Below are 139,847 nucleotides of genomic sequence, written 5' to 3'. Positions count from 1 at the left end.
GTCGCTTTCTCTTTTCTTCTGCATGGAGGACAGCCACTGGAGAGGCTTTTTCCTCTTCAGCTGGGGGATAGACTTCACTTCCTTCACTGGATCCAGTTCAGGCTCATTGAGAAACTCCCGTGGGCGGCTAAGTTGGATGAGGTAGTTTAGGTTGAGGTTGCAGCTTGGTGCTTGGGCGAAGCTGGTGCTGTGAAGCCATTGAAAAGGGAAAAGCTTGAAAGCCCCAGTAGGGCCTACTGGGCGCAGCTTATGCATGCCACCGTGGGCCTGTTCTATCTTCAGTAGGGTGAGGAAGTCGGCAAACAGGGAACGGTAGACCTCAGGACTGGTAAGAAAGATTGTGCAGTCCCTGGCGAGGCCGGCGGTCAAACGCGTGAGTGTGGCTGACTCAGTGAAGACTCCGCTGGTGGTGGACATGGTCTTCAGCAGGTGCAGGTATCGTAAGAAGAGCTGCTCGCTGCTGAGCAGTACGTATACCTGGAGCCGCTTCCGCAGTCTCTGGTTGTCCAAATGGCTCAGACTAGGTTCAGTGGGAGGCTCCTGCCAGCTGCACTTTAACTCGTTCAGGATGACCTCAATGAAACGGAGTCGGCCTTTGGTAGGCACGCGCACCGACCGCCCACTGTTGGCCAGCCGCTTGGCCACTTGACGGCACAGCGACGCCACCGTCAGCCGTGAGACTGGCAACGGCAACAGCATCGGGGCCTCCGGCGGGAGGGGCTTCTGAGATTCTGGGCACGTCGCCTTGCGGGGGAAGAGCGACAGCGGACACAGCAACCGGTGGTAAAACCGCTGGAGGTCGGGTTCCGGTTCGGTGGGCTCCATCTTTGCGCGGCGCGGGAGGGCTGAGTCAAAGAAGCCAAGAGGTTACTAAGGCAACCAGGCGCCGGATGGTCCGAGTGCGCCTGCGCAGCCAGTGCCTCCCTCCCAAAGAGTGACGTAAGAGGGGAGGGCCTGACGTGCGCGCGCACCAGGAGGCTGAGCAAAGTGTGGCTTCCGAAGCTCCGCCTCCCCGCGACGGAGTTAGGGGTTTGCCCGGCGCTACCTCAGCGCCGCGGCAGTTCAGGTCCTCGGGCCGGTGACGGGGTCCGGGATGGCTTCGGACTCCGAGGACCGCGGGACCGCCTGCACGGTGAGGGTCGAGGCCTCGTGTGGGAGCCTCTCTGGGCAGAGAGCCTCGGCCCCTAGGATGATTGTTAACGCAGGAAAAAGGGAAGGAGTAGGCACCTGGGGCGGGGCCTGGGGCCTCCGCGGGAAAGGGTGCGAGATTAGCAGAGTCCTTGGCCTTAACTTTGGGGAGTTGGGGGATTGGACCTGGAACGATCACGACTGATAATGAGGGCACTTGAGAATGGGTCACGTGAGAAAGATTTGCCCTCTCCAGGCTTTTTGGGGTGGTCATAGGGGAGATGAAACAGGGTCACGCAAAGTAGGGGGTCCCCTCGACTCTCATCAGCCTGTCCCTGCCGGCCTTGCAGCTGGAGTTCACAGTGCAGATGACCTGTCAGAGCTGCGTGGACGCGGTGCGCACGTCCCTGCAAGGGGTGGCAGGTAAGAGCCAAAAACTTGTGCAGACAGTCTGGAAGCCTCTAGAAGGAGCGGCAAATCTCTTAGAACAACGCCACTCTCGTTTACAGATGTAGAAATTGAAACCCAGAGATAGAAAGGAATGTCCTCAGAGTCACAAAGGGACCCAGAGGCAGAGTCTAGATCTCAAGCCTGCCTTGCCAGCGCTCTCTACAGGCTCTGACACACTGGGACCTCTCCGGCACCCAGGGAGTGAGGAGCTAGGCTGAGTATAGAAAGCCCCACCTACAGAGGGAGTTCCCGGATAGCAAGCAGCTTTTGCTTGCGAAACAGCATAATCTTGACAAAGCAAACAGCAGCCCTGGCCATGTTCCATCCTAGGCAGCTCCCAATTCTTATAAGCCAGCTAACTGGTCTGGAGGTGACCTTGCACAATCAGAAATAACTGAGAAGGCAGAACTACCAGCATGGCACTGGGAATTGGCCTCCTTTGATTCCGTTAAATATTTGTCCAGGCCTTCAGCAGGTATGGACTATAGACTGAGGGCTTTTTAGGGAGAAGGGTTCACAGGTGTTTCAGACACAGTCCCTGCCCTCAGGTGACGATGAGCATGCAAGCATTGCTCATGGAAGAGCAGTTCTTGAAGGATATGAGATGAGATAGGTTCTAAGCTGGGACAGTGGTGGCACTTGTCCAGTACAAGGGAGCAGTAGTGGATAAAGGTATGTGCCCTAGAGTCAGACTGCATTGAAATCCCTTCTTTGCCACTTAATGGTGCTTAGATTTCTTTCTTTCTCTCTCTCTCTCTCTCTTTTTTTTTTTTTTTTTTTTTTTTTTGGTGCTTAGATTTCATGCATGTTGCTATTTTTTGCCTTTTTCTTCAGTGTTTAAATGGGCATGATAATGGAAGCTACTCTGGAGGATTGTCATGAAGCGTGAGTTGGTTAATATGTGTGTAAAGCACTTTAGAAACTTCTTTGGCATGTAGTGAGAGCTCACTAAATTTTAGAAATTATGAGGAAGGACTATAGGTAGCAGTCTGGGCAGAGGCATTTGGGGACAGATTTTGAAGCAGAGAGAGACAGACAGAGATTTGCCCTCTCCAGGAGGCCTGGGACTTTGGGGAAGAGGGTTCCTACTCTTCTAGGAATAAATGGGAGTTGCTCCCAGCCCAAGGCAAACTTCGTTGAACTCTTATCACTCAGCTTAGAGTTCCCTGTGGCCTTATGTTTTCTTTCTTACCGGGCTTTGAGCTAAGCAAGGGCTGGCCTGACCACACTCTACACAAGCCACCCTGAACCTTGCTCACCTAGGCAGAGCCAGCCTTTTTCTTGGTTCAGATGCAGTTCTAGAGTTCAGGAAGTGCACAGCTCCTTGCAACTACAAGGAGCTGCCCCATGGGTCCCTCTCACTGGAGGAGCAAAGAATCAGCTCCTAGGAGACCCTAGAACAGGAACCCACCTGTGTGGAAATCAGTCCATCAGAAAGTCTTGTCTTATCTGCTGTATATATACAATATACTCAGAATTTAGCCTCTCTTTTTCCATACTTTGGCCTTCACATAAATCCAAGCCACCTTACTTCTTCCTGACCCACACGAGAACCTCATCTGTGGGCTTCCCATTGCCTCTGTTGCCTCCTCCAATTGTTTTTCCATATAAAAGCTAATGTGATTTTTAAAATCATACCTTAGATTATATCACTGCCCTGCTCATTTAAGGTTTTAATAACCCTCTGAAGTAGGTAGTATTATCTCCATTTACAGATGAGGTAACTGAATAGAAAACTCAACAGAAAGATTGAGTAACTTGTCTAAGGCTATACAGCTTGTATGTGACAGACTCTGTGTGACATACTCATGATTTCAACTCCAGAGTCCACACTGTACATTGTGCCTTTTCCCAGTGGCCTCCCATTGCATTAAAATTAAAATGCAGATTCTTTCCCTTTGGGCTTTGTTTGCCTAGTCTCCGCTTATAGCTTCCTCTCTTACTATTCTGTTTACTCCCTGCTTTAGTCACACTGCCCTTCTCTTAGAACATGTCAGTGCTGTTCCCTCTGCTGGAATGCCCTTACCTTACATTCAGGTTTTTGCTTAGAAGCTCAGAGAGACCTTCTTTGACCAGCCTATGTGGGGGCCCCATTTGTTTCCTAACCCTATTTCATCGATCACACCTTTCAGTATTTGAACCTTTTTTTTTTTTTTTCCTTTTTAAAGATTTTATTTATTTATTCATGAGAGACAGAGAGAGGCAGAGACATAGGCAGAGGGAGAAGCAGGCTCTTCTGGGGAGCCTGAACCCGGGATCATGACCTGAGCCAAAGGCAGATGCTCAACCACTGAGCCACCCAGGTGCCCCTTTGAACCTCTCTTGTGTGTATATTTGACTTTTGTATTTCTACATCAGAGTACATACTATTTCATAGGGCAGAGATGTTGCCTGACTTGTCTACTCTGCTTCCACTGCCTGGAACATGGCATGTGATGGGTACTTAGTGTATGCTTGTTTTTTTTTTTTTTTTATTTTTTTTTTTAGTGTATGCTTGTTAAATGAGGTGAGCAAGCAAAGTTTCTCATACTGTGTGGTTCACTGGGCCTTGGGAGCCCCTGAAAATCAGCCTTGGGGGTTCAAGCTTACTTTCTTGGGGCAAAGGGACTGAGTGTCAGTTTTTGGGTTGGACAGGCTGCCTTCCAAACTTTGTGACCTCAAGCCAGGTGTGTCACCCTCTCACCTCATTCCTCACCTGCCAGATGAGAACCATATCATCACCCTGATGTGTGTAAGGCAGAGCACAGCTCTTGGCATCTCCTGGAGGGTCAGACCAACAAGAGTTCCCCCATCATCCTCTCTTTACCCTTTTTGCAGCCACCAACATCCAGAGGTATCCCTACGTTGACCCAGAGCTCCCAATGCTGCATCGGTTGCCTGGTGGCTCAAGATAAAATTTTGTGTGAAGTGAGGTTGGATAACATGGAGGGTTTTCGTCTCACAGAATCACCCTGTACTTGCCGGAGACGGGCTATGTGTGTTAATCTGATGTCTTACAGATTCTGCCCCTCCCCCAACAGTATCACTGCTGCTGCAGGGGATCTGAAGAAACAAGCCTGTGGAAGCTTTTGTAACCATATACCAGATATTCCTGTCTTTCAGATGCCACCTGCCCCTAATAGCATTTCCCAGTTTTGCCTTGTTTTAAGCCAGAAGAAATCCGAACCTTTCCCATACCTTGGGGATTGTTATTCCAGTCTCTGCCTGGTGGTTAATCCAGGCATAGTCTGGCTCCTCTGTTGCTCTACAGGGTAAAGCCCAAGGGAGCCATGGGCAGTCTAGAAGGCAAAGGTAAGACCATTTCATGCTGTTGACATGGTGCCCTATAGAACGGAACACTACACTGACTGTTGGTGATGCCTTCATCTTTGGTTTCCCTCCCCCGTATTCTTTTTTTTTTTTTTTAAGATTTATTTATTCATTCATGAGAGACACAGAGAGATAGAGAGGCAGAGACACAGGCAGAGGGAGAAGCAGGCTCTTTGCAGGAGCCCAATGTGGGACTTGATCCCGGGTCTCCCAGGATCAGGCCCTGGGCTGAAGGCGGCGCTAAACTGCTGAGCCACGGAGGCATCCCAAATGCATGCTGGGCATGGAAGAGGCCAGGGTCATGGAGGAGGCCAGGGTCAGGAAAAGCACTGGTCCTTGTGCTCAGGGAGCTAGCAGGCTTGATGGCCCTCAAAGGTGAGCATGTGTCAGAATCATCCTGACGTCTGTGGGCACACAGGTTGACATCGGGGATTTGGAGGGCAATTGAGACATGTAACTTTTGAACCTGACCTTTGCGGAGCACACGGGGCCCCTGCACTCACAGAGGGTTGTCATTATTACAGCATGAGTTACTCGGGGAAGAGGAAGCTTCTATAGGAGGGCACAGGAGGGGTCCCAACCAGCCTGGAGGGTAGGGGCTGCTTTTCAGGGTGAGCAGGATCTGGGTAGGCTCCAGAGCTAGGCTGCCTGAGATGATTTCCAGTTCCACAATTTACCACACTGTGCCTTTGAGCAAGGTTCTTAAATCTCTCTCTGCCTCAATTTTCTCATCTGTAATATAGGGACAGTAGTACCCACCTCACAGGTTTACTTGGGTGTCTAATGAGCTAATATGGGTAAAGTGCAAAAAAGCCCCCAGTGCACATGCAGTAGATGTTAGCTCTCATGATGATGGGGATAGCTCAGCCCTCCCTGTTTTGGATGTGCGTAACAGCATTATTGGCATATAATTCAAATATAAAATATATCCATTTTAAGTGTAGAATTCAGTGGTGGTTAAAATGTTCAGAGTTGTGCAGCCATCACCCCTATCACTTGTACATTTCAGCCCCTCACCTGTGTTGGACATTGCATCCACAAAGGCATCATGTAATATGTGGTCTTTTGTGAGTGGCACTCACTTAAAATCATATTTTCAGAGTGCTTCCCTGTGGTAGCATTACGAGCAGTTCATTCCCTATCTTTTTATGGCTGAGAAATAATGGATACACATTTTCTTTATCCTTTTATCAGTTGAATTTGGGTTATTTTCACCTTTTGGCTATCATGAATAATGGACTGTTTTATTATTTTTTTAAAGACTTTATCTATTTACAGAGAAAGATAGCATAAGCAGGGGGAACAGGAGAGGGAGAGAGAGAAGCAGGCTCCCCGCTGAACAGGGAGCCCAATGTGGGGCTCCATTCCAGGACCCTGGGATCATGACCTGAGCCAAGATGCTTCACTGACTGAGCCACCCAGGCGCCCCAATAATGGACTATTCATTGATGGCCCACTTTTATAAAAATATCTTAAAATAATTATCTATGTTTCTTAGTATGGGACATGATAAGGAAAAACAATAATCCTGGGGGTAAGGTGGCCTTCTCCTCCTTTTATTTATAAAGATACAGGCTCAGAGAGGTTGAGGGCCTCACACACCCAGAATGCGACTTCTGAGCTTGCCTCTAGCCACAGGAAGGTTGGCGAAGATGAGAATGGGAAATTAAACATTCTGTACCTCTCTTCTCCGCTCCCAGCACAGGGGTGTCGGCCCTCTGCTGCCTTTTCCCCTCTCTTTCCCTCCAGGCATCCAGAGTGTTAAAGTGCAGTTGGAAAACCAGATGGTCCTGGTGCAGACCACCCTGCCCAGCCAAGAGGTGCAGGCCCTTCTGGAAAGCACAGGGCGGCAGGCAGTACTCAAGGGCATGGGCAGTGGCCTCCTGCGTGAGTAGCTACTCTGGTCCTGGCCTGGGCCTCTCTGGGAGGGAGGTGGCCTGGAGCTGGTACACATCTAAACTATAGGATTTGGGGACTTGGGGTTTGAGTGGTTTTGGGGAAGGCATGAAAGTTATGCAGAGCTCTCTCCTTGCTCTTTCTGAGCTGATGAAGGTGTGGGGCTAGCTGAGGTGGCGAGCCAGCCTGGGTATCTGATACCTTGCAGAGAATCTGGGAGCAGCAGTTGCCATTCTGGAGGGCCCTGGTCCCGTGCAAGGGGTGGTGCGCTTCCTACAGCTGACCCCTGAACGCTGCCTCATCGAGGGGACTATCGATGGCCTGGAGCCTGGGCTGCATGGACTCCATGTCCATCAGTTTGGAGACCTCACCGGGAACTGCAACAGGTGAGTCATACGTAACTTCCCCTATGGCGTCTTCATCCCTGTACTCGTGCACCCAAGATTCAGCCACCTGCACACACTTTGATGCTTGGTCCTCATGGGTACTGTGATGCACATATATGTTGGCCCTGTCTATAGACGAGGAAACTGAGGCTTAGAGGGTTCAATGACTTGTCAGAGGCCCCAAGGCATATAAATGGTGGGGTGGGATTTGAACTCAAATCTGACCTTCATGCTCCTGCTCATAGCCACTTTATTGCCTCTGAGGTGGAAGCAACTCATAGACACAGAAGGGCTGGTCCCCGTGTCACAGTGTTTGTCGTGCTGTGATGCAGTTTGTTGCTTACTCATCTGTGTCTCCCCTGAAAGCTTATTGAGGGCAGGACCCACATCTGATTCTTCTTCATGCCCTCAACCTAAAACCTGGCGCAGAGCGAGTCTGTTTGTTGAGTGAGTGAATGAAATAAATATAGTTAAAGTGAGAGAGTGGGTCAGCTGACCTAGGAGCCAGTGTCTTCCTGCCTACCTGCTACCTTTTCTTCTTAGCTGCGGGGACCACTTTAACCCTGATGGAGCATCTCACGGGGGCCCTAAGGACTCTGACCGGGTAAGTAACCATCTGGGTGAGGCTTAGGCTACTACAAGAGGGCCCCAAGCCTCAGGCAGGGGAGGCCATTCCTAGGGCCTTAGCATGAGATTCCTTTTCAGTGAGGTCCTCTCGCTTTATTTTGTTCTGTTTAAAAACATTAACCCTTTCTGTGGTCATGGCCTGCCCCCTAGGGACTCACAGTCCTGTGGGGAAGATCCCTGAGAACCCTGTGGTTGCAGGGCAGTGAGATGATCCTTGCAGGAGCCTGCAGGGAGCCCAGAGTAAGCAGTGACCCAGCCTGAGCCCAAGCACATGGGCAGTGGGAGAAAGCTTCCTGGAGAAGCTGAAGGTGTGGAAGTGGAAGATCTTATCTGAACTAAAAAAAAGGCAGTTCCTGATGGTACAGCTCCTGGCCTGGAGTTTCACTTTTCACCAGAGAATTGTTTCCCTGTCAGCAGTGAGTTGCATGCTGCCTTGGTTTTTGCTTCTCTGAGTACTACTTGTTCTGTTACTTCACATTTTGCTGTACGGTGACTCAGTGCTTTCCTTAGGTAAACTTAGTTACTTTTAATGTTTTGATCCATCACAGAATGTTTCAAATGTTCCAAAGTACAGAAACTTGTCCCAAATTCCTGTGTCCCTATCACCCACTTTCTTTCTTTCTTTATTGTTTTTTTTAAAAAATATTTTATTTATTTATTCATGAGAGTCTCACAGAGAGAGAGGCAGAGACACAGGCAGAGGGAGAAGCAGGCTCCATGCAGGGAGCCCGATGTGGGACTCGATCCAAGGTCTCCAGGATCAGACCCCGGGCTGAACCACTATCACCCACTTTCAACAGTGACCCAACTTATGGCCAATCCTGTCTCATCTATACCTCCTGCCTTTCTCTACTATTATTTTAAAGCAAATCAAGATAACATTTCATGTAATTAAGGTAGAGGGTTTTTTGACAAGAAACCCAGTATTGCCACAGAGAATGGAAAACCAGGACTTGTAGCCATAAGAGCAGGCTCATTTTAAAGTGGAGGCCAGGAATCCCTGGGTGGCGCAGTGGTTTGGCGCCTGCCTTTGGCCCAGGGCGCGATCCTGGAAACCCGGGATCGAATCCCACGTCAGGCTCCTGGTGCATGGAGCCTGCTTCTCCCTCTGCCTGTGTCTCTGCCCCTCTCTCTCTCTGTGTGTGACTATCATAAATAAAATAAAAAAAAAAATAAAGTGGAGGCCAAATAAATGGTAGTAGAGTTCTGTATTTTGGCCTGCAAGGTCTGGGGATTAAGGAAGGCCCTCATTGTCGTTGTCATTTTGTCATTGTCATCGTCTTCTTCTCCTTCTCCTCCTTCTCCTTTTAAGATTTATTTATTTATTTGAGAGAGAGAGAGAGAATGAGCACAGGGGAGGGGCAGAGGGAGAGAGAGAATCTCCAGCAGACTCCCTGCTGGGCACCGAACCCACGACCCTGAGATCATGACCTGAGCCCCCAAAACCGAGAGTCGGATGCTGAACTGACTGAGCCACCCAGGCGCCCCTGTGGTACATGTTTCTTACTTCATGTGCCTGATTTTTTTTGGACTTTTGATAGCTCTGTTACATTGCCAATGGTCAGAAGTTTGACTCCTTTCCCCTCTCACCCTGGGAAGTTGGAGAAGGGTTTTTGTTGGGTCCCCTGTGCAGTGCTGTGTTTGTACTCAGTGTAACAATTTATTGCTATGCGTCAAGTTACTCCAAACTTGGGGTTTTAAAACAACAAGAATTCATCTCAGTTTGCTCTGGAGCAGGAACCTGGATGCAGCATAGCTGGGGGCCCTTTGCTTAGGGTCACTGTAATCAAGGTGTTGGCTGGGGCTGCAGTCATCTCAAGGCTCATGTTGCGGTTGGCAGGCCTCAAGTCCTCTCTGGCTGTTGGCCAGGGACATCAGTCCTTTGGCACATGGGCCTCTTCATAGGGTGGCTCACAACATAGCAGCTAGTTTTCCCTCATAGCAAGTGCATGAGAGAGGGCATCTAAGACTGAGCCAAACTGTTCTCTTTTTGTAGCCTAGTCTAACAAGTGACACTAGGTCCAGCCCACCCTCAGTGGAGGAGCACACAAGGATGTAAATACAGGGAAGGTGCATCGTGGAGGCTGTTGTCCTCATGGAGCCCTGAAAGGTGCTGCACAGAAATTAAGCAGGTGAAGAACAGAGAGTGAGAATGTCAGGCACAGCAGAGAAAACTCCTTAGGCAGAGCCCCTGAGGCATGAACCAGCAAGGAGCATTCAGGAACTGGTAGCACTGTGTCTCTTATGCAGTAGAGATCAGAAAGGTAAGAGACTGCCTTGCCATCTGTGCCTTGGCCTGCTGTGGCCTGGGCCCCTCTCGGGGCAAAAAACTAGAAGGGGCTGGAGCCAGCTGCTCTACTGTCCCCAAGTCCTTGACAGGGGTAGAGTAACATCTGGACTGTCAAGGCCACCTGTGATGGCTGACAAGTTCCTTTGGGATTTCTCCATCTGTTTTTGCCCAGTTGGAAGTGAATTCAGCGTGGGGATTTACGCCAGAGCCTGGTTGTCCCTTTGCACATCTAAATAGTCTCCAAGCCGCCTTCTCTTCTCTTGCCTCCCCCCCAGTCCTGCCTATTCATGCACTGTGCTAGAGGGATTGCTCCAAAGCACAGAGTAACCATGGGATGCCCCTGTCCACAGCCGTTTTTGGTTCCCCAGTGCCGGAGGATAAATAGGCCCAGCCCAGCCTCTTGGTGTGACATTCAGGGCCCTGCGGTCCAGTTCCATCTGTCCTAGTGCAGGGGAGGGAATAGACCATTCTCTTGGGTCACTCCTCTGAGCCACACTGCCAGGCTGCTCACTCCCTCAGCACAGTCCTCAAGATGTTCCTCAAGGCTCAGTATCGCCTCCCCTGCCTTGATCTTTCTACCATAAAGGCTACCAATGCAGGGTAACAAAATGCCAGGTGTAAGCAACAGATTTCTCTCTGGAAAACAAGATGTGGCGCTTCTTGCCGCTTCTCAGCCCCATCACATAGGGGCATCACCCATGTGCATCAGCCCACACTGGTACAGGCACTTGTTTCTGCCTAAAATATCCAATCAGAGACTATTTATTTGCACAGATGTGGGTCTCTGTGACATTCCAGTAAGATCCAGTCATCAGAAAACCTACTTACTGCTATACTTAGTGTGCATTTCATAATCACTGGTCTGTTCTATGTCTATCTCCCCACCACGCTTCCAGCTCCTTGAGGGTGGAGACTGCATGTGCTCCTGACCCCCGTGCCAGTGGAGTAGGTCTGATGTACAAGATGCTCAGTAGATGTGTTAGGACATTTTGTATTACTTTAAAAGGGGGAAGGGAGAACAGAGGCTGAGCCAGCTTCTAGGGGGTGGGACAGGTCCCCTGCTCCTTGTGTTTCTTTCTGTTCCTGGAGGCTAGGAGTCAGGGAGGGATGCTGGCTGCTTCCTGTGGTCAGGAAGCCAAGTCTAGCCAACTTAAGCCCAGGGGAATTGTAGACTGCCAAGGGTTAGTGTCAACAAGAGGTTGGAGAACTGAGCTAGCTTCTGAGGCTGAGATGCAGGGAGGGCAATAGCCTTGCAGGGGAAACAGTCTGGTCCAGTGGGCATGATTTCCTAGGAAGGGTATTGCTGTCCAGGATTTCAGTTCCTGGGCCCGTTCCTTGTGTCCTAGGCCATCCCTTTATCCTACCACACTGTACCCAGAGGAAGACATTGATATTTGGGGGAAGGGGAATTAGATCCTGGGAAGCTAGAAGTCAGCAGCTGTGTCTCACGTGGCCCTCTTCTCTCCCTTGGGTCTCATTGCAGCACCGTGGGGACCTGGGGAATGTCCATGCTGGCACTGATGGCCGAGCCATCTTCAGGATAGAGGATGAGCAGCTGAAGGTAAGCTGGAAAAAAAAAAAAAGTGGGGACCTCTCCTAACAGATCCACTATCTGAGGCTGTTTTCTGCCCTCATAGGTATGGGATGTGATTGGCCGAAGCCTGGTCATCGATGAAGGAGAAGATGATCTGGGCCTGGGTGGCCATCCCTTATCCAAGGTCACAGGAAACTCAGGAGAGAGGTACGTGATGCCACCTGCAGCAGGAGGCTCTGCTCTGCCAATGTGGTGCATGGGCAACTCCAGGGGAGCCCAAATCAGTGCCCAGAGCCCACTCCTGACCACACATTCTTCCTCAGGTTGGCCTGTGGCATCATCGCACGCTCTGCTGGCCTTTTCCAGAACCCTAAGCAGATCTGCTCCTGTGATGGCCTTACCATCTGGGAGGAGCGAGGCCGGCCCATTGCTGGTGAGGGACGAAAGGAGCCAGCCAAGCCCCCTGCCCACCTCTGAACATGGCCTCAGCTTCGGGTTTGTTCTCCCAGCTGTGCACTGTCTACTTCCAGAGAGAGGGGAGGGAGGCCCTGCTTGCCCAGTCCTAGGAGGACTTGGGTACAGGGTGTGAAGGTTGCTGTGATGTTCCCTTGCAAATTAAAGTTTTATTTTCCTACAGAACTTTGGGTTTTGTCCGTGTCCCAATGTCCCTCTATGGGCTTTGTGAACACAGGCCTTCTGCTTCTCCTGTTCTTGTGAGCCACCTTTTGGCTTTGGAGCCAAACAAAACTGGATTCAAATCTGTGTACCTACTGAGGGCAACCTCCTCATCAAGGTCACAGGCAAGGACACAGCACTCATATCTCTGCCAGAGAAGATCCTGTTTTAGTTTCTCCCTGTGGTTGGGCCTGTAATATGGGAATATGGGAGCTGCAGGTGGCCCTCTTCTCCCTGCCTTGTCAACTGAGTATCAGAAAACACCTGTCTGCTGAGAAGAGGGAAGAGGCAGATGCTCAGGGGGAATCTAAGAGTTGTTTGATAATGTCAGATGCCCCAGAGAGCCCACTCTGGGCCTTTCCTGTGGCTAGCCACTCCCTGACCTGGGGTTTAAGAGGCACTCCTCGATTTTCCTAGTGCATCCCCTCCTCCTGCTTTTAAAATTAATTTGGCTTTAGTTGATTTTTTTTCTTATTCTTAATAATCTTAATTAATTTAATACATAAAGTGTTCAGTGCAGGACTTGGCACACAGGAAGTTAAGGGAACAGTGGCTCTGCTTCTGAGGCCAAATGGGGCTCCTGGAGGCTGCCCCAGCTAAGCCCCCCTCTCCAGGGATGGCTGGTATCCAGGGACTAATGTGTGGGGCCAAGGATTCTGGGCCTCCCCACTTACCATTTTGTGCCCCCGTCCTGACCCTCCGCTGGACTTTGCTATGCTTGCTCATCCATGACAAAACTGCTTTTATAACCCAGTGGGCTGTCAGAATACAAAGTTTGCCACTTACTTTGTCTGCTTGGAATCTGGCAGGTGATTTTACAGATAGCTGGCCTTGCTAAGATGTGCCTGGCTCTGCTCCCATTCCATAAGCCTTGTCTGGGTCTCCCTGCAGGCTGCTGGCTCTGCATCTAGCCCTAGCCCTTGGACCCTGCTCTTTCTTGCCAAGCCTATACTGGTTGCTTTCCAGCTCCCTTGATTCCTGGGAACCAAACCCCTTTTAAGCATAGGGCCTGGGCTGTCTCCCCCAGATCAGTACAGGAACTCCTCTTGGACTCTGCCCAGAGCCAGCCCCTGACCTTCTGTCACCTGAGTCTGGAATGATAGCTGGGTTTAACCCTTTTATGGCCAAACCTCTTATCAAACCCCACCACTCTGTTTCCACATTCCCATTAGCTTTTCTCTCTTTTAAACTCTTGACTGTGTAATTTTTGTTTTTTAAGATTTTATTTTTAAGTTATCTCTCCACACAATGTTGGGCTTGAACTTACAGCCCCAAGATCAAGAGTCCCATGCTCCACCGATTGAGCCAGCCAGGTGCCCTTTAACTGTGTAGTTTTTAAACTTTGGTTTTAAACCACAGAACACTGTTCAAACATCTTGAAGGCCCAGCTGTGAACCAAATGTGGAACTGCAGCCAGAGATGTCTAGCCCTGATTAAGGACTTCCCAAAAGTCCTGGGCTCCTGGGAGCATAGTTTGAAAAGCTTTGCCAAGTTCAGTCATTTTTGTGTTGTCTTTCAATCTCTGCCATGTCCACAAACCCATTTGTGCTGTCATTTTCCAAATACTTAAAATTTATTCACTTTTAAAACTAATTAAAAATGAAATTTTTATGATATTAGCTAACCCATATAACGATTATTAGAGTGTGGGGCTCTTTTCTGAACACTATGTGCAGTGATTTATGTAATCCTCAAGATAGGGGCAGCCTGGGTGACTCAGCGGTTTAGCGCCGCCTTCAGCCAAGGGCCTGCCTGATCCTGGAGACCCGGGATCAAGTCCCACGTCAGGTTCCCTGAATGGAGCCTGCTTCTCCCTCTGCCTGTGTCTGCCTTTCTCTCTGTATGTCTCTCATGAATAAATAAATAAAATCTTTTTAAAAAATCCTCAAAATAATACTACACCAGGGATGGCTGGATGGCTCAGTGGTTGAGTGTCTGCCTTTGGCTCAGGGCCTGATCCTGGATTCCCAGAATTGAGTCCTGCATCAGGCTCATTGCATGGAGCCTGCCTCTCCTCCCTCTGCCTGTGTCTCTGCCTCTATTTCTGTGTCTCTCATGAATGAATAAATAAAATCTTAAAAAAAATAATACTACACAGTAGCTTCTGTTATTATCCCATGTTACAGATGAGGAAGCTGAAGCACAAAGTGGTTATATAACTTCCCCAAGGTCACACAGCCAGTAATGTGGCAGCGTCTAAGTTCAGACCCATGTGGTCTGGCTCTGGTGTATACTCTTAACCACCCTATTGGTTCTCATTGTAAAATATGGAAAGTAAGATTCATTTGTCATAAATAGAAATTTGCTAGAAAAAGAACATACATACATAGCTATTAAAATAAAAATTACTCATCCACAAACTGCCCAAAAATGGTGTGTAACTCCTGGTTTTACATTGCACTTCAGGGAACCCAGACACTTTGTTTTGTTTCTCATTCTGTCTGCCCCCATTTATTATTTTCCCTCTGCTGCAGATGCTTTTCCATTGGTGCCCAGCACCCAGCCTCATACCCATGTCTCAGGGACTTGTCTCTCCTTTCCCTCTCCTCTCTGGGTTTCCCCCTCCTGGGATTCCATTCTGCAATGCAGCCTGGGATTCCATACTGTGGGTTTGTAGAGCTGTGGACATTTGAGGAAACTTCTGTTTTCCCAAGTAGGAGACCTCCCTGGCTGAGTCCTGAAGGAGGGGCCCAACTGGAGTATCCTTTTTCAGAGTAGTGGTAGAGCCTCTTAAGGACTCCTGGCTGCTGGTGGAGGTCCTTGGAAGAGATGGGACTGTTTCCAAAGGCAGGCAGTTTCTGACTCCTGAAAATCCTTTTCCCAGTGGCTCTCAGGTGGGGACCCCTGTCCCTGGACCAGCAGCATGAGCATCACTTGGAAAGTTTTGCAAGGCAACTCCTTGGGCTTCACTCCAGACTCATCGAATCAGAAACTTTGTGGGTAAATCCTGGAAATCTGTTTTAAAAGCCTTCTAGGTGATTCCGAAGCACACTAAAGTTTGAGAACAACTGGTGTCATCTTTTAAAAAATGGTTAGCTCAGGGCCTGGGAATCAGAAACTTTGTGGGTAAATCCTGGAAATCTGTTTTAAAAGCCTTCTAGGTGATTCCGAAGCACACTAAAGTTTGAGAACAACTGGTGTCATCTTTTAAAAAATGGTTAGCTCAGAGCCTGGTGCCCTCTCAGAGCATCGTGTCTGCCTGCCATTCCCTATCCTCATGTAGGAGCAGAGTCCACAACTATCCTCCAGGCCCCAAAAACCTTTCCTAAAGTTTATTTATTTATTGTTATTTATTTATTTTGTATTGTAAAGATTTTAATTTATTCATTCGTGAGAGACACAGAGAGAAAGGCGGAGACATAGGCAGAAGGAGAAGCAGGCTCCCTGTGGGGAGCCTGATGCAGGACTTGATCCCAGGACCCTGGGATCACAACCTGAGCCAAAGGCAGACGCTTAACCAATGACCCACCCAGGGGTCCCTAAAGTAACTTATTTAAACCTTAGTTGAATTTCCTTTAAATTCAAAAGATAGGGATCCCTGGGTGGCGCAACGGTTTGGCGCCTGCCTTTGGCCCGGGGCGCGATCCTGGAGACCCGGGATCGAATCCCACGTCGGGCTCCCTACATGGAGCCTGCTTCTCCCTCTGCCTGTGTCTCTGCCTCTCTGTCTCTCTCTGTGTGACTATCGTGAATAAATAAATAAAATATTTTTAAAAAAATAAAAAAATAAATTCAAATGATAAAACTTATTATTCTGTTTACAAATCTAGTAAAGTAAGAACTACTATTTTTACCCCTTTTTTTTTTGATAAAACTGAGGTTGGATACATCAGACTCCCTTATATAATCACATCCATTTGCAACTTAAGTTCCCTCAAAGTTTTAAAATTGTATTTGTATATCTAATTTTCTTTCTTTTTTTTTTAAAGATTTTATTTATTCATAAAAGACACACAGAGAGAGAGAGAGACAGAGACATAGTCAGAGAGAAGCAGGCTCCATGCAGGGAGCCTGATGTGGGACTCAATCCCAGGACTCCAGGATCATGCCCTGGGCCGAAGACAGGTGCTCAACCACTGAGCCACCCAGGCATCCCTGTGTATCTAATTTTCTTAAATATCACAGATGCCTGGACTGAAGGTAAAGCTTCACAACATACTTTTATCTTAAATTTATAAATACAGTGAAACTATTCTGTTGCTTACAGAATTAAAAAAAGTATATATTTTAGCTAAAAATCGCAACCCTAAAATCAGTTTTTAGAAACTTTTTCTTGGGCACCCTGGGTGGTTCAGCGGTTTAGTGCTGCCTTCAGCCCAGGACCTGATCCTGGAGACCCAGGATCGAGTCCCACGGTGGGCTCCCTGCATGGAGCCTGCTTCTCCCTCTGCCTGTGTCTCTGCCTCTCTCTCTCTCTCTCTCTCTCTCTCTGTTTTAAATAAATAAATAAATAAATAAATAAATAAATAAATAAATAAATAAATAAAAAATCATTTACATAAGATAGTAGAGAGCTCACCATCTCGTCACCAAGCTTTTTCTCTTTTTCTTTTTTTTCTTTTTTCTTTCTTTCTTTCTTTCTTTCTTTCTTTCTTTCTTTCTTTCTTTCTTTCTTCTCTTTCTTTCTTTCTCTCTTTTTTTCTAAAGGTTTTATTTATTATGAAAGACACACAGAGAGATAGGCAGAGACATAGGCAAAGGGAGAAGCAGGCTCCCCACTGGGAGCCTGATGTGGGGCTGGATCCCAGGATCCTGGGATCACAACCTGAGCCAAAGGCAGATAGATGCTCAACTACTGAGCCACCCACATGCCGCACCAAGCTTTTTCTTTTTTTTTAAGCTTTTTCTAATGTTAGTTTATGTAAGTATAGTGCAGTTATTAAGCCCAGTTAATTAACATTGACATAAGACTAGTAACTAAACTGCAGACCTTTCTCAAGTTTTGCCAGCTTTATTGCTAATGATCACTTTCTGGTTTTAGATCTAATCCTGGATGGTACATTGCTTTTAGCTGTCCCATCTCCCTGGTCTCCTATCTGCAGCAGTTTCTCAGACTTTGTCTTCGCTTTCTTGGCTTGATACTTTAACGAGTCCTGGTCAGTATTTTGTAGGTTGTCCTTAATTGGGTTTGTCTACGTATTCTTGTGGTTAGGTTGAGGTTATGTCTTTTTGGCTTGAATACCACAGAAGTGAAGTTGTGCCTTTCTCAGTACATTGTGTTGATATATCTTATTACTGCTGGGGTTTAATGTAATCATTTGGTTAGGGTGGGGTCTTCTGAGTTTTTCCACTGTAATCATAACATTTTCCCCTTTGCAGCTAGTAAATATTTTGTGGGTACCTGCTACCTGGAGACCAAGTAAATACTCTGTTTCTCATCAAACGTTTGCCTACTGTTTTTTTTTTAAAGATTTTATTTATTTATTCATGACAGACACACACTCACACACAGAGGCAGAGACACAAGCAGAGGGAGAAGCAGACTCCATGCAGGGAGCCTGGCATGGGACTCAATCCCGGGTCCCCAGGATCACACCCTGGGCTGAAGGCGGCACTAAACCACTGGGCCACTGGGGCTGCCCTGCCTACTGGTTTTAGCATCTAAAGTAATTTTACTGGTGTTGGTGGTGGGCGCCTGGGTAGTGCAGTTGATTAGGTGTGCAACTCATGGTTTTGGCTCCAGTTGTGATCTCAGGATCTTGAGATCGAGCCCCTCATTGGTTTCCACATTTAGCGCAGAGTCTGCTTAAGATTCTCTCTCTCCTTTCCCTTCTGCCCCTCCACCCACATGTTCACACTCTCTCTGAAATAAATAAAAACCAATAAAATTTTAAAAATTATTTTTTATTATGACAAAATATAAAATTTACTATTTTTTAAAGATTTTATTTATTTATTCATAGAGATGCAGAGAGAGAGAGAGAGAGGCAGAGACACAGGCAGAGGGAGAAGCAGGCTCCATGCAGAGAGCCTGACGTGGGACTCGATCCAGGGTCTCCAGATCACACCCTGGGCTGCAGGTGGCGCTAAACCGCTGCACCACCGGGGCTGCCCTAAAATTTACTATTTTAATCTTTTTTTCTTTAAAGAGAGAGTGTGCACCCCCCAGCATGTGGTGGTGGGGGAGGGGCAGAGGGAGAGGGAGGGCTTGCTCTCACGACACTGAGATCATGACCTGAGCCAAAATCAAGAGTGGGACACTTAAGCCATTGAGCCTCCCAGGTACCCCTATTTTAACCATTTTTAAATGTATATTTTTGTGACTTACCTACCTTCATATTGTTGTGCAACCAACACCATCATTCATCTCCATCTTATTTTCCTAATCTGAACTCTGTTCCTGTTAGGGATGCCTGGGTGGCTCAGTTGGTTAAGCATCTGCCTTCAGTTCAGGCCATGATCCTAGTGTCCTGGGATCAAGCCCTTAGTGCCTTGCTTAGCCACAAAAATATACACTTGCTCCTGTTGTGGGACATGGAGCCTGTGTAAGATTCTCTTCTCTCCCTCTCCCTTTGCCCCTCCCCTGCTCTTGCTCGTTCTAAGTCCCTCAAATAAATGAAACTCTGTCCATGTTTTTTTTTTTTTTTAATTTTATTTATTTATGATAGTCACATAGAGAGAGAGAGAGAGAGAGAGAGGCAGAGACACAGGCAGAGGGAGAAGCAGGCTCCATGCACCGGGAGCCCGATGTGGGATTCGATCCCGGGTCTCCAGGATCGTGCCCTGGGCCAAAGGCAGGCGCCAAACCGCTGCGCCACCCAGGGATCCCAAACTCTGTCCATGTTAAACACCAACTTCCCCCTCCCCCTCCCCCAGCACCTGGCAACTACCATTCTAGAGTCTTTCTCTATGAATTTGACTATTCTAGGGACCTCATGTAAATGGAATCATACAATATTTGTACTGCTGTGATTGGCCCATAAAATCAGTTTCTTAATTACACCTTCTAAATGAGAAAACAAACTGATCTGTCAGATTCTCCAATATGTCAACATTTCTTTAACATTACACATACTTTAAATGCCAAATATATTCAGATTTCCCCAAATATGACAAAAATCTACTTGTGAGCCTAAAAATATTACCACTTTGGGTTTCATTTATTTCAGCATGTTTGTTTCTAATTCTGTATTTTCCCAGTATTGAGTTAGATTACCCACTAAAGGGACACTTTTTTGGCTGAAAAGAAGTTGGGGTTACAGTCCCCAGGACAAGGGCTGCTCACCTCTGGAGCTGCAGGTGTCAAGGACAATTCTCCTTGTGCAATACATGTACCTGCTGTCTATTCTTCTTTGTAAGTATTGCTGTGGTAACAGGGAACTCCAAGGCCAATCCCTACAGATGGCATTGGCTTTACAAACTATGGTCCCTAATTTTAGATTGAGCCTGTAAGGTATGTTTTCATGATCTCTTAATTTTATTTTTATTTTTTTAAGATTTTATTTATTTATTCATGAGAGACACAGAGAGAGAGAGGCAGAGACACAGGCAGAGGGAGAAGCAGGCTCCATGCAGGGAGCCCGACGTGGGACTCGATCCCGGGCCCCCAGGATCACACCCTGGGCTGAAAGCGGTGCTAAACCCCTGAGCCACCTGGGCTTCCCATGATCTCTTAATTTTATTACCTGATTTAAGCAATAAAAATTACATAAACTGCCTCCCCATCCCCACACTTGTAGTTTTTTTCTCAATTTCATAAAAAATTAAACCCAAGTAGGGATGCCTGGGTGGCTCAGCAGTTTGAGCACCTCCTTTCGGCCCAGGGCGTGATCCTGGAGTCCCAGGATCAAGTCCTATATTGGGCTCCCTGCATGGAGCCTGCTTCTCTCTCTGCCTGTGTCTCTGCCTCATTCTCTCATGAATAAATAAAATCTTTTAAAAAAAATTAAACCCAAGTAATCTATTAGAAGTTGGCTTTTATTTTTCTTTCTTTTCTTTTCCTTTTTTTTTATTTTTTTTTTTGGCCATAATCCTAGAGAAATTCTAAGGACAGATTTTTTTCTGGCTCTGAAAATGTATTTATCACAAAGAAGCATCTTTACATAATGAATAAATTCTTTGCTAGTGTTATCAACACTGCATTTATGTTCTATATATGGCCATGCTTAATAATCATTCTTACTCATGCATATACCCAGGAAAATGTAATAGCAATGAGCTGGGCTTTGGGTCCAGATCCCAGGTCTACTGCTTTCTAGCTATGTGACTTTGTCTTCTCTGTGAAATGGGGATTATAATGGGCCAATCTCATGGGCCTACTATGATAATCAAGTAAGATTGCCTGAGCAAAGAACAGTACCTGGAAAATTTAGTAACTGTTCAGTGTTAACTATTATTATTTTGTTATTCGCTCACTTGTTCATTCATTCATTCATTCATTCATTCATTCATTTATTCATTCAGGACTTAAGAACCTGCAACTATCTCAGGAAGCTTTCTGCTGCTGCTTAGCTACATAAGGAAGTAGAATTTAAGTAAGAACTTTCCCACATCTTTCTCATCACTTTATTCTGTGCTTTTTAGCACAAAATAGGTCAGCAGAATGTAAATGTTCTCCAACTTTATCCTATTTGATAACGAACTTAGTACTTTTTAAAAAAGATTTTATTTATTTATTTAAAAGAGGGAGAGAGAGAGAGAGTGTGTGTGTGTGTGTGTAAAAGTGTGTTGGAGTTGGGGACAGGCAGAGGCAGAGAGAGAAGCAACTCCCTGCTGATCTGGGAGGGACTCCAGACTCCAACCCAGGACCCTGAGATCATGACCTGAGCCAAAGTCAGCAACTTAGCTGACTGTGCCACCCAGGCACCCCTTCACAAAAGGTACTTTAAATTTTATTTTATTTTATTTTATTTTTAATGTTATTTTTACAGAGGGAGAGAGAGTGGGGGAGGGACAGAGGGAAGAGAAAAGAGAGAGAGAGAGAGAGAATCTTAAGCAGGTTTCATGCCCAGTGCAGAGCCAACATGGGGCATGATTTCAAAACCCTGAGATCATGACCTGAGCTGAAATCAAGAGTCAGATGTTGGGATCCCTGGGTGGCGCAGTGGTTTAGCGCCTGCCTTTGGCCCAGGGCACGATCCTGGAGACCTGGGATTGAATCCCACGTCAGACTCCCGGTGCATGGAGCCTGCTTCTCCCTCTGCCTATGTCTCTGCCTCTCTCTTTCTCTCTCTCTCTCTCTGTGTGACTATCATAAATAAATAAAAATTAAAAAAAAAAAAGAAGAAAAAGAGTCAGATGTTTAACTGACTGCACCACCCAGGTGCCCCTAACTTTTAGTTTTATTTTTATCTAAGTAATATATGAATACAATGTAAAAAGTCAAATAGTACTACTAGGTTTATGATGAAAACATCACCCCCTGTCTCATCTCTTCTGAAATCCAGTTCCTCGAGGCAACTGCATTCAACTCCCTTGGCCAGTTCTTCTGGGATTTACTTCCATATTTTTAGGCAACATGACGTATTGCTGTTTCTTATTTGCAATCTTGCTGTTGTCTGTTGTCTATATTAGGATGAATTCTGCAAGTGATGAGAGTTCTGACTAGTAGCGGCCAGAGCAATAAAGCTGTTCTAATTATCTCGTAAGACAAGTAGACTCTTTTGGTTGCATGGGTAAGCCTCCTTTACTCACATGCTAACACATAACAAGGTCAGGGTGGATAGCAGGAAGAAGGAGGTGAAAGGGAAAAAGCTCTTGTCCTTTATTAGGGAAGAACATCTATGGAACACCATGTAAATCCATGCTGTGAAATTGCCTTCTGTGTTGTTAAGAAAATATAATTTATGATGATTAGATTCCTGTGGCTGCTGTAACAAATTACCACAAACTGGGTGGCTTAAGACACCAGAACTTCATCCTCTTATAGTTCTTGAGGTCAGAAGTTCAAAATTACTATCACTGAGCAGAAATTAGGGTGTCAGTGGGGCCACAGTCTCTCCAGAGGCTCTTGGAAAATATTCATTCCTTATTTCTTCCAATTTATGGTGATGGCTGGCATTCCTTGGCTGTGGCCACACCACTCCAATTTTCAAGGCCCAAATCTTCAGATCTCTCTCTGCTCTGTCTTCCCAATACCTTCTCTATTTATCTGTGCCAAATCTCCCTCTGCTTCCCTCTTATAAGCATACATGTGCTTGTATTTAAGGCCTACTTGAATAATCCAGGATAATCTATCCATCTCAAGATCCTTAACTTAATCTGCAAAGACCACTTTTCCAAATAAGGTAACATTTCCAGAAGCCAGGAATTAGGACCTAATACCTTTGGCCTATTAGAATGACCTATTAAACTAAAGAACTTTTGGGTTGTTAATATAATTAACAGAGGCAAAAGTCATGAGTAAATTTGGGCTCTCTTCTCTCCATTACAGGACAGAATTTCTAACATGTCCTTCCATTCACTGTAAAGAGATAGGGCTTTTGCTATCAGATTGCTTTATTACAGAAATGAATTTTTACCCAAACTTAGCTTTTTTGAGACTTTTGAGAGCTTGAGGGAAATTATTCTGGTTGTGATGATACTGAGTGAGTGTGGGGGTAGGTAGGGACAGAGGGTGTTCTGGCATTTAATGGGGGAAGGCTAGGTACCCTTGCCAACCTGCAATGTGCAGGATAGTCTGGCATAATGAAGAATTAACTGTCCCATAACCTGCACAACTTTCAAATGTCCTACCAGATATCCTTGTAGGTGAAAAACTTGTTTATAATTAGAACCTAATTTATTTAGCATATTAATTATTGGATTTATAAACAAAGTATTTTAGGTACAGTCTTACTATACACTGATTTATCCTGTTCTTTGTTTGGTTTAGAATATTACTAAGAGTTGTTCACCATTTTGGAGAATGATATTGCCGGTGGTGGTGGCAGTAGTACTATTGGAGTTGCTGATGCAATAGCTCTGTATCAGTCTACGTTTGCAGCTGACCAGAAGACATTTTGTTATAAATATTTCATATTATATATATTATTTTATTAGAAGTGTCTTTCCTTTTGGTTCTTTTTATTACAGTTAAGGCCATTTGGGGCAGCAGTGATGGGCTAGGTATATCACTGGTATTACCATGTGGGGAGAGATGACACATCAGGGCAAGTCTAGCATTGTTAGCAGAGAAACAGGTCTATTTTTTTTTCAACTTTTTATTTTTTATTTATTTATTTTTTTTTTTAATTTTTATTTATTTACTTATGATAGTCACAGAGAGAGAGAGAGAGGCAGAGACACAGGCAGAGGGAGAAGCAGGCTCCATGCACCGGGAGCCCGATGTGGGATTCGATTCCGGGTCTCCAGGATCGCGCCCTGGGCCAAAGGCAGGCGCCAAACCGCTGCGCCACCCAGGGATCCCTTTTTTCAACTTTTTAAAGATGATTTTATTTTTTTTATTTGACAGACAGCAAGAGAGAGCACAAGCAGGAGGAGCAGCAGAGGGTAGAGGGAGAGGCAGGCTCTCTGCTAAGCAGGGAGCTCAATATGGGGCAGGGTCCCAGGACCCTGGGATCATGATCCAAGCCGCAGGTGCTTAACTGACTGAGCCACCCAGGCACCCCAGAGAAACAGATCTAATTGTGGGCTTTTGAAGTATGGCAAAAACAGAGTACGGCAATTTTTAGAAAATTATGACTCTAATTGAATGTTGGACATTATGACTCTAATTGAATGTTGTTCCAGAAACTAGAAGAACACCTGGCAGATGGTAGGTGCTTAATAAAATTCTAGTTGGGATACTATGAGTTCTTTTTATTTGACGTATCATAGAATTCTATAACAAACTCTTCTTTTTTTTTTTTTTTTTTTTTTTTTTTTTTTTTTTTTTTAAATTTTTTTTTATTTATTTATGATAGTCACAGAGAGAGAGAGAGAGGCAGAGACACAGGCAGAGGGAGAAGCAGGCTCCATGCACCGGGAGCCCGATGTGGGATTCGATCCCGGGTCTCCAGGATCGCGCCCTGGGCCAAAGGCAGGCGCCAAACCGCTGCGCCACCCAGGGATCCCTATAACAAACTCTTCTAATTGTTCCATTTATTGAGCTTACTATATGCTCATATTTTATCATACCCCATTTAATGCTCAGAACGACCTTGTGCTTCATAGGTCTTTACCAAGAGAAATTAAAGCTCTTGTTTGTACAAATACTTGTATGCCAGCTTTAGTCATAATTTCCGAAAATTGGAAGCAGTCCAGATGTCCTTCAACTTGGGAATAGAAAAACAAACTGTGGTACATCCAGACAATGTTGATCATTGATAAAAAGGAACTAACTACTGATACAGGCAAGGACATTTATGAATATCAGATACATTAGGCTAAGTGAAAGAAGCTAGACTCAAAAAGCTGTATACCCTATGACTCCATTTGTGTAACAATTTGGAAAAGACAAAACTATAATGAAAGATGAACAGATCATTGTTTCCCAGGACCTGAGGTTTGAGGGGAGGTTGACTGCAAAGGAACAGCATAAGAAAACTTCGAGGTGATGTAACTGTCTTTATCTCAATTGTGGTAGTGATTCTGTGACTTTATGTGTTGTCAAAACTCAAAGAACACAAAAGAGGTTGTCAGTATATGTAAAGTATACTTTAATTAAAACAAAACAAAAAAAACAAAACCAAACCAAACCAAAACAAAACAAAAACCAAAAAAACCCCATAAAACCCAGCAATTTCACTTTTGAATATACACCCAAAAGAAGTGAAAGCAGGGACTCAAATAGATATTTGTATACCTGTTTTTATAGCAGCATTATTCACAGTACCCAAAAGTTGGAAGAAACCCAAATGTCCACTGCCGGATGAATGGAGAAACAAAATGTAGTATATACATACAATGAAACAGTATTCAGCATTAAAAAGGTAGTTCTAGGGCAGCCCGGGTGGCTCAGCCATTTAACACCGCCGTCTTCAGCCCAGGGCCAGGCGATCCTGGAGACCCGGGATCGGGTGAGTCCCATGTCAGGCTCCCTGCATGGAGCCTGCTTTTCCCTTTGCCCCCCCCCCCCCCCCGCCCTCTCTCTCTCTCTCTCTCTCTCTCTCATGAATAAATAAATAAAATCTTAAAAAAAATAAAAAGGAAGTTCTGATACATACTATAGCATGGATGAACGCAGAAGACATTATGCTAAGTGAAATAAGCCAATCACAAAAGGACACATACTATATGATTTCACTTATACGAGGAACTTAGGGCAGTCACATTCATACAGGTGGAAGGAGAATGGTGGTTGCTGGGTGTGGAGGGGAGGAGGGAATGGGAAATTAGAGTTTAATAAGTACCAATTTTCACTTGGGAAAGATGAAAAAGTTTTGGAGATAGAGTGTGGTGGTGGTTGCACAACAATGTGAATGAATGTACTTTATGTCACAGAACTCTATCCTCAAAAAGAGTTAGAATGGTAGATTTGATCTTATGTGTATTTTTACTGCAAACACATACAACTTGTTCAAAGAGAAAACAAGGGGCACCTGGGTGGCTCAGTCAGTTAAGCATCTGACTCGATCTCAGCTCAGATCTTGATCTCTCAGGGTAGTGAGTTCAAGCCCTAGGGTGGGCATGGAGCCTACTGACTGACCAAATAAATAAACAAATAAGGAAACAAAATCCCAAAATCCTTGTAGGAAGGCCAGCTTTTTAAGATTGTATTTATTTATTCACGAGAGACACAGAGTGAGAGAGGCAGAGACACAGGCAGAGGGAGAAGCAGGCTCCATGCAGGGAGCCCAATGTGGGACTCGATCCTGGGTCTCCAGGATCACACCCTGGGCAAAAGGCAGGTGCTAAACCTCTGAGCCACCCAGGCTGCCCAATGGTGGGCTATTTTAAAAAATCAGATACATCACCAACATTGAAGTTCTGCTTTTCCAAAGGACGTCTCTTCAGGATCTGAAGGCCATTTCAGGAGGAAGGCTAAACCTGCAGTAGCCAATATGGCAGCCACTGGCCACATGTGGCTACCAAACACTTGAAATGTAGCTAATCCAAACTGAGATGTAAGTGCCGTTATTGTACAATACACAATGAATTTCAAAGACTTAGTACAAGAAAAATAATGTAAAATATTAATAATTTTATATATTAGTTATATGTTGATAGTTTTTTAGCTAGGTTACAAATATTGTTAAAATAAATTTTACTTGTTTTTCTTTTTAAAGTGGATAGCAGGGGGGCATCTGGGTGGCTCAGTGGTTGAGCATCTGCCTTTGGCTCAGGTCATGATTCTAGGGTCCTGGGATTGAGTCCTGCACCGGGCTCCCTGTGGGGAGCCTACTTCTCTCTACCTGTCTCTGCCTCTCTTTCTGTGTCTCTCATAAATAAATAAATAAAATCTTTAGAAAAAAATAAAGTGGATAGCAGAAAAATTAAAAGCACATATGGATTTTACATTATTTTTGTTTCACAGTGTTCTGACTCTACACCCTACCAGCAATATAGGAACAAACATGGAACTGCCCCACAATACCCTTAAAATGGCTGTGCTTGCTGGGTAGCCAGAGACCTGCTGAACCCAGTCTGGGAATACTGCCAGCAGTTAGGATTTGCAGAGATATTAGAGTACTATCAAAATGATGTCCCACTTTTCTTCCTTAAGATGCACTTTTTTAATTGTAAAAAAATTGGATTCTCACTGTTAAAAGTCTAATGATATGGAAAAGTGTAAAACAAATTAAACCCTATTTCATCCATAGCCAATGTTATTTCTCTGCTGAAAAAACATGCACCTATGTGGAGGATTTTTCCCCCTATAGCTTAGAAAAATGTAACATTATACAATTACATTGTATTTTTCCCTCTTAAATTATGGTCATCTTCCATATCAATAAATTCTTTATTTTTAAGATTTTATTTATTTACTCATGAGACACACAGAGAGAGAGGCAGAGACACAGGAAGAGGGAGAAGCAGGCTCCATGCAAGGAGCCTGATGGTGAACTCGATGCCAGGATCACACCCTGAGCTGATGGCAGATGTTCAACCGCCAAGCCACCCAGATGTCCCCATATCAATAAATTCTGAACTGTTTTTAGTAGCAACATAATATTCCATCTTTTTTAAGGCTTTGTTTTTATTATTATTATTTTTTAGGATTTTACTTTTAAGTAATCTCTGTACCCAATGTAGGACTCAAACCCACAACCCCGAGATCAAGAGTTGCATGCTCCACTAACTGAGCCAGCCAGATGCCCTCGTAATATTCCATCTTAAGGCAATACCTTATTTACAGACATTTAGGTTGCTTCCACTGCTTGCTACTACAACAATGCTACAATAAGTAAGTTTATATAAATATTCTTATGAATGAGTTTTTTTGTAGACTAGATTTCCAAAGTAGGATTACTATGTTAAAGAATCACCACACTGAAACTTTCAATATTGCCAAAATAGTTCCCAAGAAGGATGTAGAGTTTACACTGTCATCAGCATTATGCATGTGCTTCTCTCACACCCTTATCACCAATAGATATAAATCTTTTTTTTTTCCATTTTTTTCAAATTCAAGAGTGAAAAATGTTCTTATTTTCTTAGGAAATTGTATTTCCTTGGCTACCAATGAAGTTTCTTGTTTATTAGCCATTTGCACTTCCTTTCCTATAAAATGGCCAGTTCGTATTGTTGGCCCATTTATTTCATCTTTTTTAAATCAGTTTATAAGAGTTCTTTCTACAGTACAGATATTAACTTTTTAGACTCCCAAACTTCTATCTTCAGCTCAGACCTCTGTCTTGAACTCCACACACATATTTAATTGTCCATTGTATCTCCACTTGGGTGACTTAGAGGCATTTCAAACTTACCATATCCCAAACTGAATTTCTGATCTTTCACAGAAAATCTGTTTCTCCCACAATGTTCCCCATCTCACTAAATAGCAATTCCATACTTCCAAGTTGCTCACTGTCATCTTTCTTTTTCTCACAACTCACAACCAGTTGCATATTGTGTTAGCTCTACTGTCCAAGTACATCCAGATCTGACTACTTCCTCTGAATTCTACTGGAGCTACCTTGATCCATGTTAATATCATCTTTCTCCTGGATTCTAGCTATTGTATTCTGAACAAACAACTGTTTTCCATTGGTTTTCGCTCATTTTAATAGCAGCCGAAATGATTATTTATAAAACTGTGGAAGATAAGCCCTATCAGATGAGCCCCCAGCCCTGCCCTCTGCCCTCCACAGATTTCCAGCCTCACTTAGAAGTAAAAGCCAGAGTTTTTTTCATGAATGTTGTACTTTGTCCAATGCTTTATCTGTCCCTCTTGAAATAATCATGTGCTTCTTATCCTTTATCTTTTTTTTTTAAGATTTATTTATTTATTTATGATAGAGAGAGAGAAAGGCAGAGACACAGGAGGAGGGAGAAGCAGGCTCCATGCTGGGAGCCTGATGTGGGATTCGATCCCGGGACTCCAGGATCGCGGCCTGGGCCAAAGGCAGGCACTAAACTGCTGAGCCACCCAGGGATCCCCTCTTATCCTTTATCTAATGGATGTGATATATCACATTGACTGATTTGTGAATAGTGAACCAACCATTCATAGAAAACCCAGAAATAAACCCACAATCATATAGTGAATTAATCTTTGACAAATCAGGGAAGAATACCCAATGGAAAAAAGTCTCTTTAACAAATGGTGTCGGGAAAACTGAACTGCAACATGTAAAAGAATGAAACTGGGCGGGATCCCTGGGTGGCGCAGCGGTTTGGCGCCTGCCTTTGACCCAGGGCACGATCCTGGAGACCCGGGATCGAGTCCCACGTCGGGCTCCCGGTGCATGGAGCCTGCTTCTCTCTCTGCCTGTGTCTCTGCCTCTCTCTCTCTCTCTGTGACTATCATAAATAAAAAAAAAAAAAAAAGAATGAAACTGGGCCACTTTCTTACACCATACACAATAATAAATTCAAAATGGATTTAAGACCTAAATGAGGCTTGAAGCCATGAAGATCCTAGAGGAGAACATAGGCAGTAACTTCTCTGGCATCAGCCAGAGCAACTTGTTACTAGATAGGTCCCCTGAGGCAACGGCTATAAAAGCAAAAATAAACTATTGGACTACATTTAAATAAAAAGCTTCTGCATAACAAAGTAAACATCAACAAGACTAAAAGGTAACCAATGGAATGGGAGATGTTTGCAAATGTCATATATGATAAGGAGTTAGTATCCAACATATATAAAGAACTTATACAACTCAACACCCCAAAACCAATCTAATTAAAAAATGGGCAGGAGACATGAACAGACATTTCTCCAAAGAAGACATACAGATGGCCAATAGATGTGTGAAAAGATACTCATCATCACTTATCATCAGGCAAATGCAAATCAAAAACACCATCACCTCACATCTGTCAGAATGGCTAAAATCAACAATACAAGAAACAACAGGTGTTGGCAAGAATGTGAAGAGAGGGGAACCCTCTTGCACTGTTAGTGGGAATGCAAAGTGGTGCGGCCACTGTGGAAAGCAGAATGGACTTTCTTCAAAAACTTAAAAATAGGGGATCCCTGGGTGATTCAGTGGTTTAGCACCTGATGATGAAGGGATAAAGAAATTGTGAGATAGATATATAAATCTGTCTATGGAGCCATACTGGCACTTTGCTGTTATATGCTATTATGTATATATATATATATATGTTCCAACATAATGTATATATAATGAAATATTATTCAGAATGAAATCTTGCCATTTGCAATATCATAGATGGATCTAGAGAGTATAAGGCTAAGCAAAATAAGCCAGTCAGAGGAAGACAAATACCATATGATTTCACTCGTGTGGAATTTAAGAAACAAAATGAAAGAGCAAAGGGAAAAAAAGACAAATCAAGAAACATTTTTGGGGCGGCTGGGTGGCTCAGTGGTTTAGCGCTGCCTTCCGTGCAGGGCGTGATCCTGGAGACCTGGGATTGAGTCCCACATCCGACTCCCTGCGTGGAGCCTGCTTCTCCCTCTGCCTGTGTCTCTGCCTCTCTCTGTCTCTCATGAATAAATAAATAAAATATTAAAAAAAGAACCACACACACATTTTTTTTTTTTTTTAAAGAGGGAGAAAGAGAGAAGGGGGTGGGGAGGGGCAGAATCTTAAGCGGGCTCCATGCCATGGAACCCGATATGGGGCTCCATCTCTCACAATCCTGAGATCATGACCTAAGTTGAAATCAAGTTGGACACTTGACTGAGCCACCCAGGCACCCAAAGAAAAAAACTTAACTGTAGAGAACAAACTGGTGGTTACCAGAGGGGAGGTAGGTGGGGAATTGGTTATATAGGTGAAGAGAATTAAGGAGTGCACTTGATGTGATATGTACTTGGGTGAGGTATGGAATTGTTGAATAAAACAAACACTTAAAAAAAAGTGAAAGCCAGTCATTTCATCGATCCACAGGGTGCTACAACCTCACCGTACATCCTCATGCTCTTTACTCTGTTATAGTTTCCAGCCATACTGGCACTTTGCTATTTCTTGAACAGGCAGACATACTCTTGCCCCAGAACTTTTTGACTTGTACTTTCTGGCTGGAATGATTCCCCTTAGGATGGCTTGCTTGCGCTGTCATTTCAAATCTTTAGCACCGTCTTTTTTTACTTTTAAAATTTTTGATTAAATACCCACACCCAGCACGGATCCCAAAGCAGGGCTCCAACTCAACCCTGAGACCCAGATCTGAGCGGAGATCAACAGTCCGTGGCCCAAAAAATGAACCACCCAGGCGCCCCTAACACCATTGAATAGTCTATATATGTTTTACTTGTTTGTTATGTTTCTCTTCACCATAGTATAAGCTACAAGGACAGGATTTTTTTGTTTGTTTTGTTTTGTTTTGTTTTTGTGGAGGGCCAGGTGTGCCCGCGCACCCGGAGCCACCAAGGACAGGATTTTTGACATTTTTTGTTCACTGCTATATCTTTGGTGCTGCCCATTTGGTAGGTGCTCAATAGAACTAGTAGAATGAACATGTAGGTAAATATTTTCCTGAATTTGTCACATGTATTTATGTTTTTGATGTCTTCTGCCATGCAAAATATTTTTATTTACATACATCCGTTGGTTTTAATTTTTTTTTTTTTTAAGGCTCAACTTTTGATCCCTCAGAGACTGTTCTTCTGACCTAACATTGTTTCATTAAACTTTCTATTGTGTAAAATGTCAAATCCACACAAGAGTGATCTCATTATTCCTCTCTTGGAAATTCCATAAAAGCAAAGATGAAACTCTGATTTTTCAGTCTCCATCCTCTGCCAAGGATCTCAGCAACATCAGGGAATGTATTTCCAAAGAATGAATTAACAGCACGAAGGTGCTCCTGGGCAGATGCCTCTCAGGCCCTCAGACAGCCCAGCATGGTCCCGGAGGCGGCAGTTTGCTGACTGAAGGCGGCTGTTCTGGTTTCTTCCGTCAGGCCCGACCCTCCCACGGACGCGCTCCCTGCTATCACCAGGTTTGGCTTAGGCTGCCAGGTGGGAGGAGTTCTGACTTCCGACTGAACAAAGTTTTTCCTTGGGCCCGCAGATCCCGGCCCCACCCGGGCCAGAGGCCGTCTCACCGACTAGGCCTCTCGGCCGCCGACGCTCCCCGCGCGCGTTCCCCCCTCTCCAACCCTCCTCTTCCCCCTCCCCCCGGCAGTGGCGGTTGGTCGCGCGCCGTCGTCCCTTTCCCGCCCCCTCTGCTAACGAGCGGGCTCCAGACCCTCTGGGATTGGCTGCGCCTGAGTGCATCTTCCTTCAGCCTCTCTGATTGGTAGAAGGACGCGCGGGATATGGGCTCCGATTGGCTAGGCCAGAGCGCCTGCGCGGCGGGGTTCTCGGTCGCCAGCCATTCCTGGGGAGGACTGCCGGCCGGTCGGACGTCTCGCCTGTCGCTGGAGGAGAGGTCCTGGCTCTCCGGGAAGGCGGCTGCGGCGGCAAAATGAAGATATTCGTGGGAAACGTCGATGGGGCGGATACAACGCCAGAGGAGCTAGCGGCCCTCTTCGCGCCCTACGGCACGGTCATGAGCTGCGCCGTCATGAAACAGTTCGCCTTCGTGCACATGCGCGAGAACGCAGGCGCGCTGCGCGCCATCGAGGCCCTGCACGGCCACGAGCTGCGGCCGGGGCGCGCACTCGTGGTGGAGATGTCGCGCCCACGGCCTCTTAACACTTGGAAGATTTTCGTGGGCAATGTGTCGGCTGCGTGCACGAGCCAGGAATTGCGCAGCCTGTTCGAGCGCCGCGGACGCGTCATCGAGTGTGACGTGGTGAAAGGTAACGCGGGGGCGCGCGGGGGCGGGGGCGCGGGCGCGCTCTGGGCACTCAGCTTGTTAGCCACGCCCCTTTCCCGGGGGTCGGTCACCGCGCGGTTGGGGCGGGTGGGGAAGTCCGCGGGAGCGAGGCCGGAGGTGTTGGGGGCGCGTTGGGTAGTCACCCTCCTCCCCTGCGGTCCAGGCACTATTCTCCAGATGGGAGGAAGCGGCTCTGGGTGGGTTCGGCGGCCACTGTGAGCCGAGCTACGGGGCCGGGGACGCGCCTGAGAGACTTGCGAGTGTACCGGGGGCGCGCCTTCCACTGGTCTCCTGGGCCTGGCACCGAGCGGAAATTGGGAAGTGACGGGCACAAGCCGGATCATGGAACGGGGAAGATTTCGCCACTTCCCCCCTTCCTCTCCAGACGTCGGTCAGAGCAAGGGAAGAGGGAAAAGGTGGGGGCTGATGCCCCAAGGCCACCCTCGTGTTCCCTCCCGATGAATGCTCCCGAGCGGAAGGTAACGGGGCCCTTGGACATTTCTCGGGCTGGGATCTTCTAGCTTTGTGTGGCATGGGTCTACTCATGGGTATAGTTACTCGTGGGTATAGGAGGGGCCCCTTCCGAATCATTTTGGCCTTTAAGTATCGTTAGGTGGGTTAGGCGTGGCAACGCTGTTTTCCAAGTCCCACAAACTAGGCTCGATTTTACATCTATGAACTGGGAACCTGGACCTTTTGAATGTGGAAGGAGGCCTGTTTTATGAAGGCCTCTTTTCCATAACCTTTACTTGCCAGCCCATGTCCTTGGGGCAGTGTTCTTTTATAAGCTTGGTGATTTTGCAAGGGGGCATATACTCTGGCTGAGGGTGACATGGAGAGGCACGTGTGAGAGGTCTTGGTTAAACATCGGCAAAACAGGTTTACTTGCTAATCGACTTTGCTGGAGTAGTCTAATCCTTAGGTAGATCCCAGTTTGCCTTTTCTTGGAGAAAAATGTATCACTGTAACTTAGGCCTGACTTCTTTTTGGGACCCAGTTGACCTTTTTTATAGTCTAGGTTTCTATCCTGTAAGTTCTTTTTCTTTTATGTTGTCAAGGTTCGGTGGGATAGCCCTTTTGTATATGTGGCCTTTTTCGGTTTCTCTTGGGAACAGATCAGAGTTAACTTTGCCATCTTCAAGGATGTAACCTGGGGGAGCATCTGATGCCCTACTCCTGGTGCTGGATTCATACCTGCTCTTACTCTGAAAAGTTTTGGTGATAGGAAATGGTGCAGGTGCTTACTTCCACCAAGACACTTCATTTGCTGTCCTGGATGGGCATATCTTTTGGGCTATTCCTTGTCCTTTCTGAAACTGGGAAAGTGTAAGGGGTTGCAGGCTCCACTACTAGGAGCAATTCCTTGTTCTGCATTAATACTGCATTCTGTTTTCCTTAACTCAGGTTATGCAAGTCTACGAATATCCAGAATCAGGCTTTGCTGCTGGGGGCTCTGAGGCAGGCTATGTTGCACATTGATTTTTGCTTTTGTTTAGAGTTAGAATAGGAAGGACTTCAGATTGGGCATCTGGCCAGGAAATGGATAAGGGTACATGACTCACTATGAGAATTCTGTGTTTAATTGACTTACCACATTTCTTTTGTGGTTCTCAGGCATGATGACTACTAGATTGGGAATCTAGAAATTAGCACCTAAGGGGACAGTCTCCATGGAACTCATTGGTCAAGATGCTTGTTTTCAGCTGGTGGACAAACCAAAAATTTCCTTGGATTCGCTTTGGTGTGAGACCAAGTGACAGTGGTGGGAAGGGTGAAGTGTATAACTGCATGTGGTTTATAGAACTCCTGGCTGACACTTAGTGAGAAAGCGAAAGTTTTGACTATTTTATCCTTTTGTAAACATTCAGTTAGTGGAAATGTGTTAACTTCATCAGGGAGTAGTGGTTAGCTGTTATTTGTAGTTACCCTGATAAGTAACAGAAGTTCTGACTCTTTGACGTCAGACTCTGGGAAAGATTTGACTGTCCTTTCCTTCACTGATGCTTTTCTGTCTCTCTGGGGTGAAAGAAAGTGAGATTTTTAAGTTGGGAATGTAGCAGAAGAGACTGGCTCTGGTTTTATAAACACTCATTTCTTGGGTTGAGAATGGGCATTCGATAATCAAGTCTTCTGGTGTTGGCTGTCAGGTCTTTGAAAAGCACAGAAGCTTGGGGTTGCACAGGACAACCAGTTCTGTTTTATTTCACAGTGGAAAAACATAGTTGCTTGGTTACCCCTGAGGTGTAGATATGATTTGATTTAAAGAGCAAAAATCTCCATAGCAACTGGATTGTAACTACTTTCCATGGTTACATTCTATTGGGTGTTCAAAGATGAAGTAGGAGAGTTGCTGACAGCTTTAGGAACCATTTAGGCTTCAGGGGAGGTCTGAAAGGCAGAAGAGGAAGCTGTTTCCTCTATTTTTTGTAGGTGGCCGTTTTTCCCTGTTGTAGACAAATCTGTAGTTTAGAGATTTCTACTTCCCTCAGGATAGGAAAACTCATTTTTTTGGATTCTCTTGATGCTAGAATTGTGATGCCGCCAGACCAGTAGGTGATCTGTGTAAAACATTGCTTGCTTTTTTGCCTTTAAATGCAGTGGATTTCTCCCAGAGGTTACTGTTTCTTGAACTAGCTCTCCAGGCAGGTAGGTTTCTGGAGTCTCTAGATTTCTGGTTTTTCATCATCCTAGGATTAATTGGGTTCCTGGGCATCTTTGATAGGGTTAGGTCTTGGTTTGGCTGCTGGCTTAGCCCTGATGTGATTAGATTAGCTGGACAACCAAGTCATACTGTTCTTTACTGTTTGGCTTAGGAACTCTTTGATGTAAATTGGTTATAATTGTATCTAATGGCTTTTTAAAAAGCCAGTGATAAAAATCAGTGATATAATTCATATGGGCAGTCAGTTGAATCATACATGTGAAATCTCCGTTTTCAAACTTCAACTTGGTTTCTTAACAAAACCTAGCTAAGTAGAGAGTAGACAGTGGGATGTCCTGTTGCTCTTACAAACCCTTTGAAGTTGTTGTTGGGTGTTTTTCCCTAGCTTGTTCTAGTCTCAGGAATCTGTGGATGGGTTAGCCAGGACTGTAATATCATTCATTAATACTCATAGTGTTTGAAGATTTTTTTTTCATTTCCCTTAATCTGCCGACAGGCTTCTGTTTTCTGCTTGGCACTGCATTCTCTGGAGGGTCAGCTCAGTCTCTTGCTTTTTTTTTTTTTTTAGTCTCTGCTTTTAAAGAGGTCTCTGATCACTAGTATCTGTTTTTAGTTACCTCTACCCCAAGTGGTGGTGAGAGACCATAGGACAGTTCTAATATCCTGTGGCTAATCCAAAAGGAACACTTTGCCTTAATTGGTAGGTAAGAAATCAGATTCTGACCATGGAGGTATGAGGGCTGAGAGTTGGGATGGTTCATTTTGTTCTTCCATCATCTCTGGCAGGTTCTAAGCTTGCACGTACAAATGGTATGGTAGCTGTTATTTTTTATTATTACAGATGAAGGATAATACTCTGTAGGGAGAGAAGCCTATGGTTATTCCTAGGATTGAGTAATCATAATTCTTTATCATTATTATATAGCTATTTATATTTAACAAGGCACTTTTATTTTCTTATTTGAACCTCCTAACTGAGGTGGGTAGGACAGATTTGGCAAGTCTGTAACATCTGGATCTGTAACAGGCTTTTAAGTGCCTAACTCAGTATTCTTTGGCTATATCATACTTATGATTTGTACCTGTTGATTATATTTTTATTTTCATTTGTATGAGAGGCAGGTTGATGGCATTGCCTCACACTGAGAAAAATAACTTGCTCTCAGAGCAGCTAGAGAGGGCATCCTGATAGGAAAATTTCTAGAAATTCAGACACTTATTTCAAGGCTATGTAAAAGGATTTCTTATCTTCAGGAATAGAATCTTAGTAATTTCATCCAGTTAGTTTTTTGTTTCCTAAACTGATGTGTGAGAGATGGGGTCCTGGTACTTGGTACTTAAATAGCCATGGGGTCGGATGGGTTAAAGTGCATGGCCTTATTTCCCATGAGCGTGATCTTGTCATTGTTTTTCAGATCCTGCTTGCACCATTGTGGTTTGTGAATTTGGACACGAATAAGAATTTCTTCCTACTCCTCCCTTTTCTAAAGTTGTCTCCTTCTGTATGGGAGATGAGTAGGACTTTGAGATCCCAGCATCCTATCTTAAGTCTGTATCCCACCACAGCTCATTCAGATCCTAAATGAGGACCTCAAGGGTAACCTGCTTAGCAGAACCTGCAATTGTAGCTTCTCATCTTGAAGCTAGGAAACCAGATCTTTCCTGTAAATAGTCTGCTCTGTGAACAGGAATCCAAGGGGTAAGGTATATATATTTCTGTCCCTTGAAGAGGAACAAGTAGAGGATATGACATAGCCTACGGTAGGGGGCTTAGGCCTGAATTCAGCCAAGAGGCTCAGTTTCCATTCCCACACCTCAGTGACTTACATGAGCTCCAGCTGCACCTGTTCTCAGTTTAAATTTCTAGTTATCTTACACAGTCATGCCTTATATATTGATTTCTCAGGGATAGACTGGTATAGTGAAGGGGCACAGAAGAACTGGAATTCTGTTCCTGGCTCTAATAAGTTTTGATCTAGGGCCATATAAATTCTCTGAGCATGTTTGTACACCTGTAAAATGGAGATAATGATCCTTTCCTTTGCCTGTCTCAGGATTATTGTGAGGCCCAAATGAAGGCCTGTGCATGGAAATCCTTTGAAAATGAAAGTACTCAGAGAAAGGGAGATGACATTGGAAGCATTTAATGAACTGTGCATTTCAGTCTAGCTTTCTTGCTTTAATTGGACCCTGGGCTGAGACATGGGTCATGCCAAGACATAATTGGTTATTTCCAGTATTTCAGAGTTATGGTTCAAAGGTGAGCAGTAGTGTTTGGTGACCTTGGGCTAGAGAACACTAAGTAATCGAGTGATCCAAGAACCCTTTCTGTGTTTTGTCTGGTGGTTTACACTTACAGGAACTGGGGAGATTTTTATCCTGTGTTACAGTTCATCTTTGCTCTTCTCTCCAGAAAGTTGAGTGAGGTAGCAGGGGGAAGGGGAGAATGGGGAGAAGGCCATAGGGAAAGGTGATGCTTGGGACAGTTGGAAGCTTTGTTATGTGGGAACCATGTTTTATGACATACTCCTGGAGAGGAGGGTTTGGAGGCCTGGAGGTAGCTGGCAACAGCTGGGTGCTGTTGTGTGTCCAGTTTGGGACCCATCAGGTAGCATGCCCTGCCCCCCTAATTGCTAACCCTCTGTCTGCTGCTTTATCAGACTACGCGTTTGTTCACATGGAGAAGGAAGCAGATGCCAAAGCCGCCATCGCGCAGCTCAACGGCAAAGAAGTGAAGGGCAAGCGCATCAACGTGGAACTCTCAACCAAGGGTCAGAAGAAGGGGCCTGGCCTGGCTATCCAGTCTGGGGACAAGACCAAGAAACCAGGGGCTGGGGATACGGCATTCCCTGGAACTGGTGGCTTCTCTGCCACCTTCGACTACCAGCAGGCTTTTGGCAACAGCACTGGTGGCTTTGATGGGCAAGCCCGTCAGCCCACACCACCCTTCTTTGGTCGCGACCGCAGCCCCCTGCGCCGTTCACCTCCCCGAGCCTCCTATGTGGCTCCTCTGACGGCCCAGCCAGCCACCTACCGGGCCCAGCCCTCAGTGTCACTGGGAGCTGCCTACAGGGCCCAGCCTTCTGCCTCTTTGGGTGTCGGCTATCGGACTCAGCCCATGACAGCCCAGGCAGCCTCTTACCGCGCTCAGCCCTCTGTCTCCCTTGGGGCTCCATACAGGGGCCAGCTGGCTAGCCCTAGCTCCCAGTCTGCCGCAGCTTCCTCGCTTGGTCCATATGGTGGAGCCCAGCCCTCAGCCTCAGCTCTCTCCTCCTATGGGGGTCAGCCAGCTGCGGCTTCCTCGCTCAACTCCTATGGGGCTCAGGGTTCCTCCCTTGCCTCCTATGGTAACCAGCCATCATCTTATGGCGCGCAGGCTGCCTCTTCCTATGGGGTTCGTGCGGCTGCCTCCTCCTACAACACCCAGGGAGCAGCTTCCTCCCTAGGCTCTTATGGGGCCCAGGCAGCCTCCTATGGGGCCCAGTCTGCAGCCTCCTCACTAGCTTATGGGGCCCAGGCAGCTTCTTACAATGCCCAGCCCTCGGCCTCTTACAATGCCCAGTCTGCCCCATATGCTGCACAACAGGCTGCTTCTTACTCTTCCCAGCCGGCTGCCTATGTGGCACAGCCAGCTACAGCTGCTGCCTATGCCAGCCAACCAGCCGCCTATGCTGCACAAGCCACTACCCCGATGGCTGGCTCCTATGGGGCCCAGCCGGTTGTTCAGACCCAGCTGAATAGTTATGGGGCTCAAGCATCAATGGGCCTGTCAGGCTCCTATGGGGCTCAGTCAGCTGCTGCGGCCACTGGCTCCTATGGTGCTGCAGCTGCCTACGGGGCCCAGCCTTCTGCCACCCTGGCAGCTCCATACCGCACTCAGTCGTCAGCCTCATTGGCTGCTTCCTATGCTGCCCAGCAGCATCCCCAGGCTGCTGCCTCCTACCGTGGCCAGCCGGGCAATGCCTACGATGGGGCAGGTCAGCCGTCTGCAGCCTACCTGTCCATGTCCCAGGGGGCCGTTGCCAACGCCAACAGCACCCCGCCGCCCTATGAGCGTACCCGCCTCTCCCCACCCCGGGCCAGCTACGACGATCCCTACAAAAAGGCTGTCGCCATGTCGAAAAGGTACTGTATGCCCCCCCGCCTCTGCCCCCAGCTGGGGCTTAGGGCAAGGGGCTGAGGTTGGCAGGGGAGGGAAACTGGAGCCATTGGCCCCTCCCTTGGTCTTCTCTCCTCCCATGGGATGTCCAAAGGCCGAGGGGGTTGATGTCTGTGAACTTTTCTGGTCACCAGGGTTCAGGTGGAGCATTAGTGCTCAGCCTGGGGTGGTGCCAGCTAGTCAGGCTGGGAAAAGTGTCACCTGTCTAGGCTAGCCCAAGTGCCATTGGAGCTACTGCCTGCAGGATTGTGGCCCATAGCCTTTCCCACCGTCTCAAGGATCCTTAAGCCTGTCATGTGGTTGTCCTGGCTTTGGTGGGGTGGGTTTGAAAGAGTAGTCCCTTTGGCACTCACTGGCTGAAGGCAAGGTGTATGAGGTGCGTCCACTCTTTGGGGAAGTTGGGGACCTTGCTTTCGTCCGCCGTTCTGTTGATAAACAACCAAGGTCTTTCTGTGCGGGGCCCAGGGGGGATAGTTTGTTTGTGATTTGGGAATATAGACCAAAATCCACCTTGGCCAGTTGAGAAGGGAGGGCTTCAGTGGTGGGCTTGGTTTCCCACTGAGTTGAACCAGGCTTGATTTCTTGCCCTGGATAGGGTGATGAGCCTTCTGACAAAATCTTGTTTGTTGGAGACCAATCATCACACCCTCCCTATCCCCATTGGCATCTCCCCCATGCCCACCTGGAGCCCTCCCCTCAATTGTCTCATTCACCAACTGTCTTCTTCTCTCGACTAGGTATGGTTCCGACCGGCGTTTAGCCGAGCTCTCTGATTACCGCCGTTTATCAGAGTCGCAGCTTTCGTTCCGCCGCTCGCCGACAAAGTCCTCGCTGGATTACCGTCGCCTGCCCGATGCCCATTCCGATTACGCACGCTATTCGGGCTCCTATAATGATTACCTGCGGGCAGCTCAGATGCACTCTGGCTACCAGCGCCGCATGTAGGGCCATCCTGGGATGGGGCACCACGGGGGGGAAGGAGAGGAAAGGTGGGGTAGGGTGCAGACCCAGGTTATAACCACTGGCCCATACCTCTCCTGTTTGCGGTTTTTCATCCCCTCTACCCTGTGGGCCTTCCCCAGGAGATGATCCTTTTGAGTGTTCGGCAGTAACCTTTGTTCCTTCGCCTCAGCAGCAAATCTTGCTACTGGCTCTAGATCTGCGGTTTCCCCTCTCCCCTGCCTCCCATCTCCCAGGATGGGAATTTCTTTTATGTTTTTATTTTTTCCTGGCTCCCTTTTATTTTTGTGCGCGATATTTAAGGTCGTCTGGATGGGGAAGCAACCTGCAGCTGAGAGGTCGGCGGCGCCTTTTTCTTTTTAGATGTGAGGGAGGCCAGGAAAGGGTTAGCTTAACCATTTCCTATGCGCCAAGCTGTGCCAGCAGTCCAGGGGGGCCCTGACTTTGTTCCTCTATAGACTGTGTTGAGACTGAGTTCCTGTCGGGACAGTCGGTTGGTATATGTCCAAATCCCTACTGACCCCCTGATGTTCTAGCTGATGCTGAGTGGCACAGTCCCACATCCCCATCTCCCCAAGTAGGTGGTGTTAGAAAACCTTGATTTTTTTTCCCTTTTGTATGGACTACAAATAAAACTTGGGGCAATTTGCAGTTTGGAAACCTGGTTGTCATTGTCTTGATTGCACTCAGTTTCAGAGGAGCCAGTTTGACATCCAGGAAGACATGACAGCTAAAAGGAAGGCAGCTGGAGAATCCCAGGGCAGATGAGGAAAGGGGTTTGAATGTGGGAATTAGTGATTTCCCTGCTGCCCAAAGGCATTTAGGTCATCGTTGTCCTACTAGTCTGCCATCTTTAGGACTGGAGAGTCCAGACCAAGTTGCTTGGACTTCTCAGCCCTTAACTTGAATTGATCACACCAAGTAAATTTATTGCCCATTTTCCCCTAACTTATCTCCAGTTCGGGAACAACCTGTGCTCCAGTAGGGTGGTCCTGGGGTATGGCTTCTCAAGTGAGAAGTGGGGAAATAGGCTGCTTTGGTGCTTACAAGGCTAGTCTCCAGGCAGTGGGCTTGAGTGAGCGTTGGAGCTGGGACCCAGAGGGGAGCCAGTAATGGGGTAGGGGTGATTTCAGTGTCTGGTACTTCCCTGTGGTTAGCGAAAGGAGGAACAGGGACAATTGGAAGCAGGTATGGGGGATCTGGCAATATACCTGGTATTTCGCCTGTTGAACATCACCGTGGAGCGTCCTTCCTGCGTCCTGTCAACTTCTACCATCGTAGTGCCGAGACTCACTTCCCCTATCTCCATTTGTCAAGGTTTCCAGATGTTTTCTTGCTGGGTTTATATCTGAAGGTGACCTCAGACTGGGAAAGGGGTGAGGTACAAGCATAACCCAAGTAGGGATGCTGGGTTAGAGGGAGGAATTGAAGAATCTTTTTATATTTTTATTCTGGGACTGGTGGGTGGGGTGGGTGTGTTGAGAGGACCTGGCAGGGGGGTGGGGGGCAGGCAATTCCAGGCAGGGACAAGATGGAGGCTTGGGCTTACTAATAGTGAGTGAATGGAAGAAGACTGGTCGGGTAGGAACATAATGATGTTCCTTTGGGCATGGGGACTTAAAGAGATTCGATTTGGGAGTTTGCTGGGGCAAGGTGATTTTGGGCAGTTATATGTGTCAATCAAGTGGAGTTCAGGTGGGTTCTTTTCTGCCTCTCTCACTGGCTTCTCGTGAATTTGCCTGATTCAGAGTAGCTTGCCCCAGATGTTTTCTTTCCTCTGCCCAGTGGGCAAAAGCCTATGATCTTTATAACCATGAACTCTTGTGGATGCTAATTGGGGTAATTTCAGAGGGTTACTGGGGTCATAGCTCTTTTCCTTGTTTCTCTTTCTGCTCACTGCTTTGCCTCCAGGTGCATTGCTGTTCCTTTTCATTTCTTTACAGGACTGTGGGGGGAGTTCAATAGGTTTCTTGTCACTTTTCTGCAGGGAGGGTGGGGTGATCTGAGGGCCAAGCTAACCAGCTTAGCTCTGGTTATTACTCTGGAAAATACAGGGTTGGTTGATTGCAGGGCTGTGATTGTGGCCTGTATATTTGTAATATTTGTCATGTGGCTTTCTCTCTTCCTTTTTCTCCAGTGAGGGTTCTGCCACTACTCCAATCCCACGGTTCCTGTGGAAAAAAAAAAAAAACAAAAAAAACAAAAAAACACTTAATGTGCTCTTGAGGCCAGTGTTGATGTTCTTTATTGCAGCCCAAGTTCTTCAGAGTGACCTGGCCTAGATGATCACTCTAACTGCCTGTCATCCTTAGGTCCTGATACCCTTTCTGCCTCAGCCCTCAGGCTTTTCGTTGTTTAAGCAGAAGAGTCTACAAAGCGAAATCATTTGTCATTCTCTTCTTCCTTGCAGATTGTTTTAAAATTCCCTTTGTCCTTTTTTATTTAAATTATGCCACCTGTGTTAATCCTGTAGCCCACTCCTTATACCTGGCTTTCTGTGGACTTCTAAGTTCTGGGTCCTATAACCTGAGATGGTTGGGTTGAGTGAATGGGAAGACAGATATTTAATGTGTGTTTGGGGAGAAGAGGGTGGGGAATATGGGCTCCCAGTGTCCTTCAGATTTTTGCACTTCTGCATCTCTCACCTCTACAACTCGACCTTCATTGGAGAAATTTAAGATGATTTATTCCTGGAACAAGATCACATAGAGGCTTCTAGCCTTGTCAGCCTGCTCTCTTCTGAGGTTTGGACTTTGTTTCACATTCTGTCTGGGGTAAGCCTGGGGCTCGATCCCTTGTATTGGAGATAATGGGACTGGCACTGACTGGTCAGCCTCTGGGCAGGCTGCATTTCTAGTCATGCCCATCAGTTAAGCTCTGCCAATGTCTGTGCACAGACTGCTTATTCTCTAGTCATTTTGTCCCATCAAGCCATGTAAGCTGACCATAATAGGGGATGACTGAGATCATAATGAAAATACATTTCTTAGATTTATGGACTATTATGTGATAGAAGGTTGGGTAATAGAGAAGGTAAGATGGAGAGCAGGTGATGGCAGCCTGGATTGCTCAGTTGGTTAAGTGTCTGCCTTTGGCTCAGTCATGATCCCGGGGTTCTGGGATTGAGCCCCAAGCCAGGCTCCCTGATGAGTGGGGAGTCTGCTTCTCTGTCTCAACCCCCCACCCTTCTTCCTGCTCATGGTTTCGTTCTCTCAAGTAAATAAAATCTTTAAAAACGTGTGGAAAGCAGGTGAAAAACTTTATAGTTACTTTTAGAGAGATCATAAGTGGTAGAACCTAGAGTTTTCCAGAAAAAAAGTTCTTAAAATTATTTCAAGTATAGCTCTAAGTCATTTGAAATACAGTGTTCAAGTAGCTGAGCCCTTGCGCTGACCTTGAATTTATAATAGGGAGGCAGGACCTACTTCAATGAACTAGTTACAGTTAATAAACAATGCTAGGGTAGTGGAAGATAAGGAAGAGGCAGCTCCACTAGTTAAAACTTTCTGGAGATGGAATTTGTTTGGAAAATTGTCCTGGTACAGAAAGAATGACTAGTGGTGTTGGCTCTAAAGTCACAGGTTTCCCGAGTTTGAATTGTCACTACTTAGCTGTGTGATTTTGGACATGTCAGGAACTTTCGTTTTTTATCTATAAAATGAAGGTAATTGCTAACATTTATTGAACACTTGCTAAATAAGCACTGTTAAAAGGGCTTTTCACAAAGGAATTACATTTGCTCTTCATTGCAGCCCAAATGCCAATTAAGTATTTTGAAACCTCTTTTATAAATAGGGAAATTGAGGCTATAGGTTAAGTAACTTAAGATCATATGGTTAGAAAGTAGATCAAGGGATTGAATCAGTATTTTGAATCGAATTATTCAGAACTTTGTAATCATTATAATACTGTGGAAGGATCAAATAAGAACACGGGACAAGTGTAGGACCTTATATATAGACAGTGCTCATTAAAAATGCTAGCTATCTCATAGAGTTAGAACATTCTGAGGAGATTGGGGTGGCCTAGTGGAGCACATATCCGAGCAAAGGACTTTGATGTAGCTGTAAGTGCAGCACATATGAATAATAGTGAAGCAGTGTATTTTTAAATGAGTGGTACCTAGGAGTGAAGTTGGCCACGGACCACACCAGTTTTTGTTATCTCCAGCAACACTTCAGTGTCCTGAGATCAGATTCTCCTTGAGTATAGAAAAGAAAGGTATGAGGATAGGGAAAAGTCGGTAAGGGGAGGGTAAGCGAGTATAGCTGGCAGTGGGATTGGAGGTTTAGAAAGCCTGCTTGACTGGCCTAGTCAAGGCAGGCCAGTCTGAACATCCCTGGCAAATACTCGTTTTTAATTTGAACTCTTACCTAAAACAGTAACTCGTTTCTGGACAGGAGCCAGAGTTATTAATGTGTATAAATTATATATATTCACCCACAAGGGTGTGAAAGTAATAGATTGTTTATTCACATTTGAATGGTTTTCACTGACATCAGTGTTTCCTACCTAAGTTTGGATTTTCCCCTCATTTCCCTTTCAAGAGTCCAGGCTTCAGGCACTTGTCTTTTCAAAATCTGCAGTCAGAATGTATATTTATGCTTGGCTATGACATACAGCTTTCTAGATAACTTTGGACAAATCACTTTACCTTTTAGGTGCTTGGCAACCTGATCAACAAACTAAGAAATCTCCCAAATGACATCTAAAGTGTTCTGGACAAGGTGTTTTTAAAACACTGCATTCAATCCTATTTTGGATTGTTGGGTTGGTAAGGTTAGAGGTTTTGGACCAGATGTCTTTAATTTATAAGCCTTAATAGTTTTTAAGGAACAAGTATTAAGCTTCTTTAGTACTCAGTAAAATAGAGTTGGATAGGTGAACATCATGGAGGTGGTTGAACTACACAGATCTTTCTACGTAAAGCATTTTGCAGCATTTGTCAAGCTGGTAATCTTGGTAATCAAAAGCTGTAGTGTAGGTTACCCCCCTGGCTTTTGGGCACCTGATTTTTCTGTTTAGGGAGACTGGAAAGCGTAATAGGTGATAAGGGTTTGATTTTAGAACTAAGTGTCCATGGTCTTAGCTGATATTGACTGAAAATCCAAAGTATTTCTCCTTTTGGTTTCTAAGAAGTCTTGCATTCATCCCCCCCCCCCCCCCCCCGCCCCATGTTAAGTCAACAAATAATTGAGTACCTACCATGTTCCAGGTGCAGTTCTAACACTGAGGATAGAGAAGGGAAGAAGAAAAAGTCCCTGCCCTTGCACAAGTATTTGATGGGGGAGGGGGGTAAGAGGTAGAACAAAATGGAATGAACACATAGGATTTCAAGTGGTGGTAAGTATTTGGAAAAATAACATGAAGTCATGGGATGAAGTTTCAAGGTAGGGTTGGAGTAGGAGGGATGGTTTTGGATGGGGTGGTCACCGAAGTACCTGGAGAAAGAATATTCCAGTCTAAATGAACTTGAAACAAAAAGGCCAGTGTACTGGAGCATGGTTGGGGTTTGGAGTGTGTGGGGTGGAACAATGTGTTGGGGGTGGGTTTGTTTAAGAAATTGGGAGATTTTGGCAAGAACCAGATCAGATAGGGTGAGTTTGAAAATTCCAATTTTAGTGGGTTTTAAGGAGCAGGAGGGGATGATTGAATGCATTTATTCAGTTGGATGAGCTTGCAAAATGAAACAAATATAACTCCCTCTTAAAGGCTTTCAGAAGGTAAATAATTAGATTGAGGGTGGGGGGGTGAGGGTGGGGCTGTGGTCTGCAAATCAGCATAGATTGTGATCCTGAGATTTATATTCCCAGTCCTCTCCCCTTTGGACCTGGAGAGATTCCTATAGAGTGAGTGGATCTCATCTGCTTTGGTATTTTGGAAGAAAGTTATCTCCAGGGCTGTTGGGACACACAAAATTTGGAAGATCAAACTGAAAGGAGCTGAGAGGATTTCTATACCAGATGCATTTCCCTGCAGATTGAGTGGTGACCCTCACCCGATGGCTGGCCACCTCAAAAGGGCACACACAGCTGACTAACGTGGAATTGATTTTCATCATTGATTATATGGCCTTTACTCAGTCTCAGAATATCAGCATCCACAATGAAAATGGACCAAGATTAGTGCACCACATCTGTAAATGTCATATTTCGATGATTTTAGGTCCTTCGCTCTTCCCACCCTAGAATAAGTCTTGACCAGTTTTTCACCATTTGATTCCTGAGTCATGTCCGGTTTTAAAATTCATTTCCGTAATTTTGACTCCTTCTCTTTATGGCCCCCACCCCCTTTTCTGGGGCTGCTTTTGACGGTCGTATATCATCTCTACTGATCCCTTCCTCATAGATAATTCACTGCTTTTTGTGTTTTAAGTTCTTTAATCTATCTCCCCCCCCCCCCCCCAACTCCCTCCTCAAAAGCTGCCTCGCAAAAAAGGGTCATTGCTTGCTCACTGAATATGGGATTACATGAAGATCCAAAGGATGAGAAAGAAAATGTGATGAGGGAGACAGACGCTCCGGAGAATGCTGTTTTGATTGTATTTTGTTTATAGATGGATGTGACTAGGCTTTTTTAAGGTCCGTTCTAGGAGTTTAAACCTACAGCTCTGGCTGATGGTGCCCAATAAAATAAAACAAAAAACTTTGCTGCTCCAGTTTTTTCTCAGGGCGGGGTGGGGGCGTTTTCAATATCCAAGGTCATACAGAGAAGCCGTTTCTTCATTTTGGACCCACCCCGGGAGGCTGGTTCCGCGCGGGAGCTGGTCTCAGCGCCTCCTGAGTAACGCAACTTCCAACCGGGCCAACTTCGGGGCCGTTATAACCTAGTTGAAGCTGCGCCCATTAACCGTTTCCAGAGTTCCTTTCATCACCTATGACCGTAGTTTGATTTTGGGGGAGCTCCGGGACTCCTAGGGCTACGGTGTGGATTCTTGGGCAAAGGACGAGGTTGGTTTTTCAGGTGGGGAAGCTTCGTTATTTTTCTTACCTGGCGTTGGGGTCTGCGTAAACTATCGCTCGTAGCATCCTGGCTGCGAGGGGGTGGTGGTTGGGGAGTGGAGAAATTCGGAGAAGGCAGAATGGAGCGGGGGATACTGTCAGAATATGCACGTGTCGGTGGCAAAACGTGGAAGCTTCACAAAATTGGCGCCATGAAACTAAAGACCGCCGCACCGGAGCTCCTGCCTGCTCCGCCTAATGGCGGGCCGCACCCCGCCGGCAAAGCCCACGTTTGTAGTTCCTCCCTCACGCCAATCTCTTGCCCAATCACTGGCTTCGGCTTCGCGAGATAGGCGCTCATTGGCATTCGTATAAAAGCTCCGGGGTTACTGACGTTTCCACCTCTTCCCGGCCTCTCAGGTAATTGGCGTTGGTGGTAACCAATCAGGAAGAGGATCTGCGGGAACGCCTGCCTTTAACTTAACTGAGCAGCCAATCCGGTGGTACACTCACCTCCCCTTCTACCCAGAGTCACTGCTGCGGCCGCCGCCATTTTAGCGTTTTGTCAGAAGCGTCTGCGCCGCGAGGAAGAGCCCCTGCTGATTTCGGTGCGGGTGAGAGACTGAGCCCTCCACTGTTGTTTTTTTTTTTTTCCCCTGTTAAATCTTATCTCACTCCTTTGGGCTTCACGGGTATCCTAGTGGGTTCGCGGCCTCTGCACCCGTCTCTGAGAGCCGACCTCGGTGCTGGGCATTGCGCGGTAAGCCTGAAGCGGCCCTTCCCCCACGACCTCCCCCGAGAATACCCTGCTTTCTCCCCACCTTGCCCTCTATCCGACTCGGCTCGGTTTCCTGCTTTTGAGGTTTCCATAGAGATAACCGCGCTTTCCTTAGACTCAGGAAAATTGAAACCCTTTTCGAGAATTTCTTGGCCCGTGAGACGTTGTCTGGCTGATGAGTCTGAAGCCCCCTTTTTTGGCCACGCATTTCCCCGTACTGCAGGAGCTCTTAGGATGGCACCTCGGGAGAGGCGTTCCCCACTCCTGCACTTCCTGTACTGCCCTCATGCCTAGCTCTCTGTCCCGAATTGCCCGTTCACTGCTTCCAAAGAAAACCCTAAAACGTAGCTATTCCAAGGCCCACTTTTCCGGAAATGGTGGCCACTCGGTTGCGAGAGAAAGAGCTAATTGATAATTTCAGTAGTCAGTTCAGCTAGCCAGTAGTTAGACATTCGTTTTCTGACCTCTCAGTGGGTAGAGAAGCCCAGTATTCCTAGCCTTGCATGTATGTTCTTATTTTCGTTAGAAGCTTTTCAACTCTTCTCAAATCCTTTGTGTACTGAGGACATTTCTGTTATAGACCTCATCTTATTCTTAGGGATTCTACAGCTGGTACTGTAGCAGGCCTCCTTATTCCCACTTCCCTTTGATTTTTGTGTGGAAGTGGGTGTGTAAGAGAGAAGGAAGACTGGAAATGTTTGCTAGAGTCAAAGGAGATTGTAGGTTTTGGGTTTTTTTTTGTTTTGTTTTGAAGCTGATGTGAGCCTTAGGTCTTTTGTTAGAAAAAAAATTTTTTTTCATGCAGGCTACATCGAGATGGTTAAGCTGTTCATTGGAAACCTGCCCCGGGAGGCCACAGAGCAGGAGATCCGCTCACTCTTCGAGCAGTATGGAAAGGTGCTGGAGTGTGACATCATTAAGAACTACGGCTTTGTGCACATAGAGGACAAGACAGCAGCCGAGGATGCCATTCGCAACCTGCACCACTACAAGCTGCACGGGGTGAACATCAACGTGGAAGCCAGCAAGAATAAGAGCAAAACCTCCACAAAGTTACATGTGGGCAACATCAGTCCCACCTGTACCAACAAAGAGCTTCGGGCCAAGTTTGAGGAGTATGGTCCAGTCATCGAATGTGACATCGTGAAAGATTATGCCTTCGTGCACATGGAGCGGGCAGAGGATGCAGTGGAGGCCATCAGGGGCCTTGACAACACAGAGTTTCAAGGTGAACCACCCTCTTTGGGAAGAGGGTTGAACACAGGCTATGTGCAGAAAATAGGTTGGATAAGTAAGGGTGGGGTTTAGGGTATAGATGCAGCTGTTGGTGTTGATGGTGAAGCATTGTGGGTGATGGACTTAAAATGGAGAATTCATGGGATTTAAAGGCTTTACCTTAGGGCAGTGTCTGCACCACATGGCTTTAGTTTGGAACTCCTAAGGCTTTTATGCTTGTTAGCACAGAAATCCTTTCCTTTGATTTCCCTAGTTAGCTTTTTTTTTTCCTCACCTTTTCTTATAAGTAGGTTCATTCTGAATTTATTGTCTCAGCCCAGTATCAGCATTATGCTTTATTTTACATTTGAAGAACCTGGCAGAACTGTTCTAAGCAACACTTTTGGGAGCAGAATCCCTGTTAAGCTTCCCCTAAACCTCATCCCAACTCATAATCTCCCAGTAAAGATAACTAGTCACTAAATAGCTAGTTTTTAGATAAATGGTGTCTTTAAAGGGCTATTGCTCTTATTATGCTTCTACCAAGATGTTCTGTTTTGACAGTAAGGCCACTCCAGAACAAAGGTTTGATTTTAGAAGTTTCTGAGGAGAAAGATACTGGGGGGCGATAATGGCAATGCCTTTTTACTATTTTAGAGGGTGGACTCTTAACATCTTTGGTGAATAGAGCATTTAGATGGGTGTTAACCTTAGAGCCTTGGTTAGGTTATTAGTGTGTCTGGAGGGCAGCATGAATGATGGTATGGATTGTCATTTTATTTGGAAGGTTTTATGTTTTCTTGGTTTAAGATCTGAGCTCCTATGGCAAGAGTGGCAGTCGGGAAGGGTGAGTGTGGTAACCATGGTGAGTTGCTATCTATTCTCCCACCCCAACCCCTCCTTCCCCCTTTGTGTCCTCAGTATCAATAAAGCCTTTTCCCTTTGGTTGTAAACTATATTCAGGTTAAGAGGTACTCCCACAACTCCTTGCTACATTTTTAAAGTATATTCCAACCTTTTTAGCCCAGACAAGGTAGTTATTGCTTCTTTTCCTGAATACTGCTCTTGTTAAGAGTCATTGCTGCTGTTTGGGGTGTTTATTTTTCTTAAATTGAACCTTTCTTAGAGCTGGAGGTCCGATCATCATTCCCCCAAGTAATGGGTGCGTTGTGTCATGGGTATTGCTGTGCATTATTAAAGAAAAGTGTCCCCAGTCTCTCAGGTCTAGTTTGTTTTCCTTTTTTAATTGGTAAGTTGAGAATTATTTGCTGTCAGCAACTTAATTGGGGTCAAAGGCTGCTTTTGTGGAGGGTTTATGATGAGATACCTAATTTTTGGACACTCTTCTCCACCTTAACCAAGTCATAGAATGGGTGCTGTGTCTTTTTGTAGCAGTTACATACGAAAGGGGAGGTCAGTGTGTACCAATTCAGGACACCTTGTCCTTATGGTGTAACTCAGGGCTATGAACCTTAGGCTCTCTGGTGCTATTTATGCTTATTTATATTTTCACTATATTTATTATTAGTCGTTCTCCTTAGTTCTATTCAGTAGAGTTCTTTGTGCGTGAAGTAGCAGAATTTATTAAAATGGTCTTCTATATCCTTTCGCTTTTCAGTGTTGGGTGTATTCTCTATTTGCTCATTTAAAAGACACCAGTTATATATGTTTTTAAAGACTTAGTTTCTTTTTCTAGCTTTGGAATAGATAATATCCTCAATCAGGGTGTTAGTTAATGACCTTATATCATGAATGTGCAAGGTTAAGTTCCTTGGTTGCACTTGTTTTGCTTTGGTTTCGTTAGGTGCCAAAATGGTCCCGTGGGCAAATGCCAGAGGGACATGTGAGCACTTTAAAACGTTTAAGTACTTAATTGTGAATCTTAGTTCCTAACCTGCAATCTATTTACACTTACCAGATGCAGTATTTACAAGAGATTTTTGGGGGTAGTTTGATCCTTCCAACCTCTTTTCCCTTTCCTAGCTTGCTAGGACTTTAATTTTGCTTGTGAAATTGTTTATTTACCGATTTCTGTAATGTTGGTTGAGTAGGTGACCTGTTGACTCTCTTGTACTTCTGACCATTCACTTTGATACCTGCATGTTTGGGTACATCATAGCCAATTGCCTTGGAAGTTTTTGCTGGAATTTTGCATACTGATAAATTGGTAGATCATGTTAGCTGGAAATTGTTCCTGTGAAAAGATTTAAACCTTAAACTTTTTTTTTTTTTTTTTTTTTTTTAAGATTTTATTTATTCGTGAGAGACAGAGATAGAGGGAGAAGCAGGCTCTCTGCAGAGACTCGATCCCAGACCCTGGGATCATGCCCTGAATCAAAGGCAGACACTCAACCGCTGAGCCACCCAGGCATCCCAAACCTTAAACTTGCTGAAAAATTTCTTTTAAGTTTTTCGGAAGTAATACTTTTTATTTCCAGAATACAAACTAATTTTCAGCAGAAGATAATATTAACTGTGTATTCTTAGGCTCTCTGGATCCCTAGTTTAGGGAGAAAAAGTACTTTAATCTTGTTAAAGTGAATGCTTTGATACCCTAATATTACTGGTTATTCTCCATTTTTCTCATATCCCTTCCCCTTTTTCTTCCATTATTTTCATAATCTTTCTAAAAATTCAGGCATCTTCTGAATTACCTGTCCTGTTCCTTAGGAGGTTACTAAAGTTAGCTCTCCGATTGTAAAGAATCTTTGGTGGATTGAATATCAAGACCAGCAATTTTAAGGACTCCATTAACAGGGGAGGCAGTCCTTCAATGAGTATTTATTGTCCCTTCCCCCATTTCATGAGTGTTTTTCCCAGAAATCTTGAAATTTGCCCATCACACTCAGTCACGGATCATGTATGGGTCATATTCTCCATCACTGGTAACTTTAGGGTCTTAACTCTTCGATTTTGGGGTGGGGAACTGAGGGATTGGCCTTTGCATGGTTCTGCTTAATGAAATCAGTCTTGATAGTGAAGATGGGAAATGTCAGAATCTTGTGGAGCACTCTAACTAGTTTCTTTTGACAGTGGGCCATTGTTAGGGGTAGTTTTTGTCTGCAGTTATCTGGCAAAAGATGAAGTTGCTGGTTTTGGGGCACAAGCATTAAACTAGTGTTAGAGCTGAAACATTTCATCTAATTGATCTTTGCCTGAAATCACGTCATTATAATGAATTTGCATAGTATTTTTTTTTCTTTAATCTTTTGGCAATGAGTCCTGCATTAGAGTTGTCTAGGTAAAGCCATTGCTATGACCAGTGTCTGGGGTAGGGGCGGGGGCTATGACTAAGAGTGATAGCAACCCTTCTTGCGTCTGTTTCTTCAAGGCAAACGAATGCACGTGCAGTTGTCCACCAGCCGGCTTAGGACTGCGCCCGGGATGGGAGACCAGAGCGGCTGCTATCGGTGCGGGAAAGAGGGGCACTGGTCCAAAGAGTGTCCGATAGATCGTTCGGGCCGAGTGGCAGACTTTACCGAGCAATATAATGAGCAATATGGAGCAGTGCGTACACCTTACACCATGAGCTATGGGGATTCGTTGTATTACAACAACGCGTACGGAGCGCTCGATGCCTACTACAAGCGCTGCCGTGCTGCCCGGTCCTATGAGGCAGTGGCGGCTGCAGCTGCCTCTGCGTATAATTACGCAGAGCAGACCCTGTCCCAGCTGCCACAAGTCCAGAACACAGCCATGGCCAGTCACCTCACCTCCACCTCTCTCGATCCCTACGATAGACACCTGTTGCCGACCTCAGGAGCTGCTGCTGCTACAGCTGCTGCTGCTGCAGCAGCCGCTGCTGCTGTTACTGCAGCTTCCACTTCATATTACGGGCGGGATCGGAGCCCCCTGCGTCGCGCTACAGCCCCAGTCCCCACTGTTGGAGAGGGCTACGGTTACGGGCATGAGAGTGAGTTGTCCCAAGCTTCGGCGGCCGCGCGGAATTCCCTGTACGACATGGCCCGGTATGAGCGGGAGCAGTATGCGGATCGGGCGCGGTATTCAGCCTTTTAAGGCTTGAGGTGAGAGCGGTGGGGTGTCCCCTGTTCTGGTTTTGCCATCCCTCCTAAAGGCTCCAGTTAGGTTGCCCTGCTTGCTTGCTTTTGCTGGGTTAGGGTAGGGTTACTATCATGGTTCACAGGCTAGGGATAAGTCCTTAACTACCTAACTTTTTGAAATACATAAACATCCTTAGCCCTCATGGCTATTTTTCCAGGGCTCCTAGTAGTGGGAGTCAATCTGATGCTATTTATCCCTGGAAAAACAAAGAATGGTGTGATGAATCTTGGGTCACACTTATGTGCTGTAATTAAACGGAACCTGGGACCCATATATTCAGACTGAGGTGTGCTGTTTCTCAGAGCCTTTGTTGAAATTCCTAGGTGTGCGACATTATTAAGGTTTGCAGCTTACTGTTCTGCTTCGTGCCATGTGAAAGGTCGGTTATGACCTATAGTAATATAAATTTGATAATTAGTTAACTAGTCATCACTGCTTGGGTCCCAGTTACTATGAAGACTACCCAGTGGCATCATCTTAATCTTGAAGCAGCGTTTTTCTCACGTTCCTGAACAATTCACTCCCTATGAGCTTTATAGAAAAACTCTTTGAAGTTAAGTTGGGACAGAGAGAAGAAAAGGTATCTTAATTTATAAAGCTTTCAACAAGGAGTCTGGGGCATAGACTCAAATCCAACTTCACTCAGCTCAGATTCATTCCCTGAATATAGAGTGTCCACTCCGTTGCTCTGTCTTTGAATCTGTCCTATAAGAGCCTGTTTACTTTGTTCAATTTTTTTTTTTAAACTGTCCCACAGTGTTATGGTGGACATCTCTCCACTTCTTCAAGGTTTATGGTAATATAAATCTGCCATCAACAGCAGGGGTGAGAGATTTGCCTTAAGCAGATCACTCCCTTCATCTTCCCACTAATTACGGGCATTTAATACTCTTGAACCACCAGCTCTACCTTGAGTCCTCTGGCTTTTTCCTCTACTATACATTTTGAGCCTCATGATCCATTGGCTCTACCTGAGTATATTCTTTCTGATGCTTGCCAGCTTTGGGCTCCAGGTGTTTGAGTTTGCTGCTGTATTAAAGGGTGATTCTCAATGCCCTTTGTTTTGGGTAGACCCCAGTTTGTCCTAGACGTTACCTTTGATCCATAATTCAGTAGTGACAGTGTGAATGATATTCTGTTATCTTTCAGTTAAGGCAGAAGGTATGTGAGTTGCCCAGGATTATTGGGTAGGAAATCACTGATAGGGCTGGGAAAGTAACTTGAATGACTTGATATGTAGCTTATACAAGTCCTCCACTACATTCTTTTGGATAGGCAGAGTTGGATACCTGTTCAATTGATGCTGCTTTTTCCTAGACCTTTAATCATTTTTAACTTGGACCTTGGCAGTAAACCGAGTTTCAAACATGCTTTTGACTTTTAGACCAGAGAGCTAATTGGAACCTTTCTTTTTTTTCTGCCCTTCAGTGATAATTTGTGATGTGGAAATAACCTTTTCTGAGGAATGGTGATTTTAACATCAAGAGAAATGCATTATCTTTGGTTACTCTCATGAAAAAGTATTTGCTATTTAATTTAGAGAAAGGCCCCAGCCTGGGATTGCTTGACCTTCCCAGTTACTCTCTGACCTCCAAACTCTTTTCATTTTTAGAGGTTATTGTGTATACTGGGGATGGGTACAAGTAAACTTAAAAGGAGTGTCAAGTTACCAGACTTCATAAAGATATTCTTTGAAGTTTTAAGTAGGAAAGCCCTTTTGAGCTTTGCTGTAAAGCCCCTGTATTGTGCTCTCTTTCAGGTGGGATGTGTGTGGGCTGAAATTCCGAGCTGCGGTTGTGCATGAGAATACACCCTTCGTGGTACCCCGTCTCCGGGACGTTCTCGGCTCTGTACGTTCAGTCCCTCAGGAACCGTGGACCTTAATTTACCTTGCTAAGTTCAGACCACCTCTTCCTTTCCTCCCTCCTGCCCATTTTCCTGTTCTTCCTGTTCTTCAGTACTTCTGTAGTTTCCCATTTATGTTCTCTTCTCCCAGCAGGCCTCATTGTGTGCAGAAACTGGTGGGGGTTGTGCTGTCTCCCCGCCTCCTGCTTCCAGTGGGTATTGGACTTGGGAATGACCTTGATGAGAGTGTCACTGCTCCTGAGTCTTTTTGGCCCAAAGGCTTGTGGCGGGTAGACACATAGAGTTGGATAACTTTTTTTTTTTTCCCAGTGAAATAAATGGTTTTTCAACTTAGGGTATGTGTGCTTTGAGAGAGTTCTTGCTTGGGCTTGTGTCTGGATTCTTTATTTGTCCCTGGAAGAGAAGGGGAATATAAAAAGTTTGACATTCAGCTCTGGGTGAACATCACTGCAATTACTTTTATTGTAGATAGGACTTAACAGGCACCAAAGGAAAGAAAGATCGTGTGCGGAAGAAGAACTCAGGCAGGTAGTCTTATTCCAGTAAAGACTACTTTTATTGTAGATAGGACTTAACAGGTGCCAAAGGGAAAAAAAGATCGTGTGTGGAAGAAGAACACAGGCAGGTAGTCTTACTCCAGTAAAGTCTTCCCCCTGTTCGTACACCTTTGTAATAAAACCAACTTACTTACTAGTGGTTTTGAGATGGAAGTTTTTTCCTGTTTGTGAAGCCATCATCATGTACCTCTTACCATTCCAACCACCCAGTCAGTACATTTAGCTTGATTTATTGCCAAGATACAGTTCTAGGAAAAGGAATAGGAGGTCAGCCTTCATTTTTCATGCCATATGGAAAAATAAAGTTGTGGCTGTTAGTATTCTGCTGCTTTAGGCCAGTAAAGTAACACTTTTTTTTTTTTTAATTTTTTATTTATTTATGATAGTCACAGAGAGAGAGAGAGACAGAGACACAGGCAGAGAGAGAAGCAGGCTCCATGCACCGGGAGCCCGAAGTGGGATTCGATCCCGGGTCTCCAGGATCGTGCCCTGGGCCAAAGGCAGGCGCCAAACCGCTGCGCCACCCAGGGATCCCCTACACTTTTTGATGCCTTTTACCATCTGTTTCTATACCTCTCCCCAAATACAAATCTGAAGTGCTCAATGGTAGCACTAGCACTTCATTAACTTGTACTTAGAGCCTTTAGAATGATAGGCACAGGAAAAGGACCCAGCAGTGAGCTTTTAGAGTATTTAATAATGAGCATAGGGATGAATACAAGGAAGAGCCCTGTCTCTTAGTTCCATGCTTCTATCAAAACAGACCGTCTTCCAGATCTTTTTTTTTGTCTGTACCTTGTTTCCAGTTTTAACATTACATATAGTAGGGTATTTTCTAGAACTATTCATTCAACAAATAGCACCTACTGTATATGCCTTTATGAAAGGTGGGTTATGGTAAAGGGAGATAAGAAAAAGGATCTGGTTTTTAGTTGGGTGATTTCTCAGATTTTTCTTAAGGCTTCTATCTGACTGGTTCTAATTCATAGATGGCTAAGATGGGAATAGTTATGGATATAACTTATAATTTACTGAATGTTCTGTTGAAACCCTGTGATTGGTTTTGTATGTGTTATTTAATGCTCCAAGCAGCCATTTTTCTGTCCATTGCAATGTTTTATTCCTCTTATCCTCAAAATACAAATAATTGCTGAACATATAGGCTGTGTTTGATTGAGAAGTCTAGTGATGTAGAGTAGTTCCAGGAAAACTATTGGTGGAAATAAGGTGAAAAGGATGAAAAGAGTTCTTAGCTCCTACAGATAGGAAGTGGTCAGTAATGAAGATTATGAGTAAAGTTTGGTTACTTTCCTTGCATTTGGCTTTATTTTCCTTGGCTGGGTTGGATTTCTGCCAGTGCCACTTCTTGGAGGGTGGTGCCTACTTTGATCCCCTTTTCTCTGAAAAGGTGGACCCATCACTCTTTGGCATTTTTCATTGGTACACCCCTTGGTCTAATAGGTGGAGTTGGTAAGTTTCAAAAGGTGGAGACTGACAGTATTCATTGCTTCAGCAAATGATTTGAATGATACTCTGCAAGGTATTGTTGTAGGTGCTGGGTATAGTTGGGTATAGTTCTGGAGCCTAAGGTGTGTGGGGAGGACAAAATAATGTCAAATAGAGACTTATTTAGATGAGAGTAGTGGGAGGAGGCTTTTCTGACGTGATGGTATGTCAGTAGATTAGATATGGAAATAATGTATTTTTGCTTTATAAAACAGGCTGGTTAAAATCTTTAAAAGGAGTCATTTCTGCTTTGAGAGCATGGTCTCCCTGTATGTAATAGATAACCTAAGCAGTTTTTCATGACTCAAAATCTGGGCTAGGTTAATGCTACATTCCTACTGTGCTTTGTAATTATTGTTAAAAGGCAAAACACTATTAAAAATAGTGGAAAGTGGATTCTAAAACTATTTAAATTGGACTTGCTGATATTTCAACATTAAGATTTTGGAATTAGTGTTTAAGCTTCTGATCAAGTGTACCTTGAGTTGAGGCAACAGTCTGCTCTGTGTAACGGACAGAATTAGACTGTTGTTGGTTAGCTCAGGAGTTCTGGGGTAGTTTAAGAGTAATGCTTTCATATATTGATTTTTTTTGTAGGCTTCCACCATTTCTTCTGTTCAGTAAAGTGTGCTTAGCATCCTCTTGAGAGCTGATTTTGTAGTTCATGAAGTATTTAACTAGTTGCCTACTGTAAGTACACATGTGGAGAATACAAAGATAACTGTCCCCACCTTGCCTCTGCAAGCAGCTTTCTATTTAGGCCTTGGATGTGTAGATGATCGGATCACTCACTGGAAGGTTGGAGTGGAATGGTCCCAGTATTCTGTAGTGTTGGCATCTGGCACAGATCTGACCCATCTAATTCTGGATGGGTCAAAGGACTTAGGAAAGCTGTTTTTAGGGTAATACTGGGGTTTGATTTGGTGTTATACCAAAAGTTTGTTAACTTAGAGTTCTTCCAGGCATCAGACTTGGAGTTGATTTGAATGCCAAATTAAGCCAGACTCCTTAGCCCAGAGCTACCTCAGTACTAAAAGGCTCTAGGTAGAGCATTAGCATTATGGTATTAAGTACTGTTGCAAACTACTGGAGTGAAGTTTACTCAGTACTGAGCATTATGGTATTAAGTACTGTTGCAAACTACTGGAGTGAAGTTTACTCAGTAATGATGTTTTCTCTGTGGTCTCACGCGGAGTCAAAAAATTGCCAGAATAATGACAGTGGGAAGTCCCCTGAGTACTTTGCTGTGGGTTTGGAGAACAGTATAGTCTACATTGAAGCAGAGCAAAGTAGTTACAGAAGGGAATGTCTCCCAAGACAGAATTTAAAAATTCCTGTATTTTAATACTTATGAAATTTTTGGTTCATTTGAAGAGTGCAGAGCTGAATTCCTAAGTGCGTAGAAAATAAATGAAAAAACTTAAAGTGTTTTACCAAAACTTTAAAATAGAATTATGGGGCTCAACCTAGGCGAGATCATGGCAGCACTGAATATTTAGTAAAAGAATTGTCAACTAACTAAATTGGGAGAATGGGAAAGTATGGATGGGGAGTGATGGGATGTGTAAGAGCAAAACTCATTCCATAATAGAAATTAACAATTTTTTTAAAGTGGTAAATGGAGAGTATTGACCAACTTGAGTCCCATAAAGGTAAGAACAGCTAAAAAGTTGTTATATCTGGGGAAGATGAAGCTAGAGACTTGAAAGCCTTATACTATTTGTTAAGCCACGTTCACGGGTTATTTTGATAAAAAATAAAAGTTGGGGATGTCTGGGTGTTTCAGTGGTTGAGCGTCTGCCTTCTACTCAGGTCGTGATCCTGGGGTCCTGGGATCCCTGCAGGGATCCTGCCTCTTTCTTTGCTAAGGTCTCTGCCTGCTCTGTCTCTCATGAATAAATAAAATCTTAAAAAAGTTTTGTCATGCTAACAGCTCTTTTCTGTTTAAGCCTGAGATGATGGCTAGTGAACCTTTTAAACTAATAACAGTTTACTGTTCTACAGTGATACGTAAAGTAATAAAGTAATATGACTTTATTAACAAGTAAATAGCATCTCTGAGATACGAGGTGGGGATGGTGCTAGCAGTCTGTCAAGGAGATAAGACACCAAAGAAGGAAGTGCTTAGCTGTTGGTAAGTAAACCTTAAAAGCTGAATTGAGCATTTTATTACTGCTCCTGTTTTGTCTAATTTGTCAGTGCCAACAGGGGAAAACTTAGTACTCTTTTTCTTAGTCCTTCAGGGCTTGTTCTTTAAGAGCTGAGCCTGCTGGTTTCATTCAGTCCTATCCAACATGTTGAATTGTTCCTACTCCATTATGTAGCGAGATGAGAACTCTTAATTTCACTATGTAAGAAATGTTAAAACCAGATGTGAGAGTCTGGAGCTTCCTTATATAGAACTTCAGACTTAACTATCATCCAGGCTGCTGCAAGAGGAAGGGAGATAGTTTTTACCCACTGGCTTGAGCTGGAGTAGGGTCTTCTGATTTATTTATAGAGTTGAAATGGTTTGAAGAGCAGGTTTTAGTAGTGAACAAAGACGTTTTTCCTGGAAAGCCTGGGAACTAAGATGCCAAAAAAATGTTTCCTGTAGAGTTTCCCTATGGTACCATCTATAAAATGCGAGGCCCGGTGAAGACTGGGAACTAGATTTCGAATATATACCTCAATTTCGAAAGAAAAAAGTTTTATGGAATGAAACTAATATGAGGTTTTAGGATTATGTATTTAATCAATTCATTTTCCTCTTGTTTTTTAATATCTGAAATTTGAATGCATTTTGATATCCATAGTTTAATTAGCACTGTGGTTTTAGTGATACGTAAAGTAATGATACAACTTAAAGTCAGTGACATTTTGTATTAAATGAAATACGGTTATATTGCATGAGCACAAGTGTATCTGTAAGCTATATATATATATATATATATATTTTTTTTTTTTTTTTTTAGGACTTTATTTATTCATGAGAGAGAGAGAGGCAGAGACACACAGGTAGAGGGAGAAGCGGGCTTCACGCAGGGAGCCCGATGTGGGACTTGATCCCGGGACTCCAGGATCACGCCCTGGGCTGAAGGCAGGTGCTAAACCGCTGAGCCATCCAGGAATCCCCTGTAAGCTATATTCTTAAAGGTGGAATGGCATTTTGCATTTTGGTACAGGTCAGATTGTTCTCAAAAGTTACTACAATTGAGGAGCACCTTGGATGGCTCAGTCCATTATGCATCTGGTTCTTGGTTTTGGCTCAGGTTATGATCCCAGGGTTGTGGGATTGAGCCCGGCATTGGGCTCCATGCTGAACGAGTCTGCTCAGGATTCTTGCTCTCCTTCACCTTTTGCCCCTCCTTCCCTCTCTAAAATAAAATAAATAGAATCCTTAGGGATCCCTGGGTGGCGCAGCGGTTTAGCACCTGCCCTTGGCCCAGGGCTCGATCCTGGAGACCCGGGATCGAATCCCATGTCGGGCTCCCGGTGCATGGAGCCTGCTTCTCCCTCTGCCTATGTCTCTGCCCCCCACCCCTCTCTGTGACTATCATAAATAAATAAAAATTAAAAAATATATATATAATCCTTAAAAAAAGTTATTACAGTTTATATCCCAACAAGTTATGAAAATCTTTTCTTAAATCCTAATGCAGTGTATGTGTTGATCTTTCCCAACCTAATAGTGTAAAATGATAGCTTATAAATATAGTATCTGTTTATATGAGTGAGGTAGATCATCTTTATATTTTTAACAGTCATTTGTATTTCCGTTTTTTTTTTTTTTTTAATTTCTATATGATAGTCACAGAGAGAGAGGCAGAGACACAGGCAGAGGGAGAAGCAGGCTCCATGCACCGGGAGCCCGACTTGGGATTCGATCTGGGTCTCCAGGATCGCGCCCTGGGCCAAAGGCAGGCACTAAACCACTGCGCCACCCAGGGATCTCTATTTCCATTTTTTTGTATTCTTAGTCCTTACCTTTCTAAAATCCAGTATTGGTTTTATTTGTGGAAGCAATGTATAAATTAAGGAAATTAATTTGGTGATCTGAGTTGCTAGTGTTTTTTCCAGTTTGTCATTTCATGATGATTTTGCCATGTAGAAAAATTAAATGTGTGGTAATTGAATTTCCAGCCTTTTCTTCTAGCACTTGAGGATTTTGCATCATACTTGGGATTTCTGCACTTGAAGAAAGTAAGAAAATTCTTTTTTTTCCAGGTATTTTTACGGTTTCATTTTTTAAGTTTAGAATTTTTTTTTTTTAAGATTTATTTATTTATTCATTCAGAGAGAGAGGCAGAGACACAGGCAGAGGGAGAAGCAGGCTCTATGCAGGGAGCCCGACATGGGACTCGATCCTGGGTCTCCAGGATCACACCCTGGGCTGCAGGCGGTGCTAAACTGCTGCGCCACCGTGGCTGCCCTAAGTTTAGAATTTTAATCTACTTGGAATTTGTTATAAAGTGTGAGGTAAATCTCTAACCTTTTTTTTTCCTAGATGGCCACTCAGTTGGGGAACAAATAGAAACAAATCTCAATTTAATTGCAGTGGAACAAAAAGGGATGAAAATGATGCTATTTGAACATCATATCTCCTGTTCTGATTATAAGAAGGAAACCATTTTAGCACCCTTTTTGAAGAAAGCGGAATGAACAGGACATTGGATACCTCCTACCTACTCTTATAAGCCCCTGTTTATGCAGGGAGGAACTATTGCCTTAGATTAATTATTAAATCGTAGTCTCTAGGGGTTGGCCGGTGGCAAAATCAACTCTTGTGAATCTATGCTCAGAGTGCTTAAAGTATGTAGTCTTTACTTTATGGAGTGTTAATCAGATTGGTTGCAGTTGGCATGCCTGGCATGCCTGTCCTTCAGGATTCATTCAGTAGTAGTCAACCTACAGAACTTGATGAAGAACTGGTGTTGCTCCCCAATCCATTTGTGGCAATGCCCAGGGGCTTCCCTATCAGATTTGGGCCTACAGGGACTTGCCTTGGCTTGTAATCATGATGGATGAGACTGATTTTTCTCTCGTAACTGTTTCTTCTGTTATTACACTGTTCGTAGCTCTGAGAGAAAGCCTGCATACCAATTTAGGGACAGACATGTAAGTTTTAACCCCTTAACTTTAGAAATTTTCTTTGGCAAATTATACTCATTGGCAATCTAAGAATTTACTTGGAGTCTTTAAAATGTTCTCATATTTGGTGAAAGGGCTTATTTGATTTGGCTGCTCAAGCTCCACCTGTGTATTGGTATGTTTGGCTTAGTCTTCTATTCACTTTGTTAGGAGCCCGATGTGGGACTCGATCCCAGGACCACACTCTGAGCTGAAAGGCAGACACTCAACCACTGAGCCACCCAGGTGTCCCACTAAAACAGTTTCTTGAAAGAAATTTCCTTTTGGCTTTAGTGTTGGATATCTTTTAAGAAGTGGAAGTGAATAAGAAATCTGGTAATATTTTCCCCCTTCACCAAGGGGAAATGGGTAAATCACATCAGTGGTGTACCAACTGATGTGGAAGGGTGTCTTGGTTTTCTCTGGTTTGGAGACTGTCCTTCCAAAATGCCAGCCTCTTTCATTTTTAAAAATTCACTTCCTTTTCTTATGTTAGCTATCTTGTGTCTTTCTTTTCTTTTTTTTTAAATTTATTCATGAGAAAGGCAGAGGCAGAGGGAGAAGCAGGCTCCATGCAGGGAGACTGATGTGGGACTCGATACCAGGACCGCAGGATCAGGCCCTGAGCCAAAGGCAGATACCCAACTCCTGAGCCACCCAGGTAGTCCCATCTTGTGTCTTTCCAGATTGCTTTCTTCAAAGTTTCAACCCTCTGATCCCACTGGAACTTCTGATTCATTGATCCAACTTTTCATTGTCCCTCACCCTCTTATATTCTCACCACTTTCCCCAACTTGAAAAACATACCAGTCATTATCATTTCTTTGTCTACATCATTTTCTTTACAAGCCCTGGGGCTACTCAGTCCCCCAGCATCATCATACACACTTGGCAGTAAGTACTGCATCCCAGGTCATATCCAGTTCATCTGTTCACAGTCACTTGATTGATGAGGCTGAAGGTGATGGAGGAAAAGTTTCACTTTGAATGATCGTTAGCCTGACTTGTGTAGACTATGGTTCTGCCAAGAGATCAGGAGGAGTACAGTTCCCTAGTCCGTTGCTGTCTCTTTTCACTTCCTCTCTTAGGCTCACTCAGCTACTGGCCTACTTCATTCTTACTGAGAAAACAATCAGAAGGGAATTCAGCCTTCTTTTTTTTTTTTTTAAATAGTTATTTATTTATTTATGATAGTCACAGAGAGAGAGAGAGAGGCAGAGACATAGGCAGAGGGAGAAGCAGGCTCCATGTACCAGGAGCCCGACGTGGGATTCAATCCCGGGTCCCCAGGATCGCGCCCTGGGCCAAAGGCAGGCGCCAAACCGCTGCGCCACCCAGGGATCCCAGGAATTCAGCCTTCTCATCACACCTGTTCCCCTCTAGCATCTGCAGCCACATCACATTCCCTCTGGTTAGTTTCTTTTACCTAGGGCCAGTGCCCTACTTAACACCTTAGGGCCAGCTTGCTGCTGCAGTTCTTTGCTTCTTATATCTGGTTTTCCTGTTTACTGAATCAGTCTTACTAGCATTATAAATATTGTTATTCCCACTAAAAACTTTCCCTTGCTCGTTAACACCACTTCATTTCTGCTGTTTTTTTTTTTTTTTTTTTTTTTTTTTTTTTTTTTTTTTTTAAGATTTATTCATGAGAGACAGGCAGAGAGAGAAGCAGGCTTCCTGCGAGGAGCTGGATAGGGAACTCGATCCCAGGACCCCGGGATCACCACCTGAGCCAAAGGCAGATGCTCAACCACTGGGACACCAACGTACCCCTCTTCACTCTGTTTTGTAGCGAAACTCTTCAAAAGCATTTTCTATGGTTTCTGTCTCCAATTTCCATTGAAATTGATTTCCATTGAAATTGATTTCCATTTTCTCTTAAGCCCTTTTTATTTTTATTTTTTTTTTAAAGATTTTATCTGACATGGAGTGAGCAAGTGAGCAGTGGGCAGAGGGAGAGGGACAAGTAGACTCCCTGCTGAGCAGGTAGCCCAACACGGGACTCCATCCCAAGATTCCAGGCAGATGTTAAACTGACTGAGCCACCCACGTGCCCTGTCTTAAACCCTCTTTTTTTTTTTTTAAACCCTCTTTAATCAGATGTTCACTTCTACCATTCCACAGGAAAATTGCTTGTGATTTTATGTTGCTAAGTCACGTGGTCAGTTTCTTTTACCTGAAAAGAAGAAGGCTTCTTGTTCATGTCACATGCCCATTGTGGTGGTGTGGTGGTTCCTCTTTGTGTTAGTTCTCATGACTCAAGGATTGACAGTGAACATAGTGAATTGGGTGTTAAGAAATAGCTTTGTATTAAAAAAGGGAAGACTTGAATATAGAGTGTTAGGAGAGCTAGAGTACTGTATGTATGTGCAGATTACTGTGATAAATAGGGTGCCAAGCCTTATTGAGAAACTTGAGATTTGAGCAGATTTGAATGAGATAAGAGCCAAACAGACTTCTAGTATTCTAAGCGGAGAGAACAGCTTGAGTAAGGGCCCCAAGGTGGGATTGTAGCTGGCCTGTTTTAACAGGCCGGTAGGGGGAAGAATGGAGTGACAGGGAGAGAGTAGTAGGAGAGGAGGTTAGATCTTTAAATGATGGGGTAGTTCACGTAGGTCTGTTTGGCCTTTACTCTTGAAATAGTATTGTTTTTAAGCAGGGGAGTATGGTGTGATGCACCTTTTATAAAGAAAAAAATGGCTTTACCGAGGTACTCTTTCCTTTTTTTTTTTTTTTTTTTTTTTAAGATTTTATTTATTCATGAGAGAGAGAGAGGCAGAGACACAGGCAGAAGGAGAAGCAGGCCATGCACAGAGCCTGATTGGGGACTCCATCCTGAGACTCCAGGATCACACCCTGGGCTGAAGGCGGCCGGCGCTAAACTGCTGAGCCACCGAGGTGTCCCTAGGTACTCATGTCCATGAAATAAGAGTACAGATTTTTTAAGAGTACAGTTTGACACATTGATAAATCACAAGATGAACATTTTTTCACCCCAAAAGGCCCTGTGCTGATTTGCAGTTAATCCCTTCAACCCCTGGTCCTTATCTACTTCTATCTTTGGTATTAGTATTTTGACAAAATTGATTACTTTCTGTTCCTGAACAATTAATTTGACTTGCAGGACATAACACCTGGTTTTTCTACCTTTTCAATTTCCTCTGCTAATTTTTTCTCTTTCTGACCTCTTGATGTTAGAGGCTCCATAGTTCAGCTCTGAGTCTTTAGTAATCCTGTGGATTCAGATGCCATGTGAATATTAGTATTCCCAAGTTCAATCTCTGGTCCAAGTCTTCCAAATTTCAGATTCATACCCTGTTTGATATTTTGATATCAAAAATTTGATATTTTTGCTTGAGCATCTGATATTTCAAAACTTGTGTAAATTTGATCTTCTGACAGGTATCCTTTTCCACAATCACTCCTCTTATACCCTTCCCTCATCTCAGTTGATGGAGACCCCATCCTTCAGTTATCCTGGCCAAGAACTGGATTATACTCACATTCAGTCCATTAGGAATCTTGCTGGTTTTACTTCTCACAGTCTTCCAGACTTTTGGCCCTCTAGTAAGAGCCACTGTCCTCTCTTACCTGTATTTCCTAAAGTTCTTTCCCAGTTGATCTCACTGCTTCTACATCATCTACTGTCTACACAGTACAGCAACCAGAATGCTCCTTTTTAAAATTTTATTATTGCCATTATTTGATTTAAGTAGGCTCCATCCCCAATGTGGGGCTTGAACTTACAACTCAGAGATCAAGAGTTCCATGCTCTATTGACTGAGCTATGCAAGTTCCCCTTAGAGTGATGCATTTATTTATTTACTTTATTTTAAAAAGATTTTTATTTGTTCATGAGAGAGAGAGAGGCAGAGACACAGGCAGAGAGACAAATAGCTCCATGCAGGGAGCCCAACATGGGACATGATCCCGGGACTCCAGAATCACACCCTGAGCCAAAGGGAGGTACTCAACCACTGAGACACCCAGGCGTCCTGAGTGATGCTTTTCAAATGGAAATCACATAATGTCTTAGACCCCACCTCTTTAATCCCCCTACTGCAGCTAGAGGCTCTTCCTTTCAAATTTAGAATCCAGTGCAAAGTTTGTAAAGTCCTGCATGATCTGCCCTACTCATCTTTGAGTACTCTTTGTCCTACTCCTTGTCCTACTCCTTTGCTCCCTTGGCTTCATCCATACCATATGCTGAACATTTTACAGCCAGGCCCCTTCTCCCTTAGCGTTTACATTTGTGGTTCTCTAGATATTCCTTATAATCCTCCCATTTTTGTAAATGGCAGATTTGGGTTTTCAAGGTGAAAAGGAAGCTGGTAAGTTTTCAGGGCAGTAAAAATGAAGCTAGGGGCTGTATTCTCTCTTTTCTCCATGCTTATTTTAGTGGTATTGCCAATTCCCTTGGCCTTACCTACCATCTATATTCTGAAGATTCCCAAATGTTCATCTCCAGCTCCCTACTTTCTTCTCTATGCTCCAGCAGGCTGTCCACAAGGCAATGAAAGTTTGAGATTTGAATTTATTCCTATGGTTTCCTCTAATTTGGATAACTGCTGGTCTTTCCAGAAAGGTATATGGAATTTTTCTTTGAGGACAGTCAGTGGTCCTTGGTACATGCTTTTGAAATTCTGTGGCTATTCCTTGGTCTAGAGGGAAGGGATCAGAAAAGATGAGAAAAACTTAATTCTCACAAGTGGTGGTGGGGAAAGACTTCTTGATGTTGCTATTGAAACATAGGTTGGGTTTTTTTATGTGCCAGAAATGTGCTGAGGTCTTCATGTGAAATCACCATACCCCTTCCTTTCTTTTTGTTTCTTTTAATTTTCTGTGTATATTACCTACGGTGGATGCCAAATCTGGAGGTCTCCAGAATTCTCCTGGACCCTCTTCAATTTATACTCTTTCTGGGTCAGTATTTCTCAATCACTGGTGATTTCCGCTCCTTGTTCCCCACCCTCTGCTGGGACAGTTTGGCAGTGTGAAGTTTTTACTTGTCTCAACTGGGGGGATGCTACTGGCATGTAGTGTAGAGTCCAGGGATGCTGCCACGCATCCTACAGTGCATAGGAAAGAATTCCAATTCCTTACCACAAAGAATTACCTAGCTCTAGATGTCAGAAGTGCCAAGGTTGAAACCCTGTTCTAGGCAATTTTAATCAATTCCTTTCGTTTTGCATACTAACTAAAGTTGTGCTCTCCAGTAGGATAGCCACAGACCTATAGGGTTCTGTGAGTATAAAATTCCCATGGAGTTTCAAAAGCCTAGTACGAAAAATAATGATCATTCACATTTAAATGATCATTATATCAAATTATATGAAATAATATATTGGATCTGTTGGGTTAAATAAAATAATTTTACCTGTTTCTTTTTACTTTTCTAAATGTGGCTATTAGAATTTTTCAAATTACAGTTGACCCTTGAACAATATGCATTTGAACTATGTGGATTCATCTATATGTGGGTTTTTTCCAGTAAATACAGTGTAATGCTATAAATGTGTTTTCTCGTCCATATGATTTTAATATTTTCCTAGCTTTATTGTAAGGATACAGTATATAATGTGTAAAACATACAGTATATATTAATCAACTGTTTCGTGTTATCAGGCTTCCAGTCAACAGTAAGCTATTAGTGAAGTTTTTTGGCAATTAAAAGTTATATGTGGCTTTTTGGCTACACTGAAGGTCGGTGCCCTGACCTCCATATTGTTCAGTATGTAGGGTCAACTACATATGTAGCTTGCATTTGTGGCTCACATTATGTTTTTGTTGGATTATGCTGATCTGGATGAAGACTGAAATTTACTTCTCTTGTCCTAGACCTGTCTTCTGTGCTCAAAGTTCAGGGATCCAGAGACATACATAGGGTTCTTTTTCTTGGTTGTCTTTTTTTTTAAGATTTATTTTTTAAGAATTTATTTGTTTTAGGGATCCCTGGGTGGCGCAGCGGTTTGGCGCCTGCCTTTGGCCCAGGGCGCGATCCTGGAGACCCGGGATCGAATCCCACATCGGGCTCCTGGTGCGTGGAGCCTGCTTCTCCCTCTGCCTGTGTCTCTGCCTCTCTCTCTTTCTCTCTGTGTGACTATCATAAATAAATAAAAATTTAAAAAAAAAAATTAAAAAAAAAAAAAAAAAAGAATTTATTTGTTTTAAAGATTTTATTTATTTATTTGAGAGCACAAATAGCGGAGCAGCAGGCAGAGGGAAAAGGAGCAGGCTCTCCACTGAGCAGGGAGCCTGATGGGGGGCTTGATCGCAGGACCTGGGATCACAACCTGAGCCAAAGGCAGATGGTCAACCATTGAGCCACCCAGGTGTGTTGTCCCTGTTCCCCCCCCCCCCGCCCCGCCCTTTAAGATTTATTTTTAGGGAGAGCATGTGCAAGTTGGGGGAGGGGCAGATGGGGAGAGAATCTTCAAGCAGAAACCCCCCACCCCATCATAGAGCCCAAAGGAGGGGACACCTTGATTCCAGGACCCCAAGATCATGACCTGAGCCAAAATCAACCAAAGCTCAACCAACTTAGCCACCCAGATGCCCTTTCACCCATCTTTTTCTAACCACTCTGCCCTGCCTTTCAGGTCCTAGTTCACCAAACACTCCCTCCCTCAGGTCCTTCTTTCTATTTGGAAGGATTTTCCCCCTTGGCCACTTTTGAGCTAATTTCTTATCCTTAATATCTTAGCTTCAAGTCCTCCTAGTAGACACCCCCTCCCATTTTTCCTTACCCATGTATTTGGTACTTAACCCACTATTTTGCTTATTTAACATTTTCTTCACAAAACTGAAAGGTGATCAAGGAATTTTCCCCCATGCCAGGCGACAGCGCCTGATACATAACAGGCATTTAATAGTAAGTATGTAAACTATCATTTGAATTATGTGTTCCTCTGGAGAACATAATACCTTCTGCCCTTATCCCCATTCATTGCCTTAGCAGTCCTAGTCATTCAAGAAATGAGTGTCCTCATAGAACCAGGACACGAGCTCTATCTACCCTTCGGGTTCTGGCTTCCTTGTGGGGCCCAGGGATCTGTGCCTGTCTAATGAAGCCTGGCTTGCCCAGCCCTTTTTAGTGCAGTGTGATTCCAGATGGGAAGCATACCAGCACCAGTGTGATTCCCACAGTATTGGCCAGTTGCCTTGGATGACCTTGTTTAAAATTTCATTGTGTCTGTAAGGAGAGGTACAGTTCACACAGCCACTGAAGTATCCTGGCCACACCTCAACATGGAGGGAGTATGATACCTTTGGAGGGGAAAGCCCTTTCCCTAACCACTCATTTTCCTAATTCACATGGCCACTGCCCTGCTTCAGAGATACCAGAGCCAAGGGCAGTGCAGGACCACCATTACTGTGGCAGTCAGGTTCACCTTGCCAAATGAAGAAGCTTATTAAAAACCTTCCATTGGGATCCCTGGGTGGCGCAGCGGTTTAGCGCCTGCCTTTGGCCCAGGGCGCGATCCTGGAGACCCGGGATCGAATTCCACGTCGGGCTCCCGGTGCATGGAGCCTGCTTCTCCCTCTGCCTATGTCTCTGCCTCTCTCTCTCTCTCTCTCTGTGTGACTATCATAAATAAAAAAATAAAATAAAAAAAAAACCTTCCATTGTATCTCCTCCATGTAGATAGGGTTTTCCCTAAGACTGCTGGATCCCTTTGCCAGCTGCTCCTCTCCAGTAACTTCTTACTGTGGCTTTCTGCTATAGAGAACAAGCACTAGGTATCAGAAAGCTTTCCCTCAGCATGTGTTTGTTGGTGGTGGGGGGTGTTGGGGAGGGGTGGCCCAAGTCATTTAAACTTTTAAACCTCTATTGCTTTAATTACCAGGGCAGCCAAGAATGCTACCTCGTGGGGTTCTTGTGGACTAGCAGAGATGTTGGATAAATCATCAGATCTGGGCCCTTGTATAGTTTGAATTTGGCTGGGACCTTTAAAGGACTTGGAAAACTAAGGCACTACTGATTTAAATAATCTCACCAGACTTTAGCTTCTCCTCTGTTCCTGGGGCTAATCTGATATTTCTGGTACTTCAGTTCTCTTCAGCAGGAGAACATAGCCCAGATCTTAAAAGCCCTGAAGACGGGTTATTCTGACAAGTTGACAGCTTTTCCTAGTAATGCATTTTTATCTCTCTTTTCCTCCGAAATCTCCTAGGGCAGGAGACTGTTTGAGGACTACATTTGTGAGACAAATCCTGACAAGCCATGAAGTCCATCCTGGGCAAGCTGCTTCCTCTCTCTCTTTGGGCTGCCTTGTAGCCTCACAACCCTTTTTTGCGTTTCAGGCAAGCTCTGCACAGTGCATTGAGTGCTGAAGACCTGGTATCTTTTGTGACACGTTGTCTATCTCTACAAGGCTGCCACTGGCCTAAAAGGTGGAACAAAGCTTGGGCTATAGTAGGACTTCTGCCAAGTAGAAGCTGTGGCAGGTCTGTGTCTCCCCTACCACCCCAGGGAAGATGTTGCAGTAGAACCCAGGGAGTTCTCAAATACCACCTAGGGGAATCTGGATGCTTTTTTTCTGGGCATCAATATTTAAATCAGGCTAGGATTTATTTTGCTTTGTACTTGAAGTGTCTTACTGTGCTGCTGCTGTGTTTGGGTCTTGCTTGGGTGGACTGCTCAGGAAGAAATTCATGGAAATGGAAGACCTGGGATGTTCTTCATTCCCATCCCCCACCCTGAAGCTGGGCCAGGGATATCCCCTTGGCCTTCATTATCCCTCCATTTTCCCTGTCTCTGTAAACTGGTAAGTTTGTTTCAAAGGGGAGATGTCTTTTCTTTTTTCCCTTTTTTTTTTTTTTTTTTAAATTATTCATGAGAGAGAGAGGCAGAGACATAGGCCGAGGGAGAAGCAGGCTCCTTGTGGGGAGCCCGATATGGGACTCAATCCCAGGACCCTGGGATCATGACTTGAACCACTGAGCCACTCAGGTGCTCCAAGGGGAGAGGTCTTAAGTAAGGCACAAAGAATAAGCAGTAGAGTTTTGGTAGAACCACATAAATAATTGCCCTTCTCTGAACTCACACAGTACTTTTACATTTCTCCTAACAATTAACATTTTTGTCATACCATCCTCTCAGCTGAGACCTTATCTCATCTCCCCTGCCCCTCAGAGGTGCCTTGTGCAAAGCCCTTAGGGCCTGGCGAACAACAGGTGTTAAGCAAATGTTAGGGTAGGAGGGGTTCATGCAGTTATTTATGGGTTGATTAACCTCAGGGATTTAAACCCTACCCCTTTGGACTATCCCTAGAATCACATGCCTTTATGAATGAATGATCCTTTTCTTGTCTATAGGGTATTTTTTTTTTCCCCTTTAAAATGTCACTTTTTTTTTTTTGTCTTCATCATTAGGGGAGAGACCTCTGTTAAATATCCCATAAATTTCACATTTATATTGCTATTCATTTTTTTCCTTTCCAGAGTGATCTTTTAAGTGAATTTGATTCTTAAAGAGGTTGATTCTGTTACCCCCAAACTTAAAACTGCTTAATGGCTTCCAGTTAGTCTTTTAAGGTGAAGATGAAATTCCTAACACAGCCTTATAAGGCTCTAGTGAACTGTCCCTGTAACTTAACCTCTTCACATGCCTACTGCAGTTTATTCCTGCCACAGACTCCCTTTCTTGTTTCTCATGGATGCCATGGTCTTCTTGATCAGGGGCTTTCATATGCACTACTTTCTCACTTGGACATAACTGCCCCATTCCCTGTCCACCAAAGTCAGTCACTACTGTTTTCATAGCATCCTGTACTTGACCCTCCATGGTACATATCAGAGATGTAATTAAGGTTTGCTTCTCTGTTAGGAACCACATAGGCCTTCATTCATCACTCAAATCTTGGCTCATAGTAGGAATTCAAATCGTTGATGAATGAATTCAGGAGCTTTTTAGCGTTTTGAGAGGCCTCATGGGACTCTGAAATGGTCTATCATGAAACTTGGTCTTGTGAATAAAAGGGATTTATGCTCACAACATGCAATTTCTCCTGGTATTTTTTAAAAATAAATTTTATTTATTCATGAGAGAGAGAGAGAGAGACAGGGAGAAAGAGGGAGAAGCAAGCTCCATGCAGGGAGCCCGATGTGGGACTCGATCCGGGGTCTCCAGGATCATGCCCTGGGCTGAAGGCGGCGCTAAACCACTGAGCCACCCGGGCTGCCCAATTTCTCATGGTATTAATGGAGATTTAGAAATAAATACATTTGTTCCTACTCAACAGTTCTCTTTTTTTAAAAAAGATTTTCTTTATTCTTGAGAGACATAGAGGCAGAGACACAGGCAGAGGGAGAAGCAGGCTCCATGCAGGGAGCCTAACATGGGACTCAATCCTGGGACTCCAGGATCCCGTCCTAGGCTGAAGGTGGCGCTAAACTGCTGAGCCACCGGGGTTGCCCTCAACAGTCCTCTTACATTGGCTGAAAACTAGCCCCTTTCCCAGTGTTAACCTGTTTTTTGGGGGGAATGAAAGGGTTTTTTTTTTTTTTTTTTAAAGATTTGAGAGAGAATGAACAGGGGGAGAGGGTGAGGGAGAAGCAGACCCCCTGGTGAGCAGGGAAGCCTATGTAGGGCTTGACCTAGGACCCTGTGATAGTGACCTGAGCTAAAGGCAGACACTTAACCCACTGAGCCACCCACGTGCCCCATGTAAGTTTTTAAGGGAAAAATATTTTGTAGGATTTTTCCTTGCTCATAAGGGAACTTATTTTGCCATCTAAACTGCTGTCCAGTATAATAGCCACTAGCTACATACTGTGACTAAAAAAGTTTCTCAGCTTCACTAGCCAATTTAAGTACTATTTAATTGCTACATGTAGCTAATAGCTATCAATTGAGGACAGCACATATCTAGAACACTTCCAACATTGCCAAGTTTTATTGGAGAGAGCTGATGTGGAACTGTTCCTAGACTATTTTATCTTGCCAGCAAGACAGGAATCAAAGTATGTTAAACTTACATTAAAAGTGCTTATGTGCCTGTGAGCATGAGCGTGCACACACCCCCACCGAAGAGGACCTGAGATTTTGGTGAGGCCAACAAAACGTGTACATATTTCTTTATTCTGCCTGGTGCCTGGTACATCAATTATAAGGGAATCCCAGTACCTCTGCCTTTTCCTTCATGTAAAAGAGCCCTGCCTTTTTAGGGAATATTGAAGCTAACATGGGCCTTGTATACTTTTAACCTCTTCAGACTGTTATATCCTAACCCCCCAAAACCAGGAAAAATTTTGCTTCACTTGGGTTAGATTTTTTTTTTTTAAGTGGGCTTCAAGCCCAGCATGGAACCCATTGTGGAGCTTGAACTCACGACCCTGAGATCAAGACCTGAGCTGAGATCAAGACTTGGATGCTTGACTGAGCCACCTAGAAACCTCTGTCAGGATTATTTTAAATAGAAAATATGTGAGGGAGGGGCATCTGGGTGGCTCAGTGGTTGAGCATCTGCCTTTGGCTCAAGCTCCAGGGGAGTCCCACATTGGGCTCCCCACAGGGAGCCTGCTTCTCCCTCTATGTCTCTACCTCTCTCTCTCTCTCTCATGAATAAATAAATAAAATCTTTAAAAATAATTTAAAAAATACGTAGGAAATGCTATAAAGTTAGATTAAAATTCACAGAATTTACACATGAGCATTTCCACATAGGTTTCAATACAGAAAGCTTAAGTAGGATTGAGTCTATCACTAATCTTGCTTTTATGGAGACCTAAGCCATGATAAAATATAATGTTCATAAATCTCAAAAAAAATTCCGTAGACACGTTTAATTGCAGAATGTTGTTACTGCTAATCATTAACACCCCACTCTTCTGCTAAAAATATGACATGTTCTCCTTTGATCTCTCATAATGGTTATTCATTTTAGCCATAGTCTAAACCTAGCAAAATACTAGCACCACAGGAAGTGAGACCTCTTTAAGTAGTTCATAAGAGAATTTAATTGAACTTGTACTATGAAGTCATTGTTCATTGAATCAACCTGATAGGTCCATGGCAATATTGCAGTTTACCTTTTTCCTGATACCGGGGTTTTAACCTGGGTTTGCTAGCCTGTAAAGTGGAAAGAGTAGCTTTGATTATTTAGAAATTAATTAAGATTCTATTAATTAATAGAATTAAGGAACCTGACCACGAGCAGTAGCATACTTATCAATGTCTCAAGATTCTGGATAACTTTTCTCCACCCGTTGTTGAGGCCATATTACTTAGACCTCACTAAATCCTTCCTTTTACATCTAAATTTCAGGCATCTACTCATTTGAATTTTGTAGTTTGAGCACTACTAAGAATGAACCAGAAAATACTTGGTAAAGAACAGTCAACAAACACAAAAAGGTACTTAAGTGTTAGAAACGTTTATTTGTCAAAATATTAAAAAAAAAAAAAAAGTGGGAGGAGTGAAGTAAAACAAGGCTAAATTTCAGCTAATGCTGTACCACGATCACAGGTCAGACATAAAACAAAACAAACAAACAAAACAACAACCCCCACCCCCAAAACCCCAATGGTCCTAGCAGTTTCAGATTAGCTTCAATGTTAGAGTCCAGAGCTAACAGAAGAGTAAAAGGTCTCTTGCCACTACATGGTCATTTTAAAGGGAAAGGAGATGTTGCAGGTAGACAGGGAGAAGGGTTCAATTCCTAAGGAAAGCAAGATAAGAGGGGGTTCCACTGTACAGGAAAAAGGGGATGCCAGCATAATCCTTACCTAGGGCTGCTCAGAGGCTGAGAATGTAAGGAATGGAGTGAAAGGCTACAGAGACTAGTATCAAGAGGAAAGAAAAGTCAACTTAGAAGAATTAAATTAAGAAAGAAAACATAGTTGGTCACAAACTCCTTTGTTTACTGAAACATGAAGCAATGGAAACATCCCGGCAAGGGGGACCGCGCGGAGCAAGTTCTCATATATGACCGCAGCCCGAGGGTTCAGTCCGCAATTATCCTACCTGAAAGAGAGCACAACACAAGAGGCTTACACAATGCCTGGAGAGCAGCTTGGTTCCGAGTACAAGGGCCCTGGTCCCGTCCTGTATTCCAGGGGGAAAAGAACAAAGAACAAAACAAAACCAAGTCAGACTGGATCAAACTTATATCCCATATAATTACCAAGGAATCTACTTATAGCTACATATAAGAAGCAATCTATCTGCAAGACTGCTGTGTTGGTGATAAGATATATCTTTCTCATGTTCTAATCCATCTTTTAAGCAAGACAACCTCTGTGATACAAGGGTACTGTCCTTGCAACAAAGGGCAGACACATACTATAAAAAACCATAATTTAATTTTTTGCATCCAGAAAAAAGCAGATGATGTCAAGATCTCAAATATGGCCAACTGCACTACTCTAAATTTGTTTCATTTTATTCTTCCATAGTAAACAAGGTTTCAGAAATGACAATCAAAGGGTATCAGGGAACGGTTCAGTCACCCTCCAATATACCTACATGTCATTACTGTCACAGATTTAGAACCATAACTCCAGTAGTTCCCCTACTTGGTCAAACCTCCCTTACCAAATCAAAAGAAGAAATCCTAAAATTCTCTAATTCTTCCACTGATGATGGGAACTCCAGACACCAATGGCTGGGGGAAAAAAGAAGTTAACTCACACCAAGTTCCTCTACTTATTACAGACAAAGGGCCAAATCTTGGTCTTGATCTGTACCAACCGACTTCAAAAGTTGTGACGTTCTTGAATCAGTTCTGCTAGGGTGAGACCCAAATTCAGATCCCCAACAGTTCTGGAGTATTTCATCCTGGCAGCCTCATTAACATCAGGCTCCTGGGACTGCAACCAACTCAGGGTTATTCAGTCCATTTGAGGTTCACACCTGGAAGGTAAGTTTCTTTAAAAGTCATCACTAAAAAGAGGTTAGTTGAACAACCACTGCTTGCAGTCAAAATTCACTTTAAAATACCTTAGTGATACCCTTCTAAAGCTACAATATGCTAATTTAACTATGAAACACATTTGAGGAAAACAGAAGTTATCTGGTAGATACCACCTTTAGAGAAATATCCCACTTCGTGGTAGATCCAGCTGCATTAAAAATAAAAATTAAGGCAAACTACACAAGCTGTTAAGATTACGTACTTCATGCACATAAAGACACACTGCTACACAATGGTCTTAAGAGATCCGTTTTTGTCATAGTCATATAGGATATCATTTATCACAGGTTCAAAGCATTATTTGCTTCTCACTACATATAAGGGCAAATTCCCATTGCTTCATTTTCTTCTATATGTATATACCAATGGGATAAGTTAGGAACCCTGGAAACTGTTCAACAGCCCTCCCAATTCAAGTGATGCTCAATTTCAAGATACAAGGAAAACCATGAGAATAGAAAGTTGTCATGATGCCATTTCCACTCAAATGAAATTTATCTAGAAAATCCTACTAATTATTCTTGCCATTCCAACATCTTTGGTATACATTTTCTGAAGTAGGAAAAATTAAATTTCTGGGGTCATCACCAGTGGGATTTTATACATTTGGAAATTACCTGTTTTATCTAGTTCCTTATGTGTTCCCCTTGAACAAAAACCAAAACAAAAGTTGCTTGGAAGAAATGAGAAGTGTTTGGGACTCTAAATGTTAGTAACAGGCTATGCAGAAATATGGCTTCAAGAGCTCATGCATAAGGTGTCTGGACTACTAATAAGGAAAGGACTCCATGGGATAGTGGCACCAAAACATTTTGCTTTCAAGTGTCTTAGAACCAAACACCTATAGCTTATTGGACTTTATTTGGCTTATAGATCTACTATATTAGTTTCCTCTGATAAAGGCTAATGACCTAAGTAGTTATATTAGCAAGTGAGAAGTCTAAAGTTGTAGTTAAAATTCTCACTGTGACATTCATTATTAACTCCAGGACCCGTATTCTTCTGCTTACATCGCGACTTTTCCAATGAAGAGAGTTCTGGAGTCTGCCAAGGCTGAGTGAATTCTGACTACCTCTAAATTATCAGATGACTTCAAAGTACTTAACCTCTCTGAGCCTTCATTCTTTTCTCTGTAAAAGAGAAAATATTTTAAAGGCTTACTGTATAGATTAAATGATACAATGTACAAAGAGGGCACTCAACAAGTGTTCTCTTAACTATGTGTCTGTAACCCAAATTGCTTAATTAAATAATATCCTCACTAACGGAGTTTGTTGTTATTCTCTCTGAAGGAACAAGCTGGTTGGAGTCATAGACTAAAAAACCTCAACAGGCCAAATGAACCTCTGGCCTAAGCTAGAGAAATGCTTCACACTAATATGTAAATTTTTACTTCTTAGATACTGTCCTGACAGCAAACAGGTGGCTTTAGCCTCCTCTATGCAGCACTGATCTCTTTCAAGGTAACTATAGAGTCTTAACCACACCCACCCCACTCTCACCTCCAGTTTTTAAAAGGCTGAGTACCGCGCTCGGTCCACATACTGCTCCCGCTCATACCGGGCCATGTCATATAGAGAATTCCGTGCAGCTGCTGAAGCCTGAGACAGCTCACTCTCTGGCCCATAACCGTAGCCCTCTCCAACTGTGGGGAGCACAGCTGCAGCACGACGCAGGGGGCTCCTGTCCCTTCCATAATAGGAGGAAGTGTTGGCAGCGGCAGCAGCCATAGCAGCCGAAGTGGCAGCAGCACCTGAGTTCGGCAACAGGTGTCTGTCGTAGGGATCAACAGAAGTGGAGTTGAGGTGACTGGTCACAGCTGTGCTCTGGACTTGAGGCAGATGGGACATGGACTGCTCCGCGTAGTTGTACGCAGAAGCTGCTGCTGCCGCTGCCACTGCCTCATAAGAGCGGACCCGGTAACGCTTATAGTAGTCGAGTGCTCCATATGCATCGTTGTAATACATGGATTCCCCGTAGCCCATGGTGTAAGGCGTGCGCACTGCTCCATACTGTTCGTTATACTGCTCGGTAAAGTCCGCCACACGACCTGTACGATCTACTGGACACTCTTTTGACCAGTGCCCCTCTTTCCCACACCGATAGCAGCCACTCTGGTCTCCCATCCCAGGGGCAGTCCGAAGTCGGCTTGTGGATAACTGCACGTGCATCCTTTTGCCTTGAGGAAATAGATGTAAGAAGACTTATTATAACTCACTGGCATTCTTTAATCCTCCCAAAATCAAAGTAACTAGTTAGCATAAGACACACATACATACACACACTCCTGCAACCTATTTCAGCAATCCCCTCCAAAAGAAGTCAGAGTGAAGGTTTAATACAGATGAGAGAAAATTTGAATCCTCAGAGACCAGTCAATACTTTCTACTTTTATCAGGTAGCTTGATTCCCTCCTACTTCTGTCTCCACAACTTTCCCTTCCTTCCTCTGGCTCCCAACACAGAAACTGAAAAACTTCCCACTGCTAATACTGGTTATAACTGTAATGATTCAAGACCTGCCAATTTTCCCAAATAGCCAACAAAACCTCAGTTATGCCAGATTTGAAAAGTATCTTACCAACCTCTCACTGATTTACTCAGGGCAATATAGGGCCTCAGCAATTACTGTAGCTTAAAAACCACGGCAATCTTCTGTTCATCTTGTTTCCTCCAGCCATTTTTGCAGGTGTCACCAGAAGGCTATGTTGGATACACAAATCCTACCTGGCTCATCATCTGCTTCACCTTAGTACCTCTAGGAGTTATGTGACTCTCCAGATTTCAACCCCCCACCCATGTTTTTCAGCAAGGGCAAATCCGTGCCTACTGTGGAAAGAAAACTTGACCAAGGTCTCTCAACAGCAAGAATTAGATACTGAAGCAGTACTCATTTCTTAGAGACAGTGTGTTCCCAAATAATTCAGCATTTCATCCAGACATGTGGCTCACAATTCTTCATAGGGGATTATCTACTTGTTAGAAAAATGCATCATTTGCCTAAAAGCCTCTGGGCATCCATACAAACAAGCAACACCCATTCTTCAGGAAATGGCCAGCACTACAAACAGCTAAGAGAAGAAACAATCTTTGCCTTGGGCTTGTGTACCAGCAAGCCCAGGGGCCCTTACTGATGAAAGCATCCAAGGTCTTTAAAAGCAGTTTGAGGAAAGGAATATTCTTGGCAGTATTTAGTCCCAAACTGCCTAAGACTTTGGAGATCAAGTCAGTATTTCTCAAATTGTAGCCAAAAGGCAGCCATTACAGATGCAGAGAACAGGGGCTTCACATCACTCTTAAGGGCTGCTCAGAACAAATCCCCCCTCCGCAATCAGCAAGTTGCTCTCTCTTTAACAGACCTTGTTCTGGATGCAGCTATGCGATAGGAGGCCTCGTGCTCCACCATCCTGTTGGAAACAGCCCGATTCAGGACGGCAGCCAGAACAGCGCCATGCACTGACCCTGAGAGGGGAGCGGGTTAGTGCAGTAATAATCACTTTAGTCAAACTCCGTTCTGCCCGATGTCTAAGATTCCTACCACCCCAGTTTCTAGTAGTTGTCACCTCCAACTTAAAACCCTTTCTTTAGCAGAACAAAGATGCTCAGGTTTTTACTTCCCAGCTGCGAGCAGAGAGGGAGCATCCACCATCACCACTGATAGTCAACAATACCAAATGGCAGTAATTCTCTGCAGCATTTAGCTACCCATTGTTTTCAGAGATTTAAATACTCCTAACTCTACGAAGTTATTAAGGACCACATGCTAACTATGCTTAGAACAGAAACACATTTTTTTGCCCTAGTTTATATCCCAAATGTAGAGCTCCCTGATTTAGACTGGAAGACTAAGTTACTTGGTTTTCAAACATGCATGGTGACATTAACCTATGTGATAGACACAAACTGCTTCCATTCTGAAGTCGGAATAACCATGTCAATCTAAAAAGCCAATTCAGAGACCTAAAAGTACATTTTTTAAAAATTTCAATTTAATTTGCTTTTTACTTTTATAGATTCTGGCCCTGGTTTTGTTTTTCTTTTTTTTGAGAAACAAAACCCAGTGATTTTTCCTTGGTATTTGTTGCTACATCCAATCTTCATTCCTGTTTTATTGAAAAAACTCTTAAGTTTATAAACATCTATGTTTATAAGATGTTTATAATCTACCTCTGTAGCAGCTGTAAAAAAGATTCAGGTAAAAAAAAAATTTTAAATAGAACTAAAAAATCTGTAATAGAAGTATTTTTGCCACACAAAAATTTCCAAAGATTGTAACTAGGTTTTTAATTTAAATCCCCTGAAGTTATTAGAACTGAAAAATACTGTGCTTCTCTATTACCTTAAGGAACCAGGGCAAAGAAAATTGAAAGATTAAATTCTACCACTTTGCTACACTTGGAGAGGCCAAAGCTTAAAGATTTTATTAGACCTCCAAAGTTACTGAAATACACTGCCAACATTTCCCAGAAAACTAGCCTAATAGAAGTGTTTTCTTTTGAAAGCTGGAACAGATTATTAAAAATACTGAGAGATGGGCAGCTTGGGTCCCAAGTGCTGAGCTCCTCTCATGTGCCAGGATTCAGAGAAGGCTGGGGGTGTAGCTAATCCACAACAGGACTCCAGTTTAGTGCCCATTTACATATGGGGAGAAACAAGACACCTGAACTCTTATATACCATTCCCAACTCAGTTGCTTGAACTGTTACTTAGGAACAGCTTTTTGAATTAGGGTCTTCCAATGCAAACTGTTTGCTAATTCAACAGTGGTTCAGTTCACTGCTGCTTGTGGAGAGGAAACAGGTCTTGAAAGACCCAGGTTAACTCAGGTTCTGCTGCTTCCTTTTATAAGTCATAAATGCAGAAGCCTAATGGCACTATTAATAAATGTTCAAAAGATGTTCAAAGTGGCACTCTTAAAGGCCACCTTTGGTAGGAAACGACTAAAAAGGCTTTATCGACAAATGTGATCAATTGGTATCTAGATTATATTTTCTGTAAAACTGCAATATGTATCCCATGCTAAACTTTCTCTTGTCATCTGGAAAAAAACAGATATAAAAATGTCTGAATGTATAACTCAGAGTAGAGTGCTTTCTTCGGAGTAGATAAGCTAAGAACATGAAAACCAAATAAAGGATTCTTTTCCAATGATTACATTTTAAAGAATTTCATGGATCACTATTACTAAAACACCCACTCCTAGAATAATCAGACTTGCTTTATTAAAACACGCACTCTTCCCAAGCCAACTCCCCCAATTAAATGACTTATGCATGCATGCTTTTGCCCTTATCTTTTTATTCAATTGTATATTAAAAAGGTAAGGACATGCAGTATTACATTACCAGGACATCTTTGCAGTTTGTACCCGACTTTAATTGCAAATCTTTTTACATTTTGTTACCTGTCAAGAGAAAACCCCTATTTTCCCTCCACACACTGTCCATTCATGATCCCATCTCTATCAAGTGAAAATTAAGAATATTCTTAAAGCTGTATGAAGTGCAACAGCTTTCCAAAATAATAAAAGAAAAATATAAATAAGAGACGTAAGTGAGAAAAGCTATCACATTTTAAATAAACCTCTAACCGTAATAGAAACACACTCATTGTTCCAAACAACACTCACCTTTCATCATATAGTGCTTACTGTCAATACACTTTCACATCTATTACCTCATTCTAGCCTCACTACCATCCTGTGAGGGAGGTACTGCAGGGATCATTAATTCTATTTTATAAGCGGGGAAAATGAAGCACAGAGAGATTAAAACACTTGTCCAAAGTCACACAATTAGTTAATGGTAGCAAGTTATCTATAACTTTTACCCTCTGCTTTAGAGAGGAGCTAAAGGTCAAGACACCACTGGCTGAGGCCAGAGAGATCTGACACACTATTTGCAATCTACAGTACTTGCAAACTTTCTTACCCTTTTCTGTTAACTTTTCTTCTTCTCCCATTTCTTTTGTTTTCTAGGTTTAGCAGAGAACACTTAAGTATTTATTTCTCAATAAACCTTTTAGTGGCACTCAGAAAAAAATAGTGTTAACTTATGAACCTGAGAAGTGGCTATAAACGTGTGGGTCAAGATGATACTGTCAGCAAAAAACTTGTAGAACAGCGCTGCCCAACAGAACTTTCTAAGATTGATGGAAACGTTCTTATCTATACTAATAAAGTCACAAATAGTCTCATGTAACTTCTGAGTGCTTCAAATGTGTACAATACAACTGGAAAACTCAAAATTTATTTAATAGCCACATGTTGTCTAGGGGCTACTATATTAGCACAGTGGCAGAGTCTTCAGATAACCTTGAGGTATTAGTGATAACCTTTGTACCTTTATAATTGGTAAAATTATACAATACACACCACGCCACCTTTACTGGAACCTTTCAGAAGCAGGACCATCATTTCATTCAATCTAGTCTTTAAAATTTTTTCTTTTTTTACATTAGGGTTAAATAATAGTAGGTGGAGAATAGTCCAATGGCATGGGTTTTGGCCCTGCCTGTATAGTTCATAGACTGAACAAATTTGAGCATTCAAAAGTTACTTCCCCAAATTCAGGTTCACCATTCAGGTTTATAATATAGAGATCCCTCTAGATGTCTCTGTCCCTCTTTCCCACAACAACCTATCACATAAAGCAATAAAGAGTATAAACCCTAATCATTTAAACTCTCAAATATAAAGCTTCCTGGTCATAACAAAAGCAGGAGGTAATCCACAGACTTTTATCCCCACTTCTTTGAGGTACTTATTTGCCCAGATTAAACTTCCCACAGCACTCAAATGAATGAAGACTATGGGATAAAGTAACCCAGTTTGTGACTCTACACAGTTGTTGAACATTTTGGCAAATAAATCTGAAAAGGGAGTGTTTGCTTCTCCCAAGAGTAAACTGTGCTTAAATGTGGTAAACATGCAATCTTTCTATTATATCCAGTTAAAATAGAAAGGAAACCACCACCCTGACAGCCGCCTGGTCCTGTGTTCTTGTCTCTGTCTTGACCTAGACCCCACTACTCTGCCACCCAGACCCCAGAGCAGTTCACCTTGAAACTCTGTGTTGTCAAGGCCCCTGATGGCTTCCACTGCATCCTCTGCCCGCTCCATGTGTACGAAGGCATAATCTTTCACGATGTCACATTCGATGACTGGACCATACTCCTCAAACTTGGCCCGAAGCTCTTGGTTTGTACAGGTGGGACTGATGTTGCCCACGTGTAACTTGGTTGAGGCTTTGCTCTTATTCTTGCTGGCTTCCACGTTGATGTTCACCCCGTGCAGCTTGTAGTGGTGCAGGTTGCGTATGGCATCCTCCGCGGCCGTCTTGTCCTCTATGTGCACAAAGCCATAGTTCTTAATGATGTCACACTCCAGCACCTTCCCATACTGCTCGAAGAGTGAGCGGATCTCCTGCTCTGTGGCCTCCCGGGGCAGGTTTCCGATGAACAGCTTCACCATCCTGATAAGCGCCTGGGAGAGAAGAAATAAGATTTCCAAAAGTTAAGGGTGGAGTGGGAAATTTCAGGGCATTGCATTTTGGTCTAATCCTCCAAAGAAGTTCTTGGCACCTTCAAGATTCAAGATCTCACATAAACGTTATTATTTTTTTTTTCTTAATAGGAAGAAAAGGTTTGTACATAAGAGGTAGTGTGAGGTGTGTGACACCCAAACAGGAGGTCAGGGTCTGCATGCACTGCACCGTCTATTATCTCCGTGGAATGAGACGCATTTAAATAACAGAGTTGGCTGTTTTATGTCTTAAAATACTCTTTTTGGGGTGCAGGAAAGAGAAGAGCTCAAGAAGGGGGCAAGACGCATGTATTTTGAATGTCCCTGATAACGAGGTTTTGGAGGGAAATCGCTGTACCTCTCCTCCGTGCGGTATTACCCTCAAAAATACTCCAAGAATAAAGAGGCTTCCTCGGCCCCATCCCAGACCCTCAACGACCCAACCTCCAGCTCTTTCGCCCCAACAAAGACTCACTCGACCCCTGCCCCGCCCCCTCCGGAGACCCGGCCCCGCCTCCTCCCGTTGTCTTCAACGGACCTCCCGCAGCAAGAGAAACCCAAACCGTGGGCCGGCCCCGTCCGCTAGAGGCCCAGCCCGGCCCGCCCTCGGGCTCCCCGCACACCCCCACAAGACCCCCTCGCACCTCCGGGTGGCGGCGGCGGCGGCGGCGGCTCCCGCGTCAGAGAGAACCCTACAAAATGGCGACGGCCGCTCGAGCCTCGGCGCGACCGGGCCCTACCTCGCGCGCCAGCTCACGCACGCGCGAGTGCGCGCGGCCTCCTTCCCCTCCCCCTCGCGGGAGCCGGGCGACCAATCCCGCGGCCGCATACAAATGGCCGCCCCAGGCTAGGCTCCCAGCCGCCTCGACACGGGGGCGGGGCCAGCTGGTAACGGCGCCGCGGAGCCGAGGTCAGCCCGCCCCCAGTCCCGGCTGGCCAATCAGCACCCTGGAAGCGGGGGTGTCGGGGCTCAAGCGTCAGAAGGACTCCGGGCGCAACCACTACGGTGGTGTAATCAGGGTCCCGGGGAATTGCTAACATCACAATGGATCGTGCTGTTGGGCCAGTTAGGGCGGGAGGGGAGCTGATGACAAAGGGTTATCTCGCCGGGTCCTCTAAACGGGGGCTTTCTTAGCTGGCTGGCCAGCCTCTTTGGGAGCTTGGGTCAACATTTTAGAAACACAGAAGAGCCGCATTTTCAGCAAACGTAGTCAGTTTTTGTAGAGCTTTAAATATAACGATATTTTTCGCTGCAAGCATGTTATTCACTGGTGAGAAAACAGAACCAAAGATGGCAGAGCTGGGATAGTTCTAAGAAGCATTGTATCCTGGCTACATTTATCGGTCACATCTTGTTTGTGCGTGGATATATGTGGGCTCTTTCTCTCTCTTGTTAGAGCATTAGCTCTAATTGTATGTCCCTCGCAGTTCCTGGTCCGTGGTGAATATCCCAAAGGAATACTTAGTGCAGAGGCCCAGAGAAGTTCCTTGTTTAGGGCGGGGCGCGGGGACTGGGATGAGGAAGCGTCTCCAAATCCACACCAGCTGCTGGAGGTCTAGGCAACCTGGGCTCCAGGCACTTTCCGGCGTTCAAAATTCAGCTGTGGTCCACGGGCGCCTCCTAGTGGCAAAAGAAAAGCTATTAGATGGGTTAGTCACTGTCACCCTTGAACAAAGAAGGGACGTGTATAGAGATGGATGGACCCAGCTTATCTCTGAGTGGAGTATGCCAGGGTGGTTGTCAATCACCTTCTTCATTGTGGTGGCTCCATAGAAGCTTCTCTGATACCATCAGGCACAAATTCCCCAGGCTGCCCTCTTCCTCCCTAGCTACTTTGATATTTCTTTCACTGAATTTTTTTGGTTTCCCAGCCATTTCAGAAGAGGCACTGACTGTCCTTGCAATTTTAATACAATTCATGATTTCTCCCACCTAATTCTATCTACCTCTCCCCTTCCTTCCTCCCCTTGGTCATTTCCAGTTTCTCTCTACACCTAGACTTTTAAAACACGTATAGGGACCTCCTCACCCATTTCTAAAAGAGCTTTCACTCATCGTCACTATTATTGTTTTCTATCTTGGGTTCCTTGCCTGTGTTCCAGGCCGGACTTCTTTGCAAAAGGAGTCTGAACCTGTGATGCCCACCTTCATACACTGTGTTTTGGGTTCTGCCCACCTCTCCCAATTCCCCAAATTTTCTGAGCTCATCAAAACTAATGTCCTTTTAACAGTTTTCACCCTTCTAAAGCTTTCATTTTGTTCACTATCCATTTTCTCCCCTGTGTTTTTATGCTGTTCCTTCTCATTGTTGAGCATGGTTCCATCTCCTTCCTCCCATCTATTTTCCTACCCTTATCTATCCCCTTTGATCTCACCTCCCCTTATAGGCAACCATTCTGATAAGCTTAATGTGTATTATGCTTGTGTTCTTGCCAGACATTTCTTTTCAGTGTGCATTTGCTTTATCCATTTTTAAAAATGTTTTATTGTGGAAATTTTCAAAAAAGTCATATACAGAGAATGTCATGATAAACTTTTATGGACCCTTTACCCAGCATTGGCAGTTATCAACATTCTGCTGACCTTATTTATTCCCTGTACTTTTTTTTGGCTGGAGGCTTCTTTCTTTCTTTTCTTTTCTTTTCTTTTCTTTTCTTTTCTTTTCTTTTCTTTTCTTTTCTTTTCTTTCTTCTTTCTTCTTTTTTTTTTTTCTTTTTTTATTTGTCAGAGAGAGCACTAGCAGGGGGAGAGGCAGGCAGGAGAAGCCTGCTCCCCATGATCTGAGCTGAAGGCAGGCACTTAACCGACTGAGCCACCCAGGAGCCCCAACTGGAGTTTTTAAAAGCAAATCCCAGGCATAATGTCATTTCACCTATGAGGACTTCACCATCTACCTCTAATTAAAACATCAGGACTATGCTAATATTATCTAATCTATATTAAAATTTCCCCTAGATTGTTGCATATGTGTCATTTTGCAGTTTTTAAAAAAGATTTTATTTGATAGAGCATAAGCAAGGGGAGTGGCAGAGGGAGAGGGAAGAAGCCGACTCCTGGCTGGGCAGGGAGACCAATGTAGGGCTCAATTCCAGGACCCGGAGGTTATAACCTGAGCCAAAGGCGGACGCTTAACTGACCAAGCCACTCAAGTGACCCTGTAGTTGGTTTCTTCTAATGCGGATCTAAACAAGGTTCATTGATTTCTTATAGGGGTAAATTATCTAAATGTTTATGCAAATTGTGTTGCATGGCTCATTGTTTTAGTTTTTTCACTAAGCACCTGTGTTGCTGTGTGTTCTCTTACCACTGGGTAAACTCCCTACTGTGCAACCACCATATTTTCCCTATCTGACTCTACATATAGGAGACTCATGTTGCCTCCAACTCCCCACCACTATAAACAAATTTTAAATGCCATTAAAAGCATCAACAAATTGTTGATGTTACAATTAACATCGTTAATTATATGTGCCCTACTGGATCCCTGTGAGAAACAGGGGTGGGGAGTGCATATAAATCCAGAGTGGAATTGCTAGGTTGCTGGGTCATAGGGTATACGTGGAACTAACTTTAAGTAGTGCCAGATTATTCTCTGGAGAAACCGTACCCTCCCACCCACAGCACGTGAGGGGTTCTCTATATCAATGATTCTGCCACTGTTGGACGCTGTCCAGTTTTCTAATTTCTATGAGTCTAATAGGTATAAAGTGATGCAGCGCTATTGCTTTAAGGATCTCTTCTGTGAATTTCCTGTTCATATCTTTTGTCATCTTTCTTAGTAGGTTGCAATCTCCTCTTTGTTGTTGATTTGCAGGATTTTCTTGTATATTCTACACATGGATCTTTTACTGGTTTCAAATATTTTGTCATTCCACTAAATTATTAACTTTGTCCATGGTGTCCTTCATTGGAAGAGAAATCCTTTTTTATGGAATCTAATATTTGTCTTAAAGTTTGTGCTTTTTCAGTTTTGTATAAGATAACCATTTCTACACCCCTGAGTGACAAATATATTCTCCTACATTTTCCTCTATTAACAGTCATGTTTTTACTGTTCACATTTAGGTCTGTAGTCAGTTTAAAGCACTGCCATCCTGGGGCACTTGGCTAGCTCAGTAGATGGAACATGTGACTCTCAATCTTGGGGTTGCGAGTTTGATCCCCACACCGGGTATAGAGATGTTAAGAAGATAAACAAAAGCAGTGCTGTCCAAACAGAAATATAAAAGGTCATCATCTATGTAATTTAAAATTTCCCAGTAAAGACATTTAAAAAGTAAAATGAAACAGCTAAAGTTCATTTTAATACTTTCAAAACCCAATAAAGCTAAAATATTTCAACATATAATCAATATAAAAAGTATTAATAAAATATTTTGAATTCTTTTTCTCCTCTTCAGTTTTTTTTTTTTTAAAGATTTTATTTATTCATGAAAGACACAGAGAGAGGCAGAAACGCAGGCAGAGGGAGAAGCAGGCTCCCCCCGCAAGGAGCCTGATGCAGGACCCGATCCCAGATTCCGGAATCATGCCCTGAGCCAAAGGCAGACGCTCAACCGCTGAGCCATCCTGTCCTCTTCAGTTTTTGAAGTTGGTGAGCATTTCACACTTAAAGCACTCTTCACTTTGGACTGGCCACATTTCAAGTGCTTAGTAGCCACATATGGCTCATGGCTACTGCCATGGACAGTGCAGATCTAGAGTTCACCCTCAGAGGCAGTGTTTGGTAGGAAGGCAGATACATATTTGTCCAAATAATCTAAGTTTAGCTGTCCATATGTCTCGTTACTGTGGTAACTGTGTATATTGTATTTTTGTGCTCTAATCTATCTTGTATCCCTCGCTGCTCTATTTCATTAAGTTTCTTTCTGGAACTTTTCTTCCACTCATATCTGAAGGTGTCTCTCAAGATTTATTTCCTGATCTTATTTCTATTTATCTTTTCTGTCTTGCCACCTAGATGATGCTCAAACCACATCTTCATGACTTCCCCATTCACAGTACAGAGATTGCATCCTGCTAGACTGTATTTTGCTGCCCTATTTTCATTCAACTTTTACATGTTAAAACGAGCAGTTCTTCATTAATTTCTTACTCCCATATACACTGCCTTTCTAAAATTTCCCATTATTGCTTCCCTTCCTAACTTCTATGCTTGCCACATTGGAGTTGTAAATACCCTGTTTCCCTGAGGACTCTAAAATGTATGACTTTTTCTTCCTTCACACAGTGGAGATTTTACAGTTGTACCTGAGAGGAACAAGGGAAGGTTGTAGTGCTGATGTATTATTCCATTTAGTCCCACAACAGATTGTTCCAGTTAACATTTGTCCAACATGTTTACCATAGAACACTTCTAAATTTGCTTTTCTTAAGAGAAAGAGAATTATTCTGTGGGCTGTTTGGTCTACCAGATCTCATGTTTGGAGACCATTCTGGGGCTGTGTTGTGCTACTCCCAGGCATGCACATACCTGACCCTGTCTTAGTCATGGCTGATGATGGTCAGGGGTCTACTCAGCCAGGGCTCTTGGCCAATTATACTAAGGATAGGGCTGCTTAGGGAGGGATTGAGGAGGTGGGTAAAATAGGTGATGCAGATTAAGGTGTGCTCCTAAGGAGCACTGGGTGATGTATGGAAGTGTTGAATCACTATATTGTATGCCTAAAACTAATATAACACTGTGTGCTAACTATACTGGAATTGAAAGCAAAAAAATTACAGATAGGGCTGTTTCTCTGGAAAGATCTTCTCTGAGCCCTGAAATGGTTGGTCGTGTATTTATGGGAAACAATGAAAGAACAAAGATTTTCTTGTAGGAGACCACCAAGGCAATACCTTGATGTTTCCAATTGCCAAGCCAGAGAAAAGGGAGAAAGCTACCTACCCCTTTTTTATACTTCACCAGATCTAGAATATATTCTGTTGTGTTTGTGTGTGTTTATACACTTTGGATGTACCTTGTGGCTTCCCAGGTGATGCCATCCTATTGGTCGGTGGATCGGAGACCTTGCAACTTAACTGACCTCTGTCTGAACCCCCCTGATCCTCTCTATTGGGGAGGAGACAGAAGATGGGGTCAGTAATCACCCCCATGCGCTCCCTCCCTCTCCACTGTTGGGCTGAGCAGCGGCTGAGACTTGCTTGTGGCTTGAATTATTGAATTATCTTTCATTTTTGAAAATGGTCAAGAGAGTCATGAGTAAAGAAAGTTGTGTACCAGGGAAGTAGTTGTTCACTGCCTTTTAACATGAACAGTGCTTTTTAACATCATCCTGACCCATGGTGAACTTCTTTGGTCTAAAAGGAGGCTTGTCCTCTGTCAGCCCAGCAAACTGGAGGTCATTATCATGGGGAAATGAGACCAGGGGTAGGGAGGCTCTCAAAATAATGTGGTTCTTTGAGGGCTTAGAGGCTGGAGGGGGAGGGAGGGTGCAGAGTGGAAACCTGACATACAGGAGGCCAGAGCCAGAGGCAAGAATGTGGGGATAGGCAGGGAGGCTTGTGGTCAGGAAAGCAAAAGACACCCAGAAGCAGTATGAGAAGCTGAGCTGTTTAATCACCTCCTTGGCCAGACTCAAGGCTGTGGCTGCCCCTGAACAACTCACACCTGGAAGCCACTGAGCATCGCTAGAGATGGAGTGGCCACTTGAGTCAGAGGATGAGTTAGCATGGGAAGGGGAAACTTGGGCATCTCTGACTGGGTCATCTGGCAGTCCTGCCCCCGGGTCCTGCTTCAGCTCTGAGAGGTTCCTGGCTGGTCCCCAGGGGCAAGGAACCAAAGGGCGTGCCCTGGCTGCGGGGAGAGAATGACCTGAGGCAGGGCAGCCATTCCCACATGGCCTATGTCGAGGTGCAGCGCTGTCCGCACCAGGGTGAGGGTTGGGGTGGAGGGCTCGGGGGGAGACAAAAGAAGTTGGGAGATGGGAGTGGAATTGGGGGTTGCCTGGGTCCCACCACCAGTCTGGAATTAAATAGCAGAAGAGGAGCATTGCCTTTGGGAACACTGACTTATCCCCCGAGACAGTTCCTGGTGATGGGCTGACCTTGGCAACAGACCCTAGCAGCAGGCAGTTGTCCTGCCAAGAGGGTGGTCCCTGTTGACAGTCCCTGGCAGTTTCCTGAATAGAGGGAAGAAGCTGGCCTGGGAGTCTTGCCCCCAACTACTTGCTCTTCTTGAAAAAGCTGAAGCGTTTTTCTCTCTCTCGTTCTCTGCCATCCTTGCTGCGAAGTACAACAGGCCCCTCAGCCCCGACCGGTGATACTGGGGGCATGGTCATGGCCCGGGTCATGCCCCGTGTGGCACTGGGCACCGCTGGCTCTTCAGGCTCTCCAGAGGCAGAGGACGCGGTGGCAATGGCAGCATTCACCACCCGCAGCCATGAGCTCATCTCTGCCTGCAGAGGGCACAGAGAGACAAGTGGTTAGCTTCATGGCAGCTGTACTGAAGCTGTACTGAAGCTGGAAAGCCTACGAGAACAGGCAGACAAGTGACTGGACTACTTCACCTCACTGGAGAAAAAGACACCTTTTAAGATGGGGAACAGGTTTTTATGTGGCTTTCACAAACATCCAGGTGACACATCGTGAGCTATCTGATCACGAAGAATGAAACACTTCATCAAGGAAAAAGGAGAGGAAAGAAAGTGAATCTGTGACTGGAATGTTCTGGGAATGGCACAGAGAAATGGGAGCGTAGGAGGAGAAGGGGCCAGCTCACCTCATCCTTGGCCTGGAATAAATATTCTTTTCCATCCTGTAAGCTGTTGGGAGAAAGAAAAACCTCAGGGCAGGGCTGAGAATCTGGAATGGCTATAGCAGAGCTGAGAGCTCAGTTATCACCCTGAGACCAGGCTGCAGAACATGCCGCTCCAGCCCTCGGTGCCAGACCAGACATGTCCTGCACATTCTTCAGATTCCCAAACCCTTCCTGTTTGGCTGCTGAGGACCATGGCGAGCTCACCCCCACCTCAGGCCACGCCTCCTGCTCTGGCTGCTCACTAGCAGGCTGGGGCAGGCCCCTGGAGGTCCCCCAGCAGCAGGGGGGTACCAGCACCCCACCTTCAGGTTTCCTACCCAGGATAATTTTTTTGCTGGATGTTGTCAGTGGTCAGGCCTGCATCTGGGAGCCCCAGCTCCCCTTACTGTAGATCCCAACCAGAACCCCTATACCTCTCCTTCATCTCTATCACTGGCCCCTCATGCCCAGCCCTCTAACTCTGTTCCCTCAGCTCCTAGCTCATGGCTCCCCCTACTTTGGGTCGCCTCCATCTCCCCTCCCATACCGAGGGCACCTTCCATTCCTACCCCAGCTTGAAGACATGTTTGCGCTTTCGATAATCAAAGGCGACGCTGCCTTGAGCCCTGGCCAGGCTGACAGGCACCTCTCCGTGGTATGGCACTCCCATGCTGGCTGCCTTTGAGTCCTTATAAAAGCCGAGGCTCCCACGCCGCAGGACGCAGTACACATTTTGCCAAGACCTGGGAGGGCCCATGGTGCCGGTGAGATGGGTGACTGGTATTTGAGGTGCCTGGAGCCCTGGGAGTACCTCGGGTGTCTGAGGCCTTCCAGGGCTGTTCCTGTTTCTGAGCTCGTCTTTTTTTTTTTTTTCTGAGCTCGTCTTTACCCGCTGCTGACCCTCACCTGAGGCCTACTCTTCTCCTGGGTCCTCCCCCTTTCCCAGAGGACCCTCCTCCTTACAGGGCACCTCTTCCCTGAGGTTCCAGGGAAGCTTCTTCAGAAGGCAGCAATGGGAGAGGCCACCAGTACTGTATGGCCAGGACCAGTACCTGTTGGCAGCTTTCTTGCCAAAGGCCTCCATCTCCTGTTTGCGACACAGCATCCCCTCCATCTGCTCCTGGGCTGAGAGCTCAGGGCCTCGGGGGGGCAAAGTGGCAACACGGGCTGACTCGGAGGACCTGCTCTGGGGCATCACAGGAGGGGCTGGGCCCCGCGTCCGGGTCTGCTTCTCTCCTCGTGGCCCATTGGCCTCGTCTCCTGTGCCAGACCCCTGTGGGGAAAGTGAGGAATGGTGTCAGTGTCACAGGAGAAGATGGGAGATCCCTAGCCTGAATGTCATAAAGCCAAAAGTCTAAAAGCTGGTTTTCCCACCCCCATGTTTCCTTTGGGCCCCTGCCCTCTCCTCTGCCTAGTATCACCACTACCTGGCTCCCACCCTCTTCATCCCTTCATCTCTGGGTGATTAACACCCACACCTCTGGGAGAAACTTACAGGTCCTTCTGGGAAGCTGCTCTGCTCAAGTCTCTGTTGTTCCAGCAGGGGCTACAAGGATAAGAAGCTGTAAGAAGATATGCAAGGTGGGAGCTAAGATTCTGATGGGGGTGCACAGGGGAGCAGGGGGCGACCTGTGGGGACTCGGCATCTGTGCAGACTCCATTAACACTGGCCTGCTGCGTGGGTGCTGGTGGCCGGGGGTGGGTTCTGGAACAGCAGAGAGAGAGACACAGAATGTTAGGCCCGGGATTGCTCAGACTCAGCCTCTTCCTCCTTCCCTGAGCGTCCCAGCTCTTACCTGTCCCAGGTGGCATCAGGAGCTGTCTGGCTGTCCACCAGGTCCCCTTCAGGCCGACGGGCTGTGGGCTCTGGAGCAGGGGGCTGTTTCCTCCGTTCTTCCTCCTCCTTCTTTCTTTTCCGTTCTTGCTCCTGCTCCTCCAGCTGTCAAAACATTCTGGGATCAGAGCATAGAAGGTCTCATTTAAGAGGACCAGGGCACTGGGGAAAGCTGAAATGCCTCAGCTCTAGCCTGATGAAATACAAAGGATGGAAAATATAATTCCAAAAGAAGGTGGGGATTTAGAGGCAATGAAGGAGATAGTGTCTCTTAGTGTCACCCAGGGCGGGTGGGGGGACTGATGGCTCCTGAAGCTGCAGTGACAATGGGTACTCTTGGCCCACATCTGGGAGATGTTGGCGCAGAGGGAAGAGAAGACACATCTTCTTCAAGCAGGAGTACCGGCCTGGGCAGTGGGAGGGAGCAGGCAGTCCTGCGGTCCTGTAGCCCTCACCGCTGTGAGCTTCTCCAGTGCGCTGAAACGCTCCTCCCAGGCCACTGCTGACTTCTGGAAGGCCTCATGCCGCTTGATGAGGCTCTCAACTTCATCGACTGTGCAACCCAGCTCAGCACTTCGCACCAGTGGCTCTTGGCTGCACAGCCAGGCCTCTGCCATACCTGCGTCTCTCCCAAATACAAGCACTTCCAAAACTGCAGGGGTTCGGGAGGGGTCACAGAGAAATGGCAGGTCAGAGCATCAGCAGGGCACTGTAGCCACAGTCCTTCAAGAACAGAGACATGGAGGAAGCTACTGCCCCAGAGCAGGAGCACAGGGCAGAGCCAGGCAGTGCCAAGGGTGGGCAACCTTGAGTTCCATGCCCAGGCTTCTTGGTCTTATGTACTCTGGAAACTCCAGTGTATGAGACCCCCAGCCCCTTCTCCCGAGGCCTGGTGCCCACAGCCAGCTCCCTGGCCCCCAGGGCAGCTCACCAAGCTGGAGCCAGTCCATCTTTTCCTGCCACTTGTCTGCTGTCTCCTGGCGCCGGGCCTGCAGCTGAGACAGCTTCTCTGAGATCTGGGGGGCAGAGACGTGAGTTAGCACCCAGTGGGACCTTTCCAGGGTCCCTGGAGGACTCACACAAGGAACTGGTGACTTCTGATTTCAGGAGGCAGATGGTTCTGGAGAAGAGTTGGAATGGGGAAATCCCTGAACAGCACTGAGGGGGAAGAGGTTTCTACAAAGGAAGAAAGAAAGGAAGGAGGGAGACTCATCCTCCCCTGTGAGGATGGCCTGGCTGTACCCACACCTCACCCACCTCCTCAGCTGCATAGTGGCTCCTGGCAAGCAGCCCCTGCCCCATGTCGATGCATGAGGAGAAGCGGTCGGCCCTGGCCTCTATCTCTGCCTTGATGCCTTGATGATTCTTGATGACCAGGTCTGCGGAGGACACATCCCTGGGGGGACAGAGACCATATTACTGCTGCTCACAACCCTGCCCCAGCCACCAGCCACCAGTCCACAACCCTTGGAGGCTGCTGAGCACCATAGGCCTCACCGGGGCCGCTCCTGAGCATCCATCTGCAGGTTCACCCCATCCATCCACAGCATCAGCTCCCGAACAGCCTTGAAGAAGCGGAACTTGTCCGTGGTGTCCAGTAGCAGCTGGCGGCGGGCAGCAGAGCTTCCTTGAAGCTGGGTCCAGGCCTCGGCCACAGCCTGCATGTGGCGGCCGATCTCCTCAGCCTTGTCTCCAGCATAGGCCTTCTGGAGTCGGTGGCCATCATCCTGTACCTGCTGGACCTGCGGGGCCCCAGCTCAGAGTGAGGTACAGCTGGGGGGACTCCGAGGAGCTGGAGTCTCCCCAGTCCTGGTCTCTGTTCTCTACCTCCTGTCGGTTTCATCCATCAGAGAAGCAGGAGGCAGAGCAGAGGGTGGGGTGCTGGGAAAAATGAAGGCTGGTGGCTAGCCTAAGCCTTGTCATACCCTTCCCAGCTAGGTCTCAACACGGGGCCTGCAGAGTCTAGGGGAGCAAGCCTTTAAAGGGACTACTGGCCAGTTGAGCTTTCAGAGGACTGTCCAGGATACACAAGACCTCAAAGACTGCTGGAATGAGATTTTCAGCCAAGAAGGGGTAGTGGCTGATTGGGTTTAAATGATTGGAGGAAGAATCTACAACTGCTCAGTGTAGGTCTAGAGCTAAGCTGGGTGGGACCGCAGGCAGATTTTAGTACAATATGAAGACTCTAGTCATTGGGACCATCTGGAAATGTAGGGGGCCCTCGAGAAGTCTGGTCACTAAAGGTGTGGATGCTGTGGCTGGATATTCCTTGGCCAGAGATGTCACCCTGGAACCATTCTAACCTCATTCCTGAGTGTCCCTCCAGGATGGCATCCTCCTAGCATTTCTGAGTGCTCCCCCAAACTGTTTTCCGCAAAGTCTCCCCCTAGCCAGCCCCCATACCACCGTCTGTGGGTCAGACCTGGGCACTGAGGGCCTGGATGTCGTGCTCGAAGGCGCAGTGTCGGCGCTGCAGGGCTTCGGCCGCGTTGAGGTCCCTGCCGGTCCCGTCTGGAAGTTGCTGCTGTTTGTGCTGCACCCGTGCCAGGGCTTGGCGGGCCCCGTGCAGGAAGCGCTGCAGCTCATGTGCTGCTGCCAGCACCTGACCCCGAGTGTCTAGCAGCTCAAGCAGATCTGCCCAGGCCTCATTGAGACTGTCCTTCCATTCAGCCACAGTGGCCCGGGCGGCATGGCCCCCAGCAATGAGACCGTTGGCCAGGGCGTTGGCACCATCCACGCGCTCCTGACCGATGGTACTCGTGTCCCGGGAAAACTCTCGGAATTTGTCCCGGAGCATCTGGAGGAGGAAACAGTCACATGGACTGGATGGTGCTGTGATGCCGATGGATGTGGTCCCTGCCTGATGGGGGAGTCTTCTTGCCCCAGACCGAGAAGCCACTTCTCTCCCTGGGCCATGTGGGCCAAAACAGGTTTCTTCTGCAGAGCAACTGGCTTCCATTTACCCCAGATGTGACTGATGCCCCCGGCCCCTGGCCAAAACACTGGTCTTCAGACAAGGATACCCTAACTGTGGTTCATATATCTACACGAATAATGACAGTCCAAGCCCCCAAACTGTGCAAGGAAACCTTAAGTTCCCTGTGTTGGAAAAGAATGATTGGAAATTTTCTTTTTGCCCACGTCTCCGAGCAGCCCCATGACCTCCTTTCTGCACAGTTGTTCAAATACCCAAGGACAGCTCCTGCTCAGCCTGCTTTTGTGCCCCCCCTTGCTGGGGCCCTGGCCTCCCACTAGGTCCCCTACTCCTCCCAGAGCTGCTCTGCCCCTGGCGTCCACCCCACACTCACGGTCACGTGCTCGTAGTCCTGGCCCAGCTCATGGGATGCTGCCACCACCTCACGCTCCTGGATCCACTGCTCCAGGTCGTCTAGCTCGCGTCGGAGCTGGCACAGCCGCAGGTGCTCCTGCAGGCGCTCCCGCCGCTCTCCAGCCAGCTCTTTGAGGCTGGCATATAGCTTGTCCACTTGGGCTTGGCGGATCGAAATCCGTGTGCTGCAGGAGCAGGGGAGGTACCACAGGACTTAGGATGCCGTGCTGGGATCCCTAGCCTATTCCATAGAGTCCTGCCCCTCGGGCCCCCCAACTACTTGCCAGGTCTCTGCCTCTCCAGCTCTCTAGACATCTGTGTACACGTGTTGTACCAAAGGCTCCACAGTCCCTGCACCACCCCAGAACCGGCTCCCATCTCCCCCAGGGGCTGTTCCACTCTCTGTTGCCTACTATATTCACCTCTCTGGGTGGTTGTGGTCAATCATGTCTTGGCTGCTGACTGCCAGCTGGTGGATGGTCTGAGCATAGTCAGCCAGGGCTTGCTCCAGCACCTGATGCTTCTTTACCTCTGCTTGGGCGCTGAGCTCATCCTGGGGATGACAGTGGGCATTGGGCAGTAGGGCAGGGGTGGGGTGGGGGAGCAGCAGCCACACAGCCTGAGCTCTGCCCTGCCGCTCACCTTGGCTTTCTCCTGGCCCATCATGTGTAACTCCTGCTCGCCCATCCAGGCCTCCGCCTCGGCGGCATCGCGGTAGAACTGCTGGGCCCGCAGGGCCTCCTCCAGCCGCTTGCCTCGAAGCTCCAGCTCACGGCTCAGGTGTTTCCACATCTCTTGGAGCTCAGCCAGCTCCGGGCCTGCCGCTGCCGCGCCCACAGCACGCTGCCGCTCTGTTAGGTCTGCGATCCGAGGCTCATGGCCCTGTATCTCCTTCTGCAGGGTCTGTCCCCAACAGCAGACGAGGACAGTCTGACAGGGGACCCTTCATCCTACCCTCCCCCCTTACACCCACTCAACATCCGGCCCCTCAGTTCGCACTTCTCTTTCTTCCCTATTCCTCCTCCCATGTCTTTCCGTGGCCTAAGGTTGTTAGGCCTTCGATCCACCTGATCTGCTACAATGGAAACCCACCCTCCAGCAGTGAGGGTAGGCCAACCACTGATGGGTAGGATCACACATAGCCTCAAGGGAAGCCAGAGAAACCCCAGGTTTTAAAAGAAAAAACAAACTTCTGAGTCTGGGAGGCTCTTGAGATCTTTTCTTTTGCCTTTAGCTTCAGCCTCACCTGGTTTTTCTTCATGAGAAGCTGGACACTGGGCAGGTCCTTGCCATGTTCCATGGAGCTAGCCATGGGTAGCCGCTCTGTCACCCACAACTGGATGAGAGAGGGGGCGGTCAGTGGAGATCCAGAGGGCAAAGCAAGAGTAGGAATAGACAATGGGGAGGCCTGGGGGGAGAGGTTTTCTAGGGCTCCTGGAACATGTGTGCTGGGAATAGTCATCTCTATTGATAGGGTGAAGGGACCTAGGGGGCATCCCCAAGAATCCCTTGAGGGTCTACTTTCAGTGCCAAAGGGAAGAGAAAACAGACCACTGCTGGCATCTCCCCAGCCTCCAGGAGGGAGACTGGAAAGCAAATGTCAGGGAGTAATTTGCCATGATCACAACTCTACCCCATCCAGACTGGTGACTCACAATCTCATCCTCCACATCCCGGTGGAACTGGTGCTGCTCGCGAGAGGCTTGTAGGCGCTGACAGCGCTCCTTCATGGGCTGGCACAGGGCTCGGAACTTCTCCTCCACAGCCCTGGAGGTCCTCTCCACCTCCCCTGCACCCTGGTCCTCCTGGGCCAGTGCTGTCGCCTGGGCCTGGATAGCCTCCACCTCCTTCTCTCGCACAGCCATTTCCCGTTCCAGCATCTGTGACCCAGGAGGAAGGAGATGTCATCAGCGCGCAGCTGCCTTTGAACTCAGAGGAGACTCCAGTCTTTATGAGCCAATCAAGATTTCTTATCCCTGGGGTTTGCCTTAGAGAGAGCATATCCTCATGGCCTACCTCAGTGGATCTCAAACTTTAATATATGTAAGAGTCCAGGGGGGTGTGATAACCAGGCCAGTTATCAGTTTACTGTCTCTCGGTCCCAAATTCAGATGTACCTGGGTTCAGGTACATCTTAGCCTGTTTGAGACATTGCAACTGAACACTGTCAAGGGTTCATTGCCAGCTGGTGCAATGCCAGGCCTTGTGAGTAGAGGACACTAGAAGGACACCACAATCCAGGAGAGTGGAAGGTGCTATTTATGGTTCCAGTGTGCCTTTCTTCCTGCTCCTGAGGTAAAACTGCCTATGGTGTGTAGGAAATCCAGTGGCTCTCACCCTCTGGCAAGTTTTGCTGACATCCCAGTGGCAACTTCCTACAGGTCAGTTTTGGCCTGCCAGCTTTAGACCTGCTTGGTCCCATGATACCCCAGCAAAGTTCTATAGCATCCAGCAGGCCTCGGCCCTCTTCAATGAGGTCCTGAAACTCAACCTTGGGGTTGGGTGGGGGGAGGGTATCTTGTTCCTCCTGGGGTACCCCTCCTCAGCCCTAGAGGTAGTAGCTGATCCCTACATTTGCTATTTCTGTGCTCTTTACAGCAGGGATCAGCAAAGCCTGCTTGTTTTTGTAAATATAGTTTTATTAGCAATAGCCACACCTATTACACATAATTTTACACATCGCCTATGGCTGCTTTTACCCTACAAGAACAGAGTTGAATAGTTGTAACAGAGATCGTATGGCCTACAAAGGCTGAAATGCTACTGTCTGGCCCTTTGTAGAAAAATGTTTTCTGGTCTCTGCTTTCAATTTCTCTTTAGCCTTTTGGTAGTTAAACACCTTTTACTGATTGATACTTTTTATTAAATTTTCCTTGTTCAAGTTAAAGTATGGGTTCTGTCTCCTGACTACTTTGACTGATACACACTCCTAGGGGTGCTGCTACGGTGGCCCATGGACGTGGCCTTGAGAAATACCGGTAAAGATGTTGTCTGGGAGACCTTAGAATGACCTCCCCAACCCCAAGAGCTACAGACCCCCTACTCCTTTCTGCTGCAGTTCAGCAGCCCCATCCCAGGCCCACCGGGCACCTGTTGCTTCTTGAGCAGGATGTTGACACTGGTGAGGTCCTTGCCATAGTCGTCAGAGTGTAGCTGGGCCTGCAGGCTCTCCAGCCAGCTCTCCAGGGCTGAGCAGCTCTGGGCAAACAGCTCGGCTCGGTTGGCATCGAAGAGGCTGCGGGCCTTGGCTTGAGTGGTGCTCTCCAGCCTGTCCCAGCGCTTGTGGAGGTCCTCTAGCTTCTCGGACACCAGGGCTTTCAGCTCAGGCTTCTCAAGGGTCAGTTCCCGCCCCTCCTGGGAGGTGGGATGAAGAAGGTGGCAGTGTCAGAATTAGGTACCACTGAATTTTACGGGTCAGTGGCAGACCAGGGGCTAAAAGGAACCTGAGGTGTAGGCATTAATTCCAAGTTCTTGTGTACTCTCCACAGCACACTTTTCTCAAAGGTTCCCCCCTACTCTAAACTGACTCCCCCATCCCTCCAATGCAGAGTCCACCCTACTTGTTCAAGCCCCAGCTCAAATCTCATTTCAACCACAAAGAAGCCACAGAGACCTTTCCTATTTGGGGCTCCCTCACACCTATGGCTTCTGGGGTGATGCCACACATGGTCTTGTGTATCCATCCTCTCTTGTTTGTCAGCAAGTCACCCCTCACCTGAGTTATGTACATACGCAAGTCCCACACGTTCTCCTCACTCCTGGCCTTTTGTTTGAGGACTTTTGTTGCCAGGGAGATGAGGGAAGCATGGTCTCTTGACCTGTATGCCAGGCAGACTGGGAGTGCCTGATACTTACTGCCCCAGGAAGCAGCCCTCAACCAGTGACAGGCTGGGAGCTGGAGGACAAATGCTCTGCATCCTCATGCCTTGGTTGAGATGTCACTGATGCATGTTCTACACAGTCTCCCATGGTGCCTCATTAGGACTGAGTGCCAGTTGCTCACTGGGGTGCCTGGCATGGCAGTGTAACCATTATTGAATGCCTTGCCTTTCCATCCCAGCTTCCCACTTCCGTACTGGTGTTTTCTTTCTTTTTTTTTTTTTTTTAAGATTTTATTTATTTATTCATGAGAGAGAGAGAGAGAGAGAGAAGGCACAGACACAGGCAGAGGGAGAAGCAGGCCCCATGCAGGGAGCCCGACGTGGGACTCAATCCCGGGTCTCCAGGATCAGGCCCTGGACCCAAGGTGGCGCTAAACCGCTGAGCCACCCGGGCTGCCCCATACTGGTGTTTTCTATGGCCATCGCTCATAGGTAGGTGACCTGCACTGAAAACCTTGCTTCAGGGTCTGCTTCTAGGAGAACACAAACCAAGGCGCTGCCTTGAGGCCATTTTGGGTATGGCTGCCAGGATGAAGAGGGTCAGAGTCTAACACTGCTTGGGTAACTTCAGGAACCTTTAGCACAATCCATGTGTCAATGTACAGTCCTTACATGTGATCAAGGCTTGTCCTGACCTGCCCGATCAGGCTTTTCCCACCATTCCTTCCTTTCCACATTCTGTGTTCCTGCCAGACTGACTTACCCCCTTGTTCCCATATAGGCACCTTGGGTTTCCTGTTTGCTCTGTTTGCCCTACCCAGAAACATCTTTCCTCTACTATCTCTGCTTGTCAAATCCTACTCATCCTCCATGGACTGCTCTGGAGGCTCCTACCTCTAGGATTCCTGTACCTCCTCCTCTCTCATTGCAAAAAAGTTTTGTTGGCACATAGCTTTACTGGCACATACAGAGGAGGGCCCAGGCTTTATCAAGCCCTCTCTTGCTGCATTTGTCAGATTCTGCTTTGGATATAATTTAGGTATTTGCAGATGTCTCATTCCCTGGCTGTCGTGTCTGTCATTCCTCAAGGGTGGAGCTCACAATGGAATTGCCTTCATTTCCCCTCTCAGTGACTCATCCAATGCTTTGCATATAGTAGCACCAAGTAAGTATTTGCTGAACAAATGGAAACACTGGATATACCCTGGTCTCCTCCTCTCCTCAACCGTCATGCCCTTGAGGGAAGGAAAGTGTCTTTTTATGTGCCTCGCAGTACCTACCAGAGTGCTGAGCACACAGATTGTCACCCGGGGAATACTTACTGAGTTGAAATAAAGTTTCACCTATGCTCAGCTCCAGAGGAAGTGGTGGGTTTGGTGACCAAGGACCAGGAACAATAAGACTCAAGAGCAAGGGTTGGCAAACTGTGCTCTGCGGGGCAAATACAGCCCCCACTTGTTTTTATAAATAAAGTTTTATTGGAATGCAGCTACACTCAATCATTATGTATTCTCTATGGCTGCTTTTGCACTACAATGGCAGAATTGAACAGTCATAGCAGAAACTGTATGGCCCGTAAAGCTGAAAATATTTACCATCTGGCCCTTTGCAGAAGTTTGCTGATGCCTGCTGAAAAGTGTCCTTCTGCTCTGGACACAGGGATAATGATGGTGTTGGCCCAAAGCAGCAGTCTGGCACCCTATTAATTTGTACTTGCTCAAGGTTCTGTAGTTACTGTCTCATAGTCCTAAGACTTTTGTTCCCAGACCATAAGTTTCCATCTTGGAGGTTTGGCACTAAAGACCCCATGACCTCTAGCCCCAAAAGAACCAGAGCCTGAAGCCAGGGTCCTCCCCTGCACTGTGGCCAGGATCCTGTCCAGGGGAGCCCCTAGGGCTCTCTTGCTGCTAATTTCACATCACTCACCTTATCTACCTTATCCAACCAGTCTTTGTTGGCGGCCAGCTCAGCCATGAACGCCTGGTGCTTCTGCCACTTCGTGTGCAGGTTGCGGGCTTCATCGTAGGACACATCCTGGGCTGTCAGCATCTTCTCATCAATCCAGAGCTTCAGCTGAGTCAAGCATAGAGCAAGGATGAGAAGGGCAGAGAGCACTGCATATGCAGTGAAGCATAAGGGGGTGAAGGGAGCGAGGGGAATGGTGGATGTGGGGAGAAGCCATGCAAGGGTCCACTTAAGTAATACTACAACAGACTTATTCTATGCTCAGAAAGCTGGGGCATGTTAGTAAGGGGATGGCTAGGGAATGTCGGAGGGGACATGGAGGAACCAAGAGCCTCACCTCGTGACAGTCTTGTAGGAAATGTTGCTGCTCGCGGTTGTCCCGAAGACGGCCCAAAAGCTGCTGCACTGCTTCTTGATTCTTCTTGTGTCTGTAATGACAGTCCCTTGTGAGACCCGCGAACCTGCTGTCAAAGGGTTATTACCCTCTAACTAATCGAGAAAGCCACACAGGAATTCTGGTATCCAGCAATCAACTATGCCAGTGGACTTCATCTCCCCTGGCGTGGGGAGGCTCAGCTCCCCAGCTCATGGCTTAGTCCCATTCTGACCACTAAGTTTTTCCACCTCTACTTTTTGTCAGTCCCCATCGCCATCCATCTGCCCATGCTGCACTATCCAGCTGCTTCATCAGTAAAACAGGCCACACTGTTCTCATTCACTTCCCTGTCGGAGCTCTCCTCTACCCGCTGTGTTTATCATACCTCCTCTCAATGGAGTCGGCCTTCTCCTGGATCTTCTCGGCATGGATGTTGCCCTCAGACACCAGCTGGCGTCCAGCCTCCAGCAGGCCGCGGATCCGCTCTCCATTGGCATCCATGGTGCTCATGAAATCTTCCAGTTTTTTTATGGCGGCATCAGCAGCTTGGAGTGTCCCCGGCATCTCCGTGTGGGACAAAACATATTCCTGTGTGGGAGGAGAGCACTTGTCTACCTTTCAGAAGGGATCTACCATATTGGACATGAAGGCCAGCTGAGGATGGGAGAGTGGACGGTCTGGCTCTGAAGACAACATGTGGGGGGTGGGAATAGGGTGGGGGGGGTGCTTGATTATCTATAGGCTCACGAAGTAACAAGAGAGCTGGGCAAGAGGACCTTAACAGCCCAAACCCTGTTCCCTCTTCTTCCTGGCCACTGATTTGATTTAACAGTTATATGACAGGTCAGGTTTTCTATTTCTTCTCAAGTCAGTTATATTTACACCTCTTTAAAAAACATTCTGTTAAAAAAAAAAAGGGCGAGGGGGATCCCTGGGTGGCTCAGTGGTTTAGTGCCTGCCTTCAGCCCAGGGCGTGATCCCGGAGTCCCAGAGTCCTGGGATTGAGTCCTACATCGGGCTCCCTGCATGGAGCCTGCTTCTCCCTCTGCCTGTGTCTCTGCCTCTCTCTCTCTCTCTCTCTCTGTCTCTTGTGAATAAATAAAATCTTTAAAAAATAAAAATAAAAAAACATTCTGTTAAATCCATTTCTTTTTTTAAGTAAGCTCTACACTCAACATGGACCTTAAATTCATGACCCTGAGATCAAGAGTCACATGTTCTACTGACTGAGCCAGGCACCTTTATCTTTTTTTTTTTTTTACTCCCTTATTTTTCTAATATGTTCTCCCAGTCCACCAGTCCATCTTGGTTCCTCAATTGCCCGCTGCCATTTCCTCCCCATCCACTTCTGTCCTCCACACTTCCCTGTCCCTGGTTCCCTCTTCTTCCTGGGTGGGACTGCGTGTCCCTGGGCTCTCACCTGGCTGCTGAGCACGCCCTCGGCCTGGCGAGCATCCCGCAGGAAGCCTTGGAAGCCGTGGGCCTGGGCCAGCCGGCCTTGCCGGCTCTCCCACATGCGGCCCAGCTCCTCCCAGCCGGTTCCCAGGGCTTCGAGTCGCTGCCTTAGGAAGAGGCACTGCGGATCAGCCTGGTCCCGGGTCACCTCCTCACCCAGGGCCCGCAGCCGGCTGTACTCGCCCCGGGCCCGCTCCACCTCTCCCCGCAGGGCTGCATGTTGGGCCAGGAGGGCCTCTGCCTCAGGCAGGGTGGCTGGCCCTTCTTCAGAGGCCACAGAGGTCTGCGTGCGACCGAGCCATGCCTGGAAGTCATCTAAGCTGCGCAGGAAGTCCTGCAGCCGCCGCGCCTCACCCAGTGACTCTTCTCGGCGTCGCATGGTGGCCCGTAGGTCTTCCCAGCCAGCTTGTACCTCTCCAAGCCGGGCATTGATGGCAGAGGCTTGGGCAGGGTGGCCAGTGGCCAGGGCATTTGCCTCTCGAGTCAGCTCGCCCACCCGGGCGGCGATGGCCTCCAGGTCCCTCTCGGTGCCGGCCAGCTTCCGCTGCAGTGCCAGCACCCCAGCTAGGTCGTTGCCCAGGCCCTGGGTGGACTCGATGACCTTGGTCTTCTCTCTCATCCAGGCCTGGGTCTCTGTGCACTCTAAGTGGTAGTTCTGGATGCTCAGGGCTGACATCAGGGCTGCCTTCTTGCCGTCTGCCAGGGTCCGAAACTGCTGCCACCTGAGAGTGGAGGGAGGGTCTGGTGTCCGGAGCTGCTCAGTTTCCCTGCGCTGTCCAGGTATGTATGGAGGCTTCTTCCCTGCCTCCCCCTTCTCTGGTATACCAGAGAAGAACACCTGCTTCTGCTGTTAAAGAGGCTGCTCCCTGCTCATTCTCCCTTGACTCCTTGATTACTCCCTGTCTAGGTACAAGCCTTTTTGGACTACCCCCTTTTGTTTCTTTCCTCATTTCCCACCTTTGCCCCCACAACGTATTCCAGACAGCCTGCTTTCCCTGTTTTTAGTCTCCATACCATGCCCTGGAGAACTTCCTTCTGGCTGCCATCCCTGCATCCTTTCTAGGTTACCCTCCCCAGCCCCACCTGTGGTTGAGCTGCTTCTGGGTATTGACAATGCTGTCCTTGCCCGGGGGGCTGGCTTTCAGCAACTGCTCTGCAATGTCATTTACAGCAGTAATCCGTGCTGCGAGGGCGTTCATCTCAGGCTCCAGGGTCTCGAACCTGAGCAGGTAGAAGAGGCAGCCATGAATCACAGGAGCCGTGATGCACCAGCCCTCCTCCCCTAGAGGCCTAGGGAAACCTCTCTGTCAACGTGAGGCTGATTGGTAGGAGCCTCTGCACATCTTAAACTACAAGGTCTATGGGATCTATGGGTCAAGTGGGGAGCCCCAACTCCCCCCAGACAAGTAGAAAAACAACCATCTCTTGAGTTAACTCAAGAAGATGGTGGAAGTTTAATATTAGGAACAGTTCCACAAGCCAGACTCATTCCTGGCCCAGCGCCCTATTCTTTATCAGAACCTCCCTATTCCTCCTGGGATTGACCTCTTAGCTGCCTACCTGGGACCCATCCTACTACCATGTGCTAAAAATGAACTGGTGACCAAAAATATTTGAGCAATGAGCATGTGAAGTATAACTTCTGTGATATTCTCACAGTTGGCATATGCTTTCTGTAAGGGCCAGATAGCAAATATTTTAGGCTGTGTGGGCCATAAGGTCCCTGTCATGAGTATTTAGCTCTGCTGTTGTGGTGCAGAAGCAGCCAGGGATGATATGTAAATGAATGAGCCTGGCTCTGTCCCAATAAGGATTAAAAAAAAAAAAAAAAAAAAAAAGGCAGCAGACTGGATTTGGCCCCAGAACTATAGTTTGTTGATGCCTGTCACAGGATATCTTGAAAACTTAAAAAAAAAAAAAAAAAAAACTTTATATTTTTAAAACCACCAGGAAATTTGACTGTAGAACAAGTAATAGATGATATCAAGGAATCACTAATTTTGTTCTATGCGATAATTAATGGTATTGTGGTTCTATAAGAAAAATGTCCTTTCTAAGTGATTTTAATATGCTTCATTCTGTAAATAAAGCCACTTTATGAGGTTAATCAGCGTATCTGTCTAAAGGTTTATAACATCAAAGCCTCAGCTATTTTAAGTCCACACACGCAATTAAAAAATGATTTACTATATTTGAGAATACTTCATATTTCTTAGAGGATGCATCCTAGAGAATATAGAAGTTAGATGGTAATACGCCGGATTTGCTAATTTTTAAAATGAAAAATGATCAAATTATAGCAAAATACTGACAATTACTGAATCCGGATGCTGAGTATATAGGAATTTGTTTTATCTTTTCTCCTTTTGAGTATGCTTAACATTTTTCATTAAAGCAAAAAAAAAAAAAACAACAGTCAACTGTTAAGACTCAAAGGGTTGTAGCAAGAGCAGGCAGTTGTTGGCAGGGCCCACCACGCATACGAAACTCCCCCATTCCTCCCCACCCCCAGGGAGTCTGCAGGGCGCCTACCTTTGCTGCACCACCTCCAGGTCTTCCAGGCGCTCAGGCAGGGCCAGCCCATTAAGCCACTGCTCCTTCTCCTCCACCCACAGCCCACAGGCCCCTGCCTCGCTGAGCATGGTGTAGAGGGCCAGGGCTGCTTCCAGGGCCCGTGCTCGTTCGCCTGCCCGGGCCTGCAGCTCCTTATAGTGCCGCTCCAGGCTAGGCACCCGGCCCTGCACCTCTGGTGTGCGGCTCAGTGCAGCAGGCAGGGCCACAGCCTGATCCCGCAGGGCATCCAGGGCTGGCCGGTGGCTTCGGATCTCCTCCTCCAGGGCCCGATGCTGTCGGGCCAGGGCCTGTGTGGAGAACTCATCATGCCCCAGCTCGGGGCTGGACACGAGGCGCAGTGCGTCCACCAGCCAGGCCTCCATGTCGTTGGCATCTGCCTGGAACTGGTAGAGACTGGCGGCCTGGGCAAGCCGCTGGGCGCGCTCCTCTGCCAGAGCCTCCAGCCGCTCCCACTGGGCCTGCAGCTCAGCCATGCGGGTGGCAGCCTGGCGGGCTCCCGGATGGCCCTCTGCGACTAACTGCTGGCCCTGTTCCAGCGTAAGCTTCAAGGGCCCCTGGCGGCCGCTCATCTCACCCCGCAGGGCTGTGTGTTTGTTGAGCAGGCGGAGGACGCCAGTCAGGTCCCGGCCAGTTTCTGCTGAAGCCAGCAGATGCTGCTGCTCCCGAACCCAGGCCTCGGCCTCACCCACCTCCCAGAGGAACCGCCAGAGGCGCCGGGACTCCTCCAAACGGGCCCGTCGGGCTGCTGCTAACTCACACAGTGCCTCATAGCTCTGCTCCAGGGAAGCCACCCGCTCTGTCACCAGCTGCGGGTCACATGGTTTGTACTCTGAAAAGTTCAGGGTGGAGGGTTGAAGCACTGTAACCCAGCCATCCTGCCGCCCCTTACCTACTCCTGGCAATGAATCTCCACCGGCTCCTTAGGCCTCCCTCCCTAATGCTGTCACCTACCATCCACCCATCATCCTTCCTGTCCTCAGTTTGCCCAGTCTGGCTGCTTCAGTTCTCAATGTTCTCCTTCCTAGCACCACCACCCACCCACCCTGCCCCGCTCCCCAGCTCCTTCCCCCAGTGTTCACCTTTCCCTGGGTCACAGAAGCGCAGCGCAGAGGCACTGACAGCCCGCACCCTCTCAGCCTGCACAGCGATGTCTGCTTCTACCAGCTCGTGCAGCTGAAGCAGGTCCTCCACTCCAGCCAGATGCTTGCCCAGGTCCTGAGACTGCAGCCGGCCCTGCCAAGACAGCCGACATGCCTGTGTCCCTTGGAGGCCCCCCAGGTTCCCTCCTCACCGAGTTTCTTTCAGCCCCATCACACACCTGGGCTAACTTGGCTCCCTTTCCCTGGATCTGCTGCACCTTCCAATCTCCAGGTGCTGCACCTCCCAACCTCCAGATGAGCACACCTGCTCCTGTCTGGCAGCCTGAACTCACACGTGCAGTGACACCCCAGTTCTGTCCTGGCACCCCGGCCACTTTGTACTTAGCCTCTCCCCTCCTGTGGAACCACCGATTCTCTTACTAAATCTTGCTCCTGAAATCTCCATTCTGACTTATCTTCTCGGCCTCAGAATTACCACGGTTCAGTCTCCAGCACATCCAGTGTCTCTCCTGACCCACCCCTACACCCATTCCGGGCCGAGATCACTGCACAGACTCTAACTGGCCCCTCAACCTCTACTCTGGCTCTCCATGATTCTCCTTCACATCGTGGTCACATGTCTCTCCTTTCCAAACCTTCTGATCACTCTCAGTGCTCCATGTGACTCTGAACAAGGACCCAAACCCCTGAGCAGGCCCAGAAGGCCCTGGGTGAGCTGGCTGCTCCCACCTTTACCTCATCCACTGCCTTTCCTGTTTGTGCAGTACTACTGGCCCTCCTGCCTATGCTGAACACAGCATGCCTATGCAGGCCCAGAGCTGTTCCTTCTTCCCGAGACATTCCCTGCTCAAATCTCCCCGTGCTGGCTCCCTGTGTTAGTCTGCATTTTCTCAGAGGCCTTCCTGGATCACTTCACCATGGGGCCCTGTTCAGTTTCTTGTAGGCTTTAAGTCTACCTGCTATTTTTTTTTTTTTTTTTTCAGTACTATTTTGTTTTTTTGATAAGCCCATGGGTTTCCTCATCAGCCCCCTCCTGCTAGAATTTGAGCCCTGCAAGCACAGGGCCCTGTTTGCTCTGTGTATCTGAACTGGGATCAGGGCCCTGCACTGAGACTACTGCCACCAAGATGCGCCAAGGGAATGAAAATCCCCCCAGTTGCACTCCCACAGTCCTGTTCGTCTTCACCCCCTCATCCCGCGTTACCTTCATCTCTTCCATCCAGTCCATGAGGTAGAGCAGGTCCTGAAACACCTTCTGCAGCTCCAGGTTGAGGAGGAGCCGCTCCCGCCGGGCTGCCACCATCTGCCGCAGGAAGTCCCAGAGCCGCGCCACGTTGTGCTGGCGTGCCGCAATGCGCTTGATGTCATGGTAGCGCTCGGCGGCCAGCTCTGCGGCCACCGCATCCACGGCTTGCACCCGGCCGCTGTAGGCCACGATGTCCGTCTCGATGGCCTCGTGCTTCCGCACTGCTGCCTCGACGGCTGCCAGTTCCAGCCCAAAGTTGTCCTGGAGCAGAGAGCCGGCCAGGGAAGTGGAGGAGCCCAGGCACCTTCTCTGCCCATTTGCCCCTTCTCTCCAGAGAGCTTCCGCTGCATGATGCCAACTCCACAAGGTGGCTCTGTTTCCTCCCTACCCTGTCCCATCCTGTCTCACTAACCCTTTCTCCTGTTCAAGCCTCTGGCCCCTGGTTCCAGGGACTCTTGGTCTTCTGATCTGTATGATGGAATTCTCATCTCATTAGCTTTCTGTCTTGCCAGGCACCTAATCTACCGCTCTCTCCTATTTCTCCTGCCTGTCCTGCACAGGCCAAGAGCCCCCCATGTTCTACCTGGGACACAAGGCGCTGGTTCTCGCTCAGCCAGGTCTCCCGCATGGCGGCTTTGCGGTCGAAGCGGGCGGCCAGCTGCTCCAGCTTCTCCTGGCGGATCAGCTCGGTGCGCAGGGCCAGCTCGCGCTCATGCTCAGCTTTCTCCAGCCGCTCCCAAGCCTATGAGGTGAGGACAGGATTGGTACTAAAGAATTGGGCTCAGGAAGTGAGGGTGGGGAGGGGTCACGGGGACTGGGGCATGCGATTAGTCCCAGGGAAGTCTAGTGGATCTGTGGAATGTGGTCAGTTAAGACGCTAGTGCATGGAAGTATGAGACATGGACAGCATGAGGGCCACGGAGCCATGTGAAAGCACACCTGCTTCTAGGTGAGGACTGGAGGGGGATAGGGAATGATGGAAACCACTGGATTTGTTTGTTGGGGGGGGTGAACCCTATTACTTATATTAATCTTCAAACATTGTCTGTGGAAAAATATAAAATATAAGCAGAGAGTGAATTGGGGGCGTGTTGTACAAGATAAAGAACTGGGCTATAACTTTATCATGTGCACTTGCATGGGGAGACAGAAGGAGGAGGAAGGGGGAGGGCAGCGGGCAGCCAGGACAAGTGCTCCAGGTGGGGTGGCAGGGGCTGGGGCCGAGGACAGGACATTGGTAGGGCGGGAAGGGAGGCTGTGCACCTTGTTGATGTCAGAGATGAGCCGGCCCTCGCGAGGTGTGTAGACCTTCTGATTGTTGGCTCGCAGTTTGCTCTGGATGGTGAAGAGCAGAACTTCCAAGTTCCCCTTCTCAGTGAACCTGAGTCAGGAGGTCGGGTTTGGGTCAGAGTCAAAGGTCATAGAGGTCATAGAGGCACAGGGGCTCTACGTTTCAAAACAAAGCTTCCTGTGTTGCTTTTCTTCTCATCAAAGCAATATACATGGTCTCAGTGCAAAAGCCAGAAAATACTGGCAGGCGTGAAGAATATACTTTTAAAACAAATGAAAACCAGACAGAAACAACCAGTTAGACTTTGGCATGCATGTTGTTGTTGTTGTTCTTCTCCTTCTTCTTCCTTTTAAATTTTTTTTAAATTTTTACACAGATGGGATTATTTCAGAACCACAGCTGACATTTGCCAAGGACTCACCCACCACGAGCCAGGCCCTGCTCTCATTTGGTTCTCTGTTATCTGCATTCTCTTATTACCTCATTTTCCAGATAAGAAAACGGAGGCTTGGAGAGGCTAAATAAGATGCCCAATGCTTACAACTGCTTGATGGCAGAGCCAGGATTTGAACTCAGGTACTCTGAATCTGAACATTTAGTCATTTGTTCCCTGCTGTCTACAAATAAGCAATTTTTAAGACTGCTTTTTCATTTCTGTTTCATGAACATATTTTTTATGTCAATAAGTATATTTCTTCAACATTATTTTCAGCGGCTCTCCTGTGACTTATTTTTCTTTTACCAAGGTCAGGTTAGTGAACATCCTGGAAGCTATGTTTTTGTTCACTGCCCAAAAGAGGGCTTTCTGGATCAAAGGGCACACCTCAAATCATTCTTGGAATATGTAGGAACAGATGTTTTCTGGATTAGTATTAGTTTTGGAGCTGAAACATATTAACTCCAAAAGAGCTCAATAATAAGCAAACAGAAGTTTTAGCATGTACTATATAGAACTGCCTACTGGCAATTCCAGACTTGAAAAAAGTCCACTTCTAAAACAGGTGAACAGTGAGAACCTTGGCAGTGTGCACATCACCAGCCATGCTCCCGAGTCACTGACTGTGACCTGCCTGTCAGATCCAATCCCCCTGTCCTTAAGCTGGGATTGGGTTCTGGGACGCCCGGCCAGTAATCTTGTCTGAGTGAATTGCACTGACTCTACATACCATAGTAAGCATTTCCACACGATTAATTTTTTTTTTTTTTTTATGATAGTCACACACACAGAGAGAGAGAGAGGCAGAGACATAGGCAGAGGGAGAAGCAGGCTCCATGCACCGGGAGCCTGACGTGGGATTCGATCCCGGGTCTCTAGGATCGCGCCCTGGGCCAAAGGCAGGCGCTAAACCGCTGCGCCACCCAGGGATCCCCATGAATTTTTTTTTTTTTAATGGATCATCATTTAAAAAGTTTATCTTGGGATTGCTTCTGGCACTTTGAGCTGGGGGAAATGAGCGTTCACTGCATTTACATACTGCCAAATTTCCCTCTCCAAAGGCCACCCTAATTTGGGCTGCTTCTCCCACGAGCATGGCTCAGGGCAGGCATGCCGCAGCAGGAAGTGGTCCAAGGGCACCTACTTGGGTGGCTTCTCTACCGTGCGATAGGAATTGAAGGACTGCAGCTGGTTCTGGACCCCGCTCAGAGAGTTGGCCAGCTGCCGGTCATTGAGGGTCACAATTGTTTGCTCAATCCACTGCAACAGCTCTGAGGCCAGGGACTCATACTTTTCCACTAGGCGCTCTGCCTCCATGGCATGGTCCAGCACCTGCAAGACAGAAACAAGGGGGTCCTGCCATGGGGTCCCTGGCCCACCCTACAGCTCTACCCTGTCTCTGCTTTTGGGGGAGGAAGACCCCACCAGGCCAGATCTTTGCTTCAACCACCCCACAGTAGGGAGTACCTTGCCAATCCTTTTGCCTTCCACAGCCAGGGCCTTCATCTTGGAGAAGTAGTGATAATAAGTAGCCACATAAGTAATGATTGATTTCTCATCTGGTTGGTCCACATTCACATCTGAGAAAAAGGGCCACTCGGGTCAGGCATTTATTTTTGGAGATTTGAAACCTGCCTCCCAGGAATACACCTGCAACTTGAATCACTCACCCCGAATCCCAGGGCCTCCCACCTCTGCCCTCCAAGACTGACATCTTTCAACTCTTAGTGCAAAATGACAAATAAATCATTTGGACTAAAAGGACATGAAAAAGCTATGTTTTTTTATTCCCTTAGAAACAAGCTGAAGACAAAATGCAGAAGCCCAAGGAGGCTTTTTACCAGTGTTTCCAATGGAGACCAAAATTTGCTGTTTAGGGGAAGAAAGGCAAAAAAAAAGAAACAGTATTCCCATTTGGGGATAGATCTTGTACTTATGGGCTGGGTAGATGTCTAAGAAATCAGTGGATTAAGGGTCAGCAAGATGGAAGATACAAACTAAGCTTCCTAACACCAGGATGTTCAGAGGGACAGGTCCAGTGAGCCCTAGCAGTTCTCAGGGCTGTGTCAGGGCAACGGTCATGGCTGTTGCTGACCTCAATCCCAAAGTTCAGGTATGAGTCCAAGGAGGTGAGGGTCCTTCAGGCAAGTCAGCTTCTACCACAAAGACCAAGGCTGGAGCTCTATATGCCTTGGGTTCTCTTAATTAGGCAGATTCCATCCTACCTACAGGGGAGACTATGGGACTAGAAGCCCTTGTGACCACCTCACAAAGCCCACAGGCAAGGAGGACCCATTGAAATCACTTCATGAAGCTACAGGATACTTCCCTTTACTTAAATGTTCTTCATCAGAGCTGTGCTTCTCAAATGCTTTCCCAGGAACCTATGTCTACCCTGCTTCCACCACTAGTTAACTAATATTTGTTACTCTGGACTGAGATGGTGCTACGGTAGGATGGAAAACAGGTAACTGAGACCCAAGTCTGCCCAGTGAGCTTAGGAAGAAGTGTTTCCCGTGGGGAAGCCCCGTGGCCCTTCTCCGCCTCCCTTTTGTGGTAGCTCCAAGTCTTGTCTGTCAGAGATGTGGCTAAGGACACAGGTCTGGAGTTTGGATCTCTGCTCCACCAGCTGTATGACCTTGGGACAGTCACTTAACCCCGTGATAGGTCCCCATCTCTTCTTCCATAAACTGAAGACAACGATGGCACCGATTTCAAGGGGGTGTTGTGAGGATTCGGAGCATGTCGAGTGCAGCTCCAGGTACAAAATAAGAGCCCAGCGGCCACTGCCAGTCTCACCAGCATTCAGATCAGAACCCCAGAAGCCAGTCAGCAGGGCTCTGCTGACCATAAGGCCAGAGCTGGGTGAGAGCTCAGGATCATGCAGCTTATTTAGGACCCTAGAATTTTAGAATAAGAAGGGCTCTTAGAGGGATGCCTGGGTGGCTCAGCGGTTGAGCGTCTGCCTTTGGCCGAGGGCATGATCCTGGGGTCCTGGGATCGAGTCCCACATCGGGCTCCCTGTGAGGAGCCTGCTTCTCTCTCTGCCTTTCTCTCTGTGTCTCTCATGAATAAGTAAATAAAATCTTTAAAAAAAAAAAAAAAAAGAAGGGCTCTTAGAGACCACATAGACCAATCTTCTCATTTTAGAGATAAGGAAAATGAGCCACAGAGAGGCTAAGTAACTGGGTTTAAGTCACAGAGCTGCTCCATGATGGGGCTGGCATAGAACCACATTTCAGGGCTCTCTCTGCCACAGGACTGCCCCCTTCCTAATTTTTTTGGGGGGCGATATAATTTTTGTACCATAAAATTCACCCTGTAAAGCATACTATTCATCAGTTTTAAGTATATTAACAAGGCTGTATAGCACTTATCATGATCTATTCCAGAACATTGTCATCAGCCCCAAAGGAAACCCCTTACCCATTAGCAGTCCAGTCACCTCTCCGCCCTCCACCCTCAGCCCCTGGCACCCACTCATCTGCCTTCTGTCTCTATCCCACAGCAGCTTCTTTACATCACTTTGCCCCACCTTCAGGATCCAGCAGCTTCGTGAGCCCCAGCTCCTTCTCAGCCAGATTGAAAGCGTTTTGCAGATTGTAGTGTGCGTTGCACTTCTTCAGCGATTCAAAATCCAGCAGATCTGGCCTGTACAGAGGGAATATAGAAAGTATCAACAGCACATAAGCTCCTAAAGAAGAAAAGTAAAGTCACCCCTGTGTTTATCCCTGTCACCAGCTCCATTTTGTCTAGAACCAGGCAATCCAAACCCACACCCACTGCTCCCCAACCCTCTGGCTCCCATCACTGTCCTTTATGTAGTGTGGTGCCCCCACATCCCAGCTCTTGTCTGGATGTTCACTCCTCATAACTGCTGTGTAGTCCATCTCATGGCTCGTCTATGCATCTATGCACCCCTAGGCCATGAACCCATCCAGCAGGAGCTCAGGCAGGCTCGCTAACCCAGCTCACCGGTGCTTATGCACAATGGCATTAAAGGCCAGCCCATCTCTCCAGCTGGTGGTGAAGTTGTGCACGTTGACATTGGGATACCTATAAATAGAGACCAGGAAAAATAGTGAGTAGGGCCCAGCCCTGGTCTGCGACTCAAGGATGGATCCCCAGCTGGTGCTTCTGGGAGACCATCCCTCCTTTACCGCACAGCTTTGGTGCCTCCAACCCTCCAAGGCCACAGTCCCTGGGCAGCCTCACCCTGCGGTCTTCATCTGGCACCACAGCAGTAGGGCATCCTTGGCTGACTTCTTCTCCTTGTTGTCTTCTGTTTCCACACTGATGTCTTGGATCTAAGAAGGAAAGATGGAAAGTCCTCACTCCCTAAACAGGGGCTTCTGGAGTTACTGAACATACTCAGCAGTACACAGCAGGAACTTTAGGTTCCTATAATAGGGGTGCAGGGACAGAGCCTGGGGCCCTTTCATTCTGGAATAGTGACCACAAAACATCAGTTCAAAAGGACTTGAGGCAGCAGAATGGGTCAGAAGTCAGAAGAGTGGAAGAGTCTCAAAGCAAAGGATGATGGATGGCTCCTTGGAGCGGGGAACTGTGTGGAGGGGTGAGTGCTTCCTGAGAGCTGGGTTTCAAAGGGGGCGCTGATGGAGCTCTCTCAGGGCTGGGAGGAGCAGAAGAGGTTACACCCAGGGAGTCAGGGGACAACTGGGATGTGATGGTATCAGGACGTTGGGTTGCCTATGCTCAGAGCGTAAGAAGCAGTAGGGGGACTGTTTTAGGGAGGCAAGCGGAGTTTGAGGCAGAGGAGTGGAGCAATGAGCAGGAGGTGAAGGTCCAATGTGTAAAATCTCCAGTCCCCTGTGGACCAACATGCGGCCCTACTACATGTGGCCAGGTAACAGACCAGGCCACAGGGAACCTGCCACAGAAGTGTGACAATACGCACACTGATCTCTATCCCATTTAAGGAGGAGGGTCCCCTGATCTGGTGCCTGGATATCACAGCAACCACAAACTGCTATACCATGTATAGCATGTTTTTATCGATCATGACGTGTACAGCACTGAGGCATGAAGCGCTTGCACTGAGGTGTGAAGCACACTCTGCATGGCGCTGTGCCAGGTACCTGGAATCGAAGGATGATGGTCCAGACCAGCCCAAGGGTCAGACGGTGGTTTCCGTCCACGATGTCATGGGAGCCCATATTTTCCAAGTGTACTTTCTGCTCCTTCAGGAACTGCAGAGCCTTGTCCACATTCTCCAGGCAGTGGATCCGCATGCGGCCTTTTGTGGGCTTTGGCTGTTGAGGGATAGGAGACATGACAACATGGGGCCCTGTGGGCCCCCTCCTCCTTCCCTCTCAGCCTTCCCAGGGCCCTGCTTTGCACACCTTCCCCATCTCCCCCACCCCCATCCCCACCCCCAGGAGCACAGAAGCAGCCCTCAAGGCTGGGCCAAAGTTCACAGAGCCAAAGCGGAGGTTCCAGAGGTGGCTTGGGCAGATTAAGATTCCCAAGGGAATTAATTGCACCCTGAGTGGGTGGGAAAGGAAATGTTTTGAATGGGGCCACTGTTCCTGTCTCCGTGAAGCAATGCTCCTATTTAATCCACGCAGCAAAACCTCTCAGAATGAAACCATCCTCTGACCAGAGGGCAGCCAACTACTTTCCGCTCTGTGCTGTCACTCTTCTCTCTGAGGGTGCCTCCCAGCTTGTCCCCTCAACCACTGTTTCTCGGGCTCCCTCCTCCCTCTGTGACCACAGCTCACCAGTGTCTCTCCCGAGAGCACCTCGAGGAGCCTCAGGAGGTTACGTCCATCCCGGAGGTCGCTGTACAGGTCTCCCACCCGGCATGTCACCCGGGCCAGGTGCGAGTTCACCCACTTGGTGAAGGTTTTCTTCTGCACGGCTTCCCGCTCATCTGTGGCGGCAACATGGGGTCATTTCTGTCCTTCAAGTACAGTTCACCTGCTTCTAAACACCAGTGGATGGGGTTGGGGGCCTGGGGGGAAGACCCCAGAAGTGAGGTCTGGGAACGAGGATTGGAAGGAAGATGCCTGAGATGAAAATCTCTAACTTAAAAAGCAGGGAATAAAGAAATTGGAATGAGCTCATAAGGGTAAAGATATAAATGAGCAAATGGGCTTCAAGAAGAAAGGATGAGAGAAGTTAGAAGCAGTGAGACATGAGGGGAAGGCTTGGGATTTGGGATCGGGGATGCCCTGTAACAGTGGAGGAACACTGTTACTTAATCAGAGACTCATGTCTTCATCTATAAACCAGGCATACTACTTGACTTTCTACTTCAACGCGTGACTGTGTTGATTAAACAAGACTATGTACGTAAGATGCCTGGCACACATGATGAGTTACTCCTTGATGAGTTACAGTTATCCAGGCATGATCTAACCCGAAGGAAAGACCCAGAGCTGCTCAGGAGCAGCAGGAGGTGTGGCTGTTCTCTTCGCTGTTGGACAGGGCGTGGACTTAAATTACACCAGCAGCTCTTCCAAGTGGTCATTAGAAGGACACGACATTATAGAGGCTCTAAGCCTCCTTGAGTCAGCTTGCTCTCCTGGGATAATTTAAAGGAAAGATGGGCTCCTCTATTTGTGGGGTGGGTTCATTCAATTTGCTGCAATGGGATTCAGTCCTAGGACATCAACATTCCAATGCTAAGAAGGAAAACAATCTTGAAAGTTGGGAATAGGGAAATCACTGAGCCTAAGAAACACAGTGGGGAGTAAAACAGGCAGAGTTAGGCACAGATCTCAAGGACAGGGAGGAAATGCCTTGCTGCCCGGTCCGGTCCGTTGCATAGGAGAAGCTGCTGCTGAGTGCATGCTTTTTAGGTTCCACAGAAAAATTAAGATTTTAGACATTATAAATGACAAAGTGAGGGAAGAGGCTCAGGCCATCAGAAGCTGCTCTGGCCACTCAAATTTCTGTCTGTTTTCCCCAGAGAAGCCTAGTGTGATCCCCGAAACCCAAGTGGCTGGAGTCTGAAGAGTCACTTTTGTTTCCCTTCTGGGCAACAGCATCTCAGAAATCAAAAAGACTCGTCCCTGAATTTCACATTCCTATGCACCTCACCCATTAAACATAATGACACACCCACGTCTACTACTGTCTCTCTTACCTCCAACCCCTGAACCTGAGCGAAACTTGGGGTCCTGACAACTGCACTGGCAGGGCCCTGCTCTGTGGGCTTCCTTCCTTTCAGGGTCTATGCGCCCTGCCTGGGCTGGGGATTGCCCAGATCATCGTCCATCACTGGATCGTGATGCCAGGGGCACAGGGGTGAGGCCATTTTGGCCCCCAGGTAGAATAAGAGGAAGATGTAGAATCAGTGGCAGCTAGGAGGAAACTGGGCAAAGCCAAGGACCAGAGATAAAGCATAGCTTTACAGGGTGTCCACAACATCCACAGGCACCTCCCTCCAAAAGAAACCCCACAGTGGGTCCCAGGAATTCACTGAAATATTGCTGCCAGGATGAACATACACCTGCTCTACACCTGAACCTGTCTGCACCAACTCTCTCTGACATAGTCCCTGGTTTCTACACACACACACTGCTCCTTCCACACCTTTAGACACCTACTCAGAAACCCAGGGCAACAGGGACAAGCCCTGGGTTGCTTGGCTTAACAGCTGTCCCAGCAGGTGCTTCATCTCCAAATCCTCCGTGGTGACAGCCTCCCCGTGTGCTGACCTGGGCGCCGCCACCACGCTCACTGTCCTGCTTCCAGGGGGCCCGAGCCTTTCCCCACTCTGTCAGCACCCACGAGGCATTTTCTGGCCTCTGGTAATTAATTATTCCCCTTGCACACTGTCTCCCAACACTCCGCGGGGGCTCCTCCGTCGGGGCCCGGGGCGGCCGCTCACCTTGCAGCTGTTTGAAGCGGCCTTCCAGCACGCTGGCGTACTGAGCGGGGTTGATGAAGGCGGCTGGCGACAGCAGGGGGCCCCCCGGGCTCTGAGCCCCTGCCACCGCCTCATAGTAAAAGTCGCCCGCCCCGTTGAGGCCGGGCCCGTGCGCCCGGCTCAGCCCGTTACCATTCATGCCGCCCGCTGCCTCTCACGCGGCCGGGGCCCGGCGCCCATGCCCTGCCCGTGTCCGTCCCGGAGCCCCGGGGTCCCGAGCGTGGGCTGCCGCCGGGGAGTCGGCTCCAAGGCGGGGAACGTGTCGCGGAGCCGGGGAAACCGCGTGCCGGCCGGCCGAGCGCCCGAGCTCCGGGGCCCGTCGGCAGAGCACACCTGGCTGCGGCGAGAGGACGCGGAGGCGGCTCCCGACAAACAGGTCGGACGGTGTCGGGGAGGGGGGAGGGGGAGGGGAGGGGAGGGGAGGGGCGGCGGGGGGCGGGGGGCGGGGCCGGCGGCGGAGGCGGGCCCGGCCCTGCGGAGCGAGCGCCGAACTGCCAGCGCCTGCAGACCCGCCCCTCCGGCCCGAAGCTGCTCCGCGCGGGCCCCAACGCAAACGCCCACTTCCCGAAGGCTTGCAGGTGTGACAAGGATGGCCCATCTTGGGGTGGCGCTGGGAGGTCCGCCTTCGGGACGTGAGCTTTGGTCCCCAGCTCGGAGAGCAGAGAAAAGAGAAATCCTTGAGGCAAAACCAGCTCAAAAGGTGCGGGCCACCGTACCAGGCGGTTGCTTAAATACTCTTTATCTGTGACACAGGTGATCGAATCTTCCCTACTTGTTTGCCAGCACTTGCAGTTCCGGCCTCTTTCCTGCCACTTGGTTCACCGAGCCCTCCTCAGACAGGCCATTCCTGGCCCCCAGTACAACCCACTGCTGGGACATCTGCCACATTCTCTTCCGACCCCTCTCTGGGCTTCAGCTCATGCCCCTTATAGCCTACTCCTGCCTCTCTCCTGTCTTCATTCAGTATTTATTTGGCATCTACTGGTGCAAGGCGTAGTGCTAAGTTAAGTCCGTACAGAGAAGCCTCTTCGGGAGAGCCCAGTTTGCTGGTGGAGAAATGACAGCTCAAGGTGGCATGTGTCATGTGTGCACAGACATGGTGACAGTCCTGGGTATCATGTGGCATGTGCACACAGACAACATGACAGTTCTAGGGTCAACATGCATCCCAAACCAGGGTATCAGGGAAACTTTTCCTCAGGTGACATTGTCCACAACCCACTCTTCTGTCTTCTCTCATCTATAGAAACACTGATATGATTGTTTCACAATCCAGCCTAAAGACTCAATCGGAAGGGCAGAGAGGTCCTGGAGAAAATACATGACAAGGGGTTCCCACAGCTAAGGCCACCACACAAGGGTCCTCAGATGCTGGGCTGCCTGAGAGGAATTACCTGGAGAGCTTTTTAAAAATCCTAATGTCTGGACCATAGGTCCAAAGATCCTAATTCAATGTGTCTAGGAGTCTGTATTTGGAAGTCTGTATTTGTAAAAATGTCCCTGGGTGATCCTGTAAAGACTGCTGCCTGGTTTGGGAACCACCCCCTCAGTGTCTCCCTACTTCCAGAAGGCCACCCACTCATTCCGGGGGCACTGCTTCCAATGGGGAGGAGCAGTTGTGGTCTCTCCCACTCACTGGGCTGGGGGGACAGCAGGTCGGTGGAAGAGACAAGGGTGGGACACGGAGGAGGGAAGCCAGACGGGGCGGGTGGCCTTAGGGTGTGTGGGTGATTCAGCCCCACGCCAGCCGCTGGTGGTGTCAGGTGGCAGCTGTACTCTTGTTGCCATGACAACTCCTCCCCGGAACGCAGGGAGGCCCGTCAGACGGGTTTGTTTGTGCTCAGAAAAGCTGAGGGAAGAGCCCAGGCCTGAGGGTAGGGCAGGGGCCGAGGTGGGTTGAGAGCAAACTCGGGAGAATGGGCGGCTGCAGAAACCAGCAGCGGGTGGAGGGAACTCGCTTCAGGGAACAGGTACATGAAATAAAGGGAGGAACAGGTACAGGAGATAAAGGGAGGAACCGGCAGCAGGTGGAAGGAACAGGTGGGGAGGGAGCGGGGAGGATAATGGGCTGGGAGGGAGAACAGGTGTGAGAGGTGACACAGAAAACCAAGGAAGACCCAACAAGGGGATGAAAGGTAAGGGAGGGGTGGGTGGAGATGGCAGGGACTAAGTATGAAAGAGTCAAGGACCATGACTCAGGACATAGAAGAGCAGAGCTGAGCCCTCTGCTCGGGGGAAGGGAAGCTGGGGAACATTCTGGATTGTATGAACTTTACTCTTGGCACTGGAATTGGGGACCAGGGGCTTGCGGGGGTAACGTGGGTCAGCTGGCAGCTTAGAGAGAAAGCTGGTCTTCCCACGAAGTTGGAGGACCCTCCCTGACAAGCTTATCTTCCCAGACTCCACAGCATGTCCTCTGGCCCTCCCCGGACCTCACCTGCCAGGGCCTTAATTCGAGACCTCTCAAAGAGGCGGGCTGAGCTGCTGTCATTGTCCCAGTCCGAGTCAGGCAGGTCCCAGCGGTTGTTGATGTCGCTGTACTGGCCCTGGATCTCCAAGCTGTCGAAGTCTGTGGGTGACAGGGTGCTGCTCATGGTGGCAGGTGGCCTCCTGCTCCTGCAAGGGGGAACATGGCTGGTGAGGGGCATCTCAGGACCACTGAGCCCACTACTCACTGTGTCCTTCTCTCCTCTTGCCCTAGATCTGCTCCGCTCTCCTGAGGGCCAAAGGCTGAGACTGGTTCATCAATGGAGATCAGACCTTAGTGGGAGAAGGGAAGCCATGGTGGGGAAGTAGAGGGACAGGACACCAAGAGATAAATGTGGAGTGAGACAGAAAGGCAGGAGTGCCTCAAAGTGCTGTGGCAGAGAGGAAGGGCTGCAGAGACGGACAGTGAGCAAAGCTGGGAGCTAAAAGTGTTAACGATGGCTAACAAATGGCATGGCTCAGGACAGCAGTGCACAGGCCAGGGAAACACACAAGCAGATGTGGGACCCCATGAGCAATAATGAGTATAAACTTTGATTTCGTGGTTCCACAAACTGTTCGGAGCTCCCACGCCACACGAGACGATCTCCTATCCCCAGGAGGTGATTTGAGATGAAAAGACCCTAATCCTGCTCTCGAGCTAAGATGCATTTATAATACACCAGGAAGCTTGTGATGCCCTTAGGTAAGTATAGACAAAGTGCCCAGGAATTGAGAGGAGGACACAGTATGGTTCTCCCTCCTTTGCTTCCTTTTGTTTCTCACAGGGAACAAGGGAATACCTAATAGGTGCTAGATAAACGTCAGCTATGAGGGGGATCCCTGGGTGGCTCAGCGGTTTGGCGCCTGCCTTTGGCCCAGGGTGTGATCCTGGGATCGAGTCCCGCATCGGGCTACCGGCATGGAGCCTGCTTCTCCCTCTGCCTGTGTCTCTGCCTCTCTCTATCTATGTCTATCATAAATGAATAAATAAATAAATCTTAAAAAAAATGTCAGCTATGATATGTGTCCCTACTATGTACATGCATCGCCTCATCACACCCCCTAAGGGGCAAGGGTTCATTGACCAGGAAACTCCACCTCTTAAGTCATGGTTCAAGGTCACGCAGCTGGAAGGGGCAGAGTTGAATTTTAAAGAGAGGTTCTTTCTGACTTTGGGGAACAAGCTCTTAATCACAATATTTACATGTGCCTCGAATCTCCTGGAGCCCTTCAGAGCTCCCTGGGACATTTCAGCACCCATGGCTCCCTTCTAGGGCCCAGGCTACTGAAATTAGGACCACACATGCTTGCCAGCTCTACTCATGATTCTACATTATGCAAACTTTGTCCTTCTCAAAACTAACAAATAAATTTTAGATTAGCTGCTAGGGATTTTTAAAAACCCTCTACTGTCCACAGTTCTCATGTAATTCACCATTCAGCAGCCATTCAAGGGAATGGAGGGGGCCCAGTCTGTAACTTTATTAGAATCTCAATTCTACATTTCTAATTTTCCTAGCACCTCTCAAACACAAAGACATTTTAGTCTTTCTGTAGACATAGCTACTTCCTAGGGCGGAGGCTATCATCTTGGCAGTCTCTGGCTCTGGAAAGATGGACAGGAGAACCTCGTGTGTAGTTTAGGAAAAGAGGAAGGGATGGGTGGTGAGTTGTGGGAGGGTAGGAAGGTGTGTTCCCTGGCACACAAAAGCAGAGCTTGGCTTCTGTCATTAACTGGTTCCATGAAGCTGAACCTGACCCTGACCCCCAGGAAGCCAGGATTGTCCGCCCCTCCCCTTTCTTTCAAAGAGAGAGCAGGCAAAGTTTCCCTGGGAGTAGCATTAATGAGGGGTGAGGAAACTAAGGTCTAAGGTTCCTAAATTGGGCTTTGCATTCCCTGTAATAGGAAAAAGAGCTTAATTTCCACTAGCCTGGGACACGTTTCTCATTTTAAAATCCATCATTTCTTTTAATCTCCAACAGATTCTTTGAATTTACTCTGTAAATATTTATATAAAAATAAATTCTAGGGCAGAATTCAGTCACCCTGAGCAGAGTGCTGTGGGCAAGGTGTGACCTGAACTAGAGTCATCTAATATAGGCAGGCACTGAACAGGGAAGCAGACCAAACCCCAGGACCTGTACTAATTCCATTTCTCTCAGCCCTTCAGGTCCAGGCTTCCTCACCAGTAGCCAGCTCACACTTTGCTCTGGGATTGACATTTCCAGTACTTTCTCTCTACATAGACCTCCCTGCAGAAACACCTACATACAATGCCCTCCAGCCTTCTGTTTCCATGACCCTTTTGCCTTTTATTAGGAGTCACAGACCTACTAAATCCTGCCCCCAAGACTATGGCCAATAAGCTGTTAAAATATAACTGATTTGGGGGTGTTTGTGTGGCTCAGTCAAGAGTCACAGAGCATGTGGCTCTTGATCTTGAGGTCGTGAGTTCAAGCACCATGTTGGGCATAGAGGTTTCTTTATAAATACAATTGAATAATAATAATAACTGATTGATTTTGGATTCCTTTGGGTGGGCCTGCACTTTCCAGTTCTCTACAGGCCCCGCCATTCCCTTTTCTCTCCCTCCTAGCCATGTCACATATTTTTCTTACTTCCCTGGGCTCTGAAAGCCTCTGAAGTTTTCATTTTTTTTTTAAAGATTTTAAAAATTTATTATTTATTCATAGACATAAAGAGAGAGAGAGACAGAGAGAGAGAGGCAGAGACACAGGCAGAGGGAGAAGCAAGCTCCATACCAGGAGCCCGATGCAGGACTAGATCCCGGGACTCCAGGATCGAGCCCCGGGCCAAAGGCAGGCGCCAAACCGCGGAGCCACCCAGGGATCCCCACTCTGAGGTTTTCAAATCCTGCTTGCCTGACCCCGTCTCCAAACCACTGTGTCTCCCTGGGGCTCCATCAACTGCACAAAACCTAAACACATCTTAATCTGGCTTCCTTTTGGTGATCCAACCTGGTCCTCCTCTATGGGGACCCAGGCATGGGATCTAGACCTCCCAGTGAGGTCTGGCTGTTAGATCCTCTCCATAATTTTGAGGAGAAGGTATGGAGTAGGAATCTCTCCTCCTCCCAAATAGAAATTCAGCTACTTAAATGCTCCTTTGGCTAAACTGAGTTTTGACACATGTGCTTTGTGTCCTGAATTTCCGGGGATGCTGTCATACAGATAAGGAACCAGGGTGGCACGGTGTCCTTAGGTCATGGATCTCTATAGGACCACATGTTGGGACTCCAAGGAGTTTGTTTTCATGGACTTGCATGTGAATGATGCTCTCTGGTGTTGTTTAGTGTGGTGGTTCTGCGGGGCTCTGAGTTTTGGTTTTCACGTATCTGGGCTCTGCAGTCCCTTGGCCTTTTGGGTGATACTCTGTGTTCTCTATTCTCTGCTGCTATCTCTAGATTCCTATAGTTTTCTATGGAGTTTCTTTACATAGATCCTGCTCTATGTCATTCCTTACCTATGATCTGGGTCTCCATACTCATATTTCTTTAGCGTGCCTGTCCACCAGCCTCATAACCCCCTGTCTCTCTGTACGCTGGAGAATCTTCAACCTTTTTTTTTTTTTTTTTTTTAGAATCCTCAACCTTATTCTTCCCCATGGATTCCCAACTCTGGCAATAGGATGGCACAGCAGCTAATCCAGATTACAGTTTCACCAGCACCTTATTCTTAGCCACTGACCTCAAGGCCAGGCCCAAGTAGCTTACATTGTTTGTTCATGCTAGAATAAAGCCAACTCCCACCAGCTGCAAGCTTGGGGTCCTGCTAGATTCTCCACCTAAAGTGCTGCTGGATACAGACTCTGCTCAGCCACGTGAGGATCCTCAAGAGCAGCTGTCCCACTTCCCGTTTCCTCCCGTTTTAGCTGGCATGTAAGGCTAGAAATCCTATCCTGGGCTAGAGCCTGTCTTTTACCCTAATTCCTCCTCTGGCCACATCCCGCTCCTGATTAATTCTTTACCTAGCTCCGAGAGTTGACGGTTCCCTCGTCTGCGCTCCCACAGCACTTGGAGAGCAGCTAGTATTTGCCCCCATCACATTGTATTACGCTTAGTTGTTTATGTGTCTCTCTGCTTGCTCCACTTTTAACCCATTGAGGACAAGAGCCGTGTCCTACTCATGTTTGTCTTTTCCAAGCCCATACAATAGGTATTCAGTAAAGAAAGAATGAATGACTCAACCATAATTCTTTTTTTCTTGCTGCTGCTGGTTTTTTTTTTTTTTTTTTTTTTTTTTTTTGCCAGCAAATTGATTCTTAGAGCCGGAGAAAAACTCAAGGAAAGAATAAAATGGGATTGGAGAATACCCTCTGCTGGAGGACTCTCTGGGTTAAACCCTCAATTCGGGATCCAGGATTCTCAAACTTGCATGAATTACAATTACCTGGAGAGCTATTAAAATACAGACCACTGGGCCCTGCCCCCCCCCTCCACCCCAGGGTTTCTGATTCAGCAGATCTGGGGTGGGGCTCATAAATTTGCATTTCTAACTAGTTCCCAGAGGATATTAAAGTAGTGTTTTGGGGACGACACTTTGAGGGCACAGTTGTCCAAAGATGAGGAGGAGTAGAGTTGGTTAGAGGAGCAATGAGGATTGAAGAGACACAAAGTTTCAGGGGTGAGTGTGACTGGAGGTTAGCTTCTGGGGGTGGGGGGGGTTCAGGCTCTATCCAATGCTAAGCTCAAATATAGCTTCTCTGAGAGACCCCAAGACCCACAAAGAGCCAGAAGCCTCAGGCAATGAGAGAGGAAATGAAGATGGAGTGGACTCTAGATCTAATGAGACAAATAGAGCTGCTGGTCCCACAGGCAAATCACAGATGTGCGGAAGAAGGAAAGGACGATGGCGGAGACGCTATGGGGGGGTGGGTGGGGGCAGAATTGAACAAATGACAGTAGGATGAATAACAGATGAGAAGAAATGGGGACCTTGGGCAAATAAAAGTCTTTTTTGATTCAAAGTATGAGTGATTGGCAGAGACGTAAAAGGAAAAAGAGATCACAAACTCAGGGCAACTAGGAGGGCATAAGAAAGATGCACCCAGGGCAATCAGAGACCCCTGTGGAGAAACAAAACCCTAACCCATATTCCTCAAGGCTGAATTCCTGGTGAAAGGCAGCGACTCTCCTCCAGCAAACTTAAAGACTAGGCTGAAGAGTGGCACTGAATTTTTGTTTGATCTTCTTTGCAATCCTCCACTCAGGACAGAATTATTCAGACTAATTTTCACTCCCTTGCTGTGCCTCTCCCCCAAGCCTGTAATGGCCGGGTTACATCAGTTTTTTGCAAGGGACAAATCCAAGATCCATATTAACTTTTTCCTCTTCGGAATTGGCCAAGAGGTTGTCCAGCACCCGAAGCCAACACCCACACTTGGAACTCAACGCTGGCCCTTTCACCTTCAAGGAAAACTGGTTTGTGGATACCCTGCCCATACCTGCCGGAACCGACCGGCTGTCCAGCGCTAGAATTGTGGCTGCTCGAGGGCGAAACAACCCACGGAGAGCAAATGCAGCAGGTTCGTAAAGGGACAAGCCCGCAGCGCAGCCGAGCATGCGACGCCATGGGGCCGATGGGGGAAAGTGGTTCCGCGCCAGAGTGGACAGTAGATGCCCCACCGTGGTGCCGGGGTCGGAACACCCCAGCGGGGAGGCCTTGCCCGCTAGTTCTGTGCGGGGCGACTCTAAGCCAGCCGTCCAGGTGTCCCGGCCACGGAAACACCTTACACCGCTCCTTCCCCACCCCCTTCGCCCTCAGCTCGTGTTCTGGTCACCACCGCCAGCCGTGTCCCCTCTCACACACGCACCGTGAGGAAGCATAAAGGAGAGCATGGAGCAGCTACCGAAGAGGCGAGGAGGAGCCCCTTGGGCTCCAGAGGGAAGCCCCCAGCAAGCCCCCGAGAGGCAGCGGGGCGCTCGCACGCGCGGGCACAGACGGCGGAGCGCGTCCGCAGCACCTGGATCAGCGCCGGCCGCTCGGCGGAGGAGCGTCGGCGACCGGAACAGCGGGCGCTGTCAGACACGCTCCGAGCACCGCCGACCCGATGCCTCAACGCGTTTGTCAACCTCAACTCTTGCAAGACTCTTCTCTCCAATCCGGAAAGGCCCGCGTTCCCCACGCCTCGACCCCCACCCCCGGTACCTGGGTGGCTGGCACATGACTCTCCATCCTGTCCCCGGGACCGGGCGGAAGCGAGGGCCCGGCGCCGCATCCTCCCTCCCGGGCTCTCCCGGCGGGCCCGACCTCGACCCCGACCCCAACCCCGCCGCCCGCACGCGGCCGCACAAAGCGCGCCGCCCCGCCGCCGGGACAAAGCGGGCCCGGGCGCCGGCACCTACCTCGGTGCGGAGCGCCGGCCGGGCAGGCGGGAGTGCGGCGGGCGGGGGCGCACCGGTGGTCGCCGCGCCCGCAGCCTGGCCGCGAGGGGCGGTTGCGGGCGGCGGCGGGTGGCCGGGGCGGCGGCGGGGCGCACGGCTAGCGGCTGCGGGCGCTGTCACGGGGCGCGAGCGGCGCGGGGGGCGCGCGGGGCCGGCGGCGGCGGGGCGCGTGGCGGCGCGCGGGCGCGAGCGGCGGGACTGCGGCGCGCGGAAGGAGGACAATAGCCTCCCCCTGCCGCAGGCCGCCGGCTCCCGCGGGAGGCCCGGGACCATCTGGAGCCCGCGGCCCCGCGGGGCTCTGGGCGGGGCCCGAATCACCCCCTCCCCGCCCGGCGCCATGGCAACCGCGGCCCCTCTCCGTTCTCCGCGCTGCTCCCCGGCCCGGGGTCGCTGACCTTCCCCCGGGCGAACTCCGGCGGTTCTGCGGCCGGCTCCCGACCCCCGCCACCTTCCGCGTGGGTGCCCCCTGTAATGCCGCCTTCCGGTCACCCCGGGGCCACCGGGTACCCCCCACACAGCTTGCGGGGCTCGGGCTCCGCAGATTGAGGACCCCCACCTTTGTCCCCACTCCTCCTTTCCTCCCAAATCTATCCCTGAGACACACAATCCTTCCTTTAATGGCACTCACCGCCCGGAGGGTTTCCCCAAATTCAGCCTCTGTTTCCTTTTCAAATTTTCATCCGTGGGCACCTCCAGTTCATCTCCCTTTAAGCAATGCTTTCATCCATCCCTTCTCTCGAGCATCCTTCTTCAGGCAGGTAGGCCAGCTCTCTTTCCCAAAGCGTCTCCATGGTCTACGTGGTGGAGATTCGCCTGCTCGCAGATCAGATTCTCAGAATAGTCATCACTGCAGCTTCTCTCTGCTCCTTCTCAGCTCCTCTCATTTATCAACCAGGAGAATTCCGTCCTACTCACTGTCTTAAAAGGGAGTGGGGGTGGGGATGGACATTTCTAGGCCTGGCACAGCTGGGTTTCTCCTTGGTTTAGTAGCATCTGAGTGGTTGCAAGGTCTTAGGTCATTAAGCAAGGTGAACTGCTATCTGCTTGAGAGAAAAGAATTATGCTCAAATAATAATAAAGTTATAAAGTGCCACCTGCACGTTAAAAATGCATTATCCAAAAAAAAAAAAAATGCATTATCCCATGTGACACCCCCCACCCCCCACCCCACACTCCAGCTCTGAGAGGTAGGTTCTGTTCTTCCAGACTAAGAGGCTAGGCTTGGAGATGCACAGCAAAAACAGATTGGGCTTTGTACAGAGCAATCAGAATTTACCCATTAGATTGTGCTGTCTCTGATGATGCAGGCCTGTTTCCACCTGGGAAATGCCTGAAATGGCCAAGTAAGGGCAATGTGAAGGATAGGGTTTGTGTGAATTACTGGGTTTAAGGTTTTATTTATTTATGGGTAATGGAATTGTAGGATTTTGCTCCTTTCTGAAAAGGTACACCTACTGAAACAAATTTGTAAGTGATTGAAGTACTTTTCAGTTAGGATTTTGGCGGGGTGAAATCATTTGTTTTAAACTTATTTGAAAACATTTCCAAGGGGGAAAAAAAAAAAAGATCTGCTACCAATCCTGTCTGGTTGTATCATCTCACCTATCTGGCCTTGGTTTTCCTAGTTTATAAAATGGGTTGGAAGGGATATCAGGGAGTTGCACTAAAAGGTGACCTTGAACTTCTCTTCTAGGTCTGATATTCTGATTTCACCACCAGACTGGAAATTGATCTTCTGAGGTGTGCCTCACTAGTAGCTACAGTTCAGGCTTATTTATTACTTATTTTTTAACAGTCGCTCTTCAGGCAATGGAGTCAGAGAAGGGAGAGCATAAACTACAACTGTTCCCAAGGGTAAGAGTGAGTGTGTTCAGGGGGAAGGGAGCAATGAGGTGTGTTTTTGGTCATCAAGGAGCCTTGGCCAGGGATGTTAAAGCTGATGGGATGAGAATCAGCTGATCTGCCAAGGAGCCAGAACACCCAACCGACTACTGCTCTACTGCTATGGGAACCAAGGGTCTCAACAACAGCTATTGGATTGTGACCCAATTAGGAGACAAGAATATTAAGTCTATGGTCAGCATACTAACAAGATCTTTTATATAGTATTTCCTATTTTTAGCATTTCATAATCCTTTAAAAAGCCTTGTAGGGTAATGGGTAGCCCGGGTGGCTCAGTGGTTTAGTGCCACCTTTGGCCCAGGGTGTGATCCTGAAGACCTGGGATCGAGTCCCACGTCGGGCTCCCTGCATGGAGCCTGCTTCTCCCTCTGCCTCTCTCTCTGTGTGTCTCTCATGAATAAATAAATAAAATCTTTTTTAAAAAGCCTTGTAGGGTAAACATTATCATTCTCATTTTCTTGATGAGCACACTGTTCTTCAGACACCTAAGTGAATGCCCAAGTTCAGAGTTAGTTCATGGTGGGGACATCAGGTCTTCCAATTCCTAATATGTTCTTTCCCTTCTGTTAGAGAGAGTGTAGCAGAGTGGTTAAAAGCATCAGTTTTGGAATCAGACTCTTTGGCTTTAAAAGTAGTTTTGCTGCCTACTTGCTGTTGACTTGGGGCAAGTTGCTCAACCTCTCTGGGATTCAGGTTCCTTACCTGCAGAATGATATCATAGGTGGGGATCAGATGCGTGATTGCAGGTGCCTGACACATAGAAAGCTCTCAACCGGTGTCAGCCATTATTATTTTAGGAGAGTATCATTTTACCATACTATTTCCCAATTTGGGGAGGAAGCATGCTCAATAAAGAGAACAGTGAGATGGCTGGTCTCAGTTGTTTTGGAAACTTATTATTTTCTCTGTAGTACGTCAGTATAGTCAATGATGGAGGGGAAAAACGTCTTCTTCCTTTTTACATGATTTGCAACAGTGAATGGAAGGAAATCCACAGAGTGTGCTGAGCTGCTCTGGAGAATCCAGATTTGCTACTCATGTTACCAAGATTAGTGGAAAGTCCTGCCCCTAAACCTCCAGACCTAGCCCAGGGTTCATCTTTCATCCTGTACCATGGAAGAGATGTCTCTCCTGTCTGAGACTGATTCTTCTGGTTCCTACATGAAGTGTCATCCCCTCCGGCAGTCTCATGGCTCTCAGTCATTCTGGTGAGTTCCCTCTCTTCTGGCTCCTTCTCATCAGCATTTGAACATGCGCCAAGTATCTGCTAGCTTAAAAAACAAGTGAGAGACCCTGATCCTCCTCTGCGTCTTGCCTTTATGATCATGATATTCTTGAGTGATTTGAATGCATTGGCTCTACTACCTTGCTTCTCCTTGAGCCAAACATTCATTTAAAAACTATCTGACTTAGGAGCTCGTAGGTGGCGCAGTCCGTTGAAGGTCCATCTCTTGGTTTCAGTTCAGGTCATGATCTCAGGGATTGAGCCCTGTATCAGGCCCCACACTCCAGAGTCTGCTTGAGATTCTCTCTTTCCCTCTCCCTCTGTTCCTCCCTCACACACACTCTCTCTCAAATAAATTAATCTTTTAAAAAAATTAAACAAAAACTATCTGGCTTATGTGTCAGGCACTGTGCTGGGATCTGGGGATCTAATGATGAGTAACATGGACAGTCTCTATCTTCTTGGAGCTTATATTCTGGTAGGGTTGACAGACATTAATAAAATAACACCCTTAGATATATAATTACAAAGTATAACGAATGAAAAGTTCAGGATGCTAGGTAAGAATTTAACAGAGCGTCATAATCTAGTGGGGGGGGGGCATGTCAAAGGGGACCTCCCTCAGATCATTAGAGCTGTGATCTGAAACATGACAAGTGTTAACTAGCCTGAGAATAGAGGATAATAGTAGTGGGTAACTAACACTAATTGGGGATTATGTTTCTAACACTTTATGCATATCATTTCATTTCATTCTTATAAAAACTCTGACAGGTGAGTATTAACTTTATTCCACAGAAGAGAAAAATGGAGGCATAGAGAGATGAAATGTCTTGCCCAGGGTCATGTAACCAGGCTGAGGTGGAGCTGGGATTTCTAGACCAGACGTCTGACACTTGAACCATGTTCGTAGCTACAGAGACACAAGAGCATGTGGATGACAGACTTGAAGCAGCAGGGCACATGGTGTGTGTAAGAAATGGAGAGAAGGGTAATGGGAGGGAAAATAGAGGGCAAGAGGGAATATGTGCTGAATTCTGGCTGGGGAAAATAGGCAAGGGCTTGATCATGCAGGGGTTTCTAGGTCCTTTAAAGAATTTTGGTTTTCACCTCGGGAGCCCTGGGAAACTATCGAAGGATTTGAAGCCATGGAGTGAAGTGATCCACTGTGTATTTTTTTTAAGATTTTATTTATTTATTTGAGAGAGGGAGCAAGAGCCCAAGCACGCAAAGCAGGGGGAGGAGCAGAGGCAGAAGAAGTAGGGTCCCCACTAAACAGGGAGCCCTATGTGGGTCTCGATTCTAGGACTCGGACCCGGGAGTCTGGAATCATGACCTGAGCAGAGGACAAACAACCCTCTGAGCCACCCAGGCACCCCTCTACTGTGTATTTTTAAAAGATTACTCCAGCTGCTATGTGGGGAATAGAGGAGTGTGCATGTTGATGTGAGAAGCCAGTTGAGAAGACCGGATTTGGGTGAAGAGAGTGTAGGTCTCAGAACCTGCTGGGTTTGTGATATCTTTGGCCCAATCAAGTGGACATACTTAGGGGCAAGTGCATCTGGGTGCACAGCTCAGAATGGAGACTTGGACTTCGATACACATCTGGAAAGCATCAGTGCAGAACCAGATGGTGAGTGAAGGAGACGGATGGGCACTGATGCAATTGATTTAGTCCAATGCAATATAACTTCCATTTCTCTGTAGCTACTTTCAACAAGGTCCTCAGGAATCCTCTTGCTAAATCCAGTGTTAATTTACAATTGCCTCCTTACTATTCCTCTTGGCAGTGGTAGATTTTAATTATGCCTGCCTCTTGGGATTTTCTTCTTTTGGTTTATGGTTGCCACAGTCCTGGTTTTCCTTCAACCCCTGTGGTCCCTCCCTTATTTCTTTTGTGAGTTCCTTTCTGCTCATCACTTAATTGTGTTGTTGCCATTGGTAATAGTGTTTTGTTCTAGGCTCTTTCCTAATTCTATGCATTCTTCCTGGGCCTCTTTATCTACCGCTCTGCAGCCAGAGCATCTTTTTTTTTTTTTTTAAATCATTTAAAGATGTTTTATTTTTTATTTATTCATGAAAGACACAAAGAGAGAGGCAGCGATAGAGGCAGAAGGAGAAGCAGGCTCCCCCCTTCCAGGACCCTGGGATCACGACCTAAGCCAAAGGCAGATGCTCAACCACTGAGCCACCCAGGTGCCCAGAAAGCATCTTTCTAATACAACATTCTGACAAGTCTCTCCTCTGTGGAAACCCCTTCAGTGGCTCCCCAATGCCTTTGGGGGTAAAGCCCAGAGTTCTTAGGGAGTTGACACACCCCACTTACCTCTCTACCCTCATTGCTCACCACTCCTCTTTTGACGCTCTATATCCTGACATAAGGAATCTGTTGGAGCTTTCCCAATGTTTGTGGGATTTTGAACATGGTATTCTCTTTGTGGGAAATTCTTCCTTTTCCATTTACCTAGGATTGATTTACTGGTCTGTTGGGTCTAAATTTAGGTGTCACTTCCTCCAAAAAGCATTCTCTGGGCTTCAAGTCTGGGACAGGGGCCTTCTGACAGAACTCCATGTGACTGTTACTGCCCATTGGTTGTGTTCCTTCTTAGATTATGAACTCTGTGAGAAAAGGGAGCACATTCATTTCACAGTTGTGTTCCTAGTAGAGCAGACATGTAGATATCTGTGCAACATTTTAATGAATGACAGAAAGGACTTTGGGAGAGAAGGGGATTTCTTTTTGTAAAAAGATAAAACTAGATGTTTTCATATCAAACAATGTGTTTCTGTTTCTTTTACCCTGAATCTATCCCCCATGATTAAGTAGCAGCAAGTGCTTTCTAGATGCAGTATCCTCTGCATAGGGATGACACAGAAAGATCAGGGTCAAAGTCTTGGGCTTTTGAATTCTTAACCAGACCATTTTTTTTTAAGATTTTATTTATTTATTCATGAGAGAGACAGAGAGAGAGAGAGAGGCAGAGACAGAAGCAGGCTCCATGCAGGGAGCTCGATGTGGGACTCGATCCCGGGACTCCAAGGTCACGCCCTGAGTAGAAGGCAGGTGCCAAACCACTGAGCCACCCAGGGATCCCCTTAACCAGACCTTTTAAAATCAAATACAGAGAAGATGTTCTTTTATTGTTCCTCCAAGTTTTTATTTAATTCCAGTTAGTTAACCTACAGTATAATATTAGTTTCAGGTGTAAAATTTAGTGTTTCAACACTTACATACAATGCCCAGGGCTCATCATAACAAGTGCCCTCCTTAATACCCTTCACCCATCTAGCCCATCCCCTACCCACCTCCCCTCTAATAGCCATCAGTTTGTTCTCTATAGTTAAGAGTCTGTTTCTTTGCCTGCAGAGAAGCCTGCTTTATTTATTTATTTATTTATTTATTTATTTATTTATTTATTTTTGGAAAAGAGTTTAGATGCATCTTTGGGCTCTGCCTTCTGTGCTCACCACAAACAACAGTAGACAAAAGAGACTTATGTTCCATTCTGATCCTAGAACTCTGAGAAGACAAAGCATTTCAAAGTTCCCTGTGCTAACAAGGGACTGCTACCACAGAGTAGAAGTGGCACTGTCACCTCTGGAGGCAAAGTAGGTCTTAGATAAATTGAATTTCTTCATTACCTACAGCCTTCTCACTCCCTAAACCTGAGTCTATTTGACTTGACATTTGGGGGAAATTTGAAAAGTTACTTGGTGCCCAGCCCCTGAGAGGAGTGTAATGATGAGCTGAGAGCCCAGTGACTGTGGGGATTGCTGTGGAGTGGCAGGTGAACCCCACAGTAGAGGCTGAGGGCTGCATGGCTCAAGCCAGGAGCCAGTTGAAGACTCAGGAGTACTAGGAAGAGCTGAGATAGGAGCCACTGAGCTCCTCATAAAGGAATCACTGTCTCTTTCTAATCTACACACCAGGGAACACTGTAGCAGGTACAGTGGCAATGGAGTCCAATGGCCAAGACCAAGCGAGGCAAAAGCAACAGAAGATGGCATTTGACCTCGGTACCCTTCCCTGATGTCAGAGTGATATGTGAACCCCCAACTGGAACATTGTCAGGAGAAAGAAACAGTTGAAGTTTAAAACTTGGAAAGATTGAGTTGTCTGGAATTGGCAAAGTTATTTTTCTGCCATTAGTAGAAATGGGGGCTGTAGAGCTAGGTTAAGAAATAAGGAAAATTGCACATGTCCTCACCTGGGTCTGTGACTTGAGATTATAAACAAGCCTGGTGTACAAAGTCAAGGTCAGAAAGGTGGACTTGCAAGGGAAGTCCACCTTGTGTCTTACAAGGACTGACCTAATTTCCTGATGACTGTGGACCAGGAGGCTTGTATAACACCAGCTGGGGACAGGATTTGCAAAGAATGATCATGTATTTGAAAGCAAAAGTCTGCAGATGAACCAAGATAAAGCCTCAGGTCAAACAGGGTGTTCTGATGCTGGGGATGGTGGAGGAGGGGAACAGAGGACAGAAGAGTACTACCTGGAGCTCCCTTATATAGTGTAGAAAAGTCTGAGGTTCTAGGAGTCTTGAGGGGTGCATTCTGAGCTGAACAATGTTATGCATGCATACTGTTGGTGACTAAACTGGAGAAACTGAAACTGATTTGAGGACATAGAAGTATTACATCCATTTATCTTTGTCCATTTTGGATTCAAAACAGCAGTTTATTTATGGACCATCCCTCCCCAACTATTTTTAACTTGCAAATCTAAGCACCATTAGAAATTGGACCTAAAAACACATTTGAATGATTTCAACCTGTCTAGGAGCAGACTGGTTTTTTTTTTTTTTTTTTTTTTTTTTTTTTTTTTTTTTTTTTAGGAGCAGACTGGTTGATGATGATTCCACCACTTTTGATTTCACCTGTCAGTAACGAACCACTTCCTTCTTCTAAGAAGCTGATACCATAAAGCCCTGAGAATACACAAATCCTTTGAAAAAGTGTCTGATCACACCCACCTGCCTGAAATAAATTTTGGCAGCATCTGCTTCATCCTAACAGCTGAAGGGAAGTCTTTGGAGTTCCTTGATCAAATTGCACTGAGAAATGTGAGTTGTGTGGGAAACCTACAAAGAGTAGATTTTTGGGTGCCAGAACCCAAAATGAGTAGACTTAGTGTACATCTTTGAAGCTGTAAACATTTTAGGTCAGTTTTCTGTATTGTAGCCTAATTCTCTGATGTGGAGATCCACAGCTATGTAGCCAGTCATTTCAATTATTATTGGCATCTGAAACTTCCTGATGGTTAAGACAGAAGACTCTGGAGTCTTATGGCCTTGTTGGAATTCAGGCCCAACATTTTCTTTCTTTCTTTTTTTTTTTTTTAAGATTTTATTTATTTATTTATTCACGCAGGGAACCCGATGTGGGACTCAGTCATGGAACCCCAGGATCATGCCCTGGGCCGAAGGCAGGTGCTAAACCGCTGAGCCACTCAGGGATCCCAACATTTTCTAATTGTGTGACCTTGTATCAGTTATTTAACTTCTCTAAACTTTGGTTTCCTCATCTGTAAATAGGGGATGAATTTATTTTTTAATTTAATTTAATTTTTAAAAAAGATTTTATTTATTTATTTATGAGAGACACAGAGAGAGGGGCAGAAACATAGGCAGAGGGAGAAGCAGGCTCCCTGTGGGAAGCCTGATGTAGGCTCCATCCCAGGTGGTGGTAGTGGGATGGCAGACGTTCAACCATGAGTCACCCAGACTCCCCAATAGGGGATAATTTTAAAGGAGTTATGGTAAGAAATTAACTAATGCATGAGAAGCACAAATTAGTACTTAATAAATATTAGCTATTGCTATTATCATGATTTTACTTGTTTTGTATGCAGACAGATCTTGCCTTAAGTAAAATATAACATATAAAAATTGAGATTTGCATAAAAGTTTAATGGGGGAGGTTCTTCATATCACAACAAAGTTCTTCAGTCTATGAAAGAACGGATAACAGGGTTTCTTTTAGACAGTCGGCTTCTCAGTGTGTCTAAAACAATTTGATTCACACACAGCTAGGTTTACACAATGTGTTTGGAACATAGCTAGTATACAAAGCACAGGACATCTGTAATACAATCATCCAGGCCAGGTCTGAAACACTGTGACAAGTTAACAATAACAATCCTGGATATTCCTCTCTGTCCTTTATACAGGGATTAGATGACTTCTCTGTGGTTTCAAAGTGCAGAGGTGGGACCAATGGGTGGAAGATGCAGTGGGGGAGTTTTAGTTCAATATAGTGAGAAACTCCTTACCAAACCACTGCTGTCCAGAACTGGAACGGGTTGCTTCTGAGGTGGCAAATTTCTCAACATAAGGTATTCAAGTAAAAGCAAGATATCAATTTGTCAGGACTGTTGGAATGAGTATTACATGAAATGGGGAGGTGAATTAGGGCAGTGTTTCACAACCCTAAGTACATGAAATATATTGTGCAAACTAGGTCAGTTCTCTACCTTGGATACCAGAAAGGGGTTGAGGAAGGAGGTACAAAGAGGCTGTTCAGGAGGAGGGTTGGGGATAAAGGAAATGAATTGGGAAAAAAATACTACTTCTCTGGTTGGGAAATACTAGATTAAATGACTTCTAAGATTTCCTCTAAAGACTCTAGGGGCATGTGGCTAGCTCAGTTGGTAGAGCATGCAACTCTTGATCTCTGGGTTGTAAGTTCAGAGCCCCAAGTTGGGTGGAGAGATTACTTAAAAATACAAAAAAAAAAAATCTTAAAAAAAAAAAGATTCTAAGACTCTCAAATTGTTTCACAGATTTTTTTTAAAACTATATTCCTGGGATAATTTTCCCATTTTAGTTGAGGAAAACTGGAACATAACACCAAAAGTAAGTGATAAAACAGGAAAAGAATCCAGACATCCTCACCATTTTAGAATTTTGATTCCACAGCCTCTTTTCAGCTGGTGAGAAGGGAAGTTGAAGAAACAGAAGATAATAGAAGTAACGCTAGAATGGATGAAATCAAGTCAACCTCAGTGATCAGTGGAAAATCAGCTTCACGAAGACTGCATATTACTAGCTTTAAAGACTCCATACACCAGCATGCCTGGCAGAGTCCTTAGAGTACTATAATCAGATGAAGACCGAACTAAGACTACATGTGGAGCCAGTGTCCTCTTTTTCCCAGAATCTTTTTCCCAGTTAGCCTATTTGTCTTTCAAATAAAGTTGATCATCTGGCCTTTGGATCAATAGGTTTCCTCAATCATACAGGACCAGATTACACTGCTTTTTCCATTCCCAAAGCTTCTGTGCCACAAAGAATGCCTCCTACACAGTGGACATCAGCTAAGACATCCAACCCTGCCTAGAGAGAAAGTTAAAAGCCAATTAGACAGTAGAACAAGCTTTGTGATATAGATTTTATTGGTTATCAGGGAAGAGTAGGAATTACACATTAACAGGGATGAAATGAAATCTCCCCAGTTGGCCTGGGAACTTACTACTGATGGATGAGGAATCAGACTCTGTACGGGGGTGGAGTTAGGGGGTTGGGGGGGGATTGTCAGCTGGGAAAACCAGGAAGTCATCTAAGAAGTTGAGGAAGAAAACATAGGGAAAAGTGGTGAAGAAAATAATACTCCATCTATACAAACTCTAGTATTGTCTTGGGGGAGAATTTTTTGCCCATAAGTCTTAGAATGAGGAAGGACAAATGCTGTAGTCCAAGAATTGGTACAAAAGTCGGCACCACTATGGCCTCTAGTGCCCCCAAAACCTAACATACCTCTGTGAGAACATCCCTGTCTGACCCCAGATAGGAAAGCAGAGAGGGAGGTGAGTAGCAAAGCTGCCCCAGATTCTGTGCTCCAGGTGGAGAAGGCCTCAAGAAGGTGAAGGGATGAGCTAATCTGAGCTTCCTGGCCCCATTTCCAAGGATGTGATTAGTGGAGAGGCACCTGGGACCTGCTCCATTTCAGGAAACCCGGTTATGGGAACTGGTGGGGGACAGACTTGGCTCAGGACCCGAGAGAAGCAGTTAACCCTTTCCTATTGCGTGTATGGGAAACAGCCTCTTTTAGTAGTTTCCCAGGGGGAAAGAAACTTCTCAAATGGATTTAGTTTTGCATCAGTCCGATAAAGGAGACCTCAGGGATATTTTCCATTTCAGTTCCTATGGTCTATCTTTTCAGGGCTTTTGAATGCTCTAAAGGAGCCTGAGCACAAGGTAGACCTAAGAGGTGTCTAGGAATGACATACACAGAGAGGGCACATTTAAAAGGGAAAGACAGCTCAGCAGTTCCTAAAATGTCAAATGTCACTGTTGACCTGGCAGCATTTCTTAGATTTCTGGTTCCACTTTAACCCTTGGGTTTGGGTCAGAACCAACTTGGGGCTCTTTAGACAGGGTCTCTTCTATCCAGAGGATTTCTTCTCAGAATATGCAGGATGTTCAAAGCAGACATGCAACACTATTCTAAATACTGAGATGGGTGCATAAATGTCTGCATATTAAGGAGAATTAATATGCCACTAAGTCCAAGGACTGGGGATAACTGGCCCCCTGAAGACACTAATAATAAGACCCTGAACACCAGGGCTAAAAATGTCCAGAGCAGCATCCCAAAGCTCCTTGGCTGACCTGGTTGACTAAAGTGACCTTAACTTTGGAACTCAAATTTCTTCCTTGATTGAAGGTAATTGATAACCTCTACGGTCCCTTATGACTCTGACATTCTACTTCTCTGAGGATGGGATCTGAGTAAAAACAATTTTAATAATGCAGAGTCCAATAGTATATTAGTTACCAGACCCCAAGCAGGATGGGGCACATATTGAAGGGTTAGGAGCTTCCGTTCATTCAAACCTTAGTTTGTGGGAGAGGAGGGCATCTAAGTTCATTGATTCCTTAGTTTTTGAATGGAGGGACTGGCTTTACATGGTAGAGTTAATGTTCCTATACCACAGACCTCAGACAAGCAATCACATCCAAGTAGGAGATGCG

General features: G+C 46.6%; 5 protein-coding genes and 3 long non-coding RNA genes across 41 annotated transcripts in view; 4 read left to right on the top strand and 4 right to left on the bottom strand.

Moving 5' to 3' along the window:
• CCDC87 (coiled-coil domain containing 87) overlaps window positions 1-875 on the bottom strand; it is a 3,232-nt gene extending 2,357 nt beyond the window's left edge. The window contains exon 1 of the mRNA XM_025445997.3: window positions 1-875. This exon is cut by the window's left edge and continues 2,357 nt beyond it. Within this exon, the coding sequence (XP_025301782.1) occupies window positions 1-825 (825 nt within the window). The 5' untranslated portion in view covers window positions 826-875.
• A 76-nt stretch (window positions 876-951) lies between these two features.
• On the top strand, window positions 952-12,259 carry CCS (copper chaperone for superoxide dismutase). Of its 6 annotated transcripts, XM_049096864.1 has the most exons (9): window positions 952-1,132; window positions 1,457-1,551; window positions 4,829-4,869; window positions 6,637-6,774; window positions 6,992-7,169; window positions 7,713-7,773; window positions 11,570-11,647; window positions 11,724-11,827; window positions 11,944-12,259. In XM_049096864.1, the coding sequence occupies exons 1-9, from the start codon at window positions 1,094-1,096 to the stop codon at window positions 12,095-12,097; spliced, it is 888 nt and encodes a 295-aa protein (XP_048952821.1). In that variant the 5' UTR covers window positions 952-1,093; the 3' UTR covers window positions 12,098-12,259. The 6 variants fall into 6 exon arrangements, with proteins under 6 accessions (XP_048952821.1, XP_025301783.1, XP_025301784.1 ...); XM_025445998.3 differs by lacking the exon at window positions 4,829-4,869 and having other exon boundaries at window positions 954-1,132; window positions 1,479-1,551; XM_025445999.3 differs by lacking the exon at window positions 4,829-4,869 and having other exon boundaries at window positions 983-1,132.
• Window positions 12,260-32,080: 19,821 nt separating this feature from the next.
• Window positions 32,081-77,553, top strand: RBM14 (RNA binding motif protein 14). 19 transcript variants are annotated; one of them, XR_007403721.1, is made up of 4 exons: window positions 32,083-32,539; window positions 37,879-37,989; window positions 47,699-47,892; window positions 48,862-49,148. XR_007403721.1 is itself a non-coding variant. In XM_035701605.2 (4 exons), the coding sequence occupies exons 2-3, from the start codon at window positions 48,873-48,875 to the stop codon at window positions 74,703-74,705; spliced, it is 477 nt and encodes a 158-aa protein (XP_035557498.1). In that variant the 5' UTR covers window positions 47,704-47,892; window positions 48,862-48,872; the 3' UTR covers window positions 74,706-74,729; window positions 77,278-77,553. The 19 variants fall into 19 exon arrangements, 16 of the variants coding, with proteins under 16 accessions (XP_025301478.1, XP_035557499.1, XP_025301471.1 ...); XM_035701605.2 differs by lacking the exons at window positions 32,083-32,539; window positions 37,879-37,989 and adding exons at window positions 74,641-74,729; window positions 77,278-77,553 and having other exon boundaries at window positions 47,704-47,892; window positions 48,862-49,284; XM_025445688.3 differs by lacking the exons at window positions 32,083-32,539; window positions 37,879-37,989 and adding exons at window positions 52,603-53,296; window positions 55,093-55,532 and having other exon boundaries at window positions 47,704-47,892; window positions 48,862-49,284.
• On the bottom strand, window positions 40,983-47,701 carry LOC112659205 (uncharacterized). Its single transcript, XR_003136271.3, has 2 exons — window positions 47,328-47,701; window positions 40,983-42,508 (listed from the first exon to the last, which is right to left on the bottom strand). It is a non-coding gene; the product is annotated as an uncharacterized LOC112659205 (long non-coding RNA).
• LOC112659203 (RNA-binding protein 4B) lies at window positions 74,731-84,646 on the bottom strand. Of its 9 annotated transcripts, none has more exons than XR_007403729.1 (5): window positions 84,454-84,646; window positions 83,347-83,770; window positions 79,647-79,749; window positions 77,791-78,467; window positions 74,731-75,339 (listed from the first exon to the last, which is right to left on the bottom strand). XR_007403729.1 is itself a non-coding variant. In XM_049096862.1 (4 exons), exons 2-3 carry the CDS (start codon window positions 83,756-83,758, stop codon window positions 77,800-77,802), a joined length of 1,080 nt encoding a protein of 359 aa, XP_048952819.1. In that variant the 5' UTR covers window positions 83,759-83,770; window positions 84,454-84,638; the 3' UTR covers window positions 74,731-77,418; window positions 77,791-77,799. The 9 variants fall into 9 exon arrangements, 4 of the variants coding, with proteins under 4 accessions (XP_048952819.1, XP_048952818.1, XP_048952817.1 ...); XR_007403724.1 differs by lacking the exon at window positions 79,647-79,749 and adding an exon at window positions 76,006-76,227 and having other exon boundaries at window positions 74,731-75,420; window positions 84,454-84,638; XR_007403727.1 differs by lacking the exon at window positions 79,647-79,749 and adding an exon at window positions 76,006-76,227 and having other exon boundaries at window positions 84,454-84,638.
• Window positions 84,647-90,347: 5,701 nt separating this feature from the next.
• SPTBN2 (spectrin beta, non-erythrocytic 2) lies at window positions 90,348-128,851 on the bottom strand. 3 transcript variants are annotated; one of them, XM_049096853.1, is made up of 37 exons: window positions 128,373-128,851; window positions 121,309-121,487; window positions 116,716-116,867; window positions 116,074-116,247; window positions 115,190-115,281; window positions 114,950-115,030; window positions 114,510-114,625; window positions 112,442-112,554; window positions 112,119-112,306; window positions 110,511-110,628; window positions 109,831-109,989; window positions 109,206-109,508; window positions 107,981-108,134; window positions 106,860-107,730; window positions 105,411-105,548; window positions 104,293-105,049; window positions 103,258-103,460; window positions 102,834-102,924; window positions 102,458-102,604; window positions 99,801-100,064; window positions 98,366-98,590; window positions 97,957-98,046; window positions 97,353-97,613; window positions 97,133-97,263; window positions 96,691-96,895; window positions 95,805-96,179; window positions 94,880-95,124; window positions 94,640-94,778; window positions 94,314-94,398; window positions 93,838-94,034; window positions 93,345-93,487; window positions 93,178-93,253; window positions 93,044-93,094; window positions 92,601-92,821; window positions 92,118-92,291; window positions 91,531-91,573; window positions 90,348-91,207 (listed from the first exon to the last, which is right to left on the bottom strand). In XM_049096853.1, exons 2-37 carry the CDS (start codon window positions 121,463-121,465, stop codon window positions 90,974-90,976), a joined length of 7,173 nt encoding a protein of 2,390 aa, XP_048952810.1. In that variant the 5' UTR covers window positions 121,466-121,487; window positions 128,373-128,851; the 3' UTR covers window positions 90,348-90,973. The 3 variants fall into 3 exon arrangements, with proteins under 3 accessions (XP_048952810.1, XP_048952811.1, XP_048952809.1); XM_049096854.1 differs by lacking the exon at window positions 128,373-128,851 and adding an exon at window positions 127,706-127,790; XM_049096852.1 differs by lacking the exons at window positions 121,309-121,487; window positions 128,373-128,851 and adding an exon at window positions 118,833-119,243.
• Window positions 119,374-122,353, top strand: LOC125752981 (uncharacterized). Its single transcript, XR_007403731.1, has 2 exons — window positions 119,374-120,841; window positions 121,573-122,353. It is a non-coding gene; the product is annotated as an uncharacterized LOC125752981 (long non-coding RNA).
• Window positions 128,852-134,343: 5,492 nt separating the features above from the next.
• On the top strand, window positions 134,344-138,094 carry LOC112659269 (uncharacterized). The gene is made up of 3 exons (XR_007403730.1): window positions 134,344-134,480; window positions 135,711-135,938; window positions 137,793-138,094. It is a non-coding gene; the product is annotated as an uncharacterized LOC112659269 (long non-coding RNA).
• The last annotated feature ends 1,753 nt before the right edge of the window (window positions 138,095-139,847 follow it).

This window comes from Canis lupus, chromosome 18, assembly GCF_003254725.2.
Source record: "Canis lupus dingo isolate Sandy chromosome 18, ASM325472v2, whole genome shotgun sequence".
Taxonomy (NCBI): domain Eukaryota; kingdom Metazoa; phylum Chordata; class Mammalia; order Carnivora; family Canidae; genus Canis; species Canis lupus.
Note: the sequence above shows the minus strand (reverse complement) of the source record. Positions and strands in the feature narration are given on the sequence as shown.

Excerpts from the sequence above, each read along its gene's own strand:
- LOC112659203 (XM_049096862.1), bottom strand. The coding sequence starts at position 83,758 with ATGGTGAAGCTGTTCATCGGAAACCTGCCCCGGGAGGCCACAGAGCAG. Across the intron at positions 78,468-83,346 it reads TGACAACACAGAGTTTCAAG|GCAAAAGGATGCACGTGCAG; the intron begins GTGAACTGCTCT and ends TATTTCCTCAAG.
- SPTBN2 (XM_049096852.1), bottom strand. The coding sequence starts at position 119,010 with ATGAATGGTAACGGGCTGAGCCGGGCGCACGGGCCCGGCCTCAACGGG. Across the intron at positions 110,629-112,118 it reads ACGGTAGAGAAGCCACCCAA|GTTCACTGAGAAGGGGAACT; the intron begins GTAGGTGCCCTT and ends CTCCTGACTCAG. Across the intron at positions 94,399-94,639 it reads GCCACTATGCAGCTGAGGAG|ATCTCAGAGAAGCTGTCTCA; the intron begins GTGGGTGAGGTG and ends TCTGCCCCCCAG.
- RBM14 (XM_025445686.3), top strand. The coding sequence starts at position 32,203 with ATGAAGATATTCGTGGGAAACGTCGATGGGGCGGATACAACGCCAGAG. Across the intron at positions 32,540-37,878 it reads CGAGTGTGACGTGGTGAAAG|ACTACGCGTTTGTTCACATG; the intron begins GTAACGCGGGGG and ends CTGCTTTATCAG. Across the intron at positions 39,344-40,114 it reads GCTGTCGCCATGTCGAAAAG|GTATGGTTCCGACCGGCGTT; the intron begins GTACTGTATGCC and ends TCTCTCGACTAG.
- CCS (XM_049096864.1), top strand. The coding sequence starts at position 1,094 with ATGGCTTCGGACTCCGAGGACCGCGGGACCGCCTGCACG. Across the intron at positions 7,170-7,712 it reads CTCACCGGGAACTGCAACAG|CTGCGGGGACCACTTTAACC; the intron begins GTGAGTCATACG and ends TTTTCTTCTTAG. Across the intron at positions 11,648-11,723 it reads TAGAGGATGAGCAGCTGAAG|GTATGGGATGTGATTGGCCG; the intron begins GTAAGCTGGAAA and ends CTGCCCTCATAG.